We start from the raw sequence: 126,815 nt of genomic DNA, 5'->3' as shown, positions 1-126,815 counted from the left end.
TGCTGGTGGTGCCGCGAGCAGCTGGGCTCGGCATGGCGCTGCCAGCACCGCCCGGGCGCGGTGGGAAGGCAGCACCGGTGACTCACCAGTGCCCGGCAAGCTGGTGCTTGATGCTGGGCCGGGCTGCGGGGCGGGTGGCAGGGTGGGGGGCCGGGGGCCGCGGGGTCCCGCCACCGGGTGGGGGCTGCCATGTGTGGTATGGGGGGGAAATGGGGGGCACAGAGGGGCTCAGCCCCCAGCCATGCCCGGGGAGGTCCCAGCCGGGGACCCCGTGGCCAGGGCGGCCGGGGGGGCCGGGGAGGGCCAGGGAAGCCCTTGGGGGGGCTGGGGAAGCCCTGAGGGGGCTGGGAGGGTCCGGGGGGGCCTGGGGGGGGCCCCGTCCTCTGAAGGCGCCTTTGTTTGGAGCCGGCCGGTCCCACCCCAGCGGTGACTCACGGGCGCGTGGCTGCGCCCTGACTCACACCCCCCTCACCCCCCCCGGCCTCGGGGTCCCCCGGGGCCCCCCGGCCCCCAGCGGGGGGGTCCATGCATGGGGGGCCCAAATATACAGGGGAACCTCTGCGTGAAGGTGGGGTCCATGGGTGCATGGGGCTCCCGGGGGTGCACAGCAGACCCATGGGTGTGGAGAAAAGGTTGTGGGTGCACAAGGGGCCTGTGGGTGCATGGAGGGGGATTACGGGTGTAAAGGGGGCCCATGGGTGCAGAGGGTGGGTTATGGGTGCATGGGGGGGCCCATGGGTTCATGGAGGGGAGATATGGGTGCACAAGGGGCCCATGGATGCATGGGGGCACCCATGGGTGCAGTGGGTGGGTTATAGCTGCACAGGGAGCCCATGGGTGCAGAAAGGGGGCCCATGGGTGCACAGGGGGGGTTATGGGTGTACAAGGGGGCCCATGGGTGCAGAGAGGCCGGCCATGCTGCCCCCCTACCCCATTGCCCCATCGCCCCGCTGCATTCGCATCCCGGGGGGCCAGGGACACCCCACCGGGGACACCGTGCCGGGGACACCCCACGGGGACACCCTGCTCGGTGCCGGCGTGGGGGGCCCCGCCCTGGCGGTGCCGTGGGGCGTCCATGGGTGCCTGCCAGCCCGGTGCTGCCGGTGACTCACGGCCGTGACTCAGCCCCACCACAAACACCGCGTCGCGCGGCAACGCCGCCCGGCCCCACGGCACCCGACCCACGGCCCCACGGCCCCCGGCCCCACGGCCCTCACCCCAGCCCCACAGCCCCATGGCCATGGCCCCACGGCCCCTCAGCCCCGCGGCCCCCAGCCCCACGGCCCCACGGCCCCGCTCCCTGGGAACGGCATCCCCCGGCCCCCAGGGACCCCGGCAGCCGCCCCAGAAGCCAGCGGGGCTGGGGGGTCGGGGGGGCCGGGGGGGCCAGGCGTGCCCCGGCACGAGGAAGGAAGAAGCGGGGAGGGAGCGCAGGGGCGGGAGGAAAGGGAAATCCCGTCCCGCCAGCCCCCCCACGCTGCCAGCCCCACGGCCCCGGCTCCCCCTCACCCCACGGCCCCGGCTCCCCATCACCCCACTGCCCCACGGCCCCGGCTCTCCGTCACCCTGGTGCTCCGGTGCTGGGGCACCCCGGGTGGGGGGCACAGGCGGGCGCAGGTGGGCTCTGCTGGCCGGCGGTGCAGGGATGTGGGGTGCAGGGGTACGGGGGGCACCGGTACCCCAGGGGATGGGTGTCTGGTGCGCTGGTGGGGGGTACAGGGGAGCACAGGTCTGCGGGTGCATGGGTGGGTGCCGGCTCCTCGGGCACGCGAGGACTCCCTGCCCCGCGGGAATCCGGGTGCTCCGGCCCCACGCTGCCGCCGACCTACTGGGTGCCGGGGGTCACTGGGGGGGGGGGGTTGGGGGTCCCCAAGGGCTGTCCCCATTCCCATCCCCATTCCCATCCCATCCCCATTCCCATCCCATCCCACCCCATCCCATCCTTATCCCTGTTCCCATCCCCACCCCATCCCGTCCTTATCCCTGTTCCCATCCCTGTCCCATTCCCATCCCCATCCCCTTCCCGTCCCAATCCCATCCCATCCTTATCCCTCTTCCCATCCCATCCCCAGCCTCCCCCTTTCCCGCTGGCAGGAATACGCTGCCGGCTTGCTGAGGCGCTCGCCAGCGGCTGCGAGGAGCCGGGCAAAGGGGGTTTCCTGGTGTAAATCTGCAGCAGGAACAACCGGGGCCGGGTGCAGGGCGGGATACGGCACCGGCCCGTGGCGGCTGCTGACGTGCCCGTGCCCGGATGGGCTTCGGTTGCCTGGCCCAGCCCGGCCACCTCCGGGAATGGCAGCACGTGTGTGTGTGCCTGGGCAAGCCGGGGCCGTGCCGCGCCGTGCTGCACCGCGCCGTGCTGTGCCGTGCCACCCTGTGCCGTGTCATGCCATGCTGCGCCACCGTGCCATGCCGTTACTGTGCCACGGCACACTGTGCCAGGCTGTGCCGTGCTGCACCGCTCCATGCTGTGCTGTCCTGCACTGTGCCATGCCATGCCGTGCCACGCCGTGCCCGCCAGCGGGCCGTGCGAGCCCCCGGCCGTCCCGGCGCAGCGCGTGTGCGAGGCGGCGGCGGAGCTGAGTCAGGCGGGAGGAATGCACCGTCTGGCGCGTGGGCGAGCGCCAGCCCCGGCCGCTGCCATTACCTAGAAAGGACATTTCTGCGCCGCCGGCCCCGCCAGCGCCTGCGCCCGCCACGGCCCCACCACGGCCACCACGGCCCCGCCACCGGCACGCGGGTGTGTGCGAGCGTGCGCGAGCGTGCATCGGCTGCGTGTGCACCGCAGGGCCACGCACCTCTGCAGCACACCGGGCGTGCGTCGCACGGGGGCTGCTCGGCGCGTGTGTCGCGGGGGGGTGAGTGTGAGCGCGTGTGTGAGCGTGAGCACACGTGAGGGTGCACGCCTGCGCGAGGCTCGCCGTGCCCGTCGCAGCGTGCGTCTCCGTGCAGCGTGTGCAATGCAGTGGGGGGGTGTGCGTGTGCACGTGTGCACACGTGCGCATTGCCGTAAGCGCACGGCAGTGCCCGTGTGTGCGTGTGCTGCGGGGGGGGCTGTGTGTCCATACAGCGTGTGCGCAGCGCTGCGAGTGTTGCGGCGTGTTTGGGTGTGCCTTGCTCTGTGCGTGCACGTGTGCATTGCCATGCACGTGCGTGCATGCATGCGCGTGCGTGCAATGCCATGCGTATGCATTGCTGTGCGTGCAGTGCCACGCGTGTGCGCGCACTGCTGAGTGCGCTGCGCAGCCTGCACAGTGCTGTGTGTGCGTGTGCAGCGTCGTGTGTTTGCGCTGCCATGCGTGTGCAGCACCATGCGTGCCGTGCCATGTGTGGCACAGCGTGCGTGTCGCTGTGCCGTGCGCCATGCCATGTGTGTGCCTTGCAGCGTGTGCGTGCCGTGCAGTGTGTGCAGCACCGTGTGTGCCGTGCCGTGTGCCGTGTGCCGTGTGCCGTGTGCCGTGTGCGGTGCTGCCCAGCCCCACGGCGCGGGGCGGAGGGGGGGGCGGGGGGGGGGGCGTGTGTCCCCCCCCATCCAGCCCCGCGTGCGTTTAAAATTAGCAGCTGGCGTAGCGGCTCCCGCCCAGCTGTGCTGCCTCCGCCAGATGTGCGGCTGCTGCCAGATGTGCGGCCGGGCTGGGGAAGCGCCGCGGCCGCCAGCCAGGCGAGGGCTGGGGGCGCGGGGACGGGGACCTCCTGGTGGGCACCAGCCACGGACAAGGGCTGGAGGGGCCTGGGGGGCCGCGCCGTGGGGTTTGGGGGACCCATGGGGCTGGGCAAGGTGGGGCATGGGGGGGCACATGGTCCCCACGCCGCGGCCCTGCCGGTCCCCATGGCACAGCTGTGCCGGCAGCCGCCGAGTGCGAAGGTGCGGCCGATGGTGGGCACTGGTGGGTGCCGTGGGGCCGAGCCCCCGCGGGGCACCCGGTCCCTCCCCGCTATTGTTTATCCCTCCTCGGCGCGGAGGAAACCTAAAACCTCCCAATAATTGTATTTAGGAACTTCCATCATCTCCACGGAGACGGGCGGTGACGGCAGCCGGGCCGGATCCTGGCAGCGCCTGGCCAGGCCTCGCGTTAACCCCCAGGGCGCCGCGACACCGTCGCCACGTGCCGGCTGCGGCGCGCGAGGACCCACGGGCGGGGGCGGCCTCGCGGGTCCCCGGGAATGGGGGGACGCTCGGCCCCATGAGTCCTGCGGAACGGGGGGGACACTCAGCCCTGCGGGTCCCCGGGAATGGGGGGACGCTTCGCTCCACGGGTCCCTGAGGAACCGGGGGACGCTCGGCCCCCACAGCTCCCAGGGAACGGGGGGACACTTGGCCCTGCGGGTCCCCAGGAATGGGGGGACACTCAGCTCCACTGGTCCCTGGGGAACGAGGGGAGACGCTCGACCATGCGAGTCCCCTGGGAACAGGGGGATGCTCGGCTCTGGGGGTCCCAGGGAATGAGGGGACGCTCGGCCCCGCAGGTCCCAGGGAATGAGGGGACACTTCGCTCCATGGGTCCCTGAGGAACGGGGGGACACTCGGCCCTGCGGGTCCCCAGGAATGGGGGGACGCTCAGCTCCACTGCTCCCCAGGGAATGGGGGCGCGCTCAGCGCCGTGAGTCCCCGGGGAACAGGGGAACACTTGGCCCTGGAGGTCCCAGGGAACGGGGGGACACGGCCCCGTGGGTCTCCGGAAACGGGGGGATGCTCAGCCCTGGGGATCCCAGGGAACGGGGGGACGCTCAGCCCCATGGGTCCCCAGGAATGGGGGGACGCTCAGCCCCACGGGTCCCCAGGAACGGGGAGATGCTCAGCCCCACGGGTCCCAGGAGTTGGGGGGATGCTCAGCCCTGCAGTTCCCCAGGAATGGGGCGATGCTCGGCCCCACGGGTCCTGGGAATCGGGGGGACGCTCAGCCCCAGGGGTCCCAGGAGTTGGGGGGATGCTCGGCCCCACGGGTCCCCAGGAACGGGGTGACGCTCAGCGGCAGCGCTGAGACTGTGGGGGTACGAGGCCGGGCTTGAGCCGTTCCCGGGCCGTCACCTCAGGTGTCACCCCAGGTGGCACCAGCCCCATCCGTATCCCACCTGGTCCATATCCCACCTGGTCCATATCCCACCTGGTCCGTATCCCGCCCTGATCCGTACCCCATTGGTCCGTATCCCACCCTGAGCTGTATCCCACCTTGTCTGTATCCCGCCCAGGCCCGTATCCCGCCCTGATCCATATCCCACCAGGTCTGTATCCCACTCCGAGCCGTATCCCACCCAGGTCCATATCCCATTGAGTCCATATCCCACCCTGATCCGTGGGGTGGGGGCGGTCTTGGGGTCTGGGGGTCCGGGGGTGGCTGTGGGGCGCGGGGGCGCAGGGTGTGGGGCGGGCGGAGCTGCTTTGGGGAGGGGCCGGGGGGGCCCTGGCCTGGCGGCAGCGGCCGCAGTGACGCGCTGTGGTTTTGCCGACTTCCGATGCAAAACTCTGTTTAATGTCTGTGTGTGCGGCATCGCCATGGAGACCCCGCGGCCCCCCGGCCCCGCGGCACCCCACGGCACCCCACGCGCCTGCCGCCGCCCCGCCCCGCCACCCGCTTCCCTGGACCGGGAGGCCGCATCCTGCCCGCTCCCCCGGGGCCGGGATCGGACACCCGCCTGGCTGGCACTGCAGCCGAGGGACCCCCGGCACCGCCCCGTCCCCCTGGCCTCAGCCCTGTCCCCCCAGTATTGTCCCTGTCCCCCCAACTTCGCCCCCATCACCCCAGCATTGCTCCTGTCCCTCCAGCATCGCCCCCGTCCCCCCCAGTTCATCCCTGTCCCCCTGGCATCGCCCCCGGCACCCCAACTTCATCCCTGTCCCCCCAGCGTCACCCCCGTCCCCCCCAATTCATCCCTGTCCCCCCAACTTCGCCCCCGTCACCCCAGCATCGCTCCTGTGCCCCCAGCGTCGCCCCCGTCCCCCCAGTTCATCCCTGTCCCCCTGGCATCGCCCCCGGCACCCCAACTTCATCCCTGTCCCCCCAGCGTCACCCCCGTCCCCCCCAATTCATCCCTGTCCCCCCAACTTCGCCCCCGTCACCCCAGCATCGCTCCTGTCCCCCCAGCGTCGCCCCCGTCCCCCCCAATTCATCCCTGTCCCCCCGGCATCGCCCCCGGCACCCCAACTTCATCCCTGTCCCCCCAACTTCGCCCCTGTCACCCCAGCATTGCTCCTGTGCCCCCAGCGTCACCCCCGTCCCCCCCAACTCATCCCTGTCCCCCCGGCATCGCCCCCGGCACCCCAACTTCATCCCTGTCCCCCCAGTATCGTCCCTGTCCCCCCAACTTTGCCCCCGTCACCCCAGCATCGCTCCTGTCCCCCCAGCATCTCCTCCGTCACCCCAACTTCATCCCTGCCCCCCCGGTATCATCCCTGCCCCCCTGTTTCCCCCTGTCCCCCAACATCACCCCTGTCCCCCCCACTTCATCCCTGTCCGCCAGCATCGTCTCTGTCTCCCCTGACATGAGCGCCCCGACATCACCCCCGTCCCCCCAACATCACCCCGTCCCCCCCAGCAGCAGCCCAGACCCCCCCACGGCCCGGCAGCCCCGGTCCCCTCGGGCAGCCCAGGGGAAACTGAGGCACAGGCTGGGACGGGCATGGGGGCTTATGGGCACTGACCTCCCGCACTGTGGGGCACCCAGCCCCCTCGCCATGGGGCACCCAGGCTGCTCGCTATGGGGTGCCCAGCCCCTACGCCATGGGCACGCGGACCCCTTGCCGTGGGGCACACACAGCTCTCCTGCCACGGGGCATCCAGTCCCCTCACCATAGGGCATGCAGCCCCCTCGCCATGGGGCCCCCAGCGCCTGTGCCATGGGGCACCCAGCTCCTTTGCCGTGGGGCACGCAGTCTCCTCGCCGTGGGGTGCCTGGATCCCATGCCATGGGTCACCAAGCCCCCTTGCCACAGAACACGTAGCCCCTATGCCATGGGGCACGTGGCCCCCTTGCCATGAGACATCCAGACCCCTTGCCATGGGGCACCAAGTCCCCTCGCCACAGAGTGCCCAGCAACCTTGCCATGGGGCACACGTCGCCCTCGCCGTGGGGCACACACAGCTCTCACGCCGTGGAGCACTGAGCCCCCTCGCTGTGGGGCACGTGTCGCCCTCGCCATGGGGCATCTGGCCCCCTTGCCATGAGGGGCACACAGCTCTCACGCCATGGGGCACTGAGCTCCCTCGCCATGGGGCACGCGTCACCCTCGCCATGGGGCATCCAGCTCCCTTGCCATGGGGCGCTCACAGCTCTTGCGCCATGGGGCACTGAGCCCCTTCGCCATGGGGCACGCGTCGCCCTCGCCATGGGGTCGCGCCACTCCGCTGGCTGTCCCCTCACCGTCACCATTCCCGCAGACGGTGCGGCACCGCGCGCCCACAGCGGCTGGGGCCCGGCGGCCTCGAAAGGGTGCGGGAGCCGGGCGCCGGGGCCCAGGCCCCTCCTCTCGCCGCCGCCGCGGCCTCGCCGCGCTCCCGGGGCGGAGCGAAGGTTTTAAAAAGGATTTCCCTTCTTGGAGTAAAAGTCAGTGACTTTGGGAGCCTTCGCGCTCCCCGGCCGCCCGCCCGCCGCCGCCCCGGGGGACCCCAGCGGGGCCGCGGCCGCCGGCGCTCCCGGTGAGTACGGCCGCTGGCCGGCGCTCGGCCGGCCCCGGCACGGCGGGAGACCCCGGAGGAAAGTTGCCGTCCCTCTGGGGCGGCGGGAGAAGGGTCGGGGCCTGGCCGGCCTCGCTCACCGCGTGCCGAGCAGTGCCAAACCGCACCAGGCCCGTGCCAGGCCGTGTCGTGGGGATGGCGGGCAGGGGCTGCGGCCGTCCGGTTCCCGCCGGAGCCGAGAGCGGGGCCCTGTGGGGCCGGGGGGTCCCGGTGGTGCGTCGGGGCGTGGTGGCGGCACGGCCGCGGGCATCGAGGCTGCCAACGCCACCGCCCGCTCGGGGGCCGGCATGGGGGGCCGGGGCGGGTGGGGGTTTCGGGGGACCAGGACCCCCCGGGCGCGGTGCTGCAGGCGGGCGGGGGCCGCGGGAGGGTGCGCCGGGGCGGGCGCCGCCGAGGAGCGTGATTCATCCTTTCCCCCCGGCGCTGCGTGTGCCGACGGGCGCGGACGGGGCGGCCCCTTCCTCGCTCCTCCTCGGCCCCCGCCCCCGCCTTGGCCCAGACGACGCCGGGAACCACGCCGGCACCCCTGGGCCTCGCTTCCCCCCCGATTCCGTCCTGGCCCTCGACCCCCCGACGCCCACGGACCCCGGCGTCCGGGCCCCACAGCAGAGCCAGGGCGCAGGGGGGGACGGGAGCGGCTCTGTCCCACGGCGGCCGCATCCCGCCGTGCTGGCCGCAGGCGTCGGGGAGGTGCAGCGCGGTGACGCCGGCTTTTCCCGCCCCCCGTTTTCAGGCAGAAAGGTGGTGATTTTGGCGGGGGTGCCGCCACCCCCCCCAGCCCCTGCTGGCGGGGAACCCAGGCGTCCAGGCGGCCGCCCCCGCTCGGTGCCCGCCGGGGCCCACGTGAGCCGGTCGGGGCTGCCGAGCCGGCAACGCCCTGGCGCCGCGCGGGCAGAGAGCCCGGCCCAGCCGGCGGCGCCCGCCTGGGAAGAGGCCTCGGGCACCAGGGACCCCCGAAACCAGGGTCACGCCACTGCGCGGGGCCGATCCCCGCACCCTCGTGCCGCGCTCGGGAGGCGGCAAAACTCCGGGTGGCCGACGCAAACGCGAGCTGGCACCGCCGCGGATCCTCTGCCATCCGGCATGGGGCTGTGCCCGCCATGCCGCCGCCGTGCCCGGCCCCGGCGGTTTGGCTCCGCTTCGGTCAAGTCGGGGCCTGGTCTTGCCGCGGCGCTGCCCGTGGCCGCCCCGTTGGCACCGAGGTGTTGGCAGTGCCGTGGCCACCAGGCGGGAACCCAGGCGTCCGGGCGGCCCCCCGCCCCCGCCCGGGCACGCGCCCGCCGGCCCGGCCCCCCCGGCGGCACCAGACATTTTGTTTATGCCGCCGCCGTCGGTCGCTGTTTATCCCGATTTTTTTGGGCCCTTTCCACCCGATTCCCTTTGAAGTGCGCCCGTTGCTGTGGCAACGGTGATGTCACGGCCAGGCGGGGCCTCGCCGGCTCCCACATGGCGGCCGAAGAGCCCCGGCCCCATTACACGCTTCTTCCAGGAACTCCCCGGCTGCCGCCGCCGGCGTCGCCAGTGCCCCAACACCCGCGTCCCCTGCCCAGCTAGGGACACCGTGCCCCACTGCCGCCCCACGTCTGCCCCACAGCTCCCCCCTGGCCACGTTCCAGGAGGACTGGGAGGCCTGGGGGTCCCGGCGTCGGCCGACGGTCGAGGGGGACGCGGTGACACCGCCGGGGCCGGTGGCTGCCGCAGCCGATGGCGCTGGGGGACGTGGGGGCGATGGGGTCCATCCCGCTCGGTGACAGGGCAGCACCGGCCGCGGCGCATCCCCTCCCCACCGGGGGCTTCGCCAGGGCTCAGCCGGTGCCACATGGTCTCGCCACGGCAGGGCCCGGGCTGGGAGGGATCTGGCGCTCACCGAGCGCCCATCCTGCCCCTGCCGTGGGGACGCCGCTGGCACGTGGTGGCAGCCGGGGACACGTTTTCACACCCAGGCTCGGCCGCGGTGCATTTTGGTGTTTGCCAGGGGAGCTGCGGTGCCACCGGCTCTGGGTGCAGCACGTGGTTGGGGCTACGCTGCCGGTGCCTGATCCCCGGGCCGAGCCGGGCCGTGAGCCGCCGGGCTGGTCCCCAGCGCCGGGGACGTCGCCGCAGTCGGGAGCCGCTGCCGTGTGCTGGGGCCTGCAGGCAGGAGCGCGGCAGCGTCCGGCCTCGGTGCCACCCTGCCTTGCACGAGGGTCCCGGCTCACACGCCACCCCGCCCCGTCCCCGGGGGCTCTCACGTGTTCCCCCCCGTGGCACCGTCCGGCGCTGGCACGTGCACGTCCCGTCCCGCGCCATGACTCAGCCCTCGTGCGCTCGCACCCGCGCCGACTCCTCCGGGGCGGTGCCCCCCCCGGCACGGCGGCACCCGGCCCTCCTGGCCGCGCTCCCCTTCGCCGCCGGATCCTGCCGGGGCTATTTTTACCGCGGGAGGGGAGCGCTGACCCGGCTCGACCCGGCGCCGGGAGCTGGCGGCCCCCGGCCGGACGCGGGTGCCCCCCCACCCCGGGGGGCCGCAGGGACCCACCGCTGACTGCGCCCTCCTCTCCCCAGGTGGGACACGGCTCCGGATCCGGCCCCGACCCGACACCGACGGCCGCGGCCGTGCCGTGGGACCATCGCTGGCCCCGCCGGGGGCTCCCCCCCCGGCCCCCCACCCGCTGGTGCCCGCCGGGGTTCCTGGCGATGCGATTTTTTACCGTCTCGCCCAAAATCACATTGCCAGGGATTTCCAACGGGCGCCAGCCCCCGCAGCCAGGACGCCGGAGCCGCCGGGACGGGGCTGCGGGTGGGTGGGGGTTTGTGGGGGGGCCGCGGGTGGGGGGGGTGGGTATTGTGGGGGGGCTCGGGGGGCCGCGGGGCCGTGGGGCAGGGCTTAGCCCACCTGTGAACAGAGTTGGCAGCCGCGTCGTGTTCACAGTGGCTAAGTTCCGCTCCCCGGCGCCCTCCCGGCCGGACGCCTGGGTCGTCCCCCCCCGCCCCGGACGCCTGGGTCCCCCCGGATGCCGGACCCCCCCCCGAGGACGCCAGGACCCCCCCCGGACCCCCTGGGCGCTGCCTCCCGTGCCTACTGAGCTGATATGCAGTTGCTTTGGTTAAACTGGCTCAGTTCAGCAGGAACAGGAGTCTGGCCCCGCGCGCCGGCGGCCCCCGGGGTCCCCGAACCCCCCCCGGGGTCCCCAACACCCCCTGGGACCCCCCCCAACGCCCCCCAGGACCCCCTGAACTCCGGGACCCCCCCCCACCGTGGTGGAGCCCTGCCCGGGTCCCGCGTGCATGGCCGAGCTCACCGGGACCCGCAGGTTCTTCCACACTGCGGACACCCCGAAACCCCGGGGGGGTCCCCAAAAAGCGGGGAGAAGGGGGGGAGCCCGACACCTGGGTCCCCCCCGGCGGGGGGGCCGGTTCCCCATGGGGAGGGAGGGACCGGGGAGGGAGCGGTTGGGACCCACGGCACGGTGGGGGGGCCGGGACCATCCGCAGCCCACGGGGCCCCCCCGGCCCCCGCCCAGGCCCGGGCGAGCCCCGGCAGCGCCGGCGCCGCGGGCGCAGGGAGGCTCCGGCCTCCCCCCGGCACCGCGGCGAGTCGGGGCGTCACCGGCAATTAGGGGATTACGGGATGAGTCACGGGGGGGGGAGCGGGAACGGGGGGGGGGGGGGCAGACACGCCCCAGCAGGACGAGGACCCAGGCACCGGGGCCCACACGAGGCCTCCGTGGGGGGACACAGGCCCCTGAGCCCCACATGGGGCCTCCGTGGGGGGACACAGGCCTCTGGGCCCCACATAAGGCCCTGGCAGGGGGGACACAGGCCCCTGAGCCCCACACGAGGCCTCCGTGGGGGGACACAGGCCCCGGGGCCCCACATGAGGCCTCCGTGGGGGGACACAGGCCCCTGAGCCCCACACGAGGCCTCCGTGGGGGGACACAGGCCCCGGGGCCCCACATGAGGCCTCTGTGGGGGGACACAGGCCCCTGAGCCCCACATGAGGCCTCCGTGGGGGGACACAGGCCCCCGGGCCCCACATGGGGCCTCCGTGGGGGGACACAGGCCTCTGGGCCCCACATAAGGCCCTGGCAGGGGGGACACAGGCCCCTGAGCCCCACATGGGGCCTCCGTGGGGGGACACAGGACTCTGGGCCCCACATGGGGCCTCCGTGGGGGGACCCAGGCCCCCGCGCCCCACATGGGGCCCTGGCAGGGGGAATCCAGGCGTCCGGGCCCCGCCCGCCCCCGAACGTCCCTTTTTTCCCTGTTTGTTTCCCAAAATAACCCCGCGGCGCTTTGTGAAACGCGCCCGATTTCAGGGAATTTCCCTGATGTCAGCGGCGGGGCGGGGCTTAGCCGGAGGGGGCGGGGCTTACCCGCCGGCCACGCCCAAAGAGGCCCCACCCAGACTGGGGGTGCTTGCCCACGTGTCCCGTCCCCCGTCCCCTCCCAACGGGACGCGGCGCCTTTAAGGCCCTTCGGGAGCGTGAGCCAATCCCAGCGCACTCCCCGCCCCCGCCGCTCCTCCCGCTGTCAATCAGCCGCGAGGCCGCAGCCAGCTGCCAGTCACGGCGCAGCGCACCAATCAGCGAGGAGAGCGGGCGGGGAGCCGGTGCCCGCGGGAGGGGGCGTGGCCTCGGGATCCCATTCATAAAAGTTCTGCGGGCGCCGAAAGAGCGGCGGCGTAACGGGGCGGGACCGGACCCGACCCCCCCGGGCGACACCGGAGACACCCCCCCCGGCCCCGCCCCCGCCGTCGTGCCCCCCTCCCAGACATCTCGACTCCCCCGTGCCCCCCCGGCGATCCCGGCGCCCCCCCCCTGCCCAGCCCGGGACACCCCCCCGGGACACCCCCCCGGTCCCGGCTCCTTCCACGCGCGCGGTGCCGCCCCCCCGGGACCCCCCTCATCCCGGGGACACCAGCAGTGGGGGGGGGACACGACTCCCCCAAATCCCTTTTATTAGACAATTCCAGCGAAGGCTGAGAACGGCCGCGCTCGTGACAGCTCCCGGCGCCGCGGGGGGGGTGGGGGGCGCTCAGCCCCGCCCCTTCTTGGCTTTGCCCTTCGGGGGGGCGGCGGGGGGGGGCGCGGCGACCACCGCCAACTTCTTGGGGAGGCCGACGCCCGCCCGCTGCACCGCCTCCCGCTCGATCTTCATCCGGATGCCCACCTCCAGGCGCTGCGGGGGGCGCGTCAGGCGGGGGGGGGCTCGGCCGGGCCCCCCCTGGGCCGGACCCCCCCATCCGCCCCCCCCCGACCCCCCTCACCTTCTTCAGCTTCTGCTGCTGGATCACACGGAGCTTCTTGGGGGCGATGGTCCGGCCTGGGGGGGGCAGCGGTGGGCGGGGGGGGCCGGGCCGGGCCGCCCCCCCCCCCCACCGCCAAGGTCTCCCCGCAGCCCCCCGGGCTCCCCCCGCCGCCCCCCCGGGCCCGGCCGCCCCTCACCTCCCTTCCGCGGCCCCCGCGCCCCCCGGGCCGGGGTCCCCGCCGCCGCCGCCGCCCGCCCGGGCCGCTTGGCCGCCGCCTTGGGCCTGCCCTGGGCCATGATCGCCGCCGCTGCGCTTCCGGGGTCCCGCGCGCGCGGGGCACGCCGGGATACGGCGGGGCGGGGCTGGAGGCTGCGACGGGCGGGGCTTGGGGGAGAGGGGCGTGGCGCGGCGCAAGGGTCGGCGGGATACAGCGAGGCGGAAGCGTTCCCTCGGAAAAGGCCGTTACTGCCCCCCCGCGGCGCCCCGCTCCGCCAGCGCCTGGCGCAGCTCCCCGGGGGCGAAGACCCCCCACTCGGTGACGATGCCCCCCGTGATGAGGTCATGGGGCGTGACGTCAAAGGCCGGGTTCCACACGTCGATACCTGGAGATGGGGGGGGGGACACACAGGGTCAGACCAGCCCTGCCGGGCACCCCCCATCAGGGATGGGACCCCCCTGCCCCATATAGGACCTACCCGCCCTATACGGGATCCCCTGCCCCATATGGGACTCCCCCTGTCTTACATAGGACCCCTCTGCCCCATATGAGACCCCCCACTCCGTATGGGAGCACCCTGCCCTATACAGGACCTACCCACCCTACACGGGACCCCCCTGGGGCTGTGAGCACCCTGGGGGGCACAGGGACACCCCCACCCCATAGGGGACACCCCCACCCCATGGGGGACACCCCTGTCTTATACAGGACCCCCCTATCCCATACGGGACCCCCCACTCCATATGGGAGCCCCCTGTCCCATATAGGACCTACCCACTCCATATGAGACCCCCCTGTCCTATATGGGATCCTCTGCCTTATACGGGACCTCCCTGCCCCACAGGGGATCCCCAGCCCCATACGGGCCTCTCTGACCTATATGGGACCCCCTTGTCTTATATGGGGTAGAGGTGTCCTATATGACACTCCCCACACTCCATATGGGAACCCCCTACCCTATACAGGACCTACCCACCCTGTATGGGACCCCCCTGGGGCTGTGAGCACCCTGGGGGGGCACAGGGACACCCCCACCCCATAGGGGACACCCCTGTCTCATATAGGACACCCCCCATCCCATACGGGAGCCCCCTGTCCTATATAGGACCTACCCCCTCCATATGAGACCCCCCTGCCCCATATGGGACTCTGTGCCCTATATGGGACCCCCTCGGGGCTGTGAGCACCCTGGGGGGCACGGGGACACCCCCACCCCATAGGGGACACACCCGCCGGGGCCGTCAGCACCCCAGCGGCACGGGGACCACGGGGACCATGGGGTCACCCCCACCCTACGGGACACCCCCGGACCTGCCGCTGCCCCCGGGGCGGGGGGACACGCGACACCCACCCGCGGCGGCCAGGCGCAGGCCCTGGCAGTGGGTGAGCTCCTGGGCCGGCCGCTCCTCGATGGGGATGTCGGTGCCGCTGGGCAGGGCCGGGTCGCAGGAGGAGCTGGGGGCCGCCACGTAGAAGGGGACGCCGTGGTGCCGCGCCGCCACCGCCAGCTGGTAGGTGCCGATCTTGTTGGCCGTGTCCCCGTTGGCCGCCACCCGGTCGGCTCCCACCACCACGGCTGGGGACAGAGCGCGAGTCAGCGGCTCCCCGGCGCACTCGCCCCACCTCGGCCCTGCCCCGCGCCTCCGCCATCTCGTCCGTCTCCCTCCTGCCCCATCTTGTCCCTCTCCCACCCCAAAACGTCCCCATCCCACCCCTCTCCCACCCCATCCCATCCCCATCCCACCCCTTTCCCGCCGCGTCCCCGTCCCTCCTGACCCTGGACGCCGCGGTCCCGCATGGCGGCGGCGGCGGCGCTGTCGGCGATGAGGGTGGCGGGGACGCGGTCATGCAGCAGCTCGAAGGCCGTCAGCCGGCCGCCCTGGTTGTAGGGCCGGGTCTCGGTGCAGAACACCCGCGCCAGCCGGCCCTGCGCGTGCAGCGCCCGCACGATGCCTGGGGACACGGCACGGGGGGGACGTCAGGGCCCGGCGCTCGCCCCGAGGGTCCCCCGGTTCCCCCCCACGCCTCCCCGGTGCCTACCCAGGGCGGTGCCGTAGCCGGCGGTGGCCAGGGTGCCGGTGTTGCAGTGGGTGAGGAGGGTGACGCCGCCCTCGGGGACGCGCTGGAGGATGTGCCGGGCCCCGTGCGCCCCGATGCTCCGGTTGTCCTCCCGGTCCTTCTCCAGCAGCCCCTCGATGTGCTCGATGATGCTGGGGGGGAGAACCTGGGCACCCGACCTCCCCCTGACACCCCAAATCCTCCCCCAGGGAGCCCAAATCCTCCCCGGGGGACCCCAGCATCCTCCCCTACCTCTCCCCACACCCCAAATCCCCCCCAGGGACCCCAGCATCCTCCCCTACCTCTCCCCCCTCTCCAAATCCTCTCTGGGGACCCCAATATCCTCCCCTACCTCTCCCCGCACCCCAAATCCCCCCCGGGGACCCCAATATCCTCCCCTACCTCTCCCCACACCCCAAATCCCCCCTGGGCACCCCAGCATCCTCCCCTACCTCTCCCCACACCCCAAATCCCCCCTGGGCACCCCAGCATCCTCCCCTACCTCTCCCCACACCCCAAATCCCCCCCGGGGACCCCAATATCCTCCCCTACCTCTCCCGACACCCCAAATCCCCCCCGGGGACCCCAATATCCTCCCCTACCTCTCCCCACACCCCAAATCCCCCCGGGCACCCCAGCATCCCCCCCCACACCCCAGATCCGCCCCCGGGCCCCCGTCCCTGTCCCCCGTACCTCTCCCGCAGGCCCTGCGCGGTGACGCCGGGGCTCTGGGCCCGCTGGCGCACGAAGGCGCGCAGCCGCTCGGCCTCGCGGCCCAGGTTGACGGCGGTGGGCCGCGCCGTCAGCAGGAACCGCAGCCGCTCGTCCACGAAGGCCTCCAGTGCCGCCACGTCCCCCGCCGGCCCCGCGCCCGCCTCCAGCTCCAGCGCCAGGCTCAGGCACCCCACCAGGGCGATGGCCGGGGCCCCCCGCACCTGCGGGCGCAGCAGCCGCCTCCGTGGCCGTCCCCGGGGCACGGGGGGCTCGGGGCCTCCCCAGGGCCGGGCAGGTGGGGGTCCCCCGAGGCCCCCGCTCACCTCCATGGCCCGGATGGCCTCCCAGGCACGCTCCACGCCGTCCACCGGCTCATAGCGGAGCTGCTCCGGCAGCAGGAGCTGGTTGAGGATGGAGAGGGAGCCGCGGCGGTACTGGATGGCTTCCAGGCTCATGGCTGCGCCGGAAGCCGTCCCGGTGCTTCCTGTCCCCACCAGCCCTGGCCAGATCCTGGCTGGGGAGAGCCGGGAGGAACCGGGGGTCTGGGGGCACGAGAGGGACCCCCCCACGTGCGAGCTCAGGGGACAGAGCGGGGACACCCCCCAGCCGGTGCCACCGCCCGGCAGCCCTGTCCCCGCGGGGGTCCCGTGCCGTGCCGGGGGGTCACTCACGCCGCGGCCGTGCCGAGGAGCGGAGGGACACGACTCTGCGTCGGTGCTGCCACCAGCTTTTAATGTCGGGGCGAGGGGGGGCGCATAAGTTACAGGGGGGGGGAGCACAGGGGTGGGGAGGGGGCTCGGGTGCCCCCCCGGGACCAGCCGGGAGGGGGGTCCGGCCCCGGAACGCCGCTCAGGCGCTCTCCGCCTCAGAGCTGGAGTCCGAATAGTCGGCGACGAGGGAGGTGGATGGGGGGGCCAATGGGGGGGCCATGGGGGCGGCCGTGGGGGCGGCTGTGGGGGCTGTCCCGGCCTTGGCCCCCCCCTGCGGCTCGACGGTGGGTGCGGGGGGGCTGTGGGGGGTCGTCTCGCCCCTCTCCGGCCCCCCGGGCTCCGCCGGCCCCTCGGGCCCCTCTCCGGAGCGGCGTCGGACGATGCCCAGCCCGGCGGGGGTGGCGGGGGGGCCCCCCCGGCCCCGCAGCGCTCGCCCCCCCAGGCCCAGCTTCCGCAGCGCCTCGCCGGCTCTGCCGCCGGCGGCCGAGGGGAACCAGGAGCGGCTGGAGATCTCCGTCCGCTTCATCCTCTGCTTCTCCTCGTAGGCTGGGGGGGCACAGGGACAGGGCGGGGGTCACGGGGAGGCGGGGCAGAGGCCCCCGGAGCCCCGGCCGCCCCCCGCCCGGCCCCCCCACGCACAGTCGGGGCTGTGGTACTTGAGCAGCGCGGCCAGGCGCCGGTCCTCCTCCGCCTCCCGCACCAGAGGGATGCTCAGGCCGGCCTTCGCCTGCAGCGCCGCCGCCTCCTCCTCCTCCTCCCGCAGCGTCTTCTTCTCCTCCTGGGCGGGAAGGGGACGAGGGCTCCGTCAGCGCCGCCCAGCCGGGCAGGGGAGGGGGCTGCGGTGCCCCCCAGGCCCCCCCGGGCTCACCCTGAAGCGTCTCCGGAGGCGGCTGTTGAGGGCGAAGTCGTCCTTCCAGGCGCTTTGGGCCTCCTGCAGACTGGCCAGCGTGGGGACGGCTCTCTGCAGCGCCGCCCGGTCGGCCACGCCGTGCTCCAGCCGGAACATGGCGTCCGTCTCCAGCTTCTCCTTCTCCTCCCGCTCTGGGACGGGGGACACAGAGAGGGGACTCGGCGGACGCCCCTCTCGGAGCCGGGACTCGCCGGCGGGACCGGGACTCACCGGTGGGCAGGACCTGCTCGTTATCCCGCATGTCCCAGCGCTCCTCCTTGCGCCGGGCGCCGCTGACGATGACGTAGTCGCAGCCCGCCGGGTCCGTCTGCATCTCGATGTAGTTGACGCAGAGGTGGCACTTCATCCGAAACCTGGGGAGGGGGACGGGGTCGGGGAGGGGGTCCCTGCGCCCCGGGGCTGCCCGCGGGCGGGGGGAGGCGGCCGCCGCCGCACCCACCTGTAGATGGGCGTCGTGTAGTAGGTGCCGACCTTCTTCTTCTCCGCATTGTACCGGACACCTGCGAGGGGGAACGGGCGGATCAGGCCTTCCCGCCACGTCCGGGACACGCCGATTCGGGAACCGCGGAGCCCCGGGAAGGCCGGAGCAGGGGGAAGGAACCCGGAGCGGGTTGGGGATGGCAGGAGAACTCACCCATCCCGATGTGGTTCTTGCAGCCGTCGCACCAGATGTTATACGGCATCTCGAACCTGGGGAGGGGCGACACGGCGCGGGGCCGTCACCGCAGCCGCGGGGGACGGGGACGAGCCCCCGGCCCGGGTAAGGGACGGCTCCGGGGCGTCCCCAGCCCCGCGCGCCCCCTCACCTGATGACGAGGATGCCCTGGGACAGCTTGCGGGCCCTCTCCCGCAGCGGGTGGCTGTGGTGGTACTTGTTGAGGGAGCCATGCTGCCGGGAGGGAAGCGGGGGGGTCAGGGGGCTCCGCGCAGCCCCCCGGGACGGAGCGGGGCGCCCGAGCCCCCAGCCCCACCGAGCCCCTCACCTTGGCCGGGTCGAAGTCAGGGGGGTAGTACTTGTTCGTGCCTTTGCGCTCGCCCTGGGGAGGTGGAACGGGGTGTCAGAGCCGGACGGGGACCCCGGCGCGGCCGCGGGGACCCCGGCAGCGTCCGGCCCCACTCACCATGGCGGAGGGTCTCTAGCGCCGCAGGACCGGGACACGCGGGACCTGGGGGGACAAGGAGCCGCCATCACGGGGCGGGGGGCTGGCCGGGAACCCCTCGGCACGGCGGGGAGGCTCCCAGTCTGCACTGGGATGGGGACGCCCTCCCAGTATGGAAGTAAGGGGACACAGACACCTTCCCAGTACGGGGCCGGCGGTCCCCAGTATGTACTGGGACACAGACACCTCTCCCAGTATGGGGCCGGCGGTCCCCAGTATGTACTGGGACACGGACACCTCTCCCAGTACGGGGCCGGCGGTCCCCAGTATATACTGGGACACAGACACCCCTCCCAGTACGGGGCCAGTGGTCCCCAGTACGTACTGGGACACAGACACCTCTCCCAGTACGGGGCCGGCAGTCCCCAGTACGTACTGGGACACAGACACCCCTCCCAGTACGGGGCCGGCGGTCCCCAGTACGTACTGGGACACGGACACCTCTCCCAGTACGGGGCCGGCGGTCCCCAGTATATACTGGGACACGGACACCTCTCCCAGTACGGGGCCGGCGGTCCCCAGTATATACTGGGACACGGACACCTCTCCCAGTACGGGGCCGGCGGTCCCCAGTACGTACTGGGACACAGACACCCCTCCCAGTACGGGGCCGGCGGTCCCCAGTATGTACTGGGACACGGACACCTCTCCCAGTACGGGGCCGGCGGTCCCCAGTACGTACTGGGACACGGACACCTCTCCCAGTACGGGGCCGGCGGTCCCCAGTATGTACTGGGACACGGACACCTCTCCCAGTACGGGGCCGGCGGTCCCCAGTACGTACTGGGACACGGACACCTCTCCCAGTACGGGGCCGGCGGTCCCCAGTACGTACTGGGACACGGACACCCCTCCCAGTACGGGGCCGGCGGTCCCCAGTATATACTGGGACACGGACACCTCTCCCAGTACGGGGCCGGCGGTCCCCAGTATGTACTGGGACACGGACACCTCTCCCAGTACGGGGCCGGCGGTCCCCAGTACGTACTGGGACGCGGACCTCCCTCCCAGTACGGGGCGCCGGACGCGGCCCCCCCGTCCCCACCAACCTCTTCCTGCTCCGCTCCTCAGGCCCCGCCTCTTCCGCTGCGTCTCTCGGCGGCGACAGACGTCACTGCCGCCGGAATGGGGCGTGGCCTCCGGGGAGCCCCCGCCCCTCCCGCAGCCCCGCGCGTGCGCAGTGCGCGCCACGTGCGCTCCCGCCCGCATCCGGCGCCGCAGCGCGGTCACCTGCGGCTGCCCATGGCAACGGGCCCATGGCAACGGGCCCTTAGCAACGGGGACCCACGGCCGCCCATGGCAACGGGCCCCATGGCAACCAGGACCCACGGATGCCCATGCCAACGGGGCTCCATAGCAACTAAGACCCATGGCTGCCATGGCAACGGGGCCCATGGCAACCAGCCCCACGGATGCCCGTGGCAGCCAGAGCTCCCCACACCCCGGTCCGTCCCCCCCGCAGCCCCCCCCGGGCCGGGCCGCGGCCCCCCCACCCTCCCGGGGGTCCCCGTCCCCCCGCGGCACCGCCGTCCCCGCGGCTCTTCCCCCCCCGCTGTCCTCGGGCGAACCCGCAGCCGAGGGAAGCGTCACGCACACGCGTGTGCACCCCCCCGGCACGCAGACACCACGCGGCAGCGCGGGGCCGCACCGCCGGCGTCACCCCACAGCCCCCCACACACACCGGGGACCCCCCGGCAGCGCCAGGCCGACGCCGGAGTGGGGGACTCAGGGACCCCCGCGATGGCACCGCGGTGGCTTGCGGCCTCCGGCCCTGCACCGCTCGGCGCCGGTGTCACCGCGCTAACGGGGTCGCGCCCCTGCCCCCCCGGCTGCCGCCCGCCTTAATTAAAGCCGTTAATTTCCTTCAAGGCCTCGAACAGGCCCCCGCTGTGTCCCCCCCCGGCAGCGAGCGCGTCTCCGCCAAGTCGGTGGCTCTTGGGGACGTCGGGAAGGGGGCACCGGGGGGAAGGGGCACGTAGGGACCCCCCCGAGCCCCCCCGGAGCCTCTCCCGGCCTTTGGGCAGGAGAAGCCGGGACGGAGGTGTCCTCGTCACCAGGGCGCGGGTCCCCGGCGGGAGGGAGGTGTCCCCGTCCCCACGATGTGGGTCCCCGGGCCCCCAGAGGGGTGGCGGTGCCCCCGTCCCCACCGCCATCCCGGGCGCACACCCGCCCGCTCGCCTCCACCGTCACCGCGCCCCAGCGGGCGCCGGCGCGGCCCCGGTGGCCTCTGATCACGGCGGCGCTGAGCTCCCGGCCGCAGCGGGCGGCAGCTGCCTCATCACAGGGAAACGCTAACGAGCGCCGGGAGCTGCTGCGCCCGCCGTGCCCCCGCACCCGGGACAGACAGACGGACGGAGGAGCTGGGGGCTCCCACGCTGCGCCCCGGCCCCGTCGGGACCTCTCGGTGTCCCCATCCCATCCCCGTCCCCTCCCGGTGAAGCCCCTCATGTCCCAGAAATGAATTTTCTCGCCGCGTCGGCTCCCGGCAGCTCCGACAGCCCCGGGGCCGGGCAGGATCGGTGCGGGACGCAGGGCGGCTGCCCTGGGCTTTGCCCCGCGGCTGGATCCTGATGCCAGGGTTGACCCGGGACCCTTCGCTGCCGCCCTCGAAAGTGCCAGGAACGTGCTGAGCTTTGCAAATCCCCGGGGGAGCCGGATGCGTCCCCGCGATGTCCCTGGGCTGCCCGGCACAGCCCCGGCTCACCACGGGGATGGGGGTGAGTGCGGCGGCAGTCCCGGCCCCGGCTTCCCCAGCCCCCCGGGGGGGGGACATGCGTGGCCACAGGATCCGGCCGCCGAGGACAAAGCACCGGCACTGGGTTTCTACTCGGGGGACATGAGCCAGGGCTGCGGAGCTGGAGGAGCCGGACTCGGAGGCGGTGCAGGATGCGGCCGCAGCGGGGTGACCGGGCTGGCATTGCCGGGGCATCCCGGCTCCGCTGCGTGGCCATTTCGGGACCAGATCCATCCTCCCCTGTCCGCCCTGTGCCAGCCTTTCCCTCCTCCGGCTCCTTCCATCCTTGGAGAAAGCCCCTCCGGCCGCCCTGGCAGCGGGGCTGGATCCAGCGCGGGGCCGAGGGGCTGCGGTGCCCTCACCGGCTGCTGGCACTGCGGGACGCCCATCTGCCTCGGGCGCGCGAGGGCACACGGCCAGGGCCTGCGGCCGCATCCTGCCCCATGGAGCCGGGGCTGGCCGCGGCGGTCAGAGTCCCACCGGGGCGGCGGGAGCCAGGCCGGGGTCCCCTCGGCCGGGCAGGCGGGTGGTGTTGGCACCCGCTCCGGCGCTGGCCCCTGGCTCCGGCGTCCGGCCAGGGAAAGCGGGAAAGTGCTGAGCCCGGAGTCTGGCAGCGCTGCCCGTGTTAACCCCCTGCGCTCACCCTGCCGGCACGCGCCTGCCCGCGGTGCGCACACGTGCCGGGCCGGTGCGGGTGTCAGGCCTCGCACACGCATCCTGGGGCGTGCACACGCGTGTGGGGCCGTGCACACGCGTGCTGGGTGATGCCGGAAGCCGTGCGGACGGCAGAGGGTCCCCCGGCCCCCCCCTCACCGGGTGTTTTGGGGTCCCCATCGCTCGGAGGTGACACTCAGTGTCCCCTCCTGTGGGGACGGTCCCCGTGTTGGCACATCCCGGCCGTGGGGCTGGGGAAGGGCCGCGGCGGCGACGCCGTGGCCATGGGGCCGGCAGCGCTCCCGGCTCGACGCCTGCCGCGGGGGCTGAGACCGGTCATACTCGGTGCATCTCCCGGTGCCAACTCGGTGCCTGGGGTGACGTCCCCACGGCCGGGACAGCGGGGACCGGGGCCGGGGAGCAGGGCTGGAGCCCCGGCCCTCCCCGCCCTGCCAGCTCCCGCCATCCTGGCTCCGGCTCCTCGCTGCATCTGCGGCTCGGCCGGAGCCAGCGCCGCCGCCAAGGGCTGCTGCAACCCGGCACCGCCGGCACGGCACGGCCCGCGGCCCAGCCGGGGGGCTGCGGGGCTGGGGGGGTGCCCCCGGGTCGCCAGCGGTGGGGGGCACGGGTGGGCATGGGGACGGCGGTGGCCCCGTCCCAGCCTGGCACTGTCACCCGTCCCTGTGCACCCTCCGGCGTCGTCTGCAGGCGGGGGCGCGGGGCGGCGCTTTTGGGGGGAAAAGGGGCTGAAATGGCAAAGCTGCCCCGCGCTGGGTGGGGGGCTGCGGTGGGGGCTCTGCCCTGCGTCGCCCCGATCCACCATGGAGACGTGGCCCTGAGCATCCCCCAGATTTGGGGTGCAGCGGGGGGGGGGCCCATGGCCCCGCTCCCCCCGCAGCCGCCCCCTCGCCGGCGGCGCTGAGCCGGGCACGTGGCAGGGCCGCGGTGCCGGGACAAAAGCGCTGCCCGGACAAAAGGCCCTGACGTCAGGCGCGGGGCTGGGGGCACCGGGCGACCTACTTCCCGCCGCGCCGGGGGGGGCGGCCGCGGCTCGGGGGGGCGGGGGGACCCCGAGCTGCCGCGCTGCCCCCCGCATCCTGCCCCCCTCCCCGGGGCCGGGCTCCCCAGCCCCGGCAGAGTCCGGCCACGGTGTCCCGCCATGCGCCCCGGGATGGGGTTGGGGTGGGGGTGACCCCAGGGTCTCCCCGTGGGGAAACTGAGGCAGGAGCCAGTGGCTGTGTCCGGCTTAGTCAATCGGGGCGGATGCGTAATTAAAGCCCCGGTTAATGAATCAACGCCGGGGCTGCGGAGAGGAGCCGGCCCTGGGGACAGGGACGGGCGGTTGGGGACAGGAAGGTCCCAGGGGGTTTGCGGGCACTGCGTCCCCGTCACCGCCCTCGCCGTCGGCCGCCCGTCCTCGTGTACGCGGCCGCGTGCGTCGCCCCGGGATTGTGCGAGGGCGGCGCACACGGTCACGTCCGTGGTCACACGCATCGGCCACGGGGCCGTGCTCGTGCATGTCGGCCGCACGGGTGTGCACGGACTCGCAGGCGGTCGGGCACGGGGCCTGGCACGCGATTGTGCGCGTTCTCGTGCAGTTTGGCCCCGCGGTTGTGCACAGCGCATCGGCGTGCTCCTGTCCCCGCGGTTGTGCACAGCCTTGCACGTGGCTGCACGTGCCCTCGCACGCTGTCCTGTGGCGTGCAGTGGTCCCACAGTCGTGCACGCCCGTGCACGCCGTCCTGCCCATCGTCTTGCACGCCCGTGCCCGTGGCCGTGCCCCCCCGGTCCCCCCCCCCCCTCCGTGGTCCTGCAGACCCCTACCCACACTCTTGCACGCCCGTGCTCATGCCTTTGCACACCCGTGCATGCCATCCTGCGTGTGCACGCCCGTGCACACCATCCTGCCCATCGTCTTGCACGCCCGAGCTCGTGGCTGTGCCCCCCCTGTCCCCCCCTCACCCATGGTCCTGCAGACCCCTACCCACACTCTTGCACCCCCGTGCCCGCCGTCCTGCCCACGGTCTTGCACACCCGTGCCCGTGGTTGTGCACCCCCGTGCACACCATCCTGCCCATGGCTTTGCACGCCCGAGCTCGTGGCTGTGCCCCCCCGGTCCCCCCCCCACCCGTGGTCCTGCAGACCCCTGCCCGTGCCTTTGCACCCCCGGGCACACCGTCCTGCCCGTGCCCCCCCGGGCCCCCCTCGCCCCCGGCCCCCCCGTGCACGCCCCTCCTGCCGACAGCGGTGCCCGGTGCCCGGTGGGTGCCGGACAGGCGCTCCCGGGGCGCTGCCCCCCCCGCAGCATCCCCCCCCCCCCCCGCAGCACCGCGCTCGTTTTAGCCCCATCCCGGGCGGCGGCGGCGGCGGCGGCGGCGGCGGCGGAGGAGGCGGGGGGAGGAAGAGCCCCGCGGGCAGGCGGGGGGGCGGAGGAGGAGGAGGAGGAGGAGGAGGAGGAGGAGGAGGAGGAGGAGGAGCAGCGCGGAGGCTCTGCCGCAGCCCGGGCCGATGGGCCCCACCGCCCCGCTGCTGCCGGGGGGCTGACGGCGACCCCCGCCCGAGGGGGGGGACGCGCCCGCGCCGCCGCCTCCGCCGCGCTCCTTCGAGCCGCTTCATTTCGGCCCCTCTTGGACTGGGGGGGGCGGCGGGGGTGGGGGGGGGCGCCTTTTTCTTCTTGCCCCCCCCGCCGATGCTCCGGGCTGCCCCGCGGCGCTGCTCGGCGGCGGCTACCGGGGGCGGCGGGACGCGCTGACCGGGCGCCGGGTCTTTCACCGCCCCCCCCCCCCCCGCCCCAACCGGGGCCGCCGCAGCGGCGGGACCCCCCCCCCCGCCCCCCCCCCCCCCCCCCGCCCCGGAGCGCGGGGGGGCAGCGCCCGCCGGCCCCCGCCGCGGGGGCGCCGAGGAAGGATGCCCGGGCCGGTCCCCGCGCCCGCCGGCCCCGCCGCCTGAGCGACCCCCCCCCCCCGGGCCGGCCGGGACCGACCCCGGTCCGCCCCCCCGCCCCCCCCCCGCGCCGCCGCGGCGGCGGCCCATGGGATGTGATGAGCTCCTCGGCGGCGCCGGCCTCAGCAGCGTAAGCCCCGGCCCGTCGCGCTCCGCAGGATGGCTCGCTTCGGAGACGAGGTGCCGGCCCGCTACGGGGCCGGCGGCGGCGGGAGCGGCGGCCCCGGGGCCGCGGCGGGGGGCCGGGGCGCGGGGGGCCCTCGGCAGGGCGGCCCCCCCGGGGCGCAGAGGATGTACAAGCAGTCGATGGCCCAGCGCGCCCGCACCATGGCTCTCTACAACCCCATCCCCGTCCGGCAGAACTGCCTGACGGTCAACCGCTCCCTCTTCCTCTTCAGCGAGGACAACGTGGTGAGGAAATACGCCAAAAAGATCACCGAATGGCCATATCCTTTGGGGGGCCCCGCGGCGTGACCCCGGCCCTGCGCCAGCGCCCCATCCCGCGTCCCCATCCCCTGACCTGCATCCGCGTCCCAGCCCCACGCTGGGGTCCCCCTCTCCCCGCCCGGCATGAGGTCCCCTTCCCCATATCGGGGTCCCCCTCTCCCCGCCCAGCATGAGGTCCCCTTCCCCATATTGGGGTCCCCCTCTCCCCGCCCGGCATGAGGTCCCCTTCCCTATATTGGGGTCCCCCTCTCCCCGCCCGGCATGAGGTCCCCTTCCCCACATTGGGGTCCCCCTCTCCCCACCTTGCATGAGGTCCCCTTCCCCATATTGGGGTCCCCCTCTCCCCACCTTGCATGCAGTCCCCTTCCCCATATCGGGGTCCCCCTCTCCCCACCTGGCATGAGGTCCCCTTCCCCACATTGGGGTCCCCCTCTCCCCGCCCGGCATGAGGTCCCCTTCCCCATATTGGGGTCCCCCTCTCCCCACCTTGCATGCAGTCCCCAGCCCCACGCTGGGGTCCCCCTCTCCCCGCCCGGCATGAGGTCCCCTTCCCCACATTGGGGTCCCCCTCTCCCCACCTTGCATGAGGTCCCCTTCCCCATATCGGGGTCCCCCTCTCCCCGCCCGGCATGAGGTCCCCTTCCCCATATCGGGGTCCCCCTCTCCCCACCTTGCATGCAGTCCCCAGCCCCATATCGGGGTCCCCCTCTCCCCACCTTGCATGCAGTCCCCTTCCCCATATCGGGGTCCCCCTCTCCCCACCTGGCATGCAGTCCCCTTCCCCATATTGGGGTCCCCCTCTCCCCACCTTGCATGAGGTCCCCTTCCCCATATTGGGGTCCCCCTCTCCCCACCTTGCATGCAGTCCCCAGCCCCATATCGGGGTCCCCCTCTCCCCGCCTGGCATGAGGTCCCCTTCCCCATATTGGGGTCCCCCTCTCCCCGCCTGGCATGAGGTCCCCTTCCCCATATCGGGGTCCCCCTCTCCCCACCCGGCATGAGGTCCCCAGCCCCATATTGGGGTCCCCCTCTCCCTGCTTTGCATGAGGTCCCCGTCCTCATCCCCCTGACCTACATTGGGGTCCCTGTCCCCCACCCTGTCCCCGTCCCCCGTCCCCCTGCCCTGCATCCACCCCTCTCCGTCGCCCCCGTGGCTGTGCCCCATCCCAGCCCTTCGCCCTGCCCGGCAGTTTGGGGGGCCCAGCTCGTCCTGGGGGGTGGGGGTAGGGGGACCCCATTACACCATCATCTCCCGGTGCCCTAATTGGGGGGGGGGGTGCTGACCTGGCACCCCTGTGTCCCTGCCCCCCTCGGCGCTGGGCTCAGCCCCGCTGCCCCCCCCGTGACAGCAGAGCCTGTCTCCATCACCCCGGGGGTTCTCCCGGACATGGGGTGTCCCCAGGTCCATCCCCCTCCCAGGGCTGCCCCGCTGGGGCATTTGGGGGTGTGGGGCCATTTCGGGGCATCGCTGTGGGGCTGCGGCTCCGGCCCCGCTGCCCTTGGGGGGCCCATTCCCCCCCCGCCCGCACCCCAAAGCCCTCGCCTGGCAGCAGCACCCCTAAAGGGCCACTGTCACCCGAAAAGAGCCCCTGTCACCCCTCCTCACGGCCATGAGGGCCCTGTCACCGGCTGGGGGGCACCGCGCGGTTTTGGGGTGCTGCCGAGGGAGCCCCGGGCTCACCGCCGGGTCTGGCCCTGCCGCACGGCTCCCCTGAGCCTTTTGGGGACCCCCCTGACACCGGGGAGGGTTTGGGCAGCGGGTGCTGCCGGTGCCCCACTGGGCATGTGCGCCGCAGCCGCGGTGCTGTGGCGATGGGCGGCGAGGGGATGCGTCCGGCGCAGCGCACCGAAATGTCGGCCCCGGTGTGGGGATGGTGCTGCCGGCGCGGGGAGCAAATCCCGGGGGGGGGGTTTGCTGCGTGGAGGCAAATCTGCCGGTGCGTGGCCATGCCATGCCGTGCCGCAGCAGGACGGGCACCGCCGGCAGCACCGTCCTGGCTGTAGCATCCCAGGGGCAGGATCCGGTGCCCAGCACATCGAGACCCGCCATGCCGGGCCCTGCCGTTGGCACCAAGCTGGCATCCCTGCTGCCGCCGCGTGCAAACCGGGTCACCGTGCCGTGCCATGGGGAAGGGGCTTCGCGGTGGCAGGGAGGGGCGAGCGCGGAGGAGCCGCGGGCGAGGGCTGCTGCTGTCGCAGCGGGTCGGTGGCCGGCGCTGACGTCCTGCCGGGTGGCCGGAGCTGCCGGTGAGGCGGGAGCGGGGCCGGGGGTGCTGTGCCGGGGGTACCGGGGGCGAGGGCAGCCCTGCCGGCAGGCACGGAGGAGGGTGATGCATCGCACCGCCCACCCCGAGCCCCTGTGGGTCCCATCCGGCGGGTGCGCAGAGCCTCCCCCACCGTCACGACGGCCCGGGTGCGAGGAGGCGGCGGGCTCCGTTTGGCCGGGGGGGACGCTCGCACGGTGCCCCAAAGCCCGTCCTGCCGGGCACCCGCACTCTGGCTCCCTGCAGCCGGCGGTGGCGTGGTCCCGCTCATGGCTGGCACGGCACGGGGGGCTGGCGGGTGCTGCCCGACCACCGTGGGGTTGCCCTGGGGAGGCCGTGCCCCGGCTTGGGGGACAGAGCTGGCCCTGGGCGCGGGTCCCCACAACCGGAGAGCTGTGCCGTGCCAGATAGCTGTGCCGGATAGCCGTGCTGTGCCGGATAGCTGCGCTGTGCCAGAGAGCTGTGCTGCATCGCTGTACTGTGCTGGATGGCCGTGCCGGAGAGCTGTGCTGCCCTGGATAACTGTGCTGTGCCAGATAGCTGTGCCGGATAGCTGTGCCGTGCCGGAGAGCTGTACCGGATAGCCGTGCTGTGCTGGACAGCCATGCTATGCCAGATAGCTGTGCTGTGTCCGATAGCTGTGCCAGATAACTGAACTGTGCTGGATAGCCGTGCCGGATAGCCGTGCCGCGCTGGATGGCTGAGCGGAATAGCCATGCCAGGCAGCTGAGCTGTGCCGGGTAGCCCTGCCATGCCGGATAGCCATGCCGGATAGCCATGCCAGGCCACGTAGCCATGCCCAATGTCCGTGCCACATAGCCATGCCAGGCCATATAGCCGTGCTGGATAGCTGTGCCTGATAACTGTGCCGGGCCAGATAGCTGGGCTGCAACCGATAGCTGGGATGGATGGTTGTGCCAGGCCACGCAGCCATGCCGGATTGCCAAGCTGGATAGCCGTGCCGTGCCGGATAGCCGTGCCAGATAGTTGTGCTGTGCCAGATAGCTGTGCCATGCTAGATAGCTGTGCCGGAGAGCTGTGCCATGCTGGATAGCCTTGCCGGATAGCCGTGCCATGCCGGATAGCCGTGCCGCATCGGGCAGTGGGGCCAGTGGCCGTTCCCCACAGCTCGTCTGTGCTGCGGCGGGGGGGAGCAGGATCCAGTCCCGTCTTTACGTCCATCGCTGCCACTGGCACGACCTTGGCCGAGCCCTCGGCCCCGGCCATGGGGCAGCTCTGCCGGGGCACCCGTGGGCTGCGGCACCCAACGGCTGGGCGAGGCTAGAGGCACGAACTGGCTGTGAACCAGGGGGGGTCCCACTCTGTGGCCACGTAACGCAGGATTTGCCATGGGGCTGTGCGACAGGGCGGGTCTTGAAGCCCCCCAGCCTGCCCCAGCCCCTGCTCGGCCGTCACCGCTGCCGCCACCACCACCTGCCCACGCCTGCTGCCCGCACCCACGGTGCCGGTACCATGGGGCAGGGTATGGGCACGCTGCTGCCATCGCACCCTGGCACCACCGGCCAAGGCGGGGGATGCGCTCGCCAAACGCAGACCCCAAAGCGCGCGTGGGTCCCGGCAGCAGCACCGCACGAGGACGGCATCCTTGCTCGGGTGCCGGCGGGGCCAGGCGGGTGCCGTGTAGGTCTCCCCAGGTCCCGCTGTTGACGAGGCGCTTTGATCGCAGCCGGCTCCCGCCGGGCGAGAAGCTTCGTGCCGAGGAGCTGGGGCCACCGGGTCGCGCCTTTGATGGGGAAATTAATGAGCCGCGGAGCACGTGGGCGCTGGTGGCAGCCAGGGCCCGTGTCCCTGCTGCCAACCGCCACTGGCATGGGGGGGTCCCGAAACCCCCTTTCCTTTGGGCACCCCTCCGGCCCCTCTCCTGCCTCGGTTTCCCCAACCAGCCCGGTTTGGGGGGACCCCAGACCCCCGCGGGCTCGGCCCAGCCGGGTTTTCCTTGACTCGGCCGCACTCCTTTTGAATACATGATTTTAGCCACCATCATCGCGAACTGCATCGTCCTGGCGCTGGAGCAGCACCTGCCCGACGAGGACAAGACCCCCATGTCGGAGCGGCTGGTGAGCGTGGGGCCGGCGGAGGGCTCCGGCGAGGGGCTCCGGCCACCCTGAGGGCTCCGTTGAGGGTCCCTGGCCACCCCGGGGTCTTGGCGTGGGTCCCCAGCCATCCCGGGGGCTCCAGCGAGGGTCCCCGACCACCCCGGCGTGGGTGGCAGGACCGGGGCTGGCTGCCAGCCTGCACCGCGCACAGCCAGCACCCGGCACATGGTGGCCGCGGCTCCTGGTCCCCCCGGACCCGCCAGCGTCCCAGTTTCCTCCTCGCTGGGAATCTGGGCCACGCCGGGAGCGGCGGCCGCCTCCGCCCTGCGACACCTGGGGAGGGTGGGGGGGACGGGGCCAGCGGCTGCCCCGCATGCCCGCTCGCCCCATGGGCTGGGAGCGCGCGGAGGGCGTCCCCGTGTCCCCGGTCCAGCGGTCTCACGCCTGTCCCTGTCCCCAGGACGACACGGAGCCGTACTTCATCGGCATCTTTTGCTTCGAGGCGGGGATCAAGATCATCGCGCTGGGCTTCGCCTTCCACAAAGGCTCCTACCTGCGCAACGGCTGGAACGTGATGGACTTCGTGGTCGTCCTCACCGGGTGAGGTCCCTGTCCTGCCCACCCGGGGACGTGGGGGGACGCGCCACCCCCCCGTGGGGCTGCGTGTGCGTGTGCACACACGTGTCAGCCCTGCGCCCTTCCCCACGTGTAGCAGACCCACACGTGCGCGTGCAGGCGCGCAAGCTCTAGGACCCCGCCTGCGTCGTGGGGCATGTGTGTGCAGAGGATGCGTGTGCACACGCGTGTGCATGTACCCATGTGTACACGTGTGTGAAGTGCCCCTGTGCGCAGGGCTGCACCCGCCGGCGGTCCTGGGCGTCACCGACGCCTGCCGGGCTGGGGCCGGGTGAGACGTTAATTATCGCCTGTGGCGCTCGTCCCGCTTCCCCGGCGGCAGCAAGTGCCTCTTAGTGCTGTCACAATATTTCCCCGCGCCGCCACTCACCGGCTCGGCACCCGCACTCGCCGCCGGCGTTTCAGCGGCAGCCCCGGAGCCCCTGGCTGGCCGCTGCCCCCCCGGCATGGCACCCCAGCCCCAGCCCCAGCCCCAGCCCCACTGACTGCTGCCGCGTGTCTTGCACTCGCCCTCCTGCTGGGAGAGCCAGCGGGGAAACTGAGGCAGGGAGCAGCGGGGCTGTCGTAGGTCGGCGACTGGTCCGTCCCCTCCGTGCCCTGCGTCCCCTCGAGCACTCGGCCGCAGCGGGGGCTGCTCTGGCTGCTTCCCCCTGCCCTGCACCCCTTGTTCCCCCCTTGGTCCCCCCCCCACCCCTTGCTCCCTGCCTGCTCCCCGCTGCCCCCCTGCGCAGCCTGCTCCCCCCCACTCCCTCTGCACCCCCCCGCTCACCCCCTGCACCCCCTGCATCCTGCTCCCCCCCCGCACCCCCCCGGCTCCCTCCACGCTCCCTCCTTACACCCTGCTCCCCTCCCTGCACCCCGCACCCCTCCTTGGTCCCCCCTGCACCCCCTCCCCTGCATCCTGCTCCCCCCCCGCACCCTCTGCACCCCGCCTTGCACCCTACTCCCCCCCCCCCCCCCCCGTACCCCTCACCCCCAGCCCTACCCGCGTGAATGAGCCGTGGTGGCGCCGGGGCAGCGGGGATGAATGAACCGGGGGGACCGCGGTGCGATGGATGGGGGTGAGGGGATGAATGGGGTGAGGGGATGAATGGGGGTGATGGGGATGAATGGGGGTGATGGGGGTGAATGGGGGTGAGGGGATGAATGGGGGTGATGGGGGTGAATGGGGGTCATGGGATGAATGGGGGTGATGGGGGTGAATGGGGTCATGGGATGAATGGGGTGAGGGGATGAATGGGGGTGATGGGGGTGACTGGGGATGAATGGGGGTGACTGGGGATGAATGGGGTGATGGGATGAATGGGGCCGGCCGGTTGCTGTGGCGACAGGCGGCAGGGAGGGGACCCTTCCCCGGAGTCAGTGGGGGCTGTGGGGCCGGCAGTGGGCCCCCGGGATGCCGGGGTGCATCTGGGTGCCTGGGTCGTCCCCCCCACTACCTGGGTCCTTGGGGACCCCGCGGGCTGGTGCTGGCTGGGGGCTGCGACCCCCCGAGCTGTGCCCGGCTCTGGCATCAGCACCGGCAGCGCCACCGCGCTCGGCCCGGAAAGGCTAAATATAGCCCAGCGCTCCCGCCCGCGCTGCCAGCACCGGCTCCCGGCCCTGACGGCACGGCCGTGGGCACGTGGCCATGCGGTGGGGATGTGGGGCTCACGGTGGCCGTGACGGTGTAGCTGTGGGGCACGTGGTGGCCCGTGGAGGATGTGCGGCTCTGCTGGGACGTGGTGGCTCTTGGTGGCTGTGGGGGGAAACGTGACCCAGCTGGGTCATGGGGGGCTCGTGGCCAGGCTGGGACGTGGTGGCCCATGGGGGGCTCGTGGCCAGGCTGGGTCGTGGTGGCTCTTGGTGGCCGTGGTGGCACGGCTGCGGGGGATGCCTGGCCGGGCTGGGACGCGGTGGCCCGGTGTGGGATGTGTCTGTGGTGGGACACGGTGGCCCATGGGGACGTATGGTCATGCTGAGATATGGTGGCTCTTGGTGGCCACGGTGGCACGGCCGGTGGGGGTCCCCGGCCGGGTCGGGGTGCCGGCCGTGGTGGGGGGTCCCCGCCCACTGACCCCCCCTCTCGCCCGCAGCATCCTGGCCACGGTGGGCTCCCAGTTCGACTTGCGGACGCTGCGGGCCGTGCGCGTGCTCCGGCCCCTCAAGCTGGTCTCGGGGATCCCAAGTGAGTGGCGTGGGGTTGATGGGGTTCTGGGGGGGGCCGGGGGGGGGTGCCGGGGGGCTGCGGCCGCTCAGCCCCGTCTGACGCAGGTTTACAAGTCGTCCTGAAGTCCATCATGAAGGCGATGATCCCGCTGCTGCAGATCGGCCTCCTCCTGTTTTTCGCGATCCTCATTTTTGCAATCATAGGATTAGAGTTTTATATGGGCAAATTTCACACCACCTGCTTCGACCTGGTGACGGGTAGGTGTGCCCCCCCGCCTCAGTTTCCCCGCCGGGGAGGGCGCAGAGCCCGCCGTGGGGCTGGGACCGGGGCTGGGGGCTGTCTCCTTCCCCCCCAGCTCCCTGGGCCCGTGGCCCGCGCCCGATATGGAATGGCCTAATTACTTCTCTCCCTTGATGAAGATGCCGTTAATTGGCGGGAGCTATTTCTGCTCGGCGGCCGCGTCAGCACCATGGCGGGGGGGGGTGAAGGAGGCTGCGGGGGGGGGGACGGGGGGTCCGGCAGCCCCACGGGGGTCACCCCCCGCACCCCAGACTCTCTGCGCTGAACGCAGCCCTGGGAGGGGTCGGGGGGTCCGGGCTGGGGGTGGGGGCGGGAGCGAGCCCCGGATCCGTGTCCCCCCCCCAGACGAGATCAAGGTGGAAGTCCCCTGCGGGACGGACGAGCCGGCCCGGATCTGCCCCAACGGCACCAAGTGCAAGAAGTACTGGGAGGGGCCCAACTACGGCATCACCCAGTTCGACAACATCCTCTTCGCCGTCCTGACCGTCTTCCAGTGCATCACCATGGAAGGGTGGACAGACCTCCTCTACTATGTGAGCCCTGGCGCCGCCGGGACGGCCACCGCCCCGGGGCTGCCGTCCCCTCGGGTCCCCCCTTTCCCCCCTGGAGCCGCCTTCTGTCCCCCGAGGGCTCGCCGGTCCCCGAGGGGGTCCCCAGGGTGTCCCCAAGGGGGTCCCCCGCTCGCCGCTCCCAAGGTGCCCATGGATGAAGAGAAACGGGGCGCAGACACCGCCCCCCCCAAAAGCAGGAGGCGGTTTGCAGAGGGAGGGGTCACTGTGGAGTAGGAGGGTACCCCAATAAAAGGATGCTGGGGTCCCCCCCTCCGCCAGCAGCCCTGAGTCCTGCAGGGATCCTCTGCATCCCCCCAGCCCCCCATGGCCCCCCTGGCCCCACATGGCCCCCCACAGCCTCCTGTGGCCCCCGCGCGTCCCAGCGTGGGGTGGGGAGTGTGGCCGGGGCGGGTTGGGGTGCCACCAGCCCCCGGAGGGGACGCCGGAGCCACTGCGCTGTGCTCCATCCCTTGGCCTATATCCAGCCGCAGAAACGGGGCCGTGCCCGTGTCCCCCCCGGCTCGTGGCACCCCCCGGCTCGTGGCACCCCCCAGCCCTGACCCCTCCTTCCCCCCCCAGAGCAACGATGCCTCAGGGAACACTTGGAACTGGCTGTACTTCATCCCCCTCATCATCATCGGCTCCTTTTTTATGCTGAACCTAGTGCTGGGGGTGCTGTCCGGGTAAGCGGCGGGGGGGTCTCGGTGGGGGGCTCGGGGGGAAGGGGGGTGCCCATCCCGGCCCCCCGCTGACGCGGCCCCGCAGGGAGTTTGCCAAAGAGCGGGAGCGGGTGGAGAACCGCCGGGCGTTCCTGAAGCTGCGGCGGCAGCAGCAGATCGAGCGGGAGCTCAACGGCTACATGGAGTGGATCTCCAAAGCGGGTGAGGGCCGCGCCCCCCCCCGGGACCCCTGCGCCCCCCGCCCCGCCCCGCTGAGCCCCCTGCTTTTCTCTCAGAAGAAGTGATCCTGGCGGAGGACGAGACCGAGGGAGAGCCCCGGCACCCCTTCGATGGTAAGTGCCCTGCCCCGGCGCGCGCCCCGGCGGGGGGGCGGCCACCGCGGGGTGGGGGATCCCGGCGGGGACCCCCGGGTGACGCCCGCCTCCCTCTGCCCCTCGCCCCTGCGGGAGCTCTCCGGAGGGCCACCATCAAGAAGAGCAAGACGGACCTGCTGAGCCCTGAGGATGCCGAGGAGCAGCTGGCCGACATCTCCTCCGTGGGTGCGTGGGGGCGCGGGTGCCGCCGGCCGGGGGGCGGCGGTGGGGGGCGATGGGGTGGTGGGTGGGGAGGTGCCGGGCTGGGGGGTGGTGGGTGATGGGGTGGTGGGGCGGGGTGGCGGGCGGGGCAGGGCGTGGCGGGGCGGGGCGTGGCGGTGACGGGCGGGGCTGCCCCGCCCCGCAGGCTCCCCCTTCGCCCGCGCCAGCCTCAAAAGTGCCAAGCTGGAGAACGCCACCTTCTTCCACAAGCGGGAGCGGAGGATGCGCTTCCACATCCGCCGCATGGTGAAAACTCAGGCCTTCTACTGGACCGTGCTCAGTCTGGTAGCGCTCAACACCCTGTGTGTTGCTATCGTTCACTACGACCAGCCAGATTGGCTTTCCGACTTCCTCTGTGAGTGCCCCCCCGGCGGCCCCCCCCCGCCCGCCCCCGGCCCCCCCTCACTCTCTGCCCCCTCCCCCAGACTATGCAGAATTCATTTTCTTGGGACTCTTTATGTCCGAAATGTTTATAAAAATGTACGGGCTGGGGACGCGGCCTTACTTTCACTCGTCCTTCAATTGCTTCGACTGTGCCGTGAGTCCGGCCCCGGCTCGGCCGCTGCTGGCGGGAGCAGGGTGGGGTGGGATGGGACTGGGATTGGGGAGGAGATGGGGATGGGATGGGACGGGGATGGGATTGGGGATGGGATGGGGATGGGACTGGGATTGGGAATGGGGAGGAGATGGGGATGGGACTGGGATTGGGAATGGGAATGGGATAGGATGGGATGGGAATGGGATGGGATGGGGAGGAGATGGGGGTGGGATGGGACTGGGATTGGGAATGGGGAGGAGATGGGGATGGGATGGGATGGGGAGGAGATGGGGATGGGATGGGGAAGAGATGGGGATGGGATGGGGAAGAGATGGGGATGGGATGGGATGGGGTGGGGAGGAGATGGGGATGGGATGGGGAAGAGATGGGGATGGGATGGGGAAGAGATGGGGATGGGATGGGGAAGAGATGGGGATGGGATGGGGAAGAGATGGGGATGGGATGGGATGGGGTGGGGAGGAGATGGGGATGGGGTGGGATGGGGAGGAGATGGGGATGGGATGGGACGGGACTGGGATGGGGAGGAGATGGGGATGGGACTGGGATTGGGAATGGGAATGGGGAGGAGATGGGGATGGGACTGGGATTGGGAATGGGAATGGGATAGGATGGGATGGGAATGGGATGGGGTGGGGAGGAGATGGGGGTGGGATGGGGAAGAGATGGGGATGGGATGGGACGGGACTGGGATTGGGGATGGGATGGGACGGGACTGGGATTGGGGATGGGATGGGGAGGAGATGGGGATGGGACTGGGATTGGGAATGGGAATGGGATAGGATGGGATGGGAATGGGATGGGATGGGGAGGAGATGGGGGTGGGATGGGACTGGGATTGGGAATGGGGAGGAGATGGGGATGGGATGGGATGGGGAGGAGATGGGGATGGGATGGGGAAGAGATGGGGATGGGATGGGGAAGAGATGGGGATGGGATGGGATGGGGTGGGGAGGAGATGGGGATGGGATGGGGAAGAGATGGGGATGGGATGGGGAAGAGATGGGGATGGGATGGGGAAGAGATGGGGATGGGATGGGATGGGATGGGGAAGAGATGGGGATGGGATGGGATGGGATGGGGTGGGGAGGAGATGGGGATGGGGTGGGATGGGGAGGAGATGGGGATGGGATGGGACGGGACTGGGATGGGGAGGAGATGGGGATGGGACTGGGATTGGGAATGGGAATGGGGAGGAGATGGGGATGGGACTGGGATTGGGAATGGGAATGGGATAGGATGGGATGGGAATGGGATGGGGTGGGGAGGAGATGGGGGTGGGATGGGGAAGAGATGGGGATGGGAGGAGATGGGGAGGAGATGGGATGGGTGGGATGGGGAGGAGATGGGGATGGGATGGGACGGGACTGGGAAGGGGATGGGATGGGACGGGACTGGGATTGGGGATGGGATGGGGAGGAGATGGGGATGGGACTGGGATTGGGAATGGGAATGGGATAGGATGGGATGGGAATGGGATGGGATGGGGAGGAGATGGGGATGGGACAGGACTGGGATTGGGGGTGGGATGGGGATGGGATGGGGAGGAGATGGGGATGGGATGGGACTGGGAATGGATAGGATTGGATGATGGGATGGGATAGGGATCAGATGGGATGGGGATGGGGAGGAGATGGGGATGGGATGAGATGGGATGGCAATGGGATGGGGAGGAGATGAGGGTGGGATGGGATGGGATGGGACAGGATTGGGATTGGGACTGGGATGGGATGGGGATGGATAGAGATCGGATGGGATGAGCATGGGGATGGGATGGAATGGGAATGGGGGTGGGATGGGAAGGGGGTGGGATGAGGACAAGATGAGGACAAGATGAGTATGGGGAAGAGGTCAGGACAGGGATGGGGATGGGATAGGGATCGGGATGGGACGGGGATGGGATAGGGGTGGGATGGGGACACTCTTCCCCCCCAGGTTATCATCGGAAGCATCTTCGAGGTGATCTGGGCTGTTGTGAAGCCGGGAACATCCTTCGGATCAGCGTGCTACGAGCTCTCAGGTTACTGCGCATTTTCAAAGTCACAAAGTAAGTGCTGACGGGCCGGGCTCCGTCCGTCCGTCTGTCCGTCGGTCTGTCCATCCGTCCGTCTGTCCGTGTCTGTGGGTCTGCGAGCACAGGGCAGTGCGAGCATGAGTGAGCGTGTGGACGCACCGAGCCTTCGCGGGGTACCTGAGTGCCGAGCTGCCGTCCCTCGTCCCCTCGCTGCCTCTGTGTCCCCTCGCTGTCCCCGTGCCCCCCACGTGTCCCGTCGCCGTCCCCGTGTCCCCCTGTTCCCCGTGTCCCCGGTCCCCCCGCCGCCCCACAGCCTGGCTCTGCCCTGGCAGGTACTGGGCTTCCCTGCGGAACCTGGTGGTCTCCCTCCTGAACTCCATGAAGTCCATCATCAGCCTCCTCTTCCTCCTCTTCCTCTTCATCGTCGTCTTTGCCCTTTTGGGGATGCAGCTCTTTGGGGGACAGTGAGTAACTGGGCAGGGGACGGGGCCCCCCCGGGACCCTCCCGGTCCCCCAGCATGGGGGTGGCTCTGTGCCCCCGTTCCCTGCTGGGGGGCACCCGGCAGGGGTGGGGTCCCACCGCTGCCAACCCCCCCAGGTTCAATTTTGACGACGGGACCCCTCCCACCAACTTCGACACTTTCCCAGCAGCAATAATGACGGTGTTTCAGGTAGGGACCCCCACCCCGTCCCGCTCCCGGGGCTCCCAAGGAATTGGGGTGCCGGGGCTTCCCACTGCCCCCACGGCTCCTTCCCCCCCACCTCCCAGATCCTGACGGGCGAAGACTGGAACGCGGTGATGTACGACGGGATCAAATCTCAGGGCGGCGTCAAGGGGGGGATGGTTTTCTCCGTCTACTTCATCGTCCTCACCCTCTTCGGCAACTGTATCCTCGGGGTGCTGGGGGGGTCCCGCCAGGGTCCGAGCTGGGGGGGGAATGCGCTGAGCCCTGCTTTGCCTTGACGGAGCACCCAGACACCCTCCTCAATGTCTTCTTGGCCATCGCGGTGGACAACCTCGCCAACGCGCAGGAGCTCACCAAGGTGAGGACTGGTGCCGGGGACATGGGGGGGCCGCCCCTGCCCATCGCCCGTGGCCTCGGGGCTGGGCTGGACGCGGCGCGGGGCTTTGCAGGATGAGCAGGAGGAGGAAGAAGCCGCCAACCAAAAGCTGGCGCTGCAGAAGGCGAAGGAGGTGGCCGAAGTGAGCCCGCTCTCCGCAGCCAACATGTCTGTCACCATGTAAGTGCATTGTGTGCCCAGCTCGTCCCAGCTCCGTCCCAGCTCCGTCCCCAGCTCCATCCCTGGCTCCATCCCGGCTCTGTCCCTGGGTCCATCCCCGGCTCCGTCCCTGGCTCTGTCCCAGCTCCATCCCTAGTTCCATCCCTGGCTCCATCCCTGGCTCCGTCCCTGGGTCCAACCCCGGCTCCATCCCTGACTCTGTCCCAGCTCCATCCCTAGTTCCATCCCCGGCTCCATCCCTGGCTCTGTCCCAGCTCCATCCCTAGTTCCATCCCCGGCTCCATCCCTGGCTCTGTCCCTGGGTCCAACACCGGCTCCGTCCCTGGATCCATCCCTGGCTCTGTCCCTGGTCCTTCCCTGGCTCCACCCCTGGCCCCATCCCAGCTCCATCCTTGTCTCCATCCCCAGCTCCATCCCAGATCTATCCCCAGATCCATCCTTGGATCCATCCTCGACTCCATTCCTGATTCCATCCCAGCTCCATCCTCGGCTCCATCCCGGCTCCATCCAGCTCCATCCTTGGCTCCATCTTGGCTTCATCCCCAACTCCATCCAGGCTCCATCCAGGCTCCATCCTCGGCTGCATCCTCAGCTCCATCCCAGCTCCATCCTCAGCTCCATGCTGTCTCCATCCCGGCTCCATCCCGGCTCCACCCCGGCTCCGTCCCCGGCACGCCTCAGGCTCCCCCAACGCGGGCTGTGGCTCCCCGCTGCAGGAAGGAGCAGCAGAAGAACCAGAAGTCCTCCAAGTCGGTGTGGGAGCAGCGGACGAGCGAGCTGCGGAAGCAGAACCTGCTGGCCAGCCGGGAGGCCCTCTACAGCGAGCTGGACCCCGAGGAGCGCTGGAAGGTGCCCTACGCCCGCCACCTGCGCCCCGACATGAAGACCCACCTGGACCGGCCGCTGGTGGTGGACCCCCAGGAGAACCGCAACAACAACACCAACAAGACGCGCCCCGGCGAGCTGCCGCCAGAGCCCCGTTTCGGCCAGCCCCGCGCCGAGGAGCTCCGCCGGCAGCCACGCTACCCTGACCCCGGCGGCCCCCGCCCTGGGGACCCCCCCGGCCCCGACGGCCGGCGGCCCCGCAGCAGCAGCCGCGAGCCCGAGCGGGAGCCCAGCCAGGAGCGCGCCTATGCCGACGCCGAGCGCCTCAAAGCCCTCGAGCGCCGGCACCGGCCGGCCGGCAGCCGGGACGGCCGCGCTGGCTCGCCCCAGCCTGAGCGCGAGCACCGGCGGCACCGGGCGCACCGACGGGCAGCCGAGGAGGGCGAGGAGGGCGGGCGGCCGAGCGGCGGCCGCGGCACCGGGAGGGCGGCCGGCCGGTGCGGGGCGAAGGGGACGGGGAGCACGGGGATGGTGAGCGGCGCCGGCGTCATCGGCATGCCACGCCGGCCGCCTACGATGGTGAGGGCAAGCGGGACGACAGGGAGAGGCGGCACCGGCGGCGGAGGTGAGCGCAGTGGGCAGGACCCCCTGGGACAAGCGGGACCCTCCCTGGCGCTGGTGGGACCCCCCCGGCACAGGAGGGAGCTCCCCTGGGCGGGGTGGCACCCCTGGGACGGGGGACCTCCTCCTGCTCCTGGGGGGACCCAAATCCCCTCTGGCATTCCCAGCTCAGCGCCTGCCCTGGGCGCTGTGCTGGGGGGTCCCCTCTGAGCCCCCTCCCCTCCGCCTCCCCCCAGGGAGAACCAGGCCCCCGCGGCGCCGGGGGGCCCCACGCTCTCCACCACCCGCCCCATCCAGCAGGACGTGGGGCGCCGGGAGCCCCCCGTTGCGGAGGACATCGACAACATGAAGAACAACAAGCTGGCCACCGCCGAGCCCCCCGCGCCTCCCCCCGTGGGCAACCACACCACCTGCCCCACCGGCCCCCCGCGCCGGCCCCCCGCCACCCCCAATCCCCCCCCGAAAACAGCCTGGTGGTCACCAACCCCGGCGCCCACAACAACCCCGCCAAGGCGGGGGGGAAGCCGGAGCACACAGCCGTGGACATCCCACCGCCCCTCCCGCCGCCCCCCCACCAACGCCCTGGTCCAAGGTAGGGGCCCCCCTGGGGTCTGGGGGTGCGGGGCGGTCTGGGGGGTCCGGGGGGGGGGTCCGGGGGCCGTGACGAGGATGCTCCCGCAGTCAACAGGAACGCCAACCCCGAGCCGCTGCCCCGCAAGGAGGAGGAGGAGGAGAAGAAAGAGGAAGGCGATGGGCAGGAGGAGAACGGCCCCAAGCCCATGGTGCCCTACAGCTCCATGTTCATCCTCTCCACCACCAACCCGTGAGCGCCGCGGGGGACCGGGGGGGACGATGCGGGGGCTCCTAGGCGTGCCCCTCGCCCCCCCCCACACTGTGCCCCCCACCCCAGGTTCCGCCGGCTGTGCCACTACATCGTCAACCTGCGGTACTTCGAGATGTGCATCCTGATGGTCATCGCCATGAGCAGCATCGCTCTGGCCGCCGAGGACCCCGTCCAGCCCAACGCCCCCCGCAACAACGTGAGCCCCCGGCGCGCCCCCCCCATCACCCGCAGCCGGGCAAACGGGGACCCCCGGGCACTCGTGGGGGGTGGCGGGGCTGAGCCCCCTCCTCACGACGCTGCTTTGCAGGGTGGGGTGCCCCCAAAACAGCACCCGGGGCTGTGCCGAAATGGGGTCCCCCCCCCTTGAGCCGCCCCTCAGACCCTGCCCACGGCCCCAGGGTGCGGGGGGGTGGCTTGGGGGGGGGTCCCACAGCCAGGGAGTGATGGGGGTCCTGGGTGCCAGGGGGGTTCCTCAGCCTCAGGGTGCCAGGGGGGTGCCAGGGGTGTCCCAGGGTGGCAGGTGGGTCCTGGGGTGCCGGGGGGGTCCTGCAGCTCTGGGGTGCCAGGGGGTCCCGGGCGTCTCCCCCCACCGCACCTCCTCCCCCCCAGGTCTTGCGCTACTTCGACTATGTCTTCACGGGCGTCTTCACCTTCGAGATGGTCATCAAGGTGAGCGGGGCGGGGGGGTCTGCGGGGCAGGGGGCCCCCCCGGCGCCCCCTCACCCCCTCCTTGCCCCCCCGCAGATGGTGGATTTGGGGCTGGTGCTTCACCAAGGTGCCTATTTCCGGGACCTGTGGAACATCCTGGACTTCATCGTGGTCAGCGGGGCGCTGGTGGCCTTCGCCTTCACGTGAGTCCCCCCTCGGGACACGGGGGGGGACGCGGGGGGGGTCCCAGGAGGGGTGGGCACCCCATGCTCGGGGGACAGCAGTGGCACTGGGGAGAGGAACAGGGGTTGGCGGGGAGGGGATGGAGACGGCGGGGTCTCGCCTCTCCCAGTGCCTCCCAGTGCCTCCCAGTGGGGCCATCCCAGCCCCACCCTCGGCTCCGCCGGGGTCCGTCCCGTGGCCGTGCAGCCGCTCGCCGTCCGCCTGCCGCGTCCGCTGCCCGGCTGTCCGCGCTCTGCTGTGTCGCTTGACGTCCGTCCTCGGCCGCTTGCCACCGCGCTGTGTCGTCCTGTCACCGTCCTGGTGTCCCCACGCCCCGGCAGCGCCACCCCCGTGTCCCCAGGCAGGATCAGGCCCCGGTGCCCCCCCGTATCCGTATCCCCCGGCAGGATCAGGCCCTGGTGCCCCTGGGGCCGAGCAGCCACCCCAGTGCAGAAACCCCAGAGCAGTGAGCAGGGCTGGAATAAGCCCTAAATAAAGATGAGGAATCCCCTCGCAAAGGATGAGTAGCCTCTTAGTAAGGAGTGAGTAACCTTCTAGTGAGGGATGAGGAATCTCCTAGGAATGGGTGAGCATCCCCTGAGCGACTGAGCATCCCCTGAGTAGAAGGTGAGCATATCCTGAGTGACTGAGCATCCTTAAATCAAAGGGTGAGCATCCTAGTAAAGGGTGAGCATCCTCCAAGTAGAGCATCCCCCAAGTAAGTGAGCATCCCCAAAAAAAAGGGTGAGCATCCCCTGAGTGATTGGGCATCCCCCCAGTAAAGGATGGGCATCCCCCAAGTAAAGGATGAGCATCCCCCGAGTAACTGAGCATCTCCCCAAGTAACGGGCGAGCAAACCTGGAGCAGACCCTGAGGACCTCCTGGGAAGCCGGGATCCCCCGTGGCTCCCCCACCCTCCTGCTGGGAAGCGGCCGGGGGGGCGCGGGCGCGGGGCGGGGGCCGGGCTCTCACCGTGCCTTGTCTCTCCCCTTCCTCTGCCACCGGCCACAGGAGCAGCTCACGGTAAAGTCTTTCTGCCTTCATCTCCCGCCCGTCTCCGTCCTCGTGCTCTCCTCGTGCTCATGGTCGCGCCTCGCTCCCCCCACACCCCACACCCCCCCCTTCCGCTTTCCCTCCCCAAAAGCAGCCTCAGGGACGGGGCCATGGGAAACACACCGGGCTCTCCCTGGCGTGTGATGAGCGTGGGGGGTCTCAGCCTCGAGCCTCCCCCTGTGCCGGGCAGCTGCTGCCCGCTTGGCTGGGGAGGGGACTGTCACCGCCGGGGAGGGGACTGTCACCACCGGGGAGAGGAGGGGACAGAACCGCCCGTGGTCCTGCCAGGACGCCAGGGTGCCCTGAGCCGCCGCGCTGGGGGCCCCACGTCTCCCCGTCCCCCCCCGCAGTGGCAGCAGCAAGGGGAAGGACATCAACACCATCAAGTCTCTCCGTGTCCTCCGTGTCCTCCGGCCCCTGAAGACCATCAAGAGGCTGCCCAAGCTCAAGGTGGGTGAGGGGGTGGATGGGGAGGGGGCTTCGCTCCCCACCCCAGGTCTGGGGGGGGGGTCCTGGCCGGCACCGACCCCCTCCCCGGTCCCCGTCCCCAGGCCGTCTTCGACTGTGTGGTGAACTCCCTGAAGAACGTCCTCAACATCCTCATCGTCTACATGCTCTTCATGTTCATCTTCGCCGTGGTGGCCGTCCAGCTCTTCAAGGGCAAGTTCTTCTACTGCACCGATGAGTCCAAGGAGTTCGAGAAGGACTGCAGGTATGGCCCGGCCGGGCGGGGGTCTGCCGCCCCCCCCGCCCCGTCCCACCGCCCCCTCCCCTCCCAGGGGGGAATACCTGGTCTACGAGAAGGACAACGAGGTGAAGGCGCAGAAGCGGGAGTGGAAGAAGTACGAGTTTCACTACGACAACGTCCTTTGGGCGCTGCTCACCCTCTTCACCGTCTCCACCGGCGAGGGATGGCCACAGTAAGGGCACGGGGCCGGGGAGGGGGGATGCGAGGCCGGGGACACTGGGACCCCCACCCCGTCCCTGCCCTCGTCCCGCCGCAGGGTCCTCAAGCACTCGGTGGATGCCACCTACGAGAACCAGGGTCCGAGCCCCGGCTACCGCATGGAGATGTCCATCTTCTACGTGGTCTACTTCGTGGTCTTCCCCTTCTTCTTCGTCAACATCTTCGTGGCCTTGATCATCATCACCTTCCAGGAGCAGGGGGACAAGATGATGGAGGAGTACAGCCTGGAGAAGAACGAGGTGCCACCTCTGGACCCCCCCACCCCGACGCCTTTCAGGGAGCCCCTGGCCGGGCTGGGGGTCGGTGACGCCCACCCTGTCCCCCCCTCCCCGCAGAGAGCCTGCATCGACTTTGCCATCAGCGCCAAGCCCCTGACGCGGCACATGCCGCAGAACCGGCAGAGCTTCCAGTACCGCATGTGGCAGTTCGTGGTGTCGCCGCCCTTCGAGTACACCATCATGGCCATGATCGCCCTCAACACCATCGTCCTCATGATGAAGGTCAGCGGGGAGGGGCTGGGGGTCCTGGGGAGCCCCTCTGGGTCTGTCCCATCCCTGTCCTTTGGGGGCTGAGCTCAGCCCCTGGGACCCATGTGCGTCCCCTTGGTCCTGTCCCCTGGGGCTTGGCCTTCTCCCCTGGGACTTTTCCCTGTCCCCTGGATCTGTCCCTGTGCCCCATCGATCCATCCCTGTCCCCCCAGCACCTATCCTGTCCCCCTGGATCCATCCTACCCCCCGGGATGCACCCCTGTACCCCCGGGAGCTGTCCCTGTCCCCATCCTCCGCGCTGTCCCCCCCAGTTCTACGACGCCTCGGACGCCTACGAGAACGTGCTGAAGATGTTCAACAACGTCTTCACCTCCCTCTTCTCCCTCGAGTGTCTCCTGAAGATCATGGCCTTCGGCGTGCTGGTACGTGCCGCTGCGCGCCGGGGACAGGGACCCTGGGAACCCTGGGAACCACAGGGGACCGGTGCCACGCGTCCGGCCCCAGGATATCCCACACCACACCGGCAGGATCCCGGGAGCCGGTGCACGCATAATTGTGGGATCCCGGGAGCCGGTGCACGAGTAATTGTGGGATCCCAGGAGCCGGTGCACGAGTAATTGTGGGATCCCGGGAGCCGGTGCATGGGTAATTGTGGGATCCCGGGAGCCGGTGCACGAGTAATTGCGGGATCCCAGAGGCCGGTGCACGGGTAATTGTGGGATCCCGGGAGCCGGTGCACGAGTAATTGTGGGATCCCAGGAGATGGTGCATTGGTAATTGTGGGATCCCGGGAGCCAGTGCACGGGTAATTGTGGGATCCCAGGAGCCGGTGCATTGGTAATTGTGGGATCCGGGGAGCCGGTGCACAGGTACCCACGGGATCTGGGGAGCCGATGCGTGGGTAACCGCAGACTCCCAGGAGTCGGCATGCTGGCGGCACTGCTGCCCCGCATCCCTCGTCCCCTTCCCTTTGCAGAATTACTTCCGCGACGCCTGGAACATCTTTGACTTTGTCACGGTCCTGGGGAGCATCACGGACATCCTGGTGACGGAGTTCGGGGTAGGTGGGAGCCGCCGCGCCCCCCGCGGCCCCGGGGCCGGGCCCCGCTCACCCCTGCTCACCCCTTGTGTCCCCCCAGAACAACTTCATCAACCTCAGCTTCCTGCGGCTCTTCCGGGCGGCGCGGCTCATCAAGCTGCTGCGCCAGGGCTACACCATCCGCATCCTGCTCTGGACCTTCGTCCAGTCCTTCAAGGTGCCGCCCGATGCCCCTGCAAAACCTGCGTCCCCCCCCGGCTGCCCCCACCCAGGGGCTGGCAGCCCAACCCGTGCCAGGGGCCGCATCCAGCCCCAGCACGGCGTGACCAGCCCCGCTCTGCCCCCAGGCTCTGCCCTACGTCTGCCTGCTCATCGCCATGCTCTTCTTCATCTATGCCATCATCGGGATGCAGGTGAGAGCCCCCGGCCCCCACGGTTCCCCCAGCCCCTTGCCCCGGCCCCGTGCCCGCCCTGAGCCATCACGGCCCCCCCAGGTCTTCGGCAACATCGGCATCGAGGAGGAGGATGATGAGTCGGCCATCACCCAGCACAACAACTTCCGCACCTTCTTCCAGGCCCTCATGCTCCTCTTCCGGTGAGTCCCCCCGGCACGGTCCTGGTGCCACCCAGGATACCCAGTGCCGTGCCGGCGTGTTCCCCCAGCACAGTCCTGGTGCCACCCAGGATACCCAGTGCCGTGCCGGCGTGTTCCCCCAGCACAGTCCTGGTGCCACCCAGGATACCCAGTGCCCTGCAGATGTGTCCCCCCGGCACGGTCCCATCACCATCCAGGGGTACCCAGTGCCCTGCCAGCGTCTCCCCCTGGCACGGTCCCAGTGCCACCCAGGATACCCAGTGCCGTGCTGGTGAGTCCCCCCAGCACGGTCCTGGTGCCATCCAGGATACCCAGTGCCCTGCAGACGTGTCCCCCCGGCACGGTCCCATCACCATCCAGGGGTACCCAGTGCCCTGCCAGCATCTCTCCCTGGCACAGTCCCAGTGCCACCCAGGATACCCAGTGCCCTGCAGACGTGTCCCCCCGGCACGGTCCCGGTGCCATCCAGGATACCCGGTGCCGTGCTGGCGTGTCCCCCTGGCACGGTCCCATCACCATCCTGGGGTACCCAGTGCCATGTCAGCGTGTCCCCCCTGCCCGGCCCCCTCCCCAGCCGGGGTCACCCAGCGGCGTCCCCCCCTCTGCCGCAGGAGCGCCACGGGGGAGGCCTGGCACGAGATCATGCTGTCCTGCCTCAGCGGGAAGCCCTGCGACCAGAACTCGGGCATCAAGGAGGACGAGTGCGGCAACGAGTTCGCCTACTTCTACTTCGTCTCCTTCATCTTCCTCTGCTCCTTCCTGGTGAGCCCCGGGGGATGCGGAGCGGGACCCCAGCCCGCCCCCCCGCCCCAACACCCCCCTCCCGCCCCCCCCAGATGCTGAACCTCTTCGTTGCCGTCATCATGGACAACTTCGAGTACCTGACGCGCGACTCCTCCATCCTGGGCCCCCACCACCTGGACGAGTACGTCCGCGTCTGGGCTGAGTACGACCCCGCCGCCTGGTAAGGACCCCCCCGGGGTGGGGGGGCGGGGGGCGCCCCAGATGCCGGGGTCCTCTCTCAGTGCCGGGGCACAGCGGCTCCCAGGGGCTTGGCTGGCCGGACCGTCCCCCCCACCCCGAGCCGTGCAGTGGGGTCTGGGGGGGCACAGCGGGTGCCCGGGAGCCCCCCCCGGGTTCTCTGGGGCCAGTGGCCCTGGTGTCCCCCCGGGGAGGTGTCCCCCAGCGGCTGTCCCCGCCGAGGGGGTGTCCCCCAGGTCTGCCGTTCCCACACAGCCGTGGGGGGGCCCAACCCCCTGGTGCGGCGCCGATTAACCTGTCCTCTCTCGATTGTAGGTGCTCGGCCGCAGGATTTCCCCCTCTTGCCCCCACCCCAGCCCCCAGCGCAGCGCAAAGGGCCTCGGCTGGACCCGGGGGGTCCCCGGGGGTCCCGCCGGGCGCTGGAGGGTCCCCGCCATGTCCCGGGGGTGTCTCTGCCGTGTCCCAGGGTGCAGGGTCCCCCGTGATGCCCCGGGGGCTCCCTGGCTGCTCTCGGGGTGTCCCATGACGCTCTGCCAGGTCCTTGGTGCCCTGTACTGGGCCGGACTGGTCCATACTGGGATCAGCAGGGATGGAGCCGGGGAGGGGCTCCAACTCTCCCCACAACCACCGCGTGCCCCCCCGTCCCCCCCGTCCCCATCGCAGCCGAGCGGCGGCAAACCCCAGCTCAGCACAGGGAGGGGGTCCCGTCCCCCAGCCCCATCCTTCCCCCCCGCCCCAGGGTCCGTGCCTCAGTTTCCCCGGCCCCTCGGCGCGTCCGCGGTCACGCGTGTCTCCGGCGTCCGCACTAACCCCCCTGTATTCTTCTTGCAGTGGCCGCATTCATTATAAGGATATGTACAGTTTATTACGCGTAATATCTCCCCCATTGGGCTTAGGCAAGAAATGCCCTCATAGGGTTGCTTGCAAGGTTTGACTTACACTAAAAACCTGCTGAGCATCAACGGAATGAATGTTGCTTATGGTTTCTCGGATATATATATGATATCTATATATATATATATACACAGACACGTCCCGCACCCCCGGGGCCGGCCCCAGCCCCCGGCGCGCCGCATGGAGCCCCCCGTCCCTGCCCAGCTCTGCTTGCTGCGCCCCGCGGCCGCCGGCCAGCGCGGCCGGACCCCCCCAGCGCCGCGGGGCTGCATGGGCACCGGCCATCGCCTTCCTCCCTTCCTCCTCCTCCTCCTCCGCGGGGCCGCGGGCTGCGGCCGGCTGGGTTTAAACCTCTTTTTTTGGGTTTTTTTCCTTATTGGGTGTTTTTTTTATTTTTTTCTCCGCGTCTCTCTGTCTCTCTCTCGCCTCTTTTTTGTCCTTTTTCTGTCCGATGTCTCTTCCTTCTTGTTCTCTCCGCTCCCAGGGGCCGGCTGACTTTCATGGACATGTATGAAATGCTGAGACATATGTCCCCGCCCCTGGGTTTAGGCAAGAAATGCCCACCCCGTGTTGCTTATAAGGTAGAATAACTCTTCCCACCAGAGCGAAGCCCCCCACAGCCGTGCCGGTTCCCAGCGGCGGCACCGACTCAGCCCGGCCGATGCTTCTCGGCCTCTTTTTTTTCGTTTTGGTTTGGGTTTTTTTGGTTTTTTTGTTGGTTTTTTTTTGTTGTTGTTTTTCTCCTCCTGCGGCGAGCCCTGACCGGCGCGGCGGCCGCCGGCCCCGCTGAGCCTCCGCGCGTCCCCCCAGGACGGGCTGGGTAAGATCCGCCGCCCGAGGAGCGTGTGCCCCCCGCCACCTCCCTGCCCGCCGCGGGCTGGAGGCTCGGGGCCGGACCCCCCAGGACCCACTATTGGGGACCCCCTGTGGGGCTCAGCCAGCCTCCCCCCCCAGAAGCCCCTATTTGGGGTCCCCATGGGGCTCAGCCAGCCCCCGAGGATCCCCTATTGGGGACCCCCCCATGGGGCTCAGCCAGCCCCCCCAGAAGCCCCTATTTGGGGTGCCCCATTGGCCTTGGCCAGCCCCCCCAGAAGCCCCTATTTGGGGTACCCCATTGGGCTTGGCCAGCCCCCCCAGAAGCCCCTATTTGGGGACCCCCATGGTGCTCGGCCAGCCCCCCCAGAAGCCCCTATTTGGGGTCCCCATGGGGCTCGGCCAGCCCCCCCCAGAAGCCCCTATTGGGGACCCCCCCCCATGGTGCTCAGCCAGCCCCCCCAGAAGCCCCTATTTGGGGTGCCCCATTGGCCTTGGCCAGCCCCCCAGAAGCCCCTATTTGGGGTGCCCCATTGGCCTTGGCCAGCCCCCCCAGAAGCCACTATTTGGGGTCCCCCGTGGGGCTCAGCCAGCCCCCTCCATATTGGGGGTCCCCTGTGGGGCTCGAGGCCACCTCGCCCAGATCAGCCCATTTTTAGGGACCCCCACGGGGCTCGCCCTGCCCGCCCGGAGGAGCCCCTGCTCGGCCCCCCCGCAGGGCTCAGCCTCGCCCCCCTCTCCCCTGTCCCCCCGTCCCCGCAGCCTCTCCCCCGCCACTCTCCCCGTCTCCATCCCACCTCCGCCCGCCGCCTCCTCTCCCGGCAGTGAGTCCCCCCGGCCCCCCCCGGCCCCCCCGGCTGCTGCACGGCCCGCACCCCCCCCAGCCACAGGGGCTACGGGTGCTCAGGAGCTGCATCGTGGGGCACGGGGGGACCCGGGCACCGGGGGGGGGCGTGGGCACCCCGCGTCTCCGTGCCTCAGTTTCCGCATCGGCATTGCTCGCTCCCTGCCCTGCTGCTCTGCACCCCCAAATCCCCCTCTCCTGGGGCTGCATGGGGGGGGGGTGTCCCTGCCCTTTTCGGGGGGACCTTCCACCACCCGCTTGGCACTGGGAGCTGGGGAGGGCGCGCGGCACCGTGGGGCTGAGGCCTGGCAAACTCATCGCTTCTCCCCCTACCCCCAGCCCAGGCACGTCTCCCTGGTCCCCCCCACCCCGAGGATGCTGGTTTGCACCCAGAGAAGCCCCCCAGCGCCCCCCCATCCCTGGAGCAGAGCCGGGAACGAGTTGGCCCCCTCCCTGCTGCATGCGCTGCCCGCTGCATGCGCTGCCCGCTCGGACGCCGGGGTCCTGCTTGGCCATGCCGTGCCCCCCACCCCGGGCGTCTCGCGGGGGTCCGGGGGCCGCGGCCTGGGGAGAAGGCGGGGAGCCGGGGGGGGCTCGGGGAGGGCGGCAGGGCACGTGCCTCATTTTCCCCGGCGGCTGCGGGGTGGCCCCCGCCTTCTCGCCAGCCCCCGGGCGCGGCGGGAGGGGGCCACGGTTGACGCCCCCCGCTCTGCTCGGCCCCGCAGCGGCTGCTCCGCATGGACCTGCCGGTGGCCGACGACAACACGGTGCACTTCAACTCCACCCTCATGGCCCTGATCCGCACCGCCCTCGACATCAAGATCGCCAAAGGCAAGGGGGGACGGGGACACGGGGACCCCGGCGGGAGGGCGAGAGGGGTCCTCGAGGGGACGGGGATGGGGACTCCGGGGGCACGGCAGCCTGGAGGGGACAGGGACCTTGAGGGGTTGGGCAGCAGGTCCCTGGGGACCAGGATGCCGGAGGGATGGGGACGAGGATGGGGACTCTGGGGGTACAGGGATCCTGGAGGTTTGGGGGTGAAGACCTGAGGGAATGTGGCCCAAGACCCTGGGGGGACAGGGACCCTGGGGGCATGGGGACAGGTGTCCCTTGGGTGACAAGGACAAGGACAGGGTCCCTGGGGGTGGAAGGGACAAGAACTGGGAGCGCAGGGATGGAGGTCCCTGGGGAATGGGGGAAAAGGCGGGACGGGGGGCATGAGGGGACAGGCGGTGCAAGGGGGATAGGGTCCATGGGGCAGTGGCAGGGCAGAAGTGTCCCTGGGGGGGGACAGGGAGGTCCCCATGGGGTGGGTGAGGGGAGGGGGTGGCGGGGGGTCCCCTGGGGGGGGTGGGGACGGGCGGTCCCGGGGAGATGGGGCGCTGAGCCCTCTCTCCGCAGGGGGAGCCGACAAGCAGCAGATGGACGCGGAGCTCCGCAAGGAGATGATCGCCATCTGGCCCAACCTCTCCCCCAAAAACCTGGACCTGCTCGTCACCCCCCACAAGTGTAAGGGACCATCCCCTTCCCCATGCCCGTCCCCGTCCCCGTCCCCGTCCCCCCTCACCCTCTGCGCCCACAGCCACCGACCTGACGGTGGGGAAGATCTACGCCGCGATGATGATCATGGAGTACTACCGGCAGAGCAAAGCCAAGAAGCTGCAGGCCATGCGGGAGGAGCAGGTGGGGCCACCATGAGCACCCCAAACCCGTCCCCTCCCCGCGGCCCTGCGGTGTCCCCATCCCAGCTCCGTCCCCTCCCCACGTCCCTCCAGGCTTCCATCCGCTCCGCTGCCACCTCCCGCATCCCCATCCCAGTCTTGTCCCCTTCCCAAGTCCCTTCTGCATCCCTGTCCCATCCCCGTGTCCCCATCCCATCCCCGTGTCCCCATCCCGTTCCTGTGTCCCCATCCCCAAGCATCCCTCTAGTGTCCCTATTCCAGCTCTGTCCCCTCCTCTGCCACCTCCGATGTCCCCATCCCAGCTCTGTCCCCTTCCCATGTCTCTCCAGTGTCCCCATCCCCATCTCAAAGTGTCCCAGCTCCATCCCATCTTCATGTCCCCATCCCCAAGCATCCCTCCAGGGTCCCCATCCCAGCTCTGTCCCCTTCCCAAGTCCCTCCCGTGTCCCCATCCCCGACCGTCCCAGCTCCATCCCCTCCCTGTGTCCCCGTGTCCCAGCCCTGTACCCCCCCGTGCCGTGTCCCCGCCGCATCCCCAGCCGCTCTCGTGTCCCCGCAGAACCGGACACCACTGATGTTCCAGCGCATGGAGCCACCGTCCCCCACGCAGGAGGGGACCGCAGGGCCGGACGCGGTGCCCATGGCTGAGCCGGGCGCGGGGCTGTAAGTGCCGTGGGCCCCATCCTGCCCCTGCCCGGCGCAAGGCAGCCGGGATGGGGCTGAGCCACCTCTGCCCCCCCAGGGCCGCGCGTGACGGGGGCCTGAAGGAGAGTCAGTCCTGGGTCACCCAGCGCGCCCAGGAGATGTTCCAGAAAACGGGGACCTGGAGCCCCGAGCGGGGACACCCCGAGGACGTCCCCAACAGCCGCCCCAACTCCCAGGTGAGGGGCTGCGCCACAGTGGAGTTCCCTGAGCCCCATCTCCCCCACGTCCCTCCGGCCCCTGTGTCCCCTGGGGTCCCCTGAGCCCCATCTCCCCCACGTCCCTCCGGCCCCTGTGTCCCCTGGGGTCCCCTGAGCCCCATCTCCCCCACGTCCCTCCGGCCCCTGTGTCCCCTGGGGTCCCCTGAGCCCCATCTCCCCCATGTCCATCCACGCCCCATGTCCCCAGGGGTCCCCATGTCCCCACCTGCACACCCGTCCCCATGTCCATTGGTGCCTGTTCCCCCCCCAACTCTGCATGGCACCCCGCTGTGCCTGGCGAGGGGGGGGGGGTGTGTCCCCAGTTTTGGTGCCGCCGCCCCCCCCATGCCTCAGTTTCCCCCGCTGATGCCCCCGTCCCCCGCAGTTGGTGGAGATGCGCGAGATGGCGAAGGACGGCTACTCCGACAGCGACTACCTGCCCATGGAGGGGCACGGCCGCGCCGCCTCCATGCCACGGCTCCCCGCCGAAAACCAGGTGAGGGGACCCCTTCCGGGGTGCCACCGGGCACGGCCACGGCCCCGCCGCCTGCGCCAGCCGAGGGGCACTTGGCACGGCTGTCCCTGTCCTCCCGGGGACACCGGAGATGGTCCTCAGGCTCGGCAGCATGACCCCATCACCCCCCCGGAGCCCCCTCCCATGCTGCTGTGGCCACTGGTGCTTTAATGGGGGGGCAGTGTGTGGCTTTTGGGGGCCGGGACGCCTGGTCCGCGCTGCGGTGGCCATGGGCAGCGTCAGCGTCGTGCCGGTGGGGTGTGACCCTGCTGATGCTCCCGATGGCAGGAGCAGCGTCCCGCGTCCCCCCTGCAAGTGGCTGCAGCTGCTGAGCCGGGGGCTTCAGGGGGGGCATGAGCATGGCGGCAGCGAGCAGGGGGCTGGGGGGGGCATGAAGCTGGGGGAGAGGTGCCACCTCCCCCTGGTCAGAGCTGCAGCCATGGGGCAGCCAGGCGGCCACCGGTCCCCGTGCAGGGACGCTCCCACACCCGCTCCAGCGCAGAGTCAAACCTGTTCTGGCACAGGCGCGTGTCCCCCCCCAGCAGATGCCAAGTGGGGGGGGGCACTGTGGCCACCCTGGTCCCCTCTGACGTGGACCGGCGTCCTCTGTGCCACTGCTTTTGGGGTGTCACCCCCTCCGCATGCCCGGGACTGGGGACAGGGACGGGGACGGGGACGGGGACAGGGATGCTCTGGCTGCTCTGCTCATTGCTGCTGCTCGCCCGGCCGGTGCTTGGCTCCGTGCGGGGTGACCCCGGTCCCGCTCTGCCCCGGCCCCCCCGGCCCCGTGTTTACTCTGGTCTCTCTCTCTCTCCCGGCTCTGCGGGCACCGCCTGGGCTGGCTCTAGCAGAGGAGGAAGGTCCGACCCCGAGGGAATAACCTCAGTGTAGGTACCGCCGGGCCCCGCCAGTGCCCCCCCACTCCGCCTGCTCCTTCCCCGGCCCCCTACCCCGTGCAGCCCCCACCCCCCACCAGCTCCGTGCGTCTGTCCCTCCATCATTCCCTCCATCCATCTGTCCATCCCTCCGTCCCTCATTGCTCTTATCTTGCTGTCCCCTGCGCCAGCCATCTCTGTCCCACCAGCTCCCGGTCTTCATCACTCTCCTTTCACTGCTGCATCCCTCCCTGCATCCCTGCATCCCTCTCTCCATCCCTCTATCCCTCCTTCCACCCCTCCCTGCATCCCTCCTTCCATGCCTCCCTCCATCTCTGCATCCCTCCCTGCATCCCTGCATCCCTCCTTCCATCCCTCCCTGCATCTCTGCATCCCTCCCTCCATCTCTGCATCCCTCCCTGCATCCCTGCATCCCTCCTTCCATCCCTCCCTGCATCCCTGCATCCCTCCGTCCCTCCCTCCATCTCTGCATCCCTCCCTGCATTCCTGCATCCCTCCCTCCATCCCTCCCTCCATCTCTGCATCCCTCCCTGCATCCCTGCATCCCTCCCTCCATCCCTCCCTGCATCTCTGCATCCCTCCCTGCATCCCTGCATCCCTGCATCCCTCCCTGCATCCCTGCATCCCTCCCTGCATCTCTCCATCCCTCCCTGCATCCCTCCATCCCTCCCTGCATCCCTCTTTCCATCCGTCCCTCCATCTCTCCAGCTTTCCATTGCACCATCTGTCCCTCTATCTAGCTTTTATTCATTCCTCCGTCCTCCTGTCCCCCCATCCTCCTGTCCCCCCATCCTCCTGTCCCCCCGTCCTCCTGTCCCCCCATCCTTCTGTCCCTCCGTCCTTCTGTCCCTCCGTCCTTCCAGCCTCCCTCCCGGTCCCTCTCTGTCCTGTCTCTCCAGGGTATGTGCTCACCAGCCATCTCCTGACTCTTCCCTGTCTGTCTGTCCATCCCGTGCCCAGTCCCTGTCCCCATCCCCGGCCCCGACCCCCCTGTGCCCCCCTCTTGTCCCTCCCCTCCATGTCCCATCTCCTGGGCCACCTCGGGCCACCCGGACCCTCGTCGCCCTGTCTTCCAGCACCAGCGTGGCCAGCGAGGAACAGCGTCCCCGTCCCCCTGTCCCCTCCCCTGTCCCCCTGTCCCCCTGTCCCCCTGTCCCCCTGTCCCCGTCCTCCCCCTCTCCGCTCAGGGGTCCCCGGCGGCGGCGGTGCAGCTCAATGGTTAGAGCAGCGGGGGGGGCGTCTGTCCCGGGGGGCTGAGATGCTGGACCGGAGGTGTCCGTCCCCAGGGCCGTGGGGACGCAGTGACAGGGGACGCCGTGTCCCCTATAGCCCGGCTGGGAGACCCCCCCAGCACGGAGCACAGTGGGTGGGCGCCCACCGAGGCTAGGGGCCGTGGGGACAGCGGGTGGCCCGGCAGGGCACGGCTCCGGGGGCTGCGGGGATGGCTCCGGCGAGAGGTGTGGGGACACCGGTCCTGGCTGCGGGAGCAGATCCTGCGTCGCGGGAAGAGGGGAGCGGGGCCGGAGCAAGGGAGCCGGGGGGGTGATGGCCGAGGGATGGGGAGGATGGGAGGGAGGGGGGCGTGGGGGAGGCTGGGACGTACAGATGGACAGATGGATGGATGGAGGGATAGATGGAGGGATAGATGGAGGGATGGACATATGGAGGGGTGGATGGACAGATGTGTGGAGGGATGGATGGAGGGATGGAGGGATGGATGGAGGGATGAATGGATGGATGGATGGATGGAGGGATAGATGGAGGGATAGATGGATGGATGGACATATGGAGGGGTGGATGGACAGATGTGTGGAGGGAGGGATGGATGGATGGATGGAGGGATGAATGGATGGATGGACGGATGGAGGGATGGAGGGATGAAGAGATACAAATGGGCCCGCGCACGCAGGTAACTCTTCCCTCGAGCTCCCCCGGACCGTCCCCGCTCTGCTCTCGCCCTCAGACCATCTCAGACGCCAGCCCCATGAAGCGCTCAGCCTCCATGCTGGGCCACCCGCGCGGCCGGGGCATCCGCCTGGACGACTACTCGCTGGAGCGCGTCATCCCCGAGGACGGCCAGCGGCACCACCAGCGCCGGCGGGAACGGAGCCACCGCACCTCCGAGCGCTCCCTCAGCCGCTACACCGACGTGGACACAGGTGGGACCCCACGGTGCCCCCAGCTCCACCCTCCCCCGGGGCACCCTACGCCTCCAGGCCGGGCGTCCCATGGGTCACACCATCTCCTCCCACCCCAGCTGTCCCCAAGGCCACCCTGTCCCTCTGCTGGGTCCCCTTCATCTCCTGACCCAGCTGTCCCCAAGGCCACCACCTCTTCTCCTGCCCCGGGTGTCCCCTGGGCCACCCCATCTCCACCACCGGGTCCCCCGCTCCTGCACCCCACATCCCCTGGGCCACCCCATCTCCACCACCGGGTCCCCATCTCCTGCGCCCCACATCCCCTGGGCCACCCCATCTCCACCACCGGGTCCCCATCTCCTCCTGCACCCCATGTCCCCCAGGTGCCCCATCTCCTCTGTCGCATCCCCACTTCCTCCCACCCCAGCTGCCCCCCGTGTCCCCCACCCCGTGCCGCCCCACATCGTCCCCCCGTCCCCCCGCAGGGCTGGGCACGGACCTCAGCATCACAACACAGTCGGGCGACCTCCCGCCCAAGGAGCGGGACCCGGAGCGGGGCCGCGCCAAGGACCGCAAGCACCGGCACCACCACCACCACCACCACCACCACCACGGCCCCGGGGACAAGGAGCGCTGTCCCCCCGAGCGGCACGACTACGGCCGGCCCCGGTCCCGCGACCGCCGCTGGTCCCGCTCCCCCAGCGAGGGCCGGGAGCACGCGGCCCCCCGGCAGGTGGGTGCCACCCTCCGCTCCCCCCTCCGCCTCTAGGCACCGGGGTGGGGGCGCGGGGACCCCCCCCGCCCATGGGGGGCAAGGGCTGCCTCCCCCCGGCCAGAGACCCGGCGGCCACTGGCTCGGGGTTCAACCAAAGACACCCCCCCCATCCCCGGGACGCCCCCCACCCACCCGCGCTGGCCAGGCTGCGGGGGCATTGCGACCCCCCCAGGGTCTGTGGCCGCTTGGGTGGGGTGGGGGGGTCCCAACCCCCCCCCCCCCCGCCCATTCTGCCCACACCAGTTTATACTGGTGGCATCCAAGATCCCAGTTACACCAGCAGAGCCCCCCTGTACCCCACCTTGGGTGTCCAGCCCCCCCAGGAGGGGCAGCACCCAGAGGGAGGGTGATGGGGGGGGGGACACAGGGCCACCCCTCCGGGGGATCTGGGAGCGCAAGGGGGGATGGCGGTCGGCCGCGGCGATGCTTCGACCCCTCTGGATGCCCCCCCTGCCCTTTCCGCTCTCGGCCCCCCCACGCCCGTCCCTGCCCGCACAGAGCCACCTCGCTTGGCCCCCCCGGTGCCCCCAGCTGCTTGGGGGGGGCCTGCCTTGATTCACCTCTCTGTTTCCCCATCGCTGTGCTTTGGCTGCGCTGTCACGGCGAGGGGTGGCCCAGGTAAGCGGTTCGGGGCCCCCCCACCGTCTGCTCCGGCCCCCCCAGGCTCCGGCGACCCCCCCCGGCCACGCTGGAAAGTTTGGAACGAAGCTGCCCCCCCCGGCCCCCACCCATGCACCCCCGGCGAGGGGCACCGGACCCGGCTGGTCCCTGCGTGGGGATGTGGCCCCAGGAGGAGCCTCTTTGCTGCCGCAGGCTGTTTCGGGGTGACCCCCCCATCTCCAGCCCCTCTGCACCCCTTTAGCCCTGGAGGGGACGTGCCTCCAGGTGGGGCAGGAGCAGGACCCTGGAGCGCCCCCCCCAGCCCAGAGTTGGGGTGCAGGGACCCCCCCAGCCCTGCATTGGGATGCACAGCCCCACATGCCCAGGGTTGGGGTGCTGGGATTGCCCCCCCCGAGCCCTGCATCGAGGTGCCCGGCTGCACTAACTGCGCCGGGGGCCTCAGCCCTTCCAGCCAGGTTTGGGGGCACCCCACTAGTCCTGGGTGGGGAGGCACAGCCCCAACGCTGAGGTTTGGGGGTGCACAGGCCCCCCCTCCAGCCCTGGGTTGGGGCACACAGCCCTGTCGGGGTGATGGCATTGGGGTACACGTCCCTGCACCCCAGGATAGGTGCTGGGGTCCTCACCACCTCGGATTGGGGTGCACGGACACCCCCCCCAATAGGCAGGGGGTGCACAGACCCCAGAGGCTTGAATTGGGGTGACCGTCCCCTGCACCCTCCGGCCAGGCGCTGGGGTGCACCGTCCCCACAGCCCTGGGTCGGGGTGCATGGTCCTTGCAGCACCAGGTCCCCTCAATCCAGGATTGGGGTGCACGGTCCCCACTGGTCCCCGATTGGGGTGCACGGACCCCGAAACCCTGCAGGTAACGGCTTGGGGTCCACAGTCCCCCCACCCCAGGGCCCCCCCCCCCCCGGTAACAGACTGGCATGGGCCCCACCCCGCAGGTCCCAGACTGGGGTGCACGGTCCCCAAACCCCAGCTCACAATTTGGGGTGCAGGGTCCCCCACCCCCGGGCCGACTCTTCCAAACTTCTCCAGCCCCCGCACCCCCTGTTTCTCCCGGCTGAACCCCGACCCCCCCGACCCCCCCTCCCAGAGCTTTGGTTTCTTTCGCCTTGCGAGTGGCTTTGGGGGGAACCCGGCAGCCCCCCCATCCCTCCCCCTTGCCCCCCTCCATCCCTCCCTGCACCCCTGTGGCCCCCCCAGCCCGCAGCCGCCTCCAGCCGCCCCGGCCCCCCCCCGCCTCTTCTCACTTCTCTTCCCCTCTGCTCTCTCGTTTGTTTTTTCTCCCCCCCCCTTGTGTCCTCGCTGCTTTTCTCTGCCCCCCCCCGTCCCCCCATCCCTGCCTGCCCCCCCCGTGTCTGCATGGCCCGTGGCTGTCACCCTCCCCCGTGGCTGTCACCCCCACCCCATCTGTGACCCCTCATGGCTGTGACCCCCCCAATGCCCCCCTATGTCTCTGCTTGTGTCCATGTCCCTCATGTCCGTGACCCCCCCATGTCCCCTGCCCCCCCCGTGCCTGTGACCCCATGTCCGTGACCCCGGTGTCCCCGTCCCCTGTGTCCTCCCCACCCACGGCCACTCTTTCCCGTGTCCTTCCCCTGTGTCCGCCCCGTGTCCCTGTCCCTGGTCCCCATCCTTTCCCCTCCACGCCCCCCGTGTCCACACCTCGTGTCTGTCCTCTGTGTCCCCCATGTCCTCGCCCCCCCCGTGTCCATGTCCCTCGTGTCCACCCCCGTGTCCTTTCCCCTGTGGCCGCCACATCCATGTCCCTCATGTCCATGTCCCTCGTGTCCACGCCCCATGTCCTTTCCCATGTCCCTCATGTCCATGTCCCTCGTGTCCACGCCCCCCGTGTCCGTATCCCCCGGGTCCACGACCCCTCGTGTCCGCGCCTCATGTCCCTTCCTGTATCCCCCATGTCCCTGTCCCTTGTGTCCGTGCCCCCCCGTGTCCACGTCCCTTGTGTCCATGTCCCTCGTGTCCACGCCCCATGTCCTTTCCCATGTCCCCTGTGTCCCTGTCCCTTGTGTCCGCGCCCCCCCCCCGTGTCCACATCCCTGGTGTCCATGTCCCCCATATTCCTCCCTGTGTCCTTTCCTGTGTCCCCCATGTCCGTGCCCCGCCCCGTGTCTATGTCCCCCATGTCCCTTTCCGTGCCCCCCCGTATCCATGCCCCCCCCGTGTCTGTGTCCCGCGGGTCCACGACCCCTTGTGTCCATGCCTCATGTCCCTTCCCGTGTCCCCCATGTCCATGTCCCCCATGTCCGTGCCCCCCCCGTGTCTATGTCCCCCATCTCCCTTCCCGTGCCACCCCGTGTCCACGTCCCCCGTGTCCCTGTCCCTTGTGTCCACGCCCCCCCCGTGTCCGCATCCCCCGTGTCCCTGTCCCTTGTGTCCACGCCCCCCCCACCGTGTCCACATCCCCTGTGTCCCTGTCCTTTGTGTCCCTGCCCCCCCATGTCCATGTCCCCCGTATTCCTCCCTGTGTCCCTTCCCATGTCCCCCATGTCCGTGCCCCCCCCGCCCCCCCGTGTCTATGTCCCCCATGTCCCTTCCCGTGCTACCCCGTGTCCACGCCCCCCCGTGTCTGTGTCCCCCGGGTCCATGACCCCTCGTGTCCATGCCTCATGTCCCTTCCCGTGTCCCCCATGTCCGTGCCCCCCTCATGTCTATGTCCCCCATCTCCCTTCCCGTGCCACCCCGTGTCCACGTCCCCCGTGTCCCTGTCCCTTGTGTCCACGCCCCCCCCGTCTCCGCGTCCCCTGTGTCCCTGTCCCTTGTGTCCACGCCTCCCCCGTGTCCACGTCCCCCGTGTCCCTGTCCCTTGTGTCCACGCCCCCCCCGTGTCCACGTCCCCCGTGTCCACGTTCCCCATGTCCCTGTCCCTTGTGTCCACCCCCCCGTGTCCACGTCCCCCGTGTCCCTGTCCCTTGTGTCCACGCGTCCCCCCGTGTCCGCGTCCCCCGTGTCCCTGTCCCTTGTGTCCACCCCCCCGTGTCCACGTCCCCCGTGTCCCTGTCCCTTGTGTCCACGCCCCCCCCGTGTCCACGTCCCCCGTGTCCACGTTCCCCATGTCCCTGTCCCTTGTGTCCACCCCCCCGTGTCCACGTCCCCCGTGTCCCTGTCCCTTGTGTCCACGCGTCCCCCCGTGTCCGCGTCCCCCGTGTCCCTGTCCCTTGTGTCCACGTCCCCCGTGTCCACCCCCCCCGTGTCCCTGTCCCTTGTGTCCGTGTCCCCCGTGTCCACGTCCCCCGTGTCCCTGTCCCTTGTGTCCACCCCCCCCGTGTCCACGTCCCCTGTGTCCCTGTCCCTTGTGTCCGCGTCCCCCGTGTCCCTGTCCCTTGTGTCCACGCCCCCCCGTGTCCGCGTCCCCCGTGTCCCTGTCCCTTGTGTCCACGCGTCCCCCCGTGTCCGCGTCCCCCGTGTCCCTGTCCCTTGTGTCCACCCCCCCGTGTCCACGTCCCCTGTGTCCCTGTCCCTTGTGTCCGCGTCCCCCGTGTCCGCGTCCCCCGTGTCCCTGTCCCTTGTGTCCACGCCTCCCCCGTGTCCACGTCCCCTGTGTCCCTGTCCCTTGTGTCCACGCCCCCCCCGTGTCCACGTCCCCCGTGTCCACGTTCCCCATGTCCCTGTCCCTTGTGTCCACGTCCCCCGTGTCCACGTTCCCCGTGTCCCTGTCCCTTGTGTCCACCCCCCCGTGTCCACGTCCCCCGTGTCCCTGTCCCTTGTGTCCACGCCCCCCCCGTGTCCGCGTCCCCTGTGTCCCTGTCCCTTGTGTCCACGTCCCCCCCCGTGTCCGCATCCCCCGTGTCCCTGTCCCTTGTGTCCACGCCCCCCCCGTGTCCACGTCCCCCGTGTCCCTGTCCCTTGTGTCCACCCCCCCCGTGTCCACGTCCCCCGTGTCCCTGTCCCTTGTGTCCGTGTCCCCCGTGTCCCTGTCCCTTGTGTCCACCCCCCCCCGTGTCCACGTCCCCCGTGTCCCTGTCCCTTGTGTCCGCGTCCCCCGTGTCCCTGTCCCTTGTGTCCACCCCCCCGTGTCCACCTCCCCCGTGTCCCTGTCCCTTGTGTCCACGCCCCCCCGTGTCTGCGTCCCCCGTGTCCCTGTCCCTTGTGTCCATGCCCCCCCCGTGTCTGCATCCCCCGTGTCCCTGTCCCTTGTGTCCACCCCCCCGTGTCCACGTCCCCCGTGTCCCTGTCCCTTGTGTCCACGCCCCCCCCGTGTCTGCATCCCCCGTGTCCCTGTCCCTTGTGTCCACGTCCCCCGTGTCCACCCCCCCCGTGTCCCTGTCCCTTGTGTCCGTGTCCCCCGTGTCCACGTCCCCCGTGTCCCTGTCCCTTGTGTCCGCGTCCCCCGTGACCCCGTGTCCCTGTCCCTTGTGTCCACCCCCCCGTGTCCCTGTCCCTTGTGTCCGTGTCCCCCGTGTCCCTGTCCCTTGTGTCCACCCCCCCCGTGTCCACGTCCCCCCGTGTCCCTGTCCCTTGTGTCCGCGTCCCCCGTGTCCCTGTCCCTTGTGTCCACGTCCCCCGTGTCCACGTTCCCCGTGTCCCTGTCCCTTGTGTCCACGCCCCCCCCCGTGTCTGCATCCCCCGTGTCCCTGTCCCTTGTGTCCACGTCCCCCGTGTCCACCCCCCCCCGTGTCCCTGTCCCTTGTGTCCACCCCCCCCGTGTCCACGTCCCCCGTGTCCCTGTCCCTTGTGTCCACCCCCCCCGTGTCCGCGTCCCCCGTGTCCCTGTCCCTTGTGTCCGTGTCCCCCGTGTCCCTGTCCCTTGTGTCCACGCCCCCCCCCCGTGTCCGCGTCCCCCCGGGGCCCCGCCCGCGCGTGCCCCCCCCCCGCCGTCATCCCCGGTGTCTCGGTGTTGCTGTAGGGCAGTAGTTCGGTGAGCGGCAGCCCGGTGCTCTCCACCTCGGGGACCAGCACGCCCCGCCGCGCCCGCCGCCAGCTCCCGCCGACCCCCGCCACGCCGCGGCCGCACGTCTCCTACTCCCCCGCCGCCCGCCCGCCCCCCGCCCGCCGCGCCGCCCCCCGCCCGCGGGCCCCGCCGCCCGCCGCCGCCCGCCGCCGCGCCCGCCTCGCCCCGCGCCGCCCGCCCCGCCGCCCGCTGGCCCGACGCCCCCCGCGGGCCCCGCGACCCGGAGCCGCCGCTCGACGGACGCGCCCCCCGGGGCCCCCGACCCGCCGGCGGCGGCGGCGGCGGGGGGGGCGCGGGCCCGTCGCCCCCCCGGCCCGGGCGGCGGCTGCCCAACGGCTACTACCGGGGGCACGGCGGCGGGACGGGGCGGCCCGGCCCCCGCGACCCCTACAGCGAGACGGACGACGACTGCTGCTAACGCCGCCCCCCCCCGCGCTGTCGGACAGAGCGCCGTCGCGACACGTCGCGGCGGGGTGGGGGGGGTGGGGGCACCGCCCCCCCCGCTCCCGGGGCTATGGATGAGTTTTATCATCTGGAGGAGCCGCCGCCGCGGGGGGCGGCCCCGGGGCCCCCCCCCCAAACAAAAAGCCCCCGCACGGGCGCGGCGCCCCGGGCCGGGAGGAGCCGCCGGGGCGGGAACGGGCAGCGGAGCCCGGGGAGGCTCCGGGCACCGGGCAGCGGCCCCCCCCGCCCGAGGCACGGAGGCGGCGGGACCGGGGCTGCCGCCATTGCATGAACCGAGTTACCGAACCCAGAAATAAAGATACGAAAAACAAAACACAGAGAAAAACCCGCCCCCCCCCCCCGCTCCCCCCCCCGACGGACGGAACCATTAAAAAAAAGAGGAATTTTGGATCGAGCCCCTCTCGCTCCTTCCCGGGATCGGGCCCCGGCGGGGCGGGGGGTCCCGGGGCCGCTCGTGTCCCCCCCCCGCCCCCCCCGGCGCCCGTCGGAACGAGGAAGCGGCGGCGCCGGGAAACGTCGCGGCCCCGCCCGGGGGACGCGGGGGGGCGGCAGACGGGGGCCCCCCCGGAGCCCTCAGCAGCCCGGGCGCGGGGTCCCCCGGCGGGACCGGGGCAGCGGCGTTGGGGGGACACACCGGGCCCCGCACTCCCCAACTCAGCGCAGCCCCGGTGCCGCGGGGGGGGGGGGGGCGCCAAGCGGGAAGCGGGGCCGCCCCCCGCCCCCTCCCCCCGGGGGATCCCGGCGTGCTGAGCCCGCCCCGCCCCCCCCGCGCACGTGGAGCTTCCCGGAACCGGGGGGGGGGTCCCCCCGCCCCCGGGGCAGATGCCGGATATCCCCCCCCCGTATCGTGGCCGCGGGGGTGGGGGGAAACTGAGGCAGGGAGAGGCGGGGGGGCGAGCGGCCCAACATCCCCCCCCCCCCCAAGTTTGGGCCGAGTCCGGGGGCAGAAACACGCCCCGACCCCCCCAAACCCCTTTTCCCCCCCAAACGGAGGGGGGGCACCGAGCGGCCCCCCCCGCACCGCGAGGCAGCGGCTGCACAAACCCCTTTTATTTCATTGACAAAACAATAGTTCAGCAAAGCGGGGGGGGGGCAGGGCCAGCCTGGAGCCCCCCCGGCCCGACACAACCCGTGCCCAGAGTCCATCACCGCGGGGGGTCACCGGGGGGGGGGGGGGGGGGGCCACCGGGGGCCCCGAGAGTCCGTGTGTCCCGGGGGGGGGGGGGGATCCCCGTGCAAGTTCCGTGTGTCCCGGGGGGGGTCCCCGCCGCCCCCCCGTACCGGTTTCCTGTGTCCCGGGGGGTCCACGCGCCAGTTCCCGGTGTCCCGGGGGGGGTCTCCGTGGCCCCCTCCGCGTGCCCGGGGCTCCGGGGTCCCCCGGGGGGGGCTCAGCACGCCCCGACGGCGCGGACCAGGAGGCCGAAGGCGGCGGCGGGCGGCCCCGAGCAGCGCCCGGGCGGCCCCGGGGCGAGCGGCGGCTCCTCCGCCTCCAGCCGCGCCCGTTTGCTCGGTACCGGCACCGGCCCGGGCCCGGCCGAGCCGCTGCTCCGCCGCTTGCGCCCGGCCCGCGCCGCCGGGGGAGCGGCGGGGGACCGGGGGGCGGCGGGGGGGGCGCGGCTCAGGCGGCGGCGGCGGCGCGGCGGGGGGGGCGCTCGGGGGGTCCCGGGGGGGCGGCAGCCTCGGGGCGCTCGGCGGGTCGCGGTACCGGCTCGGGGCGTCCTGGGGCTGGTCCCGGTTCGCAGGGTCCGGGGCGGTGCGGGGGGTCGGGGCTCGACGGGACCCCCCGGTCCGGGGCGGTGCGGGGGGTCCGGGGCGCTGCGGGGGTCCGGGCTCGACGGGAGCCCCCGGTCCGGGGCGGTGCGGGGGTCCGGGCTCGACGGGAGCCCCCGGTCCGGGGCGCTGCGGGGGTCCGGGCTCGGTGGGACCCCCCGGTCCGGGGCGCTGCGGGGGTCCGGGCTCGACGGGAGCCCCCGGTCCGGGGCGCTGCGGGGGTCCGGGGCGCTGCGGGGGTCCCCGGTCGGAGCACTCGGGGGGACCCCCCGGTCCGCGGCCGGTAAGCAGGGCGGGTGCCGGTGCGGGTCCCCCGATGCCGTCCCCGGGGGGGTCCCGACGGCGGATCCCGGCTCGGCGGCGGCGCGGGCGGTCAGGTATCGGTGCCGGGCGGCGCGGACGAGCAGCGAGAGCTGAAGGCTCCGGTGGAGGCGGAGGCCGCCGCGCTGCAACCGGCAGCGGTAGAGCTTCCACACCGAGACGGTCAGCAGCCGCTGCGCCTCCTCCATGGCGGCACCGGGAGCGGAGTGCGGTGGGGCCGCCCCCGGCGCGGGGCTCTTATACCGGAGCTCCCGCCCGGGGCCCGCCCCCGGCCCCCCCCCCGGCCCCGCATCCGGCCCCGGGGCGGCCCGGCCCGGCTCGGCGGCGCCGGGGGGCGGAAATGCCGCGGGGCGGGGGGCGCTGCCGGGGGGGGGGTGTTTCCTCTGTCCCCCAGGGTGGGGGCCCAAGGGGTGGGGGGTCCCGGGACCCCCCGGGATCGGGGTCCTTGTGCCCCCCCCCCCCGATCTGGGGGTCCCTGGGCCCCCCCCGGGGTGAGGGGCTCCCTGTGTCCCCCTTGGGGTGGGGGCCCTTGTGCCCCCCCCGGGATCCGGGGATCCCTGGACCCCCCCGGGGTGAGGGGCTCCCTGTGTCCCCCATGGGGTGGGGGCCCTTGTGCCCCCCCGGGGGTTGAGGGTCCTTGTGCCCCCCCCCCCCGGGATCCGGGGGTCCCTGCGCCCCCCCCGGGGTTGAAGGCCCTTGTGCCCCCCCCGGGGTCAGGGGGCCCTGTGCCCCCCCCCCGGGGTCGGGGGTCCCTGTGCCCCCCCGGGGGTTGAGGGTCCTTGTGCCCCCCCCGGGGTCAGGGGGGCCCTGTACACGCCGGGGACGCCCCAGCGCCCCCCGGTTGCCCGGAGCAGCGCGGGGCGGGGGGTGTCGTTGCACGGGGACCCCCCCCCGCTCCCTCCCGCCCCCCGTGAGGTCGCGCCGCGCCGTTTCCATGACTATATAAGGGGCCCGTGACGACAGGAAGGGGAAGGGGGCGGGGCCGCGCGCGCGGCGGGGGGGAAAGCCGCTTCCGCCTGCCCAAATAAGGGCAGGGGGCGGGGCGCGCCGGAAACCCCGCCCCCTCCGGCACCTACGCGGGTGCCGCCCCCGCCGCTGCGCGTGCAGGGCCTTGCACGAGCCTTGCACAAGCACCGCGCCTTGCACGAGGGCCCAGCCTCGCACGAGCGTGGCACCGGGCCTTGCACACTCACGGGGGACCGCACGAGCACCGCGCCCTGCACGAGCCCCGTGCGATGCACAAGGACCAGTCCTGCGCGTGCACAGGGCCTCGCACAAGCGTTGCACGAGCACTGGGCCTTGCACGAGCCTCGTGTGTTGCACGAGCACCAGTCCTGCATATGCACTGGGCCTTCCACGAGCATTGCACAAGCACCGGGCCTTGCACACTCACGGGGGACCGCACGAGCGCCGGGCCTTGCACAAGCCCTGTGCGTTGCACGAGCACCGGCCTTGCACGAGCACCCAGTCTCGCACGAGCCTTGGGCCTTGCCCGAGCCCCAGCCCCGCGTGTGCACCGGGCCCTGCCCGAGCCCCGGCGTCGCCCACAGCCGACACGAGCGCCACACACGCGCCTCCCACCACCCCCGCGCCGTGCAACGCACCCCCAGCCCCTTCGGCCCCCTCCGTGCACACGCGTGTGCCGGCCCAGCCCTGCGCCCCCCCCCACGCCCCCTCCCCGCCCCGGGTGGGTCTGGGGGGGGCTGAGCCCCCCCGCAGCAGGGGGAGGCGGGGGCTGTTACAAACCTCTGTGTTTTATTTATCATTATTAACATTTCTGCAGTCCCTCTCCGCTCTCGTACAGCAGTTCATGTGCAATTCTCCAGCGACTCGGGGGGGGCACCGGGAACGGGCGTCTTGGCACTTCATAACACAGGACAGACACTGGCGGCCCCGGGGGGGGGCGCGGGGGGGGGAAGCGCAAGCCCGGGGGGGGTCCATGCTGCCGAGACGCCTCCGCGCGCTCCCCTCTTCTGTACAGCTTTTGGGTTGGAAAAAAAGAAGAAAAAGAGGAAACGAAAAAGCCCGACCCCGGGGGGGGGGGGGGGGCGAAGCGGGGGCTGGGCTGGCCGAACGCCCGCGGGGGGGGCACTGGGGGGACCCCCTGGCAGGGCTGAGACCGGTGTAACTCATCACACGGGGAAAGGGCAGGGGGGTGGGAACTGAGGCAGGGGGGAAAGGAGGGGGACGGGGGGAGAACCCAGGCGTCCGGGGTGGGGGGGTGGCGTGAGGGGGGTGTGGGGGGGTCCCCCGTCCCCCCGCCCCGGGGTGGCGGGGAGGGGCCGGGGCGGTTTGGCACGGAGCGGTGAGATAGTGGAGACGCGATCGGAGCCCGGGGGCCGGGCAGCGGGTAAGGCACTTGACCGAACGTCAGGAGACCTGTTGGGGGGCTGCCGGGGGGGGGGGGGCGGACGCCTGGGTTCCCTCCCAGCCCCCCGCCAGTCTGCGGGGGGGGCGGGAAGCCACTGAACGGTGCCTCAGTTTCCCCCTTCGGGGCTTGGAGTAAAGCCGGTGCAAAGCCCTGGTGCTGGGGGGGGCGGCAGAGCCAGGGCTGGGGGGGGGTCTCTGTGTGTCTCCCCCACCCAGGACACCCCCCCCCCCCCCCCGCAGAGGTGCGATTCCAACTGCGCCCCCCTCCCCAAATCAGCCCGGGGGGGACGCCGGGTCCACCCCCCTGCCCAGCTGCTCCCCCAGGGTGTCCCCATCCTGGGGTGACACGCGTCCCCCCACCCCCGAGGAGACCCCCAGTGGGGGCTAACGAAGGAGGGGGCTAACGAGGAGGAACTGCTCCTTAGGGGAGGTTCGACCTTTAACCCTGGGGGGGTCCCAGCCCCATGGTGGGGGGGGCCCACACACGGGCTCAACTCTGCCCACGTCCCCGGCCGGCCAGGGGGGACACAGACAGGGGACACCCCCCTTTTTGCCAGGGCGGGGGGAGCTGGGGACAAGGGGGGCACCTGGGCAGCGCAGGGAGGGGACACGTGCCATCGCCCAGAGAGATGCCACCCCTGGGGAAGGGACGGGGTGGGGGGGGGGGGACCCGGAGAGACACGTGGACAGGGGACCTGGGAGGGGACACACACGGTCACCTGGAGAGACTCTGGCCCCGGGGGGGGGGGACGCGGGGGGACCTGGGGGACACATGCAGGCGCCCGGGGAGACGCCGGGACAGGGGGGACTGGGGTGAACGCGTGGGGTTGCCCGGAGAGATGTCGGTCCCCGGTGGGGGGGACGGGACATGGGGGACACGGAGGGGGGGACACATGCGGTTGCCTGCAGAGACAGTGGCCCCGGGGAGGGGACACAGGGGACCCACGCGGGTGCCTGGAGAAACGTCAGCCCTGGGGGGGGGGGGACCAGGGGGAGAGGTGGGGGCCCCCAGAGACGACACGGGGCACCCGGGGGGGCCAGGAAAGACGCCGGCCCCAGGGAGGGGACGTGGGACCTCGTCAACTCGTGCCCGAGCGGGAGACGGCGCGGAAGGGAAGCCGGAGCTGAGCAGCGCCCCGGCCCCCCCACACCGCTGGGGGGGGGCGGCCGGGTCAAGCTGAGCCACTGCCCGCCCCCCCCAAGCCCCAAATCCCACGGGGAGGGGACCAGACCCCACGCCCAGGGGCCCCACAGCGGCACGGGGCCCTCCCTGGGTGGGTCCCTGCCCCTGGGGGGGGCCCTGCCCTGAGGGGGTGCCTGCCTGGGGGGGGGTCCCTACACCCACACGGGTCCCTACACCGTCACAGGGCCCTACCCAGCGCGGGTGCCCGCCGGGCGGGGGTCCCTCCACCGGTGGGGGGTCCCTACCCGGCCACAGGGGCCTACTGGGGGGGCTCCCTACCCGGCGGGGGTCCCCAGGGGGGCCGGGGCGGGGGTCACTGCAGGCCCTCCCCCGGGGCGCCCGCCTCGCCCTCGTGGCCGCCGGCCTCGAAGGCCGGCTCGGGGCCCATGATGTCGGGCTCCAGCTTGCCGGTGTCGTTGATGAAGGAGGTGTAGGAGTCGCCCTCGGCCATCAGCAGCTTCAGCTTCGGCATCCAGCTCTTGCGCACGACGCGCCGGGCGTTGGTGCACATGTCGGCGGCGATGGCGTTCATCTCGCTCTCCTTGAAGTTGGGGGCGAAGTTCTGGCAGTAAACTGGGGGGGGACACAGGGACGGGGTCACACACAGCCCTCCGTGTCTCCTCGTCTGCTGCCACACACCCCGGGGAATCACGGCTGTCTTGTAGTGAGGTTTTGCTTATGGACCCCAAGGTTGTGTTGTCGTTTCTTGCTCCCCCTGTCCCTGGGGTCCCCCCTGTCCCCTATCGTCCCCTGTCCCTGGGGTCCCCCCAGCCCTGGGGTCCCCCCTGGCCCCTATCGTCCCCTGTCTCTGGGGTCCCCCCCACCCTGGGGTCTCCCCTGGCCCCTATCGTCCCTTGTCCCTGGGGTCCCCCCAGCCCTGGGGTCTCCCCTGGCCCCTATCGTCCCTTGTCCCTGGGGTCCCCCCAGCCCTGGGGTCTCCCCTGGCCCCTACCGTCCCCCATCTCTGGGGTCCCCCCAGCCCTGGGGTCCCCCCAGCCCCGGGGTCCCCCCTGGCCCCTATCGTCCCCTGTCCCTGGGGTCCCCCCAGCCCTGGGGTCCCCCCTGGCCCCTATCGTCCCCCGTCTCTGGGGTCCCCCCAGCCCCGGGGTCTCCCCTGGCCCCTATCGTCCCCCGTCTCTGGGGTCCCCCCAGCCCCGGGGTCCCCCCTGGCCCCTATCGTCCCCTGTCCCTGGGGTCCCCCCAGCCCTGGGGTCCCCCCTGGCCCCTATCGTCCCCTGTCCCTGGGGTCCCCCCAGCCCTGGGGTCCCCCCTGGCCCCTATCGTCCCCTGTCCCTGGGGTCCACCCAGCCCTGGGGTCCCCCCTGGCCCCTATCGTCCCCTGTCCCTGGGGTCCCCCCAGCCCTGGGGTCCCCCCTGGCCCCTATCGTCCCCCGTCTCTGGGGTCCCCCCCGCCCTGGGGTCTCCCCTGGCCCCTATCGTCCCTTGTCCCTGGGGTCCCCCCAGCCCTGGGGTCTCCCCTGTCCCTAGATTTCCTCTGGTCCTCTTTCCCTGGTGTCCCCCATCCCTGGGGTCCCGCCTCTGCCCTGGGGTCCCGCCTCTGCCCTGGGGTGTCCCCGTGTCCCCCCACTCACACTTGACGGCATGCAGGACCCGGCTGTCCAGCGGCTTCCGGCTGGGGTCGTTGGTGGACGAGCGGATGCCCGTGCCGCAGCTATTGGCCAGGGTGTTGCTGGCGAAGGGGTGAAAAACGGGGTGAGAACCCGGGTGTCGGGCCCCCCCTACCCGCGCAGGACCCCAAAACCGGGCAGGGGGGAGAAGCCGGGCGCCCCAGCCCAACTCACCGGTCAAAGAAGGACGCCAGGAGCCGCCGCAGGAGGACTTTGTGCCGCGTCCCCCGCGCTGACGTGGCAGTTCATCAGCTGCGCCCGTGTGATGTAGACGTTGGTGCCTGGAAGGACATGAGGGGTGAGTGGGGCCGGGCGCCCTGTGGGGACCCCCACCCCGCGGGGACCCCCACCCTGGCCGTACCCGTGACGAGCTCCAGCTTCTCGGCGGGGTCTCCCTCGTCGTAGAGCTTGGGGTGGCAGCGGTTCCCGATCTGGTTGATGAGCTCGGCCGGCAGCGAGGCCAGGTCCTGCCGCACCCGCACCCGGTTGCGCGACTCCGAGGTGGCCTGATCCGGCAGCGCCTCCACCTTCTCCGCGGCTGGGGGGGCACGGGGTGGGGGTCAGCGGGGCCTGGACCCTGGCGCTCCCACCCCACCTCTCCGTGGGCCTCCGGAGGAGTCCCCGAGGTGACAGGGGATGGGGCAGGGGATGTGGGGAGGGGGGACAGGGACACGGTGACAGCTCAATTCATGGCCACTTGCCCCCCCCAACCATCACCTGGGGGTGGAGCCCCACCAGGCCACACCCAGCACCCATTTCCTGGGGTGGAGCTTCAACCAGCTCCTCCACACCTGTAGCCACACCCCAAAGGGGTGGGGACATGGGCCACACCCCATTATGGCCACACCCCATTATGGCCACACCCCATTATGGCCACACCCCATTATGGCCACACCCCAAGGTGGAGCATCAACCCCCACCCCCTTTAGCTCCACCCCCAGAATACAGAAGCCCCCACCTGCTTCTAGCCACACCCCCAGGGAGGTGGAGCCTCAGCTAACCCCTCCCACTTTCCCCAAACCACACCCAAGATGGCCACACCCCTTCATAGGCCACACCCTAAAGGTAGAGCCTCAGCTGACCACACCCCTCCCCAGCTATGCCCGAGGCTGCGCATTGGGTGACCACGTCTCATGGGCGGAGCCTCAGTTGACCACTCCCCATGGGCGGTGCCTTAAACAACCACACCCCTGTGGGCAGACACCCCTTCCCCAAACCACACCCCAAAGGTGGAGCCTCATTTGACCACAACCCGCGGGTGGGGCTTCAGTAGGCCACACCCAGTGGGCGGTGCCCCTCGACCACACCCCGGGTGGGCGGAGCCTCACCTGCCTGCCCTACATTCATCATGCTGTACATGGTGTACATGTTGCAGATCTGGCGGTACTGCTCGTCGGAGCCTTCCTCGCCCCCGTCCTCCTCCTCGTCCTCCTCGTTGTGGAAGGAGCCGGGGCTGTCGCTCGTGTAGGCGCTGGATGTGCCCCCGGGGCTGGTCTGGTCGGCCGCGCTGGGGCCGGGCGCCGCTGCCGCCGCCGCCGCCGCTGGGGCCGGCCCCGCCGCCGGCGCGGGAGGCTGCGGCTGGCGGCCCGGCTCAGGCGCCGAGAACTTGGCCATCTTGCGGCTGCCGTTGCCGCCGGCGGCGCCGTCCTTGGGGCCGCCGTCCCAGAGGCGCTTGACCACGAAGGTGCACTGCACCCCGTCGGGCTCGCCCTGCTCCGTCTTCACCCGCGAGACCAGGGGCAGGGCGGCGGCGCCCGAGGGCCACCCCGAGGTCTGGGCCACGGGGCTCTGGGGCTCGGAGGAGGGCGCCTCCTCGCCGTGCAGCCCCTGCGAGTCGCAGCTGGGCGAGCTGACCTTGAGGAAGAACTCAGTCCCCTTCTCCATGATCTCCTGGATCTGCAGGAAGCCGGCGGTGTACATCAGCAGGAACTGGTCGCCCACGTTCATGCTGAGCCGCCCCGTGTAGCAGAAGCTGAGGATCTGCTGGAAGGACTGGGGCTGGACGGCGGCCGGCAGCTCCACCACCGCGCTCTTGCTGCTGTTGAAAAGGTCCCGGAAGTAGGAGCTGCTGGCGGCCAACACGGCCCGGTGCGCCTTGAACGCGTGGCCCTTCACCACCACCGAGACGTCACAGTACAGCCCCTGCAGCCGCTGCTCGTTTCAGGCACTCCAGGATGCTGTTCCCAAAGTTGGGGATCTCCATCTGCAGCGTCTGAGCCATCGCGGGAGCCGACGGGGGCCTGTGGGAATGGGGAGAGGGACACGGGGCAGACAGGGGGGACGGGGGCCCAGGGAGCGGGATGGACATGTGGGACCGGGACACAGGGAGTGGGGCAGATATGGGGAACATGCAGGGACACGGGGACACGGATACACAAGGCGTGAGGCAGATGCAGGGGACATGTGGGGACAGGGACACAGGGAGTAGGGTAGACACAGGGACCAGTGACACGGGTACACAGGGAAGGGGGATAGACATGGGGGACACACGGGAACAGGGACCCGGGGAGCAGTATAGGAGCACAAGGGACACACAGACGGGGCAGGGACATGGGGGGGGACGGACACAGCAGTGATGGGGAGCAGAGCAGGGACACGGGGACGGGGACAGATGGAGAGGCACCGGGAGGGATGGACACGGACACAGGGAAGAGGAGCAGACCAAGCACAGGAGTCAGACATGGCCCCACAGGGGTCCAGCGCCCCCCCCAGCAGAGATCAGCCAGGCACCCACCCGGTGTGGGGGGAACCCCAGATCCACCCCCCCCCAGCCCCCCCAGTCTGGGGCTGCCCACGGCCGCAGGAACAACCCCCAACCTGGGCCGGGGGGGCTGACAAATGGTGCTGGAGAAGCACCCAAATGGGGTATTAAGAGGTGGGGGTCCCCAAGAGTTGGGGGTGTCCCGCAGAGGGGCTCTGAGCCCCCAGAGATTGGGGAAGGGGGCCCTCGGCTGGGAGAGGCGGGTGGCGAAGCCGGATGGACACATGGACACGGGGTGGGCGAAGCAGCAGCAAAGTTGCAGCGTCCCTTTTGGGGGGGTATTGGGAGGGGGGGTGTCCCTGCCTTGGCCTTGGGGACTCTCGGGGTCCCCAAGCCTGGGGACATGGGGGTGCTCAGGCCAAGGGGATCCCCAGGCCTAGCAGGGTCCCAGCCTGGGGCGGGGGGGTCCCAGCCTTGGTGACGATGGGGCATCCCCCCCCGGGGTGGGGAGGGGGCAGGGGGATCCCCGGGCCTGGGGAGGACAAGGGGGTCCCCAGCATTTGGGGGAGCCTGGGGGAGACCCGCAGCTTAGGCAGGGGCTTGAAGGGATCCTATTCCTTGAGGGGGGGGTCCCCAGCACTGGGGGGGGGGCACAGGGAGACCCCCATCGCGGGGAGCACGAGGTTTCCCCATCTTGGGGCGGGGGGGCAGAGGGGACCCCACTCCCTGGATGGGGAACAGAGGGGACCCCCAGTCCTTGGGGGGTGGGACAGGGGGACCCACAAGCCCTTGGCGGGGGCAATGAAGGGGATCCCCCAGCCTGGGGGAGGCAATGGGGAGCACCCCAAATTCGGGGGGGAGGAGGATCGGTAAATACCCCAGTCCCGGGGTGGGGGGAGCGGGGGAACCCCAAAACCCGGGGGGGGGGGGGGAGGCAGAGGGGACCCCCAGTACTGCGAGGGGGGGGAGGGACCGCATTTCCTCGGGAGCGGGGGGGGGTGCAGGGGGATCCCCCAACCCCGGGGGCGGGAAGGTGCCGCAGGCCCGGGGAAACGGGGCGGGGGGGGGGGTGGGGCAGGCCCGGGGGGGGGGGGGCGAGGCCTGCGGGGGGGGGCGGGGGGGGGGGCAGGCCCGAGGGGGCGGGAGGCGGGGCGGTGGCGGGGCCGGGGGGGTCCCCGCCTTACCGGAGGCCGGGGGGGGGCTGCGCTGCGGCTCCGGCCGCTCCCGGTGCCGCTGCCGGTGCCCGTCCCCGTCCCCGCCGCGCTCAGCGGCCATTCATTGTGCGGCAGGCGCGATCAGCCGAGCGCCGAGCGCCGCACCGCCCGGCGCGCTACCCGCGCACGCGCACTCGCCGCAGGCACGGCCAGCCGACCGCCGAGCGGCCCCGTGCCGTCCCCCACCCACTGGGGACACGGCGGGGAGGGGGGACATGAGGTTACGAGGAGACACGGGTATCCCTGCCCCCCCGCGGGATCAGCTGGGCCCCCCAGGGCGGATCCCCGCGGGATCGGGCCGGGATCCCTCTCCCGGGATCTCCCCTCCTTCCTCGGGGTCAGGTTTCCCGGCCGCGTTGGGGGCGGGCGGGGCCTTTATGGCCCTCGCAAGGCGCCGTCCTCCGCGGGTCACGTGACGGCATCCGGCCCGCCGCAACATGGCGGCGCCCATGTGAGGGGCGGCGCGGAGGATGCGCGGGGCGCTGCGGGCGGGTGAGCGGAGGGTACCGGCGGGTGGGGCGGGGCCTGGAGGAGCGCGGTCTGCCGGGGCGGGGCCTGGCGGGTCGCGTCGTGCAGGGTTTAGGGGCGCCCGGCCTTGTCCCGTGCCACGTGTTGGGGGGGGCTGTCCCCTCGCTGTCCCCCCCGGTCCCGTCTTGGGCGTCTGACCCCGCCCCGGCCCCTCTGGGGGCCCCGCGCCCCCCCCAGCCCCGCTGCCCCCCCTTCCCTCGGCGGACGGGCTCGTCCCCTCCCACATTCCCGGGCCTCGCCTCTTGCTCCCGCTTTTCGGGGCTCTCCCCAGCCTCCCCCCATCCCCCCCCCGGGCCCCCCCGAACTGTCCCACCCCCCCCCCGGGCGGCTCCGGTGCAGCGTTAACCCTCTCCCGCCCCCCCCCCGCAGCCGCCGCCTTCAGCACCCTTCGCAGAGCCAGCCCCGGCCCCCCCCGCACTCCCCCTGCCATGGACGGGGCCTCCCCCAACGGCTCCGGGCCCCCCCCGGGGCCGGGGGGCCCCCCCGGGGGCGGCGAGACGCTGATCTCCGAGGGCCGAGCCACCATCCTCTTCCCCAGCGCCAACGAGGTCTTCTACAACCCGGTGCAGGGCTTCAACCGCGACCTGACGTGAGCGGGGCTGGGGGGGCCCAGGAGGGTCGGGGGCGTCATGGGGTTGTCTGGGAGGGGGGGTCCGGGATTCCCGGGGGGGCTCTGGGGTGTCCCAGGAGGGTCGGGGGGTCCATGGGGTTGTCCCAGGGGGCTCTGGGGTGTCCTGGGAGGATCGTGGGGGGCTCTGGGCTGCCCCCGGGGGGGGCAGGGGGGACTCCCGCTCCCCCAGCAGGGTCCCTGATGCCACACCCCCCCCCAGCTGCGCCGTCATGACTGAGTTCGCTCGGCTCCACCTGCGGCCAAAGGGGATCCGGGGTAGGTACCGTCCCAGGGTCCCCGTCCCCTGGATCCCCCTTGGCCCCGTCCCCGGGGTCCCGTCCCCTGGGCTCTGCTCTGCCACTGCCCCCCCTCTTTTCCAGTCATCCTCCCCGGGGAGGAAAAGACGGACGCGGGCAGCCCCCAACCGCCAGAAGACGGTGACGGTGACGCCGCGCCCGATGGCCCCGAGGCCCTGCAGACGGCAAAGCCTGGAGAAGTGTGCGAGGTGCGGGGTGGGGGGGTCTGCCGCATCCCCTCCGTCTCCAGTCGGGGTCTCCGCCCCGCCGGCCCCCCGAGCCCCCGCCGGCATCGCCCTCTCCCCGCAGGGAGGGCTGCGGGTCCTGGAGGCGCTGGCGGCCTCGGGGCTCCGCTCCATCCGCTTCGCCAAGGAGGTGCCGGGGCTGCGGGCCGTGGTGGCCAACGACTTCTCGGCCCGGGCAGCGGAGCTGATGAGCCGCAATGTGGCCTTCAACGGTGTGGGGGACCTGGTGACCCCCCACATGGCTGACGCCAGGTACCCCCTCTGTGCTGCTCCCCGACAGCCCACCCCGAAGCCCGCCGGGGAGCAGGACGCTGCAGTTCACCCCCCAGCACCCTCGGGACACCCTGTGGGTGGCCCCCACTGCCCTGCTGGTCTCGCTGGGGTTCTTCCCCTGTACTGGGGGGCCCCAAACTGGTCCCAGCGTCCCCACTGGGGTGGTTAGAGGGGACGTCTTGTCCCCCTGCCCGGAGGGATGCAGCCCCAGAGCGGGGCGGGTTTGTGGGGACTCTGCCAGTCCCTCCCAGTGCTGGGCAGAGGCATTGGTTCCTGCGGGGTTTCCTGAGGGCCAGGGCGGGTCTGGGACCCCCAGGGGGCCGGTTGGGGTCCCCATTGCTCTGGGACCCCCCGTCCCCCCCCAGGATGCTGATGTACCAGTGCAAGGCGGACAGGGAGCCCTTTGACGTGATCGACCTGGACCCCTACGGCAGCCCCGCGCCCTTCCTGGACGCCGCCGTGCAGGCTGTGAGCGAAGGAGGTGAGCGGCAGCGGCGGCGGGGGGGGAGCGTCCCGGATGCCTGGGTCCTCCCGGCAGCACCCTGACCCCCCACCCTTGGCCAGGGCTGCTCTGCGTCACCTGCACGGACATGGGCGTGATGGCGGGGAACTGCGCCGAGACGTGTTACAGCAAATACGGGGCCGTGTCCCTCAAGGGCAAGTTCTGCCACGAGATGGTGAGTGCTGGGGGGGTCCCCGAGACCACCCTGGCCCTGCCGGCAGCAGGGGGTGGGGGGCAGTGGGTCAGGGCCGTCCCGTGTCCCCCCCCAGGCTCTCCGCATCATCCTGCACAGCCTGGACAGCCGCGCCAACTGCTACCAGCGCTTCATCGTGCCGCTGCTGTCGGTCAGCGCCGACTTCTACATCCGCGTCTTCGTGCGGGTCTTCACGGGGCAGGCGAAGGTGAAGGCCTCGGCCAGGTGAGGGGGGGGACACGCCGGGGGCCATAGGAGGGGTCTGCACCCTCCCGTTGTTCCTGACCCCCCCTCGTCCCGGCAGCAAGCAGGCCCTGGTGTACCACTGCGTGGGCTGCGGCACCCACCACCTCCAGCGCCTGGGCAAAGTCACGAGCCACGGCACCGGGTACGACGGGGCTGGGGGGGGGGCTCCACGATGGCGGGGGGGCTTTGTGACGGTGGGGGGCTGCTCACCCCTTGGCTTTCCCCTTCCAGCTTCAAGTACGGGGCAGCCACGGGGCCGCCCGTGGGTCCCACCTGCGAGTTCTGCCAGCAGCGGCACCAGGTGGGTGCACAGCCTCCTGTCCCCCGTCCCCTCAGTGCCCCCCCTCCAGCACTGACCCCCCGCTCCTCGTGTCCCCCCCAGCTGGGCGGCCCCATGTGGGCTGAGCCCCTGCACGACTCGGCCTTCGTGGAGCGGGTGCTGGCGGCGCTGGAGGGCAGCCCCGGGCGCTTCCAGACGGAGGAGCGGATGCGGGGGATGCTCAGCGTCATCACCGAGGTACCGGGATGGGGAGAGGGAGGGGACCGGCCCTGGGGACAGCTCCGGCATCCTGAGCTCGAGGCAGGGCTGAGCCCCCCCCTGAATTTTGGGGCTGGCACTGACTCTGCCGCTCCCCATGTGCCGAGGGCAGGAGCTCGGTGACGTCCCCCTCTACTACACCCTCGACGGCCTCAGCAGCACCATCCACTGCAACACCCCCTCGCTGCTGCAGTTCAGGTAGGGACACCCCACAACCCCTGGGGCTGGGGCACCCCAAACCCCCCGGGATACCCCAAGTCCCCTGTCCCTCCGCGGCCCCAACGGCCCCTTCCTCTGCCTCAAACCCTACCAACCCTCCACGCCCCGTACCCCCGAACCTGACCCGCTGCGCCCCAGGTCCGCCCTCCTGCACGCCGGCTACCGCGTGTCGCTCTCCCACGCTTGCAAGAACGCCGTGAAGACGGACGCGCCGCCCGCCGTGCTCTGGGACATCATGCGCTGCTGGGTGAGGAGGGGGCTCGGGACCCCCACCCCCACCCCCCCCACACTGGGGCTGAGCTGAACAGCCCCCCCTTGTCTCCCCCAGGCCAAGATCCACCCGGTGAAGCGCGAGCGGCTGGCGGAGACCAGCCCGGCTTCCCGCATTCTCTCCGTGGAGCCCACGTATGACCCTGCAGCAGCCCCCCACAACCAGCCCAGGGATGGGGGGCACCTGCTGAACCCCCAAAATGATCCTGACCCCCCACTCTTCACCCTCCCTCAGGCTCCAGGCCTCCTTCGCCCTCCGTGACGATGCCAATCCCAGCTCCAGAAAACGGGGCTTGAAGCGGTTCCCGGAAAACCCTGAAGCCTTTTGGGGTCCCAAAGCCAGGGCCAAGGCTGGGTAAGGGCGGGGGGGGCTTCTCGGGTGTCTGATTTTAAGGTTGGGCTTCCAGCAGGCACCCTCAAACCTTCTCAAAGAGCCCCCCCATCTTTTGCCAGAAGAGAGGATAAGGACCCCAAAAAAAGCAGAGAGAGGGAAGGGTCCCTTGTTCTCTCCTTTTAGGGGGGGGCATCTCTCTGCGCCCCTCACTCCACACCCCTCCCGCAGGGGTGGCATCTCTCCCTCTCTCCAGGAGAAGAGGAAACGACACCAGAACAAACGGACGGAGCGGACGGACGACGGCACCAGCCTGAAAAACTTCCCCTGCAAACGCTTCAAGCAGGTGGGTGGGGGTCGGGAACAAGGGGGAGCGTCGGGAACAATGTGGGGGGGCGGGCTGGGGCAGGGCACAGCCCCCTCATCCGCCTCCTCTCCCACAGGGAAACTGCTCCTTGGGTGCCCAGTGCTGCTACTCGCACGAAGGGGAGCCCCCGGCCGCCCCCCCGCCCTGACGCCGCCTCTTGTCCCGATTAAACTGTGCCTGAGAAAAGTCTCATGGTTTTTAATGCACTTGCGAGGGAGGGGGGGCGGAGGCAGCACCCCCTGGTCGAGCCGGGGCCGCTCACGGCCCCCCAGGGCCAGCTCCAGGCACCTTGTACTGCACCGTGGCCAGGAAGGTCCTGATCTCCATGGGCTGCAGCGTGATCCGGCTCGGGTCCAGTTTGGAGACTGGATGGGGCTGGGCTGGACCTGGGAGAAGAGGGAAGGGGTGAGGGGGTGCTGGCAGCCCCCCCAGAACCCCCCCAGACCCCCCCCAGTACCTGTGGCTGGGGTCCAGACCAGGCGGGAGATGGCATCGAGCGGCAGGTCAGCTCCCAGGCTCATCTCCTGCACCAAGGTGATGGTGAATGCCGAGAAGAGGTTCTGGGAGAGGGGAAAAACCTGTCAGCGACCGCCCCACGTCCGTCCCCACGGGTGGGATCACCTCCAGGAGCGGGGAGGCTCTGGGGCCGGCTGAGCCGTGGGGGGAGCCTGGCCATGGGCTCAGCCCCACAGCACAGGGCTCAGCCCCACACCGGCACACGGTGGCTCACCAGGAGGTCGAGGGTGACGGGTTGGGAGCCGTTGGCGCTCTCGCCCCTCTCGAACTGGTGCTCCAGCCGCAGCAGGAGGGTGCCGGCGTCCCAGGGCGCCAGCGTCAGGAGGTGGACGTTGTGGGGCAGCTCCCGCCGCAGTGCTGAGAACTGCGGCGAGAGGGCGAGGGGGATGTCACGACGGATGCCGCAGCGGGTCCCTCCCCTCCCCAGGCACCCCCTCCCCACCTCACCTGCCGCAGGCTGGGCTGGCCGCGGCGGTAGGAGGGGCCCCCGCCGGGCGCCAGCACCACGTAGGGTGCCATGAACAGCTCCTGCGCCAGGAGCCGGTGCCGATCGGCTGCCGACTCCACCGTGTCGAGGAGGACGAGGTGGCGGCCACGGACCACCAGTCCCTGCTTGTTGGCTCCCAGCTCGAGCAGCGGTTCCCCCACGCCCCGGTTGTCGTCGTACAGGAGCCGCCGATGGACCTGGAGGGGATGGCGGTTATGTCCCGGTGCATCCCACACCCCGGGGACTGCCCGTGCCACGTCCCCTCACCATGAGCTCCAGGGAGCCATCGAAGATGCTGCTGCCACCCTGCGAGCGATCCGTCAGCACCGTCAGCTGGAATTTCTTGTCCTGTGGGCACGGAGGGGAGGGCCACGTGTGTGATGAGCTCTGCCCTGGGCTCAGCCCACTGTTCCCCTGCTCCTGCCCCAAAGCCGGTACCTTGATGAAGATCCGGCTGTTAACGGGGTAGTAATTCCCTGCCACGGGCTCTGTCTGGCTCAGGTTCCACGTGGGACGGTAGTCACGCCTGGAGATGAGGCAGAGCCTGGTTACAGGGAGGGGGACAGGGGTCTCGGGGGGGGCCACGGCGAGTGCCCAGGCCAGCCCCGACCTGCGCTCCAGGATCTGCCGCCCGTTGGAGTCGGTGTAGAAGCGTGCGTCTGTCTGCAGGGTTGTCTCGAAGCGGCTGATGATCTCCTTGCCCCAGCCATCCCTGGGAGAGGCGGGGGGTGAGCGGTGGGCTTTGGGGGGGCCCCACCTCCCCAGGAGCCCCCCATCTCTAACTCACGCCACGGGGATGGGCCCCACGGTCCACTCCAGCTCCACGTAGGGCTGCCCCGCACGGAGCCGCACCACCTGGGAGCACCACGAGGAGAAGTTCTGGTGGACCTCCTGCACCAACGCGTTCTGCAAGGGACACGGCGGGGCTCAGCACCCTGGGGACACCCCCGGCCCCGGGGACGCCCCCGGGGACACCGTCCCCACCACCCACCTTCACAAGGTACGTGGAGACCCGCTTGGAGCCGGAGACGGGGATGGGCTCAGAGCTGTTGGGGCGGAAGATGTAGGCACCCGAAGCCTGGGAGCTCTCGTCGTTGCCGACGCTGGCGTTGTACCTGGGACGAGAGGAGGAGGAGGAGGAGAGGTGGTGGAGAAAGGTCCCACGTGAGAGACCCGGTGTCTGGGCCCCACCAGCACTCACCAGTAGAAGCTCTGGAAAACGGGCAGAGAGATGCTCTTGTCCAGGTTCTGGATCTCCTTCAGGTGCCCGGTGAGGGGGTCGAAGAGCACCCGGACGTGCTGTGGAGCCGGACGGTGGCGGCTCGAGCGTCTGCCCTGTCCCCGCTCAGCCCCCTCCCGCGCCCCCAGCCCCTCCCGTCACCCCAGGACTGGTTTAACTGGGCCAACGGAGGTGCGACTCCGCTGGGGGCTTCACATCGCGGGTCTCCCCCCCAGGAACCAGCTCCAGCCCCCCGGGTCCCGTGGGGAAAGACCCCAAACTGTGTCCGCCCGGTGCCAAGCACTTGGGGTGGGAATGCATCCCCCTGTGGGACCGTACCTCATTCTGGATCTCCCGAGGCTGCGACAACACTGGGGTCCGGGCGGGGGGCACGCGGGGGTCCCCGCGGCTCAGCCGGGAGACCGTGAAGGTGCTGAAGCCCAGGGGGGGCGCGGAGGCGTGGAAGAGGAGCTCCCGCACGGCGCTGCCACCGTCCCCCCGCAGCCGGCGGGTGAAGTTGGAGATGGGGACAACCTGGGGACGGGCAGGGGGGGTCAGGGGGGACCATGATGGGGCTGCGGGCAGGCGGGGGGGCACGGCGGCTGGCCTGGGCTCACCTCGCTGGGCACGGGCTGGCCCTGGGGGTCCGTCACTGCGTAGGACTCCCCGTTGACTGGCAGCCGGATGGGCCAAGACACGTGGCGGCCCAGGGGGTTGTAGAGGATGACGGTGAACTGGGGGACAGAGGGATGTGGCGCGTTAGCCCCACCGGGACCCTGCAGCGCCCCCCCCAGCCCCCCGCCAAGGTGCTCACACGGCCGGCCGCCTCCGTCAGGGGACAGACACTGACGTTGAGGCTGTTGCAGAAGATGAAGTTCTCCTTGCTGCCGCCGAGGCTGGCCAGGGCGTTGGCGACCAGGAGCTGCCGGGAACGGGAGACGGTTATGCGGTGCAGCGGATAACACGAGGCACCCACTGGCTCATCTGCGCCCAGCTGTGGCCACCAGCTCCCATCCTCTGGCCACCCAGACCCCAGCTTGTCCCCAAAACACTGCCCAAGGTCAGGGGCTCATCCCCAAAACGGCCACCGGCTCCTGTTCCCCCCCAGACACCAGTTCACACCCCACACCCGCCCCCAGACACCTGTTTGCCCCATGGATGCGATGGTGGTTCACCCCCAGCTGCTGGCCCTGGCCCTGCACCCCCAAAACCCCATCTTCCCCCCAAAACAGGCACCCAGGCACTACCTGGCAGCTCTCCCACCCTGCCGCCAGCTGCCTGGCATAGTCATCAGCCACGTGCTGCTTCTCCGTGCCGGTCACGGCATCGTGGTGCTGGGCCACGGCCACGGCTTCTCCTGCCGGGGGGGCGAGGGGGCATCAGGGACGTCCGGGGGCATCCCTGGGGGCCCCACACCGGCACTTACGGAGCACAGAGCTGTTCCCAGGCCCGTAGGGACCCTCCCGCGCCGCTGGCCCTGCCAAAGCCTCCAGCTGACTGCAGATCTGCCGGGAGGGAAGGGAGGGTTAGGGAAGGGAGGGGAAGGGAGGGGAAGGGAAGGGGGGACCCCGGCGTCTGGGAGGGGTGACCCCGGCGCTCGAGCCGCCATCCCACCTGGAGAAAGTTGTTGCTGAGGCGCTCGTAGCGCTTGAAGGCGGGTCGGCTGGTGAAATAGCCTGTCCAGAACTGGTGGGGGCCATCCGCATAGGGGAAGAAGTCATCGGTCTTCAGGGACCTGCGGGAAAGCCAGGCTGCATCCGTCCGTCTGTCCGTCTGTCCCACCCGAACGCCTGGGTTCCCCCTGGCCTCACCAGGAGAGGTTGGCCCGGTGCAGCTCCCAGAGGTAGCAGGACGGGGTGGAGTAGAGGACGTGGACGCGGCTGCCGTTGGCTTGCTGGAAAAGGCAGGGAGGGGGTGAGGCGGGGCGGGGGGGCCTCGCACAGCAGGGACACACAGGACACGGGGGGGACCCCGCTCACCCGGGCGTTGACGTGGGCGATGAGCTTGTCCATGTTCTTGAACCACAGGTTGGCGTTCTCGTAGTGGAAGTCGGAGCCCATCGTCATGATGATGTGGTTGGTGCGGTAATGCTCAGCCTGGGGCGGGTGCGGGGGACAGGTCAGCACCCCCCATCCCGGGGGGGATCCCAGTGTCCAGGACACCCAGCCCACCCCAGGGAGCACCCCACCGCCCGGGGACACCCACCTGGCTGGCGGCGATCTGCAGGAAGGTGGAGACGATGCCGTCCACGTTGTTCTCCTCGCTGTCCTCGTCCACCACAGGGGGGTCAGAGCAGAGCTGGTCCCAACAGAACCCCGACGGCGGGTTGTAGACGTTGGGGAGGATGCCTGGGGACAGTCACCCCCCTGGTCAGCCCAGGGAGGGGGCGGCTGGGCTGGGGACAGGGTTGGGGCCAGCCCTGGGGATGAGGGGTGACGTTGGGGACAGGAGAGCAGGGCTGGGGACACGGTTGGGGTCAGCCCGGGGATGGGGGGTGACAGTGGGGACAGGAGAGCTGGGCTGGGGACAGGGTTGAGATCAATCAGGTGGAAAACAACCCTGGGGACAAGGAAAACTCCCAGAGGGGACCCAGAGGATGGCGACAGCCCCAGGAGGGGACAGTGGACCCGGGAAGGGACAAAGGGACAGTGGGGACAGGTCACACTCAGGAGGGGATGGGAAGGGGACAGGGGAGGGCTCAAGGGACAGGAAACACCCCGTGGGGCACCCCAGGACAGAGCCAGCCCCCAGGAAGAGCTCGGGGGGGACCCGAGGGACCCCCCGCCCTGGGAGGGGCCCCACGCGCTGTCCCACCGGTGAAGAGGTCGGCGGCGGGGGGCGGGAGGCTCCCGCTCGCCCGCCAGAGCAGCTCCATCTCCTGCAGCTGCTCCCGCGTCGCCTTGTCCTGGTGGTCCACGCGCCCCACGAAGAGCCCGTCGTAGCCCATCTGCAGGGAGAAGGAGGCGGTCGGCCCGGACGCCGGGGCCCCCCGTGGGGCCGGGCCGGGGGCAGAGGGAGGGCTCCCACCTGGGCGAAGATGGCGGCCAGCTGGCGGGAGTGCCCAAAGGGGTCGATCTGCCAGGCCACGCGGGGGGTGCCGCAGGCCCCGAACTCCCGGCGCAGGAAGCGGCGGCCCAGCGCCAGCTGCTCGATGGCGGGGCCGTAGTGGGCAGCAGCCTCGTCGCTCATGCACCAGCCCCCCCCCACGAACTCCAGGCGCCCTGCGGGGACGGAGGATGGGGCTCGGGGACACGTGGCACCTCACACCGGCAGCACCCCGAGTCCCTCGGAGGCACCCCAGACTCCTCAGCCTGCCCCCGGCCTCCGTGCACCCCCCATGGCCATCTCACCCCAGGGACATCCCAGATCCCCTCCACATCCCTGTGTGCACCCCGTGACCCCCCGAGGGACACCCCAGTGCCCCTCCACGTCTCTACACAGCCCCTGTGTTCACGTGCCCCCAGGGACGCCCCAATACCCCTACAAGTCCCTGTAGGGACACCCCAGTACCCCCCACAAGTCCCTGTCCCTCCAGAGACACCCCCCCCACACTCACATCCTTCAAGGAACACCCCAGTTCCTGTCCCCCCACGTCCTTGTCCCCCAAGAGACACCCCAATACCTCCCCGTGCCCCTGTGTGCCCCCAAGGACTCCTCAACACTCCCCCCATCCTTGTGTGCCCCTGAGGACACCCCAATTCCCCGCCCCCCCCATCCCGGTGTGCTCCCCATGTCCCTCAGGGACACCCCATGCCCCCCCCATCCCTGTGTGCCCCCATGCCCACGTCCCCCCCCAGCAGCAGCCCCCCCCCCCCCACCAGGGACATCCCCACGGCGGCCCCCCGCACCCTCCTCGACGAGCTGGCGCACGGTGCGGCGCGTGGCCTCGTCCTGCTGCCGCCACCAGCGGGCCAGGAAGGCCACCTCGGCGTAGATGAAGCGGCGGGAGGGGTCGGCCACCAGCTGGGCCACCACCGAGTCCAGGATGTACTGCACCCCCGCGTGCTGCACCTCGTTACGCACTGACGGGGTCAACGAGGAGGGGGGTGTCAACCCAGCAGCACCGCGACAGGCGGCGGGGGGCACAGGGGCACGGTGCGTGACGCGGGGTGACGGCAACATCCGCGGGGACACAGGGACACCCGGGGGTGTGGGGGTCATGGCGTGGCGGGGGGGACAGGGTCACAGCAACATCCAGGGGATGTGGGGGGGACACGGGGGGGCACACAGAAGGGCCCAGGGGTCCCCGCACTGTCGCGAGGGCCAAAAACAAGAGGCGAAGCGGAGTGGCAACACCGCGCCAGGGACACCAGGCAGAAAGCCGGGCCCTGTCCCCGTCCCAAGGCCGGGATCCGTCCCTCCGCCCCCAGTCCGCCCCGTGGGGCCACAGGCTCCATCTCCGGCACTTGGCGTCCCTTCGCCCCCACGCTGGCCTCGCCGAGCGTGGCCTCCACCCCCACAGCGGCCTTGGAGGCGTCACCTCTGTCCCCACAGCTGCTGTGGTGGCCTTGGGGACGTCATCGCCTTTCCCCAGGGACTGCCGCCCCCCCCGCGGTGGGGGGGAGACCCACCTCCGTAGAAGTACTGCTCCACGGTCTTGAGCCAGCCCACGTCATCGTGTGTGTGGGGCACGAGGTGCACGTTGAGGAGGTCAGGGCGCGTGGGTGGACACGACTGCAGACACGAGTGGAGTCTCTGGGGGCTTGTATGGGGCTGTGCCCGCATCCCCCCCCCTCTCCCCCCCCAAACTATTTCCAGAGGAAGCCCTTGGGTTGCGGGAGAGGACGCAAACTGCTGCTAAAAATCAGTGGCCAGGACGCCGGCGGGTCTCCAGCCCGGGAGGGCAGCGGCAGGCCAGGATGCCTGGGTCTCCCCCGCAGCCACAGCCCGGCCGGGGCGTGTGACTGTCACTGTCCAGCCGTGCCCCGGCCCCCTCCAGGCACCCCAGTTCCCCAAATCCTCCTCTTCCTCCCCCAGGGCCCCCATCCCAGCCTCTCCCCAGTGCTCCCAGTCCCAGCCCACGCCAGACCCCACTCCCCTCCCATTCCCCAGGCCCAAAGTGTCCCAGTTTCCCTCTCCCAGTCTCCCACCGCTCCCCCCAGTTCCCCCAGTCCCAGCCCCGCTGCCCCATCCACATTTCCCCAGTTCCCTTCAGTCTCTCCCAGTATCCCACCTCCCTCAGCCCAGTCTCTCCCAGTCCCCGCTTCCTCAGCGCCCCCCGTCTCTCCCAGTTCCCCCAGTCCATCCCAGTGTCCCCAGCGGCCTCCCAGTTCCCCCAGTTCCCCTCTCCCCAGAACGCTCCGCTGCTCCCCCAGCCTCTCCCAGTCCCCCCGGCGGCTCCCCGGCCCAGGCCCCCCCCCAGGCCCACCTGGTACCCGCAGCCCGCGGCCGCCGCCGCCCCGAGCAGCAGCAGCAGTAGCGGCGCCGCCGCCGCCGCCGCCCCGGGCACCGCCATGCCGCTGGCGGGCGCGGTCATGTGACCGCCCGTTCACCTGACCCGAGGGGGCTCCCCGCCCCGCCCCGCCCCGCCCCTCCCCTCCCGCCGGGCAAGCGGGAGCCAATGGACGGCGAGGGGCGGGGGGAAGCCGCCTCGGCCACGCCCCGCGCTCAGATTAGCTGCTGCGCGCGGAGGCGGGGCGTAGCGGAAGGCAGCGAACACCCCCACAGGCGGGGCGGTGACATAACGGACTGGTGCCAATGAGGAGGAGGAGCGCCCATGATTGACACCGCGAGTCCCTCCTCCCGGGGCGGGCATTGGCAACGGCCCCTCCCGCGGCGGGAGAACGCCCGGTGGCCAATGATGTGTGGCAGTTCCCGAAACCCCGCCCCCGCCGAGCCGTGGTCGGCGGAGAGCGAGAGACGGGGCAGCTCTCTCCTCCAATGGGCGTCGAGGACCAGGCCCCCTCACAGAGGCGGTGGCGCCAGGGGTGCTGAGGAGAGCTCTCAGCTCTGGCTGCCTCCGGGGCTCCCCTCAGGCTTCGGGGCTCCCCTCAGCCTCTCCCCACCTCCACGGCTCCCCTCAGCCCCCCCCGGGGCTCCCCCCACCTCCACGGCTCCCCTCAGCCCTCACACCCCATTGCTCCCTCTGACTCCCGCCGCCTTCACCCACCATCCCTCCTCACCAGGCCGCCCCAGATCCCCTAAGTGGGTTCCCACACCCCTGGGGCTCCCCCAAGCCTGGGGGGGGTCCATCCACCCCATCTGCCTGCTGACACCATGGCTCTGAGCAGGATCCACCCATGCAGGTACGTGCAAACCATGACGGCCACGAGCTCTGCCCCAGCACCCCCTTTTATTGTCCCGGCCCCGACATAACCCGTCGCCTCCCCTGCGGCAAGCGCTCTCTCCCCAGGGAACGACGCCGGCCGTCACCAGGGGGGGGACATGGGCTGGGGGTTCTGCAGGTAGGACATCACCACGGCCGAGATGGAGAGCCTGGAATGGGGAGAGACACCAGCCCGGGCTTTAGAGACCCCCGCAAAACCGGGATAGTCTCCCCGCTGTCCCCCTCTGCAGGGGATGCGGCCCCGGGGCTGGATCCGGAGCCGCTGGCACTCACATGAAGCTGCTCATCATCTGCTTGGTGTCCTCCGAGCTGCGGGAGTTGGCGAAGCTGATGAAAGAGCAGTAGACGGCGATCCAGGCACACCACTTCAGCTGTGGGCAGAGGGGTATGGTGTGGGGGACCCCCCTGGGGATGGCCCCTGTCCCCCCTGAACCCCCTGGGGATGGCCCCTGAACCCCCTGGGGAAGGTCCCTGTTCTCCCAAACCCCCTGGGGATGGCTCCTGTTCTCCCTGAGCCCTCGGGATGGTCCCTGTCCCCTTGAACCTCCCTAGGGACAGCCCCTGTCCCCCTGAACTCCCCTGGGGACGGCCCCTGTCCCCCCTTGTCCCCTGGCCCCCCAAAACCCCCTGTGGATGGTCCCTGTGCCCTCCCCAGTCCCCAAAATATCATCCCACCGCCCACCCCGGGCCAGTGCCGGAGCCCCCCACACCCTGAGCGGGTCCCCCCCGCCCCGTCCGGTGCCGGTACCCCCCCGTCCGGTGCCGGTACCCCCCCGGGGCCCCCACCTTGAGCATGAGCCCGCACATGCTGAAGACCATCCCCAGCAGGTTCATGTAGTCGGGCGTGGGGTCCTCCAGCGCCGGGTTGGTCTCGGTGGCCGGCGGCTTGTACCTGGGGGCGGCGCCGTCAGACGGGCCGGGGCCCGGTCCCCCCCCCGGTGCCCCTCCCGGTCCCCCCTCCCGGTTCCCTCGGGCCTCCCCCCGGTCCCCCTCCCGGTTCCCTCGGGCCTCCCCCCGGTCCCCCTCCCGGTTCCCCCCTCCTTGTCCCCCCGGTCCCACCTGGCCACCCGCGCCGGCCGCCGCGGGTCCGCCATGCCGCCCCGCCGCCCGCTTCCGCCGCCGCCGCCGGAAGAGGCCCCGGCTCCGGTCCCGGCTCGGTCCCGGCCCGCCATGGCCTTCCCGCGGCCGCGGCCCCGCCCGCCCGAGCTGCCGCGGCGGCGGGTGCGGACGCTGGAGTGCGGGCAGGGCGCGGTGCGGGCCGTCCGCTTCAACGGTGGGGTCGGCGGGGGGAAGATGGGGAGCGGGGGGAGCAGAGGGGGACCCGGAGGGGGAGAGAGGGGGAGCCGGGCCCCATCCCGGGGGGAGGAACGGGGACCCGCACCCCATCCGGGGGCTCGGGGACCCCAACTCCTTGGTCCCATCCCAGGGGGAGGAACGGGGCGGCCACGGTCCCAGACCCCATCCCAGGGGGGAGGAAAGGGGACCCGGGATTGTGTCCCTGGGGGGTAACTGGGAACCCCGGCTCCTGGGGAGGTGGTGTCCGTTTGGGGTGCTGGGGGGTCACCTCAGCCCCCCCTCCCCAGTGGATGGGAACTACTGCATGACCTGCGGCAGCGACAAGTCCCTGAAGCTCTGGAACCCGCACAAGGGTACGGCCCTGCGCACCTACCAGGGGCACGGCTACGAGGTGCTGGACGCGGCTGGGTAAGGGGTGGGGGGCTATGGGGACCCCCCACCCCTTGGGGACCCCCCCAGCCCTGCTGATGGGGCGCCCCGTCCCCCCCAGCTCCTTCGACAACAGCCAGCTCTGCTCCTGCGGGGCCGACAAGACCGTGGCGCTGTGGGACGTGGCCACCGGACAAGTGGTCCGCAAGTACCGGGGACACGCAGGGGTGAGGACACGGGGGGGGCACTGGGGGGTCTGGGCTCCCTGCGGGGCGCTGACTTGCTGCTTCTCCTGCAGAAGGTGAACTGCGTCCAGTTCAATGAGGAGGCCACCATCATCGTGTCCGGTAAGGGAGCGGTCTCGGGGGCCCTGCCAGCACCAGAGCCACCCTGACACCCCCTTCCCCCCCCCCAGGCTCCATCGACTCCACCGTCCGGTGCTGGGACTGCCGCTCCCCGCCGCCCTGACCCCGTCCAGGTCCTGGACGAAGCCAAGGACGGCGTCTCCAGCGTGAAGGTCTCCGATCACGAGATCCTCTCGGGGGTGAGGGACAGGGACGTGCTCAAGGGGACGGGGCCAGTGGGGGTCCCCCAGCACTAACACCCCTCCCCGCAGCTCCGTGGACGGCCGCGTCAGGCGCTACGATCTGCGTGCCGGCCAGCTCTACTCCGACTACATAGGGAGTGAGTGAGGGGGTGCGGGACGCCAGTGTGGGGGGACTCCCGAGGTGGGGGGGGGCTCCCCGGGACCCCCCCCAAACTCCCGTCCGCTTCAGGCCCCATCACTAGCGTCTGCTTCAGCAAGGACGGGCAGTGCGCCCTGGCCGCCAGCCTCGACTCACCCTGCGCCTGCTGGACAAGGAGACGGGGGAGCTGCTGGGCGAGTACGAGCCCCCTCCCCGTGGCCCCACACCCCCTCAGGGGGCTGGGGGGGCCCCGTCTCACCCTGTCCCCCCCCACAGGTACACGGGCCACCACAGCACGGCGTACCGGCTGGACTGCGTGCTGAGCGAGCAGGACACCCACGTGGCAGCGCTTCCGAGGACGGCAACGTCTACTTCTGGGACCTGGTGGAGGTGAGCGGGCGAAGGGGGGGCCAGCCTGCGCTTAGGGGGGGCCCCGGGGGAGCCCCCCCACATCCTCACACCCCCCCCGCAGGGCTCGCTGGCGCTCAGCCTGGCGGTGGGCCGCGGCGTGGTGCAGTCGCTCTCCTTCCACCCCACCCTGCCCTGCCTGCTCGCCGCCACCGAGGGCCACGTCCAGCTCTGGCGCGAGGAGACCTTCCAGCCCGAGGGGGACGCCGCCACGTGAGGCGGGTTTGGGGGGGCGCCGCGCTGTGCCGCACCCCCCGGTAACGAGGAATAAACCCACGGTGTGGAGGAGCCGCGGTGCTTTATTGGGAGCGCATGGAGCCGAGTGCCTCAAATAAATACAAGCGCTGGGGAAGGGGAACAGGCGTGTGGTGATGGAGGGGACACGGACAGGTGGATGGTGGGAGCGGGCTGGGGACAGACAGATGGTGACGGGTGGGGACAGACAGGCGGACAGCAGTGCGGGGGTCCTGGCTCCCCCACTCCCCGGCCGGGGAACTGCTCCACTCTCCTGCTCGGTGCACGCCGGCGTTCGCAGAGGCCTGGGGGGCATCGAGACGGGAGCCCCTGCAGAGGTACCGCGGGGTCTCGGCACCCCTAAAGTGGGGGCTCAGCCCCCCAAGGTGGGGCTCACCCCTCCCCAGGTGGGGGGGGCTCACCCCCGGGGACACCCCGCCACCGGCTCAGTCTCCCGGCGTCTCCGAGGGAAGGCGTCGGCTCTCTGGGCGAACGTCTCCGCCACCAGCAGTGGGAAGACCAGGGAGGCATCGGCGTAGACCTGGGCACGGGAGAGGGGGTGAGGGCGGGGGAGCCCCCTGCCGGACACCCCAAATCCTGCCCCCCCCCCCACTGGGCCCCCCCATCCCACCTTGACGGGGGTGGCGTCCATCCGGATCTTTCCCCAGGACACGGCCTCGTCCGACGCGCGCCCCGAGTCGGAGCCGTCGAACTCCTGCGCCGTGTTGACGTAGACGGAGAAGTCGGCCCCGTTCCTCTGCGGGGCGAGGAGCGGGATGAGCCCCCGCGCCCCCTCCCCGTCCCCTTGGGGTGCCCCACACCCCCTCCCCGGGACGTGGGGGGCGCCCCCGTCCCCCCCCTCACCATGAGGTTGGCGTTGGCGATGTGGTGCTTCACCAGCCCCCCGCCCAGGATGATCATCCCCGTCTTCCTGGCGAAGATGGCCTGGGTGTTAATGAGGCGCAGGTCTGCGGGCGGAGACGGCTGTCAGGGGGGGACCCCGGCATCGGGGGGGGACCCCAGCGTCGGGGGGGGTATCCCCTGGGGACACACTCACCCTCCACGATGTCCAGCACCAGCCCCGGGCGCTTGTAGGAGTGGAAGAAGATCAGTCCCCCAAGGAGCCGTCGGTGAGCGCCGGGCTCAGCACCGGGATGTTGTTCTGGAAAGTGGTCGCGGTGACGGGGGGGCGGCGACACCCCCGCGTGGAGCGGCGACGCCCGCGGTGACCGTCCCCCCCCTACCTTCTGCGCCCAGTAGCAGACCGACTCGGGGTTGTCGATCTCCTTGCCCAGCCGCGCGATCATCCTGGAGGGGGTCCACCTCGCGCCCTGCCGGACCGCCACGCTCAGGACCCCCGGGCGGGGAGGACCCCGGCGTCCGGGCCCCCCGCGCCCCCCCCGGGCTGGGGAGGACCCCGGCATCCGGGGCGGCCGCCCCCCACCTGCGTTTCCTGCTCGTCCACCATCTGCTCCAGGATAGGCATCAGCCAGTCCTCGAACTTGCAGTAGTTGTCGTTGGGCACCAGCAGGTTCCCGATCCTGGGGAGGGGACAGGCTCAGCCCCGGGGGGGGGGGACCCCGACGCCCCCGGGGGGGACCCCGGCGCCCCGTACCTGTTGATGCCGCTCTGGCGCAGGTCCCGGCCCCGCAGGCTGAAGTCCCCGATGTAGGTGGGCGCCAGACACTTGATGAGATCCTCCTCCACGCCCCCCGCCGTGGTCACCAGCACGTCCACCTGCCCCGGGCGGAGACGGGCGTCAGGACCTCGGGGACCCCCCGGGGACAAGGGGGGGACACACCTCAGGGCAACCTGAGGGACACCTCGGGGACAGGGCTGAGCCCCCAAGAACTTCCAGGACACTCCAGAGAGCCAACTGGGAACGCTGGGGACCCCCCGGATCCCACAGGGATGCCCTAGGGAGTGGCGCGCCCCCCCCGGGAGCCCCGCAGGAACCCGAGGGACAGGGCGGGGACCTTGGGGAGCGCCCAGGGGACACCCCAAGGACCTGGGGGCTCCCAGGGGCAGGTGGCACCCCAGACCCTGCTGCCGCGCGAGGCCCCGCGCCCCCACGCACCATGTTGTGCTGCACCAGGTAGCGGATGGTCTCGCGGACGCCGGAGCTGATGAGGTTGGAGGTGAAGCCCAGGAAGATGGTGCAGCCCGAGGGCGGCCGGGGCCCCCCCAGCCCGGCCCGCGACAGCTCCTCCTCGCTCAGCGGCTCCAGCTTCGCCGCGATCTGCAGGCGCGGGGGGGGTCAGGACAGGCTCCGGCCGCGCCCCGGTCCCCCTCCCAGGGACCCCGCGCCATCCGCCCCCCCGCCCCGGCCTCCCCCGGGACCCCCCCCCGCCGCCCCTCGGCCCCGGCGCCCGCACCATGCGCTGGATCTCGGCGACGGCCTGGGCGAAGCTGGTGGCCTGGAAGCCGGTGGTGCGGAAGGAGCGGAGCAGCGCGGCGTGGTCCAGGCCGCCGGCGAAGTCGTACCCGCGCACCGGGAGGCTCTCGGCCGGGAGGGGCCCGCTCGGCTTCAGCACGGCCCGCAGGGCCGCGGCGGGGGCCTGCCCCGGCGCCGCCATGGGGCTCCGGACGCCTCACTCCGCCGCGCCGCCGCTGCGCGCCGCCATCTTGGCCTGCCCCTCAGCGCCGCGCCGCGCACTGCGGCTGCGCGCCGCCATCTTGCTCGCCCGCCCTCCCTCCCTCCTCGCTGCGGAGCTGATCGCCGCTCTCTCTCTGCCGTACAGCTGCGCGCCGCCATCTTGAAGAAGGGACGGTGGCCGCCGAGGGGCAAGAGACGCCCGGAAGCGAAATGTCTCGGCTCAGGGGATGGCGCCGGAGCGGGGTTCCCCCGAAACCTCCGTCCCCTGCAGCGCCCCAAAACCGCCCAACCTCGTCCCAAATCCACGGATACCCCCGGGGGGAGACGCCACCTCCGCTCCAGTCAAATCCTTTTAATACCCACCAACAGACGTCAGCTCCCAGCCCCACCGGGGGCCCCGGGCCGGGCCCGTCTCCTCCCTGCCGGGGGGCGCGGAGGGCACCCCGCACCGGGCGAGAGCCTCCTGGGAGCGGGGACAGACCCCCCCGGCGGCGGGGAGCCCCCCAGCCCCGGCAGCCCCCCTTCCCGGGCAGCGCAAGCACCGGGCCGCGGCAGCACATCAGGTCCGGAGCCTCCACACCTCGACGGAGAGGCCTCCAGAGGCGGCTGCCACCACGTCGCCCTCCACGCTGATCTGGGGGGGGCGAGAGGGGCGTCAGGGGGGCGGGGGGCACCTCCACGGAGCCCCCGGTGCAAGGACCAGCACGGCAGACACCGTGGTGGGGCTGAGGTGGGGGAAGCTGAGGCGCGTGCACACACGTGTGCGTGTACACGCGTGCGGGGTGCGTGTACACGTGGGGGGGGGTGCGCACACGTGTGTGCAAGGGGGCAAGCGGCTCCTTACCCCGTTGAGCACGTCGTCGTGCGTCCAGGAGCAGATGGTGCGAGGAGGGTCTGTAGGGACGTGTATCTGCAAGAGCGCAAAAGCCGTTCGCAGCCCTTCAGTGCCCCACAACGGGGTCAGCAGGGCCCCCCCAGCCCAGCGAGGGCCCCCCCCCCGCCTGGCGCCGGGTCACGGGGATGTAGGGACCCTCACCCGCAGCGTCCTGTCGGTGGACGTGGTGTAGAGGGACCCCAGCGAGTGCCAGAGCCCCGTGATCTGTAGCCGGTGCCCCACATCGAAGTACTGCGGGAGGGGGGACACAAAAACACACCGTGAGGCGTCAGGGGGCAGCCGGACCCCCCACCCGCACCCCCCAAACCCCCTTGGGGTCCCTACCCGGGCGGGCTGGAAGCTGCCGGCGCTGTTCCCAAAGACGTACACCCGGCCCTGGTTGTCCCCGGCCCAGAGCTGCGTTCCCCGGTACGACATGGAGAGCAGGTAGTTTTCCAGCTGCGGGGGTAGAGAGGTGTTAGGCTGCACGTGACGGGGGACAGAGCCCCCGGCCCCGGCCTGGCCCCCCCAGGGTTTTGGGGGGCAGCAGGACCCACCTGCAGCCGCTGGAGGACGCCGTCGGCGCGGCGGTCGAAGACGACGAGGGTCCGGTCCTCGCTGCCCGACACGATGAGCCGGTCGTCGGCCGCCAGGGAGAGGACGGCGCTGGCGTGGGGCTTGTAGCTGCGCACCAGGGCCTGGCCGGCTGCCGGAGGAGGGGGGATTGAGCCGGGGGCCCCCCCAGCATCTTCCCCTTCCCCACTGGGGACCCCCCACCTCAGGCAGGACCAACCTCGCGGGTCGTAGACCGTCACCGTCTTGTCGTAAGTCCCGGTGACGAGGACGTCGGGGCGGTAGGAGAGGCACAGCACAGCTGCCTTCTCCCTGGGGGCGAGGGGAGGGTTGGGCTCAGCCGGACCCCCCTGGGACCCCCCTCAAACCGCTACTCGGGGCCCCCCCAGGTGTTACCTGATCTCCCCAAACTGCTGTCCCTCGGTCTCCAGGTCCCACAGCTTCACCGTGCTGTCCCAGGAGCCCGAGCACACCTTGTTGTCTCGAGAGGCCAAACACCAGACCCAGCCCTGCGAGGGAGAGCCCAAACCGACGACCGGTCCCAAAACTGCTCCGGGACCGCCCAGCAGCTCCCTGAGGTGGGGAACTAAGGTGTGAGGGTGGGGGGATAACGGCCGCGCCCCCCACCTTGTGCGTCCCGTTGCGCTCGGTGCCCAGCGCCTTCACCAGCACCTTGCCGGGGGCCCGGCCCAGCTGCCGCAGGTCCCACAGGTTGACATTGCGGTCGCGGGCACCTGAAACGCAGAGGGTCCCTCCCTGCCAAGCAGGGCAGGGTGTGGGGGTGAGGTGGGGACCCCCCCCAGAACCGGGGGACCCCCTCTGGCCCCGGTGCGTCCCCACCTGTAGCAGGAGAACGGAATCGACGGAGGCAAAGTGCCCCTCGTCCAGGGAGAAGTGCTCCATGGGGGCCCCGCCACCCTCCCAGCGCTGCAGATGCTCCTCCAGGTCCACGCAGGCGGCTGACCAGTCGAACCCCTCCTCTGTGGGGAAATGGGGGTGTTGGGGGGGCCCCCAAAATGATGGGGGGATGCGGGGCACGAGGGGGGTCCCCAAACCACCTCCTTCACCCCATGCAGCGCCCCGTAGCCACCTCAGAGTCAGCGGAGTGGGGGAAAAAGGGGAGTTGGGGCGTTTCCAAACCGCTGTAGGGAAATGGCGGATCAGAGGACGTCCCCAATCTGCCACAGAGAAATGGGGGGATCAGAGAGGGTCCCCAACTCCCCACGTTCGCCCTCCACAGCACCCCACAGGGTCAGCAAAGCCAGGAAAAGGGAGTATTAGGGATGTCCCCAAACCACCACGGGGAAACGTTTTGGGGTCCCCCAGCCCGCCCTGGGGAAGCAGAAGATCAGGGGGTCCCCCATGGGGAAGCAGAGCGCCAGGGGGTCTCCCACCCACCCCGTCGCCCCCCGTTCCCCCCCAGACCCACCTTCCAGGACGGGGAAGGGGCCGCGGGCGCTGCGCTGCAGACGGAGCCGCCAGGCCACGGCGTCCCGGGCCACCTCCCGCAGCGCCCGGCAGACGCGGGGCAGGACCCCCCGCACCTCCCGCGCCCCCAGGTACCCGCAGATCTCCAGCAGCAGCTCCAGCGGCAGCGCCAGCAGCCCCCCCGCGCCCCCCCCGCCCGGGGGCGGCCGCTTCAGCCCCGGGGGGGGCCGCGGGGGGGGCGCGGGGGGGCTGGGCCCCGGGGTCGGGGCGGCGGGGGGCGGCGGGGGGCGGCCTGGGGGGGTCCCCGGGCCCCGCAGTCGGGTGACGTATTCCTGCGCCTGCCGGTCGGGGTCCTCGGGCGCGGGGGCCCCCTCCATGGCTGGGGGCGGGGGTGTCAGCACCCACCGCAGCCCCGGAGCGGGGGACACCCCCCCCGCGCCCCGAGCGAGACCCTCAGCCGCTGCTACTGCCCCCTCCCCAGCCTGTAACGGGATTCGCCCCTAATCCGGACCTCCCAGCCCCGGGACCGGGACGACACCCCCATACCGGGACCCCCCCACACCCAGATCCCCCCCAAAGCCCCCGTTACCGAACCCCCCCTCAATGGGATACCCCAACACCCAGATACTTCCAGAACGCCCTGTACCGGGAGCCGCCCCAACACCCGAGTCCCTCCAGCCCCGGTACCGAGACCCCCCCGGCATCTCCCCAAAGCCCCGTTCCCGCCCCGTACCCTGTGATCGCCCCGCCCGTTCTCCGCCCCCCTCCCCAGGTTTGAGGTCCCCCCAGAAGCCCCCCCGGTACCGGGGCGCGGCCCAGCCCGGCCCCGCCGCGTCCCGTCGCCACGGCCACGGGGGGATCCGCTTCCGGCGCGCTGGCAGCGCCGCACCACCCCACGTGACGGAGGCTTCACCCAATGAGCGTGAGAGGCGCGTCGTGACGTCATCCAACGGCGCCGGAAGCGAGCCACGTGTGGCAGCCGAAACACTGTGAGGGGCCGCAGCGGCCCCGGGACTGGGGAGCGACACCCCACAACCCGCCCCCCCCGGAACAAACGGCACCGAGACGACGGACGGTCAACAACGGACTCTTTTTGCCGAGCAGGAACGAGGGAGCACGGCACAACCGGGCCCGCCGCCCACAGCCCCCCCCCGGACACGGCCCCCCCCCCGCCCCCCCCCCCGTCGCCGCAGCCGGTCCCTGCGGGGCGCGCCCCCCCCCCCCCCCGCCCTGTAAACGGTAAAAAACGGAACAAAACGGGGAAAAAAAACACAAACGTGGCACCGACTCGCTCACGACGAAGCACAACGGCGGCGGCTCGGCCCCCCCCGGCCCCCCGCCCCCCTCCCCGGGGCCCGCCCGCCGGGGCCCCCCCGCGCCCCCCCCCCGGCCGGGGCCGCTCTATATGTTCCTATAGGTTTATCTCCATAAACGTGTGCATGGGTACAGGGTGGGGGGGCACCATGCAGGGGGGGAACACGGGAATATCCTACAGCGGAAAAGGGGGGCGGGCACCCCCCCCCCCGGCCACCCCAGTTTTGGACCCTTTTGCCCCGATTTTTACTTCCCCCCACCAGGGTTTCGGGGTGCCCCCGCCGCGGGTCCATCCCTCCCCCGCGGCCACCAGGGACCCCCCCACCCCCAGTCCCCCCCCCCTTCTCCCCCCCGGGGGTGAAACCGATCTCGAGCCCCCCCCCCCCCTCCCCGCGGTGGCTGGGGACAGGCTGGGGGGGGGGCGCCGCACCGTGGCCCCCCCACGTGGCTCCTCCCGCCCCCCCGAACCCCCCCGGGCGCGGGGTCGCCCGCTCACGGCCGCCGTCCCGACGGCCTCCCGGCGCCGACCTGCGGGAGAGGGGAGAGGGGTCAGGGGGGGTTTGTCCGTTCAGAGGGGGTTTGTCCGTTCAGGGGGGTGTCCATCTGTCTGCCCCCCCTTTTTAGGGGTGCTGTGCCCCCCCCCGACCTGGTTCCGGTGCCTCCGCCTGGCCTAGACCCCATAAAACGCCGCCAGCCGGTCCTTGAGCAGGGGCGGGAACTGCTCCGAAAACTGCTGCCAGTTTTCCTCGCCCACCTGGTCCTTGAAGCCATGGAGGATCTGGGGCGGGGTGTTAACAATGAGGGGGGGGTTAACAATGAGGGGGGGCCCTCCTGAGCCCCCCCCAGGAGTGGGGGGGATCCCCAAGTGCCCCCTTTTCCCACTGACCTTATAGAACATGTCCCGCAGGTCGTCCTTGGGGCTCACCCAGGATGCGACGGCGTCGCAGAAGAATATGAAGTCCTGTGGGGGGTGAAACACGGGGGGGGGGTGTGATAAGGGGACAAAAAAGGGGGGGGGCAATGGTGAAAGGGGCCTCTGGTCCCAGGGACCCCCCAATTTTGCATAGAGCCAGGCTACAGCGGAGTCCCCCCCCAAAATTGCTGGGTGCCCCCCCCACCTGCACAACCCCTCCGGGGTTCACCCCGATCATCACGCAGATGCCGCGGAAAGCCGAGTCCTTCTCCTCGTTGTCCCGGATGTTACGAAGGGACGTGCACCTTGAAGGCGGGGGGGGGCGGAATTGAGGTTCAGCGCGCCGCCCCCCACTTCTGGGGGGCACGGGGGCCCACAGAAGAGCCCCCCCACTGCTAACTCACCAGGGACGGATGAATTGCTGCAGCATGGGGGCCACCTCCTGCGGGCAGACGAAGCCCAGGCGCCCGATGGTGATGGCTGCAGGCAAAGGGAGGGGGTTTGGGGTAGCGCAGCAGCGGGGCCCCCCCAGCAAACAGCACACCCCCCCAAAACCCCCACTTGGGGGTCGCAGTGAGCCCCCCCCAGCCTCACCCGTGTTCTCCAGGAGGGTTTTGGGGGTGTTGGGGCGGTTGATGATCTCCACCAGGTTGTTCAGGACCATCTGGACGTAGGGCTGCATCTCTGCCCCTGCCAGGAGGGGATGGGGGGGCGGTTTGTCAGGGTGAGGGGCTCGGCCGAGCTCCCGGGGGGGGGGGTCGGGGGGGCCCCAGTCACTCACCCATCTGCATGCAGATCTCCCCGATGGCCCAGGTCGCGTTGTTGCAGACGGAGATGAACTCGGGGTTGAGGTTGGTGCCCAGGATGGGCATGAACTCGGCTGGGGGGAGGCAGGGTCAGCGGCAGGGCCCCCCCCTTGCCCCCAGCACGTCCTTTCAGGGTCCCCCCCACTTCATGCCCCCCCCCCCCCGGTGAACCCTGCAGCCCCAGCACTCACCGATGCAGGGCTTGACGTGCACGAAGCAGGCCTTGGTGAGGTCACCCAGGAGGGCGAAGGAGCTCTGCCGCACCTCCGGCATGGTGTCCTGCAGGGAGCGGGCAGGGGCTGAGCGTGGGGGGGTCCCGGTGGCCCGCAGGGTGGGGTGGGGGGGTCCTGGGGGGCCCCTCACCTGCATGCACTGGAAGAGCAGCGTCATGATGTTGCTGCGAGCCACCAGCTGCTCCACGTGACAGCCGAGACCCTCGGCCAAACCGCTCAGCAGGTCCAGGGCCACGATCATGAAGTCCTTGTCGGGGGCCTCGTACTGCTCGGGGTGCTGGTTGTACATCTGTGGGGAGGTGGGGGGGCCGCGGTCACCCCATGGGGGGGTCATGCCCCACGGCAGGTCACCCCATGGCACCTGGGGAAGGGCGGCCGCGGCTCACCATGGCCTGAGCCAGCGTCTTCTGGACCAGGGTGACGCAGCGCTGGTAGACGGGCTCGCAGTAGGGCAGGAAGCCGCTCTGCAGGGCGGTGGCCACCGAGGACAGGCACTGCGGGCAGGGGGGGACAGCGAGGCGGGTGGGAGGGGGCCGAGGGGATGGAGACCCCCCCCACTACCACCCTCCGTGCCGCTCGGCTCACCTCCAGCAGCGGGAAGAGGTCCTTGTCCTCGTCCTTCAGCTCGTTCCACTTCTGGATCAGCGGAGGCATCAGCTTCTGGATGTACTCCTGTGCCCCGGGGAGAGATGCTGTCACGGGGAGGGGGACACTGCGGGGGGGGCGGAATGGGACGTGGGGGGGTGCAGAGCCGCTCCCCTCAGCCCAGAGACCATCAGACCAGAAAGAGATCCACACTGGGGATTCGGGATTCGAATGTCTGTTGTCACTTGTCATCACCGGTCCTGGGCTGGGGCGCGGGGAGGGATGTGCCAGGGTGCTGTGGGGGGAGAGGGGACAGCCCCCCCACTCCCCGGGACCCCCAAGACGTACTGGCTGGTTGAGGTGGTGCCCCACGGAATCGGCGAGGGTCCCGATGGCGTCGTAGAGGATCAGGAGGTTCTTGTGCTGGTACTTGCCGAAGGCGAAGACCAGCGTGTCCAGGATGAAGCTGAGGTACGGCACCAGCTCCGTGCAGGCCTCCTCCTCCAGCGTGGCGAAGGCGCTGGGTGGGGGGGCAGAGAAAGGGTCAGCAGCCCCCCCAGGCTGGGGCTGAGCCCCCCCCCATCCACGCTCTGGGTCAGACAGTACGAATACGCCATCATCACAGCGACTCAACACATCAGGTTCCTCATCCCACCCAGAGACGCGCTCGGATCCGGCAGATCCTGCCCCAAAAACGCCACGGGCGGCCCCAAATCGCACCCCCGTCCCGGCCCTTACCTGCACGCCGCCTCCTGCACCCGCTTGTTGCTGTCGAGGATGCGCTTGAGCAGCTCGGTCATGAGGGGCTTCAGGTACATGTCAGGGGGCTGGCTGACCACCCAGTGGGCATAGCGGCTCAGGGTCCAGCAGGCGATGGAGCGCACCAGCGCCTTCTTGTCCGACAGGCATTGGATGAGGTGGGGGATCAGCTCCGGCAGGTAGGGCACCATGCCCTGCATGCAGCCTGGGGGGCACAGGGAGGCTCAGAGACCCCCGGCGCCGGCACAGCGGGGGCTCGGGGATGGCCCGTCGCAGGCAGCGCGGCACCCACCTTCCGCGATGGCTCCCAGGACGAGGATGCCCGACTCCTTGATGACCCACTCGGGGTGGAAGAGGAGCTCCTTGAGCAGCGGGAGGAGGTGGGGGAGCAGCTCTTCCCGGAAGACGTTGGCCAGGACGTCTAGCGCGGCAGCCGAGCACTTCCCTGCCAGGCGAGCGAGAGGGAACACGGTTAATCCCTCTCACTACGGGATTTAATTAACCCCCAGACCCCGCAGGGTTCACCACAGGAGCCCAAACCCGGGGCTGGGACCCCCCAGCGAGCCCATACTCAGGTTCCAGTCCGACAGCGTGTCGTCGTCATCCTCGTCTTCCGCATCATCAGGGTCCTGCGGCCGCTCCTCCTCGTGCTGCAGCGTCACTGTGCGGGACTTGTGGAAGCGGGGCTTGATGTCCTGCTCACTGTCGGGAATGGCCTCGTCCTCCTCCACGTCACCCTGCAGGGACAGGGGACATCACGTCATTCCATGGGGACCCCCAACCTCCCGTCCCGGGGACCCCCGGCCCCCACGGATCAGACAGTACGAACACAACAGCCATCACCAGCATCAGCTCCGAATCTGTCATCACGTCCGGGAGGTCTCGGGGCAGCTCCTGCCTTGCCCCAGTCCCTCCAGTTTAACCAGTACCAGCTCCACAGGACTGGAGAAGGGATGGGGAGCTGGGCAGTCTCGCATTGTCACTCCTATCTCATACCTTGAGCAGGATGATGTCGATCTCCGAGTACTTCATGCCATTCACCAGGATGGGGATGAGCCTGTGGGCGGCCAAGGGAGAACCTGAGGGGCTGGGGGGGGTCCAGGGGGCCGGGGGATGAGAGGGGGCCGCCCCGAGCACTCACTGCACCAGGTGGGAGGTCAGCACCTCCTTGCAGATGGGCTGCTCGGCCAGCGTCAGCCAGAACTCGCAGGCCTCCAGCGCCACGTTCTCGTCGCTGTCCTGCGTCCGCTGCAACATGTACTGCGGGGGGCAGGGGGGGCGCATCAGCCCCCCAACTCGCCCACCCGGGGGTCCCGTGGACGTCCACCTGCCCCCTACCACCCTGTCGCACCTGGATGATGCTGTGCATGTGGGGGATGAGGCGGTCGATGCGGACCTCCAGCAGCATCACCAGCGCGCGGCACACGTTCTTCCGCACCTCGGGGTCCTCGTCCACCGCCAGAGCGAAGAGGTGCTGGGCGGGGAAAACACGGGAGCCCACTCACCCCCAACCGCTCTCAGGGCCACTCTGGGGGGGCTCTGGGGGGCTCCCCCCACCCGGCCGCTCACCTCGATGAAGGTGTCGATGTTCTCCATCAGTGCCTGAGCCCGGTCCATGATGAACTGGTTGACGCAGGCGATGGCGTGGGACCTGGGGGGAGACAGACCATGGCGGGGGGGGGGCCGGCAGGCTCGTTAGCTAACGATGTGGAGCTGGGAGGGGGCATAAGGCCACTCACCTGCCCCTCCTGGACCCCAGAGCAGTGAATTTGCCAAGGCAAACCACAACCAGCGGCAGGGGACGCAGAACAGCTCATGTCCCGCCCCATCTCGGCCACGTGATGACTCTGGGCATGGCCCCCCAACATTCCCACCGCGGCTGGGCCCCCCCGACCCCTCCGCGCCTGACGATGGGGCTGCAGGAGGACAGTGTGCCCCCCACAGTGCGCCCGTACCTGATCTTGGGGCTGCAGTGCTTGAAGAACTGGAGGAACTTGGGGATCATGACGTTGAGCGGCCGGTTGAGCGCGTCGCTGTCCAGGAGCTCAGAGGAATCTTCGCAGATCTTCTGCAGGGCCCCGAACGCCCCCTGCGCGCCAGAGGGGCGTCAGCGCCAGCCACGGCCCCCCAGGCCCTCCCGGCCGGCCCCGCGCACCTCGCACGTGTTGTAGTCCTCCGAGTTGAGTAGGTTGCAGAGCTGCGGCAGCAGCTCCGGCCACATCTGCAGCTCTCCCTTGGAGGCGATGGTGGTGATGAGGATGCCTGTGGGGGGGTCGTTAGCGCGGGGGGGGCCGGGGGTCCCCGCGGGGGCCCCTGCCCCGTCTCACCGATGGTGGCCCGGATGAGGGAGGACGCATCCCCGATGTTGTTGAGACACTCCTGCTTGATGAACTCGGCCACGGGCTGGGGGAAGCTCTGGTAGTGCGCCTTGACATTGTTCTTCAGGATCAGGCCGCTGAGCGACCGCGTCGGCTCATCTGGAGGGGGCATGAGTCATTAAGGGGGGGCCGCAATGCACATCACCTCCATTTCCACCTCCCCGAGCCCGAAACAGGCAGGCTCAGCTCCTGCATCCACCTCTGCCACCCACCAAATGCCTCTGCCACCCACCAAATGCCTCTGTCCCCGCCCCGGCACCCAGGAGACCCCGAACCCCCACGGCTGCAGTGTGACCCACCTTCGGACTTGAGCCGTGTCAGCACAAAGATCAGGTAGTTGTTGAAGTCGGGGAATTGGTTCAGCTGCTTCAGCTTCTGCCCCAGGCGGTTAAGGACGGGGACGAGGACGGGGACGCTGTCCCGGATTAACGTAGCCGAACCCCCGCCCCCCCGCCCCGTTCCCCAGGTCCAGCTCCTCCAGAGCTCGAGTCGGCCCCGTCTCCCGTGGCTGCTGACCCCGTTAACAGCAAAAATCCCCAATTGCCGTTTCCCCAGCTCAAACAGGGATGGGTGCACGTATTGTGTCCCCCCTCTGTGCCCCCCCGGGGGTCCTGGCCCCCCGCCTCAGGATACGTCCTGCACGACACGCTGCGTGGCCGTGTTGGGGGACTGCGAGTCCTTCAGCAGCTGCAGGACCTGCTGCAGGCCCTGCTCGTCCGGCTGCCAGTCCATGGTGGCTGGGGGGGTCCTGGGGGGCGCGGGGCGTCAGCGGCCAGGGGTGGGGGGGGCGCAGACCCCAGATCCCTGCGGGGGGCAGGGAGTGATGGGGGAAGCGGGACAGGGATCTACCGGCAGCACCGGCTGCAAGCGGGAGCCGGGGGGGACGGGGAGGGGACGGCTCCGGGGTGAGCAGGGTTCCCGGGGCGGGTGAGGGACGGTGGGACCCCCCCAGCGCGGCCCGGGAGCGCAGGGGGGCCCGTCCACGCGGCAGCTGAGGGGGCGGGGGGGGCAGACGGCGGGGGGGGGGGACGCGCCGCGCACGTGGGGATGGGGATGCCCCGTTAAAGGCGGGGGGGGACGTGGGGGCCACAGGGGGACATGGGGGGGACAGATCTCCCCCTCCTGCCTCCCCCGAGGCTGTAAACGCCCCCGGCCGTGCCAGCACCCCCTCCCCGGTGTGCCCCCCCCTTCCTGCACCCCCATTTCCCCCCAGCCCAGCTCCCCCCCCCCGGTTTGAACCTCTCGCCCCCGTAACCCCCACACGGCCCCCCCTCAGCTGCAGACCCCCCCCCCGCCATCGGCACCCCTATCCCGCGGCACGGCCCCTTCCCCCCCGCCCCATCGCAGCCCCCCCGGGCCCCCGCCTGCCCCCCCCGAGCCCCCCCGACCCTCCTCAGTCCCCAATTACCCCCCCGCTCCCCAACGCTCCCCTCAGCCCCCCCTTTCCCGCCCCCCTCCTCAGCGCCCCCTCACCCCGGTCCCGGCCGGGCCTCCCCCGCCCGCCAGGCCCCGCGCCGCTTCCCCGCCGCCCCCGCCGAGCCGGTACCTGCCGGGGGGGTCCCGGGGCGGGGGGAGGCCGGAGGGGGGGGCGGGCTCGGGGCGGCCTCGCGCAGCCGCGGGGCACCGGCGCTGCCCGGAGGGAGCGAGCGCGGCACGCGGGCGCTGACCCCCGCCGGCCACCGTCCGCCCCGCCGCGGGCACCACGTGAGCGCGCGGGAAGGACGGCGCCGCGTCACGTGGGCCGGAGGCGGGGCCACGTGGGGGAAGGGCGGGGCGGCTGCGCGCATGCGCGGAGTCCCCTCCTCCCCAGCGCCGGACTGCATCTCCCAGTGCACCCCGCGGCGCGGGCCGTACCACAGCTGGCGGGGGGGGGGGGGAAGGCACCTCCCCCGCGCACGCCCGGCCCAGGCAGCGGCAGCCTCCCCCTGCCCAGCGCCAGGTGGGCGGCGCCAGCCGGGGCTCGCCAGGTCCGGGAGCATTGGAGAGACTGGGAGGGGGAAATGGAGTGCACTGGGGGGACTGGGAGGGGGGATCAGGGTGTGCTGGGGGGACTGGGAGGGGGAACGGGGCGGGCGGGGGGAAGAGGTGCTGGGAGGGAGAAAATGGGGTGCACTGGGAGGGGGTTCAGGGTGTGCTTGGGGGACCAGGAGGCGGAATCGGGGTGCACTGGGAACAGCAGGTGGAGGAATTGGGGTGATCCCAGGGCATGGGGGGAACTGGGAACCACAAACTTGTCGGGGTGCCCTGCTGGAGTTTGCCCCGGGAGGGCCCGGCCCTGCCTGCACCCCTCCTCCCCCCGGGCCCCCCCAGGGGGGCGCAGGCTGCAGGTCCCCCCGGAGGCACAGGCACCTCCCGCCCCAGCTTTACTGGGGGAAAAAAAGCCAAAAACGGTGGAAGTTCAGCGCTGGGGGGGCAATAAAGAAAGGGTTGAAAGCTGAAAGACTCAGAGCCAGTCAGCGTCATGGCCGGGGGGGGCTGTACCCCCCCAGCGGGTGGCAGTGGGGGGTGGGGGGTGTCACCCCATCGCAGCAGTGGCACAGGGGGTCTCAGCACCTCGCCCCCAAACACCGGGAGACCCCCAAACCTGCGAGACCCGTGTAACAGCAGGGCCGGCGGGAGGGCGGCCCTGTCCCCAAAAACACCCACAAGTCGCTCGGCAGCTCCGAAATCTCCGAGGTCTTTAATGCTGCAACAGCGGCCCCTCCGCTCCTGCCTCTCCCCTCCCCGTTTCTCCGCTTTCTACCCCAAAAAACCGCCCCCCCCGGGCCGGGCGAGGAGCAGCGGCAGGTCCCGGCAGGCAGCAGCGGTTTGCCGGCCGGCATCAAGTCCTGGTTGCCAGCGGGGTGGGAGCGGCAGCCCCGGGCGCGGGATCGGTATTTATAGATATAAAAGGGGCGGGGCCGGCGCCTCCCCCGCCCTTAAATAAGTATATACAGGGGCAAGTCCGGGCATTATTTCACCAGGGGCCGGGTTTTGTCATCGTCGCTGCACTGGTGCGCCTTGTACTTTTTCACCTCCGCCATGTACTTGGCCCAGGCGTCGCCTTTACTCGTCAACACCTGTAAGGAAACAAGGGGAAACGAGGTTGGTGAGGGTGGCACCCCTCCACCAGCACCCACTGTGTGTCCCCCCCTGCCGGGAGGCGTCACGGTTCTGGGGACACCCACCTCCTCGTCCGTCTTTTGCTTCTTGGCCACCACTCCCGTCTTCAGGGCCAGCTTGTTCCCCCCTCGCCGCCTGCCCACCTGGGGGAAGGGACAGAACTGCCACCGTTACACGCGTCATGGGGACAGCGCCGCCCCCTGCACAACGGAACAGGAGGGACGTCCGTCAGACCCCAGCCGGCATCTGTCCGTCCGTCCATCCACGGCGGGTGGCACCACGGGGACCCCGCTCCTGCCTGGGGGGGCCGGTGGCCGCTGCCATCCCCGAGGGCCGGGGTGATGTCCCCCGGGGAACAGCGGTGCCGGAGCAGCCGAAGCCGTCCCCATTCCCCAGGAACAGAGGATTTTGGTGCTGCTTGATGCAGTTTAACAAGAGGCAAAAAGAAAGACAGCGCATCAGGGAGCGGGCAGGGGGCCCCGAACAGCCCTGAGGTACCCCCAGGACCGCTCCATAAAGCAGCGGCACGGCCCCCCCGGGACGTGCCCCCCAGCTGGATGATGGCAGGTGCCCGGGGAGCTCCAGGGCCCCAGTGCCGCCGGCCCCACCGAGGGTCCCGGCCCAGCTCCCGGGACGTGCTGCCGGCAAAACCGGGGCCTGCACTCGCGTCTGGGGAACCGGCTAGCGCGGGGAAGCTCTCCCGCAGCAGGCAGCCGCTGCCGGGAGGAAGCCACCGCCGCCGCCAGCCCCGGAGCCAGCCCGAGGGCGCCGCTACCCCCGCGGGGGCGGGTAGGCCGGGCAGCAGAGGGGCCGGCGGGAGCGGGGGCGGGAGGAGGCCGCGGGCCCCGCGTCCTTACGAAGCTGAGGGCGCCGCCGCTCCTCTTCGAGCCGTCGGACGGGCGGTGCGGGCCAGGCCCGGCGCCGCCGGGGGCCTCCGCGGCCGCTGCTGCCGCCGCCTCGCGCTCCCGCTGCTGCTCCGCCTCCATCTTCCGCTTGAAGAGCTCCAGGAAGCTGCCATCGTTGGCGAAGACGTTCACGCCGCCGCCGGGCCCGGGCGGCGGCGACGGGGCCTCCCCCTCTTCGCCGTGCGCCTCCATCTTGTCCGCCGCAAACGCCGCGCCGCGGGGGACGCCGGGAAGCGCGCGGCGCCGAGAGATGACGTCGGCGCGACGGCCGTCGGGGCGGCGTTGCCGGGCAACGCGCAGGGCGCTCGCCGCGCAGTCCCGCCCCCCGCCAGATCGCCAGGCGCAGCGACCAATCGGCCGCAGGAGGCGGGACAGCGCAGCGGGGCGGTGGCCAATCAGGACGCGGACGGGCCGGCGGCGCGGCGGCGCGGGGGAAGATGGCGGCGGCGGCGGCGGGCGGGTGGGGGCCGGAGGCGGAGGAGTTCGAGGACGCGCCCGACGTGGAGCCGCTGGAGCCGACGCTGGCGAACATCATCGAGCAGCGGAGCCTCAAGTGGATCTTCGTGGGCGGGAAGGGCGGCGTGGGCAAGACCACCTGCAGGTGCGGCGGGGCCGGGCCGGGCCCGGGGGGGATCGGGCCAGGCCGGGGGGGATCGGGCCCCCGGGAGGGATCGGGCCCCCGGGAGGGATCGGGCCCCTGGTAGGGATCGGGCCCCTGGGAGAGACACTGGGCTAGACCTCCCGGGTGGGGGTTGGACCCGGCCGCCCTGGAACTGGACCGTACCACCGGCGGGGGAACCAGACCAGACCACCTGGCGGGGGGGGACCCAACCGGACCACCCCGGGGGGGGGCACTTGGGCTGGACCCCCTCAGGGTGAAGGGGCGGGGCTGGATCCCCTCGGGGAGAAGGCAGAACCGGCCCCCGCCATGGGGCCACCCCCACACGAGGGGCCGTGGGGGGCAGCTCCCCCCCCAAGGAGGCCACCGGGACCCCCGCCGGCAGCAGCCCCCCCGCCGTCACCGCTGTCCCCCCAGCTGCAGCCTGGCCGTGCAGCTCTCGAAGGTGCGGGAGAGCGTCCTCATCATCTCCACCGACCCCGCGCACAACATCTCCGATGCCTTCGACCAGAAGTTCTCCAAGGTCCCCACCAAAGTCAAGGGCTACGACAACCTCTTCGCCATGGTGAGTCCGGGATGGACCCGGGAGCCCGGGCCCCCGCCACGGCCCCTCTCACCCTCCGAACCCCGGCAGGAGATCGACCCCAGCCTGGGGGTGGCGGAGCTGCCCGACGAGTTCTTCGAGGAGGACAACATGCTGAGCATGGGCAAGAAGATGATGCAGGAGGCTATGAGCGCCTTCCCCGGCATCGACGAGGCCATGAGCTATGCTGAGGTGATGAGGTCAGTGGGGCCGTACAGGGCCGTACAGGGGCGGGGCGGGCCCGTTGGGGGCTGAGCCATGGGATTGTGGTCCCGCTGACCCCCCCGCTGGCCCCGCAGGCTGGTGAAGGGCATGAATTTCTCGGTGGTGGTCTTCGACACGGCGCCCACCGGCCACACGCTGCGGCTGCTCAACTTCCCCACCATCGTGGAGCGGGGCCTGGGCCGCCTGATGCAGATCAAGAACCAGATCAGCCCCTTCATCTCCCAGGTGAGGACGGGGGCTGCGGGCATAGGGACCCCCGCGGGGGGACACAGCGTGTGCGGTCTCGAGGGGTGGCTCTCACCACCGCTTCCCCCAGATGTGCAACATGCTGGGGCTGGGGGACATGAACGCCGACCAGCTGGCCTCCAAGCTGGAGGAGACGCTGCCTGTCATCCGCTCCGTCAGCGAGCAGTTCAAGGACCCGGTAAGGCCACCGGCCAGTGGGGCGGCTCCTCCGGGGGGCATGGGGACTCCAGGAGAGGGACGGGGATGCCAAGGAGAGGAGTGGGGACGCTGGGAGGGGGACAGGGGACACCAGGAGGAGGACAGGGACGTGGCCAAGCCGGTCCGTGCGCATTCCTGTGGGGAATCCTCTGCCGCGGGGCCGGGCAGGGACCCCTCCGTGACAGCTGGGTCTGCGGAGGGGATGCTGAGCGCGGTGTTACGCTGAGCGCGGTGGTGTCGCGGTGCCGCGCTGAGCACAGTGTGGGGGCCGGGGGTGGCAGGAGCAGACGACGTTCATTTGCGTGTGCATCGCCGAGTTCCTCTCGCTCTACGAGACCGAGCGGCTGATCCAGGAGTTGGCCAAGTGCCGCATCGACACCCACAACATCGTGGTGAACCAGCTCGTCTTCCCCGACCCCCAGCGGCCCTGCAAGATGTGCGAGGCCCGGCACAAGATCCAGGCCAAATACCTCGACCAGGTACCGCCCGGATGCGGGGGTCCCCGGTGCGGTGCGGGGGGTCGGAGGGGGCTGAGTCTGGGGAGCCTGGGATGGGGTCGGGGGGAGCATTAGCATTTGGGGAGCCCGGACGCCTGGGAGCCTGCCTGGCTCTGGGAGCGGAGGGCGTCTTGGGGGGTGGAATTTGGGGAGCCTGGACACCTGGGACTGTCCTCGAGGCCGTGGGGGGTGCTGTGGGGGTTGGGGGGCCCGGACGCCTGGGTCCTTGCCCCCCGCCCCGCTGTCCCCACAGATGGAGGACCTCTACGAGGATTTCCACATCGTGAAGCTGCCGCTGCTGCCCCACGAGGTGCGGGGGGCCGACAAAGTGAACACCTTCTCCTCCCTCCTGCTGGACCCCTACCAGCCCCCCAGCCCCAAATAGCCCTGCCCCACGCCCCCCGGGGGGGGGCAGCCGATATTTATTCCCCCCCCCAGGAGGGGCAGGACGGCTCTGCCCACACCCCCCCCCGCACGCAGCCCTCACCTCCAGGCTGCGGCCAACCAGCACCACGGCCCCCCCCGGGGCTGCTCTGTCCCCCCTCCCTCCCCGTCCGTCCCCCCCAGGCTGGGGGGGCAGAGACGGGACCCCCCAGGGGACCTTGTGTAAATAATAAACTCGGGAAGCGGAGAGGTGGTTCTTGGGTGTTTTGGGGGGGCCCGGCTGCCTGGGTTCACTGCCTGGCACTTGGTGGGGGGGGGGCCCGGATGCCTGGGTCCCCTGGGGGCCGTGGGGCTCGGCCTGGCACTGGGGGGGTGACGTAAGCGCCGGCTGGCACTGGGCCTGGCGGGACGCGGGGACCCTCATTAGCGCTCGGGGACCCTCATTAGCGCTCGGGGCGGATTAACGGGGCACGGGGAGGAGGAGGGGGGAGCCTGGACACCGGGGTTCCCGGGGGGGGTAGGAGGGGCCGCAGCAGGGGATGGGGGGGCCTGGGGGTCTGGGTCCCGGGGGGGTTGTGTGACGGGGCCGCAGCAGCTGGGCTCCAGCGTTTTGGGGGGGCTCCCTGGCAGTGGGCCCCCCCCACCCCGCACGGGCCTGGCCCCGTGTCCCACGTCCCGCTGCGATCTGTCCCCGCGACCCCGCTGCTGGCGCGAGGCTGTGGGGCCAGAGCCAGACCAGCCCGGGGGGGACCCAGATGTCCGGGCCACCCCACCCCCCCCCCACCCCACCCCACCCCTGCCTCAGTTTCCCCCCGGGGAGGGGGGTGGGCTCAGGACCTGCCAGACTGGAGCGGCCGCTCCCCTGGGGGTTACAGCAGAAGGACCCAGGCGTCCCCACCCCTCCAGGGGACCCGGGCGTGTCGCCCCCCCCCCAGCCCCGGGGCAGGGCCGGCCCTGGGACGGTATTTAAGGCCCCAGGACGGGACGGTGGCCCCAGACTGACGGTGGCCACCCCACGCTCCAGTCTCCCGCAGGTGAGGGGGGGGGGATACGGGGGGGCTTGGGGGGATCCCTGCCTAGCCTGGGGGGCTGGCAGTGCCCTGTGCCCTGTCCCCAGGCTGTGCCGGGTGTCCCTAGGGTGCAGGTGTCCCCAGGGTGTCCCCCCTGCCAGGGTTTCGCTGTCCCCAGGGTCCCATTTTGCTGTCCCCAGGCTGCGCCTCCTGTCCCCTGGGTATCAGTCCTGTGACCCCCCAAGGTGACACCCTGTAAAGGGTTTTGGTCCCCCCCCAGGGTCCCATTTTGCCATCCCCAGGGTTTTGGTGTCCCCAGGGGTGCCCCGGCTGTCCCTCATGTCCCCAGGGCGTGGGCTGTCCCCTAGGTATGGGTTCACTGACCCCAGGGTGTCCCCCCTCAATGGGTTTTGGTCCCCCCCAGGGTCCCATTTTGCCATCCCCAGGGTCCCGTTTCGCCGTCCTCAGGGTTTTGCTGTCCCCAGGGTGCTGCCTGGGTGTCCCTGCGCCCGCGATGACGGTGACGTACACCTCGCGGGTGGCCACCGCTCGCTTCGGGGGCTTCTCGCAGCTGCTGCTGCTCTGGCGCGGGAGCATCTACAAGCTGCTCTACCGGGAGCTGCTCCTCTTCCTCGCCGCCTACCTGGGGCTCAGCCTGGCCTACCGGTGCGGGGAGGGGGACGTGGGTGGGGGCACGGGGACACGCGAGGGGACACAGTGTGCATGGGGACAGGGGGGTGCAGGGGGAGCATAGGACTGGGGATCTATGGGGCCACACAGGGTGCGTGGGGACACACGGGGTGCAGGGGGTTCACGGGGATGGGGACGCACAGGGTGCACAGAGACACGGTACCTTGTATGGCGGGACTCGGCGGGGGGACATGCGGCCGGAGGGAGGGGCCGGGAGGGTGACACCCCCCGCCTCGTCTCCCTCTCTGTCCCCCCCCAGGTTCCTGCTGTCGGAGGCGCAGAAGCGGCTTTTCGAGAAGCTGGTGCTCTACTGCGACAAGTCGGCCAACCTCATCCCCGTCTCTTTCGTCCTCGGTGAGAGCCCCGGCCCCCCCGGGACCCCCAGAGCCCCCCCGGACCCCCAGATGCCCCCTGAGGCCCCCCCCGGCCACCAGTGTCCCCACAGAGCATCCCCAGACACACCAACCTTATCCCTGTCTCCTTCGTCCTTGGTGAGAGCCCCCAGTCCCCCGGGACCCCCCCATTCTCCCAGTCCCCCCAGCGCCTTCTCCCAGTGCTCCCGCTGTCCCCAGTGTCCCCAATGTCTCCTTCCACTGCTCCCACTGTCCCCAGCGCCCTGGCTTCCCCCTGTGTCCCCTCCCAGTGCTCCCAGCGTCTCCCAGCACCCCCTCGCAGTGCTCCCACTGTCCCCAGTGCCCCCCGCTCCCCCCTCCACAGTGTTCCCGGTGTCCCCAACTCCCCCCAGTGCCCCCTCCCAGCGCTCCCAGTGCCCCCAGTGCATCCCAGTCCCGCAGGTTTCTACGTGGCGCTGGTGCTGGAGCGCTGGTGGGGGCAGTTCCGCAGCGTCCCGGCACCGGACGGGCTGATGGTGGCCGTGGCGGGCAACGTCCATGGGGCCGACGCACGGGGCCGCATCCTGCGCCGCACCCTGATGCGCTACGGCAGCCTGGCCGCGCTGCTGGTGCTGCGCGCCGTCAGCACCGCCGTCTACAAGCGCTTCCCCACCACCGACCACCTCGTCGAGGCCGGTACGTCCCCGTGACCTCATTGGAGGGGGTGACGTTGGCACAGGGGCAGTAACGGGCCGGTGGGACCAGCGGGAGGGCGATGGGGAGGTGGGTGCTCCCTGGGGATGGCGTCATGGTGGCAGGGACGTCACCGTGGGGCAGCACACCGGGGATGGGAATGGCATCATGGCAGCCGTGTTGCTGTGAGGGGTGGTGATGTCATCACAGGGGCAGCGATGTCATCACAGGGACGTCACGGGGCTGGGCATCAGGTTCCCCTAACCTCGGTGACATTAGAGGGGTGCCCTGATGTCACTGGGTGTCAGCGCTGCGGGGCAGTGACATCACGGGACAGCGGGTGACATCACGGGGGGGCCAACGGTGACGCTGGCCCCGCAGGGTTCCTGACGCGGGAGGAGCGGCGGCGGCTGGAGGGGCTGCGCTCGCCCTACAACAAGTTCTGGGTGCCCTGCGCCTGGTTCGGGGCGCTGGCGGGGCAGGCGCGGCGGGAGGGGCGCGTGCGTGACGACTGCGCCCTCAAGCTCCTCATGGAGGTACCCCCACCCCCCCAAACCCGCTGACTCCCCCCGGGCCCCTCCTGAGCCCCCCCCAAACCCTCCCGTGCCCTCCCAGGAGCTGAACCGCTTTCGGGGCCACTGCAGCCTCCTCTTCCACTACGACTGGATCAGCGTCCCACTGGTGTACACCCAGGTGGGCACTGGGAGCACTGGGAAGGGGGGGAATGGCGGGAATGGGGACACGGAGGGGGGACAGGGGGGCTGGATGGGGGTGGGGGGACATGAAGGGACACAGGGGGACACGGGCAGGGATGGGGGGACACGGTGAGGACCCAAGAGGGATGGAGGGACACGGATAGGGATGAAGGGACATGGGGGGACCTGGATAGGTCTGGAGGGACATGGGGGGGGACCCGGGAGGACACAGATGAGGATGGAGAGACATGGGGGGACCTGGATGGGGATGGAAGGACATGAAGGGACACAGGGGGACACGGACAGGGATGGGGGGACACGGAGAGGACCCAAAAGGGATGGAGGGACACGGATAGGGATGAAGAGACATGGGGAGACCTGGATAGGTCTGGAGGGACATGGGGGGGGACCTGGAGGGACACAGATGAGGATGGAGGGACATGGGGGTACATTGACAGGGATGGAGGGACACAGTGACACAGGCAGGGATGTAAAGACACGAGAGGATGTGGAAGGGACATTGGGGGACAGGGTGGGACAAGCGGGCAGTGGGTGACTGTCCCCCTGCCGCAGGTGGTGACCATCGCCGTCTACACCTTCTTTGTCACCTGCCTGATCGGGCGGCAGTTCCTGGACCCGGCCCAGGGCTACGTGGGGCACGAGCTGGACCTGGGGGTCCCCGTCTTCACCCTCCTCCAGTTCTTCTTCTACGTGGGGTGGCTCAAGGTGGGTGGGGGGGACAGGGGGGCCCCGGGGGACACACAGTGGCCCCGGGGACACGGTGGCCCCGCCGCAGGTGGCTGAACAGCTCATCAACCCTTTTGGGGAGGACGACGACGACTTCGAGACCAACACGCTCATCGACCGCAACTTCCAGGTATCCCTGTCCTGCTCCCGTGGGGCACCCGGGGGGTGGCAGGGGGGACCCGGGTGTCCAGTGGGGGACCCGGGCGTCCGGCCTGCAGGTGTCCATGCTGGCGGTGGACGAGCTGTACGGGGAGGTGCCGGCGCTGGAGCGGGATCGGTACTGGGACACCGCCAGCCCCCGGGCGCCCTACACGGCCGCAGCCGCCCCGCTGCGCCAGCCCGCCTTCCGCGGCTCCGCCTTCGACGTGGCGTGAGTGGGGACGGGATCCCCAACCCCCCGGGGACCCCCCGCCTCAGATCCTACCCCCCCAACCAACCCCAGAGGGAAGGGCCCTGGGGAACCCAAACAACTCCCTGGGGTCCCCCAAAACCCCATGCTGCCCCAGAGACCCCCACCAAACCCCACAGACCCCCAAACTGCACCCCAGACCCCCTCCAGCCACCCCAAGACCTCCCAGTATCCCCCAAACTGCCCCAGAAACACCCCCTCTGAAATCCAAAACTGCCCAGGGACCCCCAGCTCCCTCCAGGGACCCCAAAATGCCCCCAGGGACCCCATGGCCCAGCCTGGGACACCCCCCAAAGCCAGGCCTAGGGACTGGGGAGGAGGTTGGGGGTGTCCCTGATATCTGGGGGGGTGTTGGGGGTGACCCCAGGTGCCTGGGGGGGTTTGGGGTGACCCCAATGTCTGGGGGGGTTTGGGGTGACCCCGGCATCCTGCAGGCTGGCCAAGGAGGAGATGCAGTTCCAGCCGCTGGAGGACATTGGGGAGACCCTCGGGGACACCCTCGAGCCCCCCCCACGGCCCCCCCCAGGCACCTTCACCCAACGCTTCTCCTTGCTCCGCCGCAAGAACAGCGCCAGCTCCGAGTGGGGGCTCAGCCCTGAGCCCCCCCCAGGTGCACCCCCTGCGCCTGCCACCCCGGGGGATGGGGACAGCCTGGGGGGTGACACAGCCGTCCTCCTGGGGGACGCTCCGGGGGGGGACAGCAGCCCCCATGACCGCTGGCTCCTGCACCCCAGTGTCGATGACATGGTTTAAGGGGGGGAGCCCCAAAACATGCCCCCCCCCCCCAGCACAGCTCAGCCCTGTACGAGCCCTCCAAGAATCCCCACCGGGAATAAATCCCCAGGCCTGAATCCTGTGGCTTTATTGAAAGGGTTGGGGGGGGCAGGACCCTCCGCCCCACAGAAAAGGGGTACAAAAATAGAAGTGCTAAAAGTGCCCCCAAAGAGGGGTGCAGGGTCCAGCCCCCCCCACAAGAGGGTGAGCCAGTAGCGTCTAAAATGGGACCAGCCCAGAAATGGGGGGCCCCCCCCGGTCAGCGGTTGGGAGGGGTCCCCCAGGCCCCTGGTCAGCGACTGGGGGGGTGGCCGTGGGGGGGCCGGACACGGCGGGCGACTGTGGCCAAGCGCTGCTGGGCCAGGAAGGACTGGGCCCCCCCGGGGGGTCCCCGTGACCCCCCCGCCTCGCTCGCCTGCTGCTGGAGTGCCAGGCCCTGGGAGGGGGGGACACGGGTTGAGTGTTGGACCCCCCAAACCCACAGTGCCTGGGAGGGCCACAGGGACCCCCAGCACCAGGCCCCCCCCGCCTCAATCGGATGCGTTTACCCCACCAAATCCCCCCCGTTTACAGCCCCCCCATAAGTACCGTCTCTCTCCCAGGGCAGCTTCACCCCCCCGAGAAGTATCGTGACCCCCCCAGGGATACCAGCCTCCCCAGGGGGTACCCCTGCCCCCCCCAGGGTACCTGCTGTCCCCAGGGGTATCTGTGCCCCCCCCGGAAGCCTTTGCCCCCAGGGTATCCGTGCCCCCCCACCACTCACCATGTTGTACCAGGCAGTGACGAGAAGCCGCTCTTCCCGCTCCCGCTGCGCCCGACTCCGCTCGTAGTCGCTCTGGGGGAGCCGGGGGGGGGTTAAGCCGGAGTTGGAGACCCCCTCCAGCGCCCCCTCCCCGGCCCCCCCCTCACCTCCAGGTGCCGGATCAGGGCGTCCTTCTCCTGCAGCTGGTTCCGGAGGGCGCGGAGGGCAGGGGCTGCGGCAGCGCCCGGGGGCTTCGGCTCCAGCGCCCGCATCACCTGAGGGGGTGACAGTGTGGGACCCCCCCAACCCCAACACAGAGGACCCCCCCAGGGTGCTGTCTGTGTCTCCCCCCAAGACCCTCTGCCCCGCCAAACAGCCCTGGGGTGCCCAGCATCCTCCCAGACGCCCCAGGGCTCCTCCCCAGCCAAGAGCAGCCCTGGGGGGGCCCCCCAAGATCCCTCCGAGGGGTCCCAGCCCCCCCATGCACCCAAAAATACCTTGAGAGGGGACCCAGACCACCCACCCAAACCCAGGGCATCCCTAGGGGGTCCCAGAGCCTCCCATGCACCCAAGAGACCCTTGGGGGGGTCTCAGAGCCCCCCCAACATAGGTAAGATATTTTGGGGGGGTCGCAGAACCCCTCCAATACCCCAGAACAGCCCCAAGGGTCCCTGAGCCCGCTCAACCCCAGGACCACCACAGTCCCCGTCCCCCCCCCCCAACGCCCCCCAGACCAGCCTGGGGGGGTCCCCACCCCGCACCGTGTGGGCCCCCCCGGCGTGCCGACGGCAGCGCTGCTCCAGGACACGCAGGGCCTCCTCCCTCCGGCGCAGGCTGCGCTGCAGCTCCTCCACGCGCCGCGACCCTGGGGGGGGCACAAGGAGGGGATCAGGGTGAGGGGCACAAAAAGGAGGTCAAGGCATGGGGGGCCCCCAAACCAGCTCCTTCCCTGGGGGGCCCTACACCCGCTCCCTCCCCCTGTACCCACAACCATCCTGGGGGAAACTGAGGCATGGCTCAGAGCCTGCCCCCCTCCCTGTGCCCCCCAACACCCCGACACCCCAGGACCCCCGTACCGCTGCTGTCCCCGGGTGGCTCCGGCTCCTCCTCCTCCGGCAGCTCTATCCCTGCCTCGGGCAGCTCCTCCCTGGGGGGCCGGGGGGGGACGACACAGGTTGGGGACATGCTGCCCCGTCCCCCCACCCCGTCCAGGGGGCCCAGGCCGGCCCCCGCCCCCCCTACTCACAGCTTCTCCAGCATCTCATCCAGCAGAAACAACTGGGGGGGGAATGAGGGGTGAGGGGGGGCCCCTGGCACCCCCAAAACCTGGGGGTCCTGAGAAACCCCTCCCCACCCCAAACCCCAGCATACCCCCCAAAACCTGAGAAGACTCAGGCCCTGCACCCCCAAAACCCAAACCCCACTTACCCCCAAATGTGGGAACTCCCCAAAAATACGATGTCTCCCAAAACACCAGAACCACCCCAATAAAATGGGGACACCCCAAGAACACCGGGACCTCCCAAAGCAAGTAACAACATCTTCCTGCCCCCCAAGCTCCCTGACCTCACAAGGGACCCCCCACCCCACTCACCTCCTCGGGGGGGTCCCCCTGATCCCCCAGCGGCATCCGCAGCTCCGCCACCCCCGCGGCCTCCAGCCTGTGGGTGGGAGGAGGGTGTTAGGGATGTGGGGGGGCCTGGGGGGGCGTTCGGGACACCGTGACCCCCCCCGGCCCCCACCTCTGCCGGTCGGTGTCGCGCAGCCGCTGCTGGAGCTGGTCCCGCTGGAGCCGCAGTGTCGCCTCCTGCGCCCGCAGCTGCCGGTTCTCCTGCTGCAGCCGCACCACCGTCTCCCTGGGGGGTCGGGGGGGTCAGGGGCGCAGCGGGGGTCCCCAGGGTCGGGGACGCCCCCCTGCACCCACCTCAGCTCCGCAGGGAGGATTTCGGCTGCCAGGTTTACTGCTGGGGCCGTGCCCTCCTCCAGCACCGCACCTGGCAGGGGGAACGGCTAGTTGGGGGGGGATTGGAGGTGACACCCCCAAACTGCATCCTGGGGACCCCCGGTGCACCTTGCCCTCGCTGGGGACAGCACTCTGTGCCCCCCCCAGAGCCCCCCAAACTCTGGCTCTCCCCAGGGTTACCCCTATAGACCAAAGGCCCTGCCCCAAGTGGGGATTCTCTGGTGTCTCGTATGAGGGCTGTGCTCAGCAGGATCCCTTCCCCCCAGAGGAGTCTGTCACCTCCCCAGAGGGTCTGTGACCTCCCCCGCAGGGCCTGTGTGTCCCCCCCCTCCAGGGTCCCCCACCCACCTGCCTGGCGCAGGCAGCTCTGCTGCACCTGAGCGCAGCGCAGCTCCTCGTTGGCCTCGCGCAGGGCGTCGCGCTCCTCCAGCAGCCGCTGCAGGGGCCGGGGGTGTCAGCGGGGGACCCAGGTGTCTGGGGGGGGACTCAGGCGCCTGGGGGGGACAGACACCCACCTCCTTCTCCTTGTTGAGCGCCTCAAACTTCTCCTGCAGGTTCCTGAACTCCACCTGCCATTTCTCCGCCTGCAGCGCTGCCTCTGCCTGCTGCCCGCTCAGCTCCTCCACCTGGGTGGGGCCACAGCTGACCACGCCCCCCTCGGCCCATAGCCCCGCCCCTGGGAGCAGCCCCACCCACCACTCCTTCACACCTCTGCTGCAGCACCCCCTGCCTGAGCCACGGGTGGCCCCGCCCCCTGCCCACCTGGCTCCACCCCTATCTCAGCATAGCTCCACCCCCTTCCCTGGCTCCACCAACCTGCAGCAGCTGCACCTAGAGTACCCTCACCCTGACCCCGCCCACCTTCCTGCAAGCCCCGCCCAATCCCATGGCCCCACCCACTATGGGGAGGAGCCAGTAGGCATAGGCCTGCCCCTACCCCAAAGCCACACCCCCTGGACCCACCCCTGGTGCATTAGAGCTGGACAAGGTTGCCCCACCCCGGCCCACAGCCCCGCCCACTAACCCACAGCCCCTCCCCAAGCCCCGCCCCACTCCAGCCACCCCTTGTGGCCCTGCTCCTGCAGCCCCGCCCACCTAGCTATAGCCCCGCCCCTCACCCAGGCCCCGCCCACCTGCCTGCGGGCAGCCTCCAGCTGTGCGCAGCCAGCCTGCGCCCGGCCCAGCTGTTGCTGCAGCGCAGCGGCGCGGCGCAGCTGGGCGGCGTGCCGCTCCTCCAGCGCCCGCACCCAGCGCCGCAGGTCGCCTGCCGCCGCTGCCCGGCCCCGGTACGCCGCCACCCGCCGCCTCCAGCCGCCCCGCGCGCGCCGACGACGCCCTGCCGGGTAGGGGCACCGCCGATGTCCCCTGCGCCACCGGTGCCCCAGGGCACGGGGGCAGCCCAAGCACCAGGGGACACCCCCCGCCAGGTGTCTGGGTGCCCCCCGTCCCCTCACGGGACCCCCGTCCCACCTCAGCACGTCCATCTCGTCGCGCAGGGCCCGTGCCTCTCCAGCCAGGCCACTCAGCTCCTCCGCTCGTGCCTGCAGACCCCGCGCCTCCTGCTCCAGCCGGCTGCAGCGTGCCCGCAGCTCCTCCTTCCCGCTCTCCAGCCTGCCCAGGGGGACCCCGGCGTCAGGGGGACCTCCCACAGCACAGGGGTGTGGGACACCCCTTAGCTCCTGACCCCTGTCTTGTTCTCTCCAGAGCAAAACCCAGACCCCAGAAATTGGGGCAACTTCCCCAAAGAGACCCAGGCGTCCAGGCTGGTCCCCTCCCGCTGCCCAGGGCACTCAGGTGTCCGGGCCCTACCGGTAATTCTCTTCTTGCAGCTGCTCCACCTGCGTCTGCAGCAGCAGAAGCTTCTTGGTAGCAGCACCGGCGGCGTCGGCCTCCAGCTGCGCCTTCTCCTCCCGCAGTGCCCGGTTCTCCTCCGCCAGACTGCCCTTCTCCTCCAGCAGCGCTGCCACCTGCCCCGCAGCAACAGGACCGAGTTGTCCGGGAGGGGACCCAGGCATCTGGGCTCTCCGCCTGGGGTGTGCCGGCGGGTGCACCCAACCCTCATACGAGACAGCAGAGAATCTCCTCCCACTCAGCACGACTGCCTTGGGTGGCCTCACCCCAGCTCCGGAAATTGGGGGGGACAGGACTGGAGGACCCAGGCGATCAGCAAACCTCCCACACCCTGGGGGGACGCAGGCATCCAGGCCCCACCTGCTGCTCCAGCTCGAGGCAGCGCTGCTGCGGCCCCCCGGCCTCCTCGGGCTCCTCGCTCAGGAAGTAATAGCGCCGTGACTGCGGGGAGAAAGGGGGGCGATCAACGCTGGGGAGGGCACCCAGACACCCCCAAACCCCCCCAACTGCTCTCCGTCCCACCTCCACGCTCCCCAATCTACCCCAACCTCCCTGTGTCCCCCCCGAGCGCTCCCCCACAGTTGTCCCCCACTGACCCCAGCCTTGCCCCCCAACCCTGCCCCCAGCCCTCCCGATCTCCCACCTGCGTGTCGAAGTTCCCGTACATCTCCACCGCCATCGTCTCTGACGGCTCCTTATCCAAAAGCTACAGGAAGGAAAAAATTATAAAGTGGGGTTCGGGGGGGGGGGTGTGTGTCTTTAGACCCCCCCAACCCCCAGGACTTTCCCAAAATCCCCCACAAAACCTTCCCACAGAGCCCTCCGGACGCACTCTCAGGACCCCAGGACGCCCCAACCCTTCCCTGAACCCAACCCACAGGGACCCCCAACACCTCCTGTCCCCCCCCGGCCCCCCAACATCCCCCAGGGCCCCCCAACAGCCCCCTGGGGACCCCCAAATCGCCCCCACCTCCTGGATGGCTGTCATCACCACGTGCTGCACTGATTCCTCCAGCGTCATGATACGCTGGATGTGCTCTGCAACGGGGAACACAGGAGGGTTAGGAGGATCAGGGGAGCGTTTCAGGGGAGCGTTTCAGGGGAGCGTTTCAGGGGAGCGTTTCAGGGGGTGGGGGCCCCCAAGCCCTGCACCCACCTTCCCGCCTCTCGCAGCTAACGGCGCACCCCAGCACCAGTCGCACCAGTTTGCCCAGTTGCTCCGGGTCGGCGCGCTGGGCCGCCAGTGCCACGTCGGGCACGTGCTGCTCCGCCACCGTCTGGCCCAGCACCTGGGGGGTCCGAGAGGGGGGACCGGCGCTCAGCCATCCTCCTGAGGACCCCCCCACACCCAGAAACAGGGGGCCCGGACACCTGGGTCCCCCACGCGCCCCCACACTCACATCCTGCCAGTACTCCAGGATGCTCTGCAGCACCTTCCGCAAGTTGCTCACCTGCGGGGGGGAAAAGTGGGACCCCCCGGACCGCCCAAAATACCCCCCCCATCACTGTGGCCCTGCCTCAGGTCCCCTAAAACAGCCCTCCCCAACTGACCCCCCCCAAACTGGCCCCCAAAACCAGCTCTCCCAATCAAACCCCCCACTGCGTCCCCCAAAACGGCCTCCCCAGATCAGCTGCCTCCAGACCCCCCCCCCCCAACCCAACACCTCCAAATCCTCCACTCCCCCTCCTCACCCCCCAGGGCCACACCTCGGGCTGAGAATGTCCCCCCCAAACCGGACATGGGTGTGTGTCCCCACCCGCAAATGTGCCCCCCACCTCAGCACGTGCCCCCCCCCACCTTCAGCCGCCAGTTATCCTCAGCGTCGTCCCGGATCCGGCCCAGCCACGTCTCGTCGAACCACGAGGCGTCGCTGGGGGGCACAGGGTGGGTCCCCAAAATCAGGTCCCCTCTCCCCACGCTGCCCCCGCCCCCACCCAGGGGTGCCCTGGACCCCCTGGGGGGGCCCTCGGGGTGTCCCCCAGGGGAGGGGCAGCATCCCCCCTCACTCACATGCTGTGCAGGACGTGGGCGAGGGCCACCCCGCTGGACAGGTCCTGGGGGCAGGTGCAGGGCGAGGGGGGGGCAAAGGTCTGCAGCTGGGGGGCACAAGGAAGGGGTCAGGGCATGGCTGCCCCCGAAACAGCCCCCCCGGCCCCGCTCAGGGCTGAGAACAGACCTGTGTCCTGCCCCCCCCTACGGCAGTGCCCCCCCCTGCAGACAGGCGATCCTCCAAACCTGCACAACCCCCCCCAGCCACTGCGGGGGGGGCAGGGTCCCCCTTTTTACCCTCAACAGTGTCCCCCCCGGCATGGGGCAGCAGTGACCCCCGCGGGCTGCCCCCCCCCCCCCCTTAATCCTGGGGGGCACCAGGGGAGTCACTGGGTGCTGGGGGGGTCACAAGGGCCCGGCAGGTGCCCGAGAGGAATCACAGGGCCTGGGGGGGTCACAGGGCCCAAGGGGGTGCCCGGGGGAGTCACACGGGCCCGGGAGGGTCCCGGCCCCCCCTTACCCAGGTGAGCAGCGGCCCGCACGCGTCCCGCCCCGCCGCCATGGCCGCCATCTCGGGGCCGGTCCGCCGGGGGCACTGAGCCGCGCCCAGAGCGGCCGCACCTGCCGGCCACGCCCCCTTCCGGTCCCGCCCCACCGCCATTTTTGAAGTTGGTCCTCCTGGGCTACAGAGTCGAGACCAGAGCGGCTGCACCTGTCGGCCCCGCCCCCTTCCGGTCCCGCCCCGCCGCCATTTTTAAAGTTGGTCCTCCCGGGCTACAGAGTCGCGACCAGAGCGGCCGCACCTGCCGGCCACGCCCCCTTCCGGTCCCGCCCCGCCGCCATTTTTGAAGTTGGTCCTCCTGGGCTACAGAGTCGAGACCAGAGCGGCCGCACCTGCCGGCCACGCCCCCTTCCGGTCCCGCCCCACCGCCATTTTTGAAGTTGGTCCTCCTGGGCTACAGAGTCGAGACCAGAGCGGCTGCACCTGTCGGCCCCGCCCCCTTCCGGCCCCGCCCCGCCGCCATTTTTAAAGTTGGTCCTCCTGGGCTACAGAGTCGCGACCAGAGCAGCCGCACCTGCCGGCCCCGCCCCCTTCCGGTCCCTCCCCGCCGCCATTTTTGAAGTTGGTCCTCCTGGGCTACAGAGTCGAGACCAGAGCGGCCGCACCTGCCGGCCACGCCCCCTTCCGGTCCCGCCCCGCCGCCATTTTTGAAGTTGGTCCTCCTGGGCTACAGAGTCGAGACCAGAGCGGCCGCACCTGCCGGCCACGCCCCCTTCCGGTCCCGCCCCCCCCGCCAATTTTTAAGTTGGTCCTCCTGGGCTACAGAGTCGAGACCAGAGCGGCTGCACCTGTCGGCCCCGCCCCCTTCCGGCCCCGCCCCGCCGCCATTTTTGAAGTTGGTCCTCCCGGGCTACAGAGTCGCGACCAGAGCGGCCGCACCTGCCGGCCCCGCCCCCTTCCGGTCCCGCCCCGCCGCCATTTTTCAAGTTGGTCCTCCTGGGCTACAGAGTCGAGACCAGAGCGGCCGCACCTGCCGGCCACGCCCCCTTCCGGTCCCGCCCCGCCGCCATTTTTGAAGTTGGTCCTCCCGGGCTACAGAGTCGCGACCAGAGCGGCCGCACCTGCCGGCCCCACCCCCTTCCGGTCCCGCCCCACCGCCATCTTGTGCTGAGCACCGCCCTTCCCGGTCCCGCCGCTGACTCAGTGCCGCGTCACCGCCCGCCCCCGCCCCTCCGGCCGCTCCCGTCTGGCCCGGCCGGGCCCGCCCCGTCGGGGACCGGCAGCCGCCAGGTGCGGGGGGGGAGGGGGGCGGGGGAGGCCGCGCCGCGGTCGCGCGGGGTGAGGCCGGGCCGTTCCCCCCGCGGGGCGGGATTGGCGGCGCCGCCCCCGCTGACGTCAGCGACGAACTCGGCGACACCGGTTGCGTCACCGGCGCGGGCCGGGGGTGGGGGGGCGGCGGAAACCGGCCCCAGGGGACCCAGGCGTCGGGGGGGGGGGGGGCGGGGGGCGGGTATCAGCGGCGTCGCCATGGCAACGCTGCCCCCCGGTGCTTCTACCCCTGCGGCGGCACTTCCGGTTCCGGGATGGGGGGAGTCCGGGGACACCCCCCCCCGGCTGTTGTGTGTCCCCGGGGACCCCCCAGTGCTCCCAGTGCGGCTCAGGAGAACCCCTAGTGCGCCCAGTCCAGTCCTGGGGTTATCCCGGTGCTCCCAGTATAGCCCTGGAAACCCCCCAGCGTTCCCAGTACAGCCCCGGGGACACCCCAGTTCTCCCAATGGAGCTTTATTCCCACTGCCATGTCCCAATACACTCCCAGGGCCCTCCCAGTGCCCCCAGTTTGTCCCCAAGACCCTCCCAGTGCTCCCCCTCCCCGGGCTGTCGCCATCACCGTGAACCCAGGCATCCGGGCCCAGGGCATGCTGGGAAATTCCCACCCCGCGGGGCCACCCGGATGCCTGGGTCCCCCTCGACCATCCCTCCCCAGGTCCCCCCCAACAGCCCCGGCCTCGCTCTGCCCCACCCTCAGGTGCACGGTCGCCCCCCTTCCTTATTCCCAGTTCCCCCCAGTGCCCCCAGAACTCGCAGTTAACGGGGGGGTGGTCCGGGTGCCTGGGTTCTCGCCCCACTGCCTGCGGTGAGGGGAGGGTGCCCAGATGCCTGGGTCCCCTGCGGGTGGGGGGGGTCCACAGGGCCTGGCCCCGGACGCCTGGGTCCCCCGCGTGGGCGGCCCCCCCGCACCGAAAACCCGGCGGTGGCGGCAGCCGTTGGGGCCGTTGGGGCACCCAAAGGTGACGCCAAGTGAGAGGTGCTGGGGGTGGGGCAGGGGGACCCTGAGTCCGCCCCGGGCCTGGGACACCCCCCCAGGCCCAGGACCCAAGCACGGGCACCCAGGCCCAGCCCCTGCAGCCGGAGAACCCCGGTGCCCGGGTAAGAACCAGACCCCCCCAGTTTCACACACCACCACCACCCCCCCCCCCCCCAACTTCCTGCTCCCGCCACTTCCTGGCAGGGGGAGGGCGCAGCCGGGGGACCCAGGTGTCCGGGTCTAACCGCTCCCCTGCCTCAGTTTCCCCCACGGTGGGGGTAGAATCGTGGCGGGGGGGCCCGGATGCCTGGGTCACCGGGGGTCACAGCTCAGGGCACAGCCAGGGGTCCGGCCGGGCCTGACTCAGGGACTGCTCACGGGGAAGGAGAAGTCGGGAGGGAAAATCAGACGGGCCCAAAATCCCCTAAAATCCAGGGTGGGGGCAGGGCCCGCCCGGCTGGGTCCCCCTGGGAAAGCCCCGGGGGCTGCCGGCACGGGACATTAGCATGGGGCCGAGACGGGGCAGGGGGACCCCCGTGCTGCCACCCCGCACACGTGTCCTGGTGTGTGCACACGCGTGTACGGTCCTGCCCTGCCCCAGCAGGCCGGGACACGCCGCTCATTAACCTGCGTCTGCCCCGCCCGGACGCCTGGGTCCCCTGCCAGGCAGGGGCGTTCCGGGGGTCCCAGGGTCCCGTGTGCTCGGCCCGGGTGTGCGGCACTGCGGCACAGGGAGGGAAGTGACTCAGGCGGCGCCGACGGTGACTCAGGGATGGGGACTGGACCCAGGCATCGGGCACCCACGGGGGGACCCAGGTGTCTGGGCGGCCAGAGGGACCCGGGCGTCCGGACAGCCACAGCATGGGAGCCGACACGCACAGGCACCAATGTGAACTCACGTGCGTGTGCACGGCCCTGGCACAAGGAGACACGCGTGTGCTCTGCACTGGTCCCGGCCCTGGTGTGGGCTGGGATCACACACGTGTGCACCCAGACATGTGCTGGGACCTGTGCTCACACACATGTCCTCTGGGACATGACCAGGGCCTGTGCTCACATGCGTGTGCAGCTGGACATGTGCTGGGGCCCGTGTCCTCTGGGACATGACCAGGGCCTGTGCTCACACGTGTGTGCACCGGGACACGACCAGGGCCTGTGCTCACACACGTGTGCACCCGGACACGTGCTGGGGCCCGTGCTCAGCCACGTGTGCACTGGGACATGACCAGGGCCTGTGCTCACACGTGTGTGCACTGTGATATGAGCAGGGCCTGTGCTCACACACGTGTGCACCCGGACACATGCTGGGGCCCGTGCTCACACGCGTGTGCACCGAGACATGACCAGGGCCTGTGCTCACACGTGTGTGCACCCGGACACATGCTGGGGCCCGTGCTCACACGTGTGTGCACCGAGACATGACCAGGGCCTGTGCTCACACGCGTGTGCACCCGGACACATGCTGGGGCCCGTGCTCACACGCATGTGCACCGAGACATGACCAGGGCCTGTGCTCACACGTGTGTGCACCCAGACGTGTGCTGGGGCCCGTGCTCACACGTGTGTGCACCGAGACATGACCAGGGCCTGTGCTCACACGCGTGTGCCCCCAGACGTGTGCTGGGGCCCGTGCTCACACGCGTGTGCACTGAGACATGACCAAGGTCTGAGCTCACACGCGTGTGCGCCCCGACGTGTGCTGGGGCCCGTGCTCACACGCGTGTGCACCGAGACATGACCAGGGCCTGTGCTCACACGCATGTGCCCCCAGATGTGTGCTGGGGCCCGTGCTCACACGTGTGTGCACTGAGACATGACCAAGGTCTGAGCTCACACGCGTGTGCGCCCCGACGTGTGCTGGGGCCCGTGCTCACACGCGTGTGCCCTCCCGAAGCCCCACCCGTGTGCACACGCCTGTGCTGCTCACCCCCCACATGTCCCCCACGGGCGTGTGCCCCCCCCGCACACCCGTGTGTGTGTCCCCCCCCCCCGTTACACACCTCCCCCCCGGCGGCCCCGCCCCTTCCCGCACGGGGGCGTGTCCCGGTGGGGGGCGTGTCCCGGCGCGGGGGGGCGCGTCCCGCGGGCGCCGCAGCCAATGGGGTCGCGCTTCCGCCGCGGGGGGGTATAAGGCGGACGGGCGGAGCGGGGACGCGGGTTCGAGCCCCGCTGCCGTCGCCTCCGCTCCCGGTCCCGCTCCCCGGTGCGGCCGCATGTGCGCGCGGATGGAGCCGCCGTTCTACCGCCCCGCGCCCTTCCCGGGCGGCTTCTGTCGGCCCGAGCCCGACTACGGAGCGCTGCCGGGGGCGCTGCCGCCGGGGGCCCCCCCTGAGCCCTACCGCGGGCTCAAGCCGGCGCCCTGCCCCGACGGCGGCTTCTTCGGCGGCGGCGCCGGTACCGGCGGCTTCTTCTACCCCGGCCCGGGGGAGCGCGACGGCTTCGCCGGCAGCTTCGCGCAGGCGCTGGACGAGCTGCACCAGCCGGGGCCCCCCAACGTGGCGCTGCCGGAGCCGCTGGGGCCGGGGCTGGCAACGGCGGGGGGACCCTTCCCGGGAGTCCCCGCAGCGGCACCGGAGACGGAGGCGGCCGAGCCGGGCCCGGACTCCCCGGAGCGGCTGCAGGCAGAGCGGCGGCGGCTGCGGAACCGGCTGGCGGCGAGCCGGTGCCGGCGGCGGAAGCTGGAGCGCATCGCCCGGCTGGAGCAGCGCGTCCGCGGGCTCCGCGCCCAGAACGCGGCGCTGGCGGCGACGGCGGCCGGGCTCCGCGCCCAGGTGCGGCGGCTGCGCGGCTCCGTCCGCGACCACGCCGGCTCCGGCTGCCCGCTGCCCCCCGGTGCCGCCCTCGGCTTCTAGCGGCCCCCCCGGCGGGGAACGGACCGGGCCCGGGGGGGGGCCCCGGGGGGCGCCCGGACCGCCCCGGCCCCGGCTGCTGCCCGGTGGGGACCCCCGTGGACACGGAGGTTGGGGCGCCCCGGTGGTATGCTGCACGGACCGCGGGGGAGGACCGCGGCTTTGGGGGGCGCCCTCCGGGGACCCCCGTGGACGCCCCGATGGGGACCGCAGGGACCTGGATGGCCGCGGAGGAACAGGGACCCCCGGCATGGACGCGGGGGTACGGGGCCCCCCAACGGGACGCTGCGCGGGACTGTGCTGGAGTGAGGACCGCAGCTTCGGGGGGTCCTGCCAGGGACCCCCACGGACGCCCCGACAGAGACCCCGTGGACGCGGACCGCCGTCGGCTCTGGCTGCTGCTCAGCGAAGGCCACCGCTTCTCGGGGGCACCCAGAGGGACCCCCCCAGCGTGGACCTGGAGGAGCGGGGGACCCCCGATGGAGAACCCCAAAAGGACCTGTGAGGATGGGGGACCCCCGGAGT

General features: G+C 71.1%; 18 protein-coding genes and 1 non-coding gene across 19 annotated transcripts; 6 read left to right on the top strand and 13 right to left on the bottom strand.

Moving 5' to 3' along the window:
* Window positions 1-12,689: 12,689 nt before the first annotated feature.
* On the bottom strand, window positions 12,690-13,199 carry C38H19orf53 (chromosome 38 C19orf53 homolog). Its single transcript, XM_059833093.1, has 3 exons — window positions 13,100-13,199; window positions 12,922-12,977; window positions 12,690-12,833 (listed from the first exon to the last, which is right to left on the bottom strand). The coding sequence occupies exons 1-3, from the start codon at window positions 13,197-13,199 to the stop codon at window positions 12,690-12,692; spliced, it is 300 nt and encodes a 99-aa protein (XP_059689076.1).
* A 166-nt stretch (window positions 13,200-13,365) lies between these two features.
* MRI1 (methylthioribose-1-phosphate isomerase 1) lies at window positions 13,366-16,417 on the bottom strand. Its single transcript, XM_059833087.1, has 6 exons — window positions 16,216-16,417; window positions 15,872-16,113; window positions 15,161-15,330; window positions 14,897-15,073; window positions 14,472-14,696; window positions 13,366-13,505 (listed from the first exon to the last, which is right to left on the bottom strand). The coding sequence occupies exons 1-6, from the start codon at window positions 16,345-16,347 to the stop codon at window positions 13,366-13,368; spliced, it is 1,086 nt and encodes a 361-aa protein (XP_059689070.1). The 5' UTR covers window positions 16,348-16,417.
* Window positions 16,418-16,741: 324 nt separating this feature from the next.
* On the bottom strand, window positions 16,742-18,668 carry YJU2B (YJU2 splicing factor homolog B). The gene is made up of 9 exons (XM_059833035.1): window positions 18,634-18,668; window positions 18,496-18,549; window positions 18,319-18,401; window positions 18,147-18,202; window positions 17,952-18,012; window positions 17,723-17,865; window positions 17,471-17,643; window positions 17,242-17,380; window positions 16,742-17,148 (listed from the first exon to the last, which is right to left on the bottom strand). Exons 1-9 carry the CDS (start codon window positions 18,634-18,636, stop codon window positions 16,742-16,744), a joined length of 1,119 nt encoding a protein of 372 aa, XP_059689018.1. The 5' UTR covers window positions 18,637-18,668.
* Window positions 18,669-25,162: 6,494 nt separating this feature from the next.
* Window positions 25,163-62,167, top strand: CACNA1A (calcium voltage-gated channel subunit alpha1 A). The gene is given in 51 exon segments (XM_059833034.1): window positions 25,163-25,449; window positions 29,687-29,792; window positions 30,232-30,371; window positions 32,483-32,574; window positions 32,661-32,813; window positions 33,202-33,389; window positions 33,987-34,090; window positions 34,173-34,288; window positions 34,363-34,419; window positions 34,537-34,626; window positions 34,808-35,017; window positions 35,088-35,200; window positions 37,154-37,214; window positions 37,217-37,265; window positions 37,565-37,696; window positions 37,831-37,903; window positions 38,002-38,119; window positions 38,209-38,276; window positions 38,368-38,474; window positions 39,191-39,752; window positions 39,755-39,924; window positions 40,157-40,329; window positions 40,332-40,505; window positions 40,602-40,743; window positions 40,831-40,960; window positions 41,374-41,433; window positions 41,509-41,615; window positions 43,039-43,138; window positions 43,240-43,400; window positions 43,468-43,608; window positions 43,693-43,894; window positions 43,991-44,155; window positions 44,455-44,565; window positions 45,120-45,203; window positions 45,283-45,399; window positions 45,530-45,595; window positions 45,677-45,777; window positions 46,389-46,539; window positions 46,614-46,741; window positions 47,590-47,686; window positions 50,035-50,140; window positions 50,711-50,818; window positions 50,892-50,992; window positions 51,551-51,654; window positions 51,734-51,872; window positions 52,279-52,389; window positions 53,259-53,294; window positions 55,267-55,462; window positions 55,927-56,174; window positions 61,705-61,869; window positions 61,871-62,167. Coding segments are annotated over 51 exon segments (7,017 nt in total).
* Window positions 62,168-63,602: 1,435 nt separating this feature from the next.
* On the bottom strand, window positions 63,603-64,493 carry IER2 (immediate early response 2). Its single transcript, XM_059833033.1, has 2 exons — window positions 63,920-64,493; window positions 63,603-63,793 (listed from the first exon to the last, which is right to left on the bottom strand). Exons 1-2 carry the CDS (start codon window positions 64,491-64,493, stop codon window positions 63,603-63,605), a joined length of 765 nt encoding a protein of 254 aa, XP_059689016.1.
* A 3,678-nt stretch (window positions 64,494-68,171) lies between these two features.
* On the bottom strand, window positions 68,172-71,707 carry NACC1 (nucleus accumbens associated 1). The gene is given in 7 exon segments (XM_059833086.1): window positions 68,172-68,431; window positions 69,451-69,548; window positions 69,661-69,713; window positions 69,715-69,767; window positions 69,848-70,016; window positions 70,810-71,646; window positions 71,648-71,707. Coding segments are annotated over 7 exon segments (1,530 nt in total).
* A 2,781-nt stretch (window positions 71,708-74,488) lies between these two features.
* Window positions 74,489-78,195, top strand: TRMT1 (tRNA methyltransferase 1). The gene is given in 16 exon segments (XM_059833017.1): window positions 74,489-74,518; window positions 74,760-74,815; window positions 74,920-75,044; window positions 75,145-75,332; window positions 75,719-75,834; window positions 75,918-76,030; window positions 76,125-76,273; window positions 76,353-76,436; window positions 76,526-76,595; window positions 76,677-76,811; window positions 76,945-77,030; window positions 77,190-77,298; window positions 77,380-77,456; window positions 77,557-77,682; window positions 77,884-77,998; window positions 78,096-78,195. Coding segments are annotated over 15 exon segments (1,611 nt in total). The 5' UTR covers window positions 74,489-74,518; window positions 74,760-74,769; the 3' UTR covers window positions 78,168-78,195.
* Window positions 78,196-78,221: 26 nt separating this feature from the next.
* On the bottom strand, window positions 78,222-85,642 carry MAN2B1 (mannosidase alpha class 2B member 1; the record flags this gene model as incomplete). Its single annotated transcript, XM_059833016.1, has 24 exons — window positions 78,222-78,405; window positions 78,477-78,579; window positions 78,750-78,899; window positions 78,983-79,219; window positions 79,290-79,370; window positions 79,461-79,548; window positions 79,633-79,734; window positions 79,810-79,928; window positions 80,014-80,137; window positions 80,224-80,321; window positions 80,581-80,775; window positions 80,859-80,975; window positions 81,056-81,163; window positions 81,489-81,598; window positions 81,668-81,746; window positions 81,856-81,976; window positions 82,053-82,135; window positions 82,221-82,331; window positions 82,441-82,589; window positions 83,056-83,188; window positions 83,269-83,462; window positions 84,090-84,263; window positions 84,813-84,915; window positions 85,610-85,642. Coding segments are annotated over 24 exons (2,940 nt in total), but the record flags the coding sequence as incomplete, so codon positions are not given.
* Window positions 85,643-86,514: 872 nt separating this feature from the next.
* Window positions 86,515-87,621, bottom strand: WDR83OS (WD repeat domain 83 opposite strand). The gene is made up of 4 exons (XM_059833092.1): window positions 87,587-87,621; window positions 87,314-87,419; window positions 86,801-86,898; window positions 86,515-86,676 (listed from the first exon to the last, which is right to left on the bottom strand). Exons 1-4 carry the CDS (start codon window positions 87,619-87,621, stop codon window positions 86,610-86,612), a joined length of 306 nt encoding a protein of 101 aa, XP_059689075.1. The 3' UTR covers window positions 86,515-86,609.
* Window positions 87,622-87,697: 76 nt separating this feature from the next.
* Window positions 87,698-89,574, top strand: WDR83 (WD repeat domain 83). Its single transcript, XM_059833080.1, is given in 12 exon segments — window positions 87,698-87,800; window positions 88,111-88,231; window positions 88,314-88,419; window positions 88,491-88,539; window positions 88,608-88,648; window positions 88,650-88,734; window positions 88,808-88,876; window positions 88,969-89,028; window positions 89,031-89,076; window positions 89,155-89,219; window positions 89,222-89,268; window positions 89,351-89,574. Coding segments are annotated over 12 exon segments (945 nt in total). The 3' UTR covers window positions 89,504-89,574.
* A 255-nt stretch (window positions 89,575-89,829) lies between these two features.
* DHPS (deoxyhypusine synthase) lies at window positions 89,830-92,096 on the bottom strand. Its single transcript, XM_059833075.1, is given in 10 exon segments — window positions 89,830-90,061; window positions 90,152-90,277; window positions 90,385-90,488; window positions 90,578-90,631; window positions 90,634-90,682; window positions 90,765-90,851; window positions 90,965-91,061; window positions 91,136-91,257; window positions 91,598-91,759; window positions 91,896-92,096. Coding segments are annotated over 10 exon segments (1,125 nt in total). The 3' UTR covers window positions 89,830-89,938.
* Window positions 92,097-92,661: 565 nt separating this feature from the next.
* On the bottom strand, window positions 92,662-95,368 carry FBXW9 (F-box and WD repeat domain containing 9). Its single transcript, XM_059833032.1, has 11 exons — window positions 95,307-95,368; window positions 94,993-95,240; window positions 94,404-94,543; window positions 94,191-94,319; window positions 93,960-94,072; window positions 93,784-93,875; window positions 93,548-93,696; window positions 93,336-93,449; window positions 93,153-93,242; window positions 92,961-93,026; window positions 92,662-92,750 (listed from the first exon to the last, which is right to left on the bottom strand). The coding sequence occupies exons 1-11, from the start codon at window positions 95,366-95,368 to the stop codon at window positions 92,676-92,678; spliced, it is 1,278 nt and encodes a 425-aa protein (XP_059689015.1). The 3' UTR covers window positions 92,662-92,675.
* Window positions 95,369-96,794: 1,426 nt separating this feature from the next.
* Window positions 96,795-102,721, bottom strand: TNPO2 (transportin 2). Its single transcript, XM_059832984.1, has 24 exons — window positions 102,613-102,721; window positions 102,279-102,354; window positions 101,929-102,078; window positions 101,757-101,863; window positions 101,557-101,690; window positions 101,171-101,252; window positions 100,953-101,075; window positions 100,743-100,861; window positions 100,598-100,658; window positions 100,173-100,338; window positions 99,894-100,046; window positions 99,581-99,806; window positions 99,191-99,362; window positions 98,843-98,929; window positions 98,644-98,751; window positions 98,388-98,546; window positions 98,216-98,303; window positions 98,000-98,098; window positions 97,813-97,908; window positions 97,623-97,698; window positions 97,424-97,523; window positions 97,192-97,266; window positions 96,952-97,083; window positions 96,795-96,833 (listed from the first exon to the last, which is right to left on the bottom strand). Exons 1-23 carry the CDS (start codon window positions 102,709-102,711, stop codon window positions 96,976-96,978), a joined length of 2,664 nt encoding a protein of 887 aa, XP_059688967.1. The 5' UTR covers window positions 102,712-102,721; the 3' UTR covers window positions 96,795-96,833; window positions 96,952-96,975.
* Window positions 100,411-100,477, bottom strand: LOC132320573 (small nucleolar RNA SNORD41). Its single transcript, XR_009484568.1, has one exon. It is a non-coding gene; the product is annotated as a small nucleolar RNA SNORD41 (small nucleolar RNA).
* A 2,020-nt stretch (window positions 102,722-104,741) lies between the features above and the next one.
* Window positions 104,742-106,178, bottom strand: TRIR (telomerase RNA component interacting RNase). Its single transcript, XM_059833091.1, has 3 exons — window positions 105,939-106,178; window positions 105,147-105,224; window positions 104,742-105,038 (listed from the first exon to the last, which is right to left on the bottom strand). Exons 1-3 carry the CDS (start codon window positions 106,176-106,178, stop codon window positions 104,931-104,933), a joined length of 426 nt encoding a protein of 141 aa, XP_059689074.1. The 3' UTR covers window positions 104,742-104,930.
* Window positions 106,179-106,423: 245 nt separating this feature from the next.
* On the top strand, window positions 106,424-108,885 carry GET3 (guided entry of tail-anchored proteins factor 3, ATPase). Its single transcript, XM_059833030.1, has 7 exons — window positions 106,424-106,587; window positions 107,023-107,170; window positions 107,240-107,388; window positions 107,488-107,638; window positions 107,730-107,837; window positions 108,139-108,336; window positions 108,608-108,885. The coding sequence occupies exons 1-7, from the start codon at window positions 106,424-106,426 to the stop codon at window positions 108,737-108,739; spliced, it is 1,050 nt and encodes a 349-aa protein (XP_059689013.1). The 3' UTR covers window positions 108,740-108,885.
* A 1,377-nt stretch (window positions 108,886-110,262) lies between these two features.
* Window positions 110,263-114,067, top strand: BEST2 (bestrophin 2). The gene is made up of 9 exons (XM_059833029.1): window positions 110,263-110,414; window positions 110,698-110,792; window positions 111,233-111,466; window positions 111,845-111,999; window positions 112,079-112,156; window positions 112,732-112,884; window positions 112,955-113,035; window positions 113,124-113,275; window positions 113,749-114,067. The coding sequence occupies exons 1-9, from the start codon at window positions 110,263-110,265 to the stop codon at window positions 114,065-114,067; spliced, it is 1,419 nt and encodes a 472-aa protein (XP_059689012.1).
* Window positions 114,068-114,380: 313 nt separating this feature from the next.
* On the bottom strand, window positions 114,381-121,196 carry HOOK2 (hook microtubule tethering protein 2). Its single transcript, XM_059833028.1, is given in 23 exon segments — window positions 114,381-114,524; window positions 114,852-114,923; window positions 114,998-115,105; window positions 115,592-115,695; window positions 115,907-115,977; window positions 116,077-116,108; window positions 116,425-116,491; window positions 116,573-116,686; window positions 116,755-116,824; window positions 117,142-117,229; window positions 117,309-117,419; window positions 117,927-118,091; window positions 118,093-118,129; window positions 118,264-118,404; window positions 118,603-118,760; window positions 119,005-119,085; window positions 119,288-119,350; window positions 119,615-119,682; window positions 119,801-119,933; window positions 120,045-120,095; window positions 120,443-120,515; window positions 120,656-120,741; window positions 121,155-121,196. Coding segments are annotated over 23 exon segments (2,079 nt in total).
* Window positions 121,197-125,666: 4,470 nt separating this feature from the next.
* Window positions 125,667-126,293, top strand: JUNB (JunB proto-oncogene, AP-1 transcription factor subunit). The gene has a single exon (XM_059833027.1). It carries the CDS (start codon window positions 125,667-125,669, stop codon window positions 126,291-126,293), a length of 627 nt encoding a protein of 208 aa, XP_059689010.1.
* Window positions 126,294-126,815: the final 522 nt, after the last annotated feature.

The sequence above is a fragment of the Gavia stellata genome, chromosome 38 (assembly GCF_030936135.1).
Source record: "Gavia stellata isolate bGavSte3 chromosome 38, bGavSte3.hap2, whole genome shotgun sequence".
Lineage (NCBI taxonomy): Eukaryota > Metazoa > Chordata > Aves > Gaviiformes > Gaviidae > Gavia > Gavia stellata.
This window is presented reverse-complemented; position numbering and strand designations above follow the sequence as displayed.

Excerpts from the sequence above, each read along its gene's own strand:
- GET3 (XM_059833030.1), top strand. The coding sequence starts at position 106,424 with ATGGCGGCGGCGGCGGCGGGCGGGTGGGGGCCGGAGGCGGAGGAGTTC. Across the intron at positions 107,838-108,138 it reads GCGAGCAGTTCAAGGACCCG|GAGCAGACGACGTTCATTTG; the intron begins GTAAGGCCACCG and ends CGGGGGTGGCAG. Across the intron at positions 108,337-108,607 it reads AGGCCAAATACCTCGACCAG|ATGGAGGACCTCTACGAGGA; the intron begins GTACCGCCCGGA and ends CTGTCCCCACAG.
- BEST2 (XM_059833029.1), top strand. The coding sequence starts at position 110,263 with ATGACGGTGACGTACACCTCGCGGGTGGCCACCGCTCGCTTCGGGGGC. Across the intron at positions 110,415-110,697 it reads GGGCTCAGCCTGGCCTACCG|GTTCCTGCTGTCGGAGGCGC; the intron begins GTGCGGGGAGGG and ends GTCCCCCCCCAG. Across the intron at positions 111,467-111,844 it reads CGACCACCTCGTCGAGGCCG|GGTTCCTGACGCGGGAGGAG; the intron begins GTACGTCCCCGT and ends CTGGCCCCGCAG.
- TNPO2 (XM_059832984.1), bottom strand. The coding sequence starts at position 102,711 with ATGGACTGGCAGCCGGACGAGCAGGGCCTGCAGCAGGTCCTGCAGCTG. Across the intron at positions 102,355-102,612 it reads CGCAGCGTGTCGTGCAGGAC|AAGCTGAAGCAGCTGAACCA; the intron begins GTATCCTGAGGC and ends CGCCTGGGGCAG. Across the intron at positions 99,807-99,893 it reads CCTGGGAGCCATCGCGGAAG|GCTGCATGCAGGGCATGGTG; the intron begins GTGGGTGCCGCG and ends TGTGCCCCCCAG.
- JUNB (XM_059833027.1), top strand. The coding sequence starts at position 125,667 with ATGGAGCCGCCGTTCTACCGCCCCGCGCCCTTCCCGGGCGGCTTCTGT.
- MRI1 (XM_059833087.1), bottom strand. The coding sequence starts at position 16,347 with ATGAGCCTGGAAGCCATCCAGTACCGCCGCGGCTCCCTCTCCATCCTC. Across the intron at positions 15,331-15,871 it reads GCGCAGGGCCTGCGGGAGAG|CATCATCGAGCACATCGAGG; the intron begins GTACGGGGGACA and ends TCTCCCCCCCAG. Across the intron at positions 15,074-15,160 it reads CGGCTACGGCACCGCCCTGG|GCATCGTGCGGGCGCTGCAC; the intron begins GTAGGCACCGGG and ends CCGTGTCCCCAG.
- IER2 (XM_059833033.1), bottom strand. The coding sequence starts at position 64,493 with ATGGAGGAGGCGCAGCGGCTGCTGACCGTCTCGGTGTGGAAGCTCTAC. Across the intron at positions 63,794-63,919 it reads CCCCAGGACGCCCCGAGCCG|CCCCGGCGGCGCGGGCCGGG; the intron begins GTACCGCGACCC and ends CCCCCGCCGCTC.
- FBXW9 (XM_059833032.1), bottom strand. The coding sequence starts at position 95,368 with ATGGAGGGGGCCCCCGCGCCCGAGGACCCCGACCGGCAGGCGCAGGAA. Across the intron at positions 94,073-94,190 it reads AGCGCAACGGGACGCACAAG|GGCTGGGTCTGGTGTTTGGC; the intron begins GTGGGGGGCGCG and ends TCTCCCTCGCAG. Across the intron at positions 92,751-92,960 it reads ACGACGACGTGCTCAACGGG|ATCAGCGTGGAGGGCGACGT; the intron begins GTAAGGAGCCGC and ends CGCCCCCCCCAG.
- YJU2B (XM_059833035.1), bottom strand. Across the intron at positions 18,013-18,146 it reads CAAGAACCACATCGGGATGG|GTGTCCGGTACAATGCGGAG; the intron begins GTGAGTTCTCCT and ends TCCCCCTCGCAG. Across the intron at positions 17,149-17,241 it reads CAAGTACCACAGCCCCGACT|CCTACGAGGAGAAGCAGAGG; the intron begins GTGCGTGGGGGG and ends GTGCCCCCCCAG.
- C38H19orf53 (XM_059833093.1), bottom strand. The coding sequence starts at position 13,199 with ATGGCCCAGGGCAGGCCCAAGGCGGCGGCCAAGCGGCCCGGGCGGGCG. Across the intron at positions 12,978-13,099 it reads GCGGGGGCCGCGGAAGGGAG|GCCGGACCATCGCCCCCAAG; the intron begins GTGAGGGGCGGC and ends TGCCCCCCCCAG. Across the intron at positions 12,834-12,921 it reads AGCAGCAGAAGCTGAAGAAG|CGCCTGGAGGTGGGCATCCG; the intron begins GTGAGGGGGGTC and ends CGCCCCCCGCAG.
- TRIR (XM_059833091.1), bottom strand. The coding sequence starts at position 106,178 with ATGGAGGCGCACGGCGAAGAGGGGGAGGCCCCGTCGCCGCCGCCCGGG. Across the intron at positions 105,225-105,938 it reads GCGGCGGCGCCCTCAGCTTC|GTGGGCAGGCGGCGAGGGGG; the intron begins GTAAGGACGCGG and ends CCCTTCCCCCAG. Across the intron at positions 105,039-105,146 it reads AGCAAAAGACGGACGAGGAG|GTGTTGACGAGTAAAGGCGA; the intron begins GTGGGTGTCCCC and ends GTTTCCTTACAG.
- WDR83OS (XM_059833092.1), bottom strand. The coding sequence starts at position 87,621 with ATGGCGGACCCGCGGCGGCCGGCGCGGGTGGCCAG. Across the intron at positions 87,420-87,586 it reads CGGCCGGCGCGGGTGGCCAG|GTACAAGCCGCCGGCCACCG; the intron begins GTGGGACCGGGG and ends CGCCGCCCCCAG. Across the intron at positions 86,899-87,313 it reads TGTGCGGGCTCATGCTCAAG|CTGAAGTGGTGTGCCTGGAT; the intron begins GTGGGGGCCCCG and ends CTCTGCCCACAG.